The sequence below is a fragment of the Lepeophtheirus salmonis genome, chromosome 8, assembly GCF_016086655.4.
Source record: "Lepeophtheirus salmonis chromosome 8, UVic_Lsal_1.4, whole genome shotgun sequence".
Lineage (NCBI taxonomy): Eukaryota > Metazoa > Arthropoda > Copepoda > Siphonostomatoida > Caligidae > Lepeophtheirus > Lepeophtheirus salmonis.
Window position 1 is genome coordinate 18,427,762 of NC_052138.2, and position 144,179 is coordinate 18,571,940.

General features: G+C 29.4%; 1 protein-coding gene across 4 annotated transcripts; it reads left to right on the forward strand.

The window, feature by feature from the left end:
* Nucleotides 1–15,243: 15,243 nt before the first annotated feature.
* On the forward strand, nucleotides 15,244–119,176 carry LOC121123111 (glutamate receptor ionotropic, kainate 2). 4 transcript variants are annotated; one of them, XM_040718220.2, is made up of 16 exons: nucleotides 15,244–15,439; nucleotides 28,552–28,758; nucleotides 97,796–97,951; nucleotides 98,172–98,523; nucleotides 98,596–98,737; nucleotides 98,802–98,969; nucleotides 101,461–101,493; nucleotides 111,637–111,789; nucleotides 112,162–112,380; nucleotides 113,486–113,692; nucleotides 113,774–113,858; nucleotides 114,060–114,198; nucleotides 116,347–116,604; nucleotides 116,660–116,858; nucleotides 116,934–117,162; nucleotides 117,233–119,176. In XM_040718220.2, exons 2-16 carry the CDS (start codon nucleotides 28,689–28,691, stop codon nucleotides 117,928–117,930), a joined length of 3,108 nt encoding a protein of 1,035 aa, XP_040574154.1. In that variant the 5' UTR covers nucleotides 15,244–15,439; nucleotides 28,552–28,688; the 3' UTR covers nucleotides 117,931–119,176. The 4 variants fall into 4 exon arrangements, with proteins under 4 accessions (XP_040574154.1, XP_071746528.1, XP_040574155.1 ...); XM_071890427.1 differs by having other exon boundaries at nucleotides 15,277–15,439; nucleotides 97,799–97,951; XM_040718221.2 differs by lacking the exon at nucleotides 101,461–101,493 and having other exon boundaries at nucleotides 15,277–15,439.
* Nucleotides 119,177–144,179: the final 25,003 nt, after the last annotated feature.

Sequence of the window (144,179 nt, forward strand, 5' to 3'; positions counted from 1 at the left end):
AACTGTTTTGTTTTATAATGTGCTTTTAATTGGTCAAGTGGAGTTGTACTGTTTAGGTATAAATAATCATTATAGTATTACAAATACTTTTTTTAACCTAGGAATTGTCTTAGAAGTCCATAACTTAATGTATATGTTTTTCTGAAGAAGCTGCCATGAATTGAACCTATCCGACGGGGTTGCCTCGCTAACGCAAAAATATACTATGTATTTTGTTATCTGCTGTTGATTCACTCATCTCACTTGATAAGTCATGACTATTTCATGACTTATTCTTATTCTGTTTCCAAAAGGACAGAAATACAATTTCCTGTTGATCCCTCGTCATATAAGTAGGTATATATTAGTTTTGGGTTTCAGTCAGGGGGTCCTAGATCGGTCTGAGACCATTATATTTTTTGTTGGTCCGACCTAATTCGGTCCAACAAAAAAGCTCGGTCTGAACTGGTTTCATTTAAAAATTCGGTCTAGATAAGTCCAAAGGAAAAGGTCTGTCTATTTCGGTCCCCAAAAAATAGGTCTAGACCGATTTTACTGAGAAAATGTTTGAACTTATCGTGTATCTTTGAAATTTACTTGAAAAAAATGAATGACAGTTTATCTAGAAAAAAAAATTGACCTCTCATAATATATGAGAAAGAATCAAAATCGGTCTACAAAGTGAAATCGAAAAATAATCAGACGGCAGTCAGAGACCGCCGTCTGGACCGAAAAATTGGTCAAAATCGGTCGGAAAAAAATTACATAACACCGAAACGAAAAAAAAATTCGGTGCTGGACCGAGTCTCAACACTTATATATATATATATTGGCCATCTTCTTATTTCTATGAGCAAATTTTATCCATCATATAGAAATACGAATGTATAGGTACGCTTTTAATATATTAATAAATATCATAATACAGTATCGATTAAAATAAATATACATATCTGTTATTCAATTTAAAAATTGTGGATAAATAATATCTAAACGTTAGTTTGGGAGTAATAAAGAGATAAATTACAGTATCAGATAATTTGGGACCTTTTTCTGTTTATTTTTGGAGGCAAGGTTGTGTGATACAAAAAAGTAACGATGTGATCCACATTGAGTTCAAGAGAATACTTTCACTAAAGCGTATGGTCTAATGAGTTACGTTGCTGCATAACGCCATTGAATTTCTCGACAATGATACTGACATCAATAACTATGGATGGGAAAAATGTAGAAAAAAATTACAGTTTTAAGATTGGAAAATGAAATATGGTTTGTTCATATTGTTCTTGCTTTTATAGATCGTCGTGTTGTTTACATCTCGCTCTGAATGATAAATTTGCATTTAATTTTGGTGTAATGTTTATTTAATACATAATACAATAATAATATGTCTATTCGTTTATATTTATATATATTTTATTTTAAATTAAGAAACCGGTCCTCGCAATAGCAGTTATAAATTTTTCCTCTCCAAAATTTTATAATAGGCAGCTTATGTGAGCAAGTAGTATCATAAGTCTCACTCCGCCTTCTCCACGCACTCTCCTAAATACCCATCCCTATCGATAAAAATAGTCAAAAAAAATTTACTTTTCTAAAAAAATTTATTAATACCATATTCAATTCAATTCTAGGAGTACTTTACGAGATGATTGATTAATTATTTTTAAATCAAATCTTTTTTTTTTTTTTTTTTTTTTTTTTTTTTTTTTTTTTTTTGTATTTTTAACTAATATATAGATTTGAACCAAGTTTGAACCAAAAAAATCATTAATCCACATGAATATATACTCATTCTCTTCAAAATTGTATTTTAATTTCATATATAGTAAATAAAAGGGGAAAAAATTTAAATTCACATTTTTGATTGCTTGTAAATTTACTGCTAATTTTTCTATATATGAACAAACGAATAAGAACATTAATTAATTTTGATTAAGTTTTACAAAAAATACTTAACAACTAAAAAAGTAGATGGTTCGTCCGATTTTTTAAATTACAGAATGACTATTAAAAAGTGATTTTGCCAGCAAATTAAAAATAAATTTTACATTGGAACTTGATTCAAACTAAAAATGGACTCTATTTAATGAAAATCAGTTTTTAATTTGATATAATAATTTATTAGTTATAAAAATAGAATTTCTTATAGAGAAAATGAATAAGTAATCGTTTAAAATTATTAAAAGTGATTAATAATGTGGTTATTTTTATGTTTGGAAAAAATGTTAACCATTGAAACCATAAACTGCACCAAGAAATTTAATATTGATTGGATCTTAAATTCTTGAAATGCTACAATCCCGTTCAAATCCCCTTTTATATTGAACCTTTGTTGGCTTCATTGTTTCCAGAGTTTGTCAAGGTTTTTTTATTCCATTAAAATCACTTTGAGACAGCACCACCAAAGTCAAAACAATTAATAAGTTGATTGAAAATTGACTCACCATTCGAGTCGTGTTGAACCGAGTCAGAAACTATTCGACTGGACTCAGAATTGTGTTATTTAAAAGTTTGTATTTGAAATTTCTGTTAGTATATTCTTCATGGACCTTCCTATTATAGTCTATTATCAAAATTACTACAATGGAGTTTATTAATTATATATCATTTGCAGTGCATTGTTGTTCTACTCCTAATATCGAAACTGGCTCTTCAGTTGCCGTAAAATATTCCTTAATATCTATATAATATCAATTTTCAGAGACAAATATATAGGTAAATTATTGTTAAAATTATGACACATACGTAAACATATAAAAACTTTAGAATTACATAAATATAAAATAAACTACAAATCCTTAGACCCCTCTAAAATCAAAACTTGTTGTTCTATAGTCACATAATAGAATAAATCTCAGCGAGGAGCTATCTTTCAAGAGGATACAAACTTGTATAAATTTATCACTTTGTTAATTAAGCACATGGAAAATCCTAATTTATATTTTTGATGAACTCTCTATGACCTATATATAAGAGATCCGTGATCCAGTTTTAGTTAGCGAACCATCTAGAGGAAGCGGGGATCAAATTGTCGCCAAAATATTTTTCTACAAAAAACAACACAAAATATACATTTTTTAACTTTTTATTGAAAATCAAAACTATGACGAGCATTTAGGTATAGAGTAGCCATTCATTCGATATAATCACCGTTGGCATCAATATGGCCTCTGAACCGGCCGCAGGCTCTTCTGACCATCTCATTGTCCATGTTGCCGAATACCTCCTTGATGGAGTCCATCAGGCTGGCCTTGGTGCTATGGGGATGTATGTTGGTATCTCTCTCGACATAGCCCCAGACAAAATAGTCCAAAGGATTAAGGTCGGGAGAGTTAGGAGGCCACAAATCCTTGGTTACGACGTCATAACAGTTCTCGGTTAACCACTGCATGGAGATTTTGAACACATGGCAGGGTGCTGAGTCCTGTTGCCACACCCAAGGCCTGTCTCCGGCCTTTATAGACCTGGTAGGGTCATCCTCAACCATTTCTTTCACCTTGTCGACAAAGTCGGTGTCCCTGACCTTCCTGTCGGCGCCCTCCTCCTTGGGTGCCCTCTTTATGGTGGCATCACCATCCCAGGTGTCCTCTAGCTTCTTACGGATACGCTGAACAGTCCGTAAATTCACTCCTTAGGTTGAAACAATCGTTGAATTGGAGATTTCACCTCCATTATTAACCAATGCCATGACTACGGCGGACCTCGAAAGCTCCTCGTTCCACTTATAGCTCTTTATCTCCTCATATGATGACGGTATGATGCTAACTGAACTACGTATCGTCAGCTGACAAGAATAGCTTTCCTATTTGGTAACCGGTTTTTTATTTGATAATGTCGTCTTCAAGTTATCAAGGTTTAAAGTAGGCGACAATTTGATCCCCGCTCCCTGTATTTAGAAACATTTATCAAGCCCACAATTGAACATAGTTTCTGTAAAAACCAGAGTGAGGACCCAAAACATGCTGTAGTATAAATAAATTACAAAAAAAAAAAAAAACACGCCAGTGAATAGACTAACAGCTTTTAAGGATGAAGGCTGTGTCCATGGTGTACAATGCTGTCTGTCATGAAGGAAGGTCGGAGAGAATCCAAATTTGGATAAGATGTGTAGCAGACAATTCTTTTCCAAGAAGCCCCAAACTGCAAAGTGGGGGCTGGAGAAGGACTACATAGAAACATGCCAGAGGTTAGCCATATTGTTGCTACATAAGTTTTTGTTCTTCTTGGCTAAATAGCAGGGGCAACACCATTCCCACCCTAAATGGACTTCTTGATGTTATAATCAGTCTAGACGGAGATGCCAACGGTATCTGCAGCTTTCCCCCCAATGACACCGACACGTAGGAGATTCCAACACACGTATCCTTTAATGTTGATGCTCTGACATTTTTTACACTTATAGATATGAGATAAAACCAAATATATTTGATGGAACGATTAGGCTCAATGAAAAAAGTGCTCTGGAGAAATTGTTCTATTGCACTCAATGGGTTGCGTCCCGGTCCTTCCTGGAAAAAGAAATATAATTAAAGTATATAGACTTCAAATACGATTCCTAAGTCAGATGGAGTAAATGTAGTACTGTAATGTTTACTTATACTTTATTAAAGTATAAAAGGCTTATTAAAGAAAAATTTAAGAAATATATATATCTATATATTTGTTTTAGCTGTCGTTTGGTGGCGTAATTAAGCCTCGCAATTAAAAATAAGGACAGTAAAAACAATTAAAAAATATTCTTACATTTTCTAATGTTCAGTGGTTTTTTAAAATAGTACCCAAAACTTGCTATTTGAAGTTTGGGTACTACTCTGTATATGTATGAACCCAGGGAAACCGGGGTTAGGGCTCCCCAATATTTGCAAATGGTACTATGTATTTATTTATAAAAATACCAAATTAAAAAATAAACTTGCTGGCCTGCGCACCAAAAATATTAAAACTTACGCGCTAAAATAATATGCTAATACTCAGAGTTTCTCAGGCACTTTAATCCAACGTTTGGTTCATCCCACAGCGCCAGTTTTGCTTACCGAAAATACGCCACCAGTTACTCGAATTCAAAGAAATTATATCTATACTTAAGCATGTCTCACTTCTCATCCACCTAAATTTGTTTGAGTATAAGTTTAGGACGGTTTCTCCCCAATACGTCTAATCATTTGCTTTACCGGATAATTAATAAAAAAATAATATCAATTACCTTTTATTTATTATTCAAATAATTGGTTTTTGCGCCATTTTGAAGTAATATTATTTAATTTTAACTTAATTTTTGGAAAAAAATAGTCAAAAATTCCTTACCCAAATGAATCTTTGTATACAGACAAGGCTTCAATTGATAAAATTAAAACAAAAACAAAAAATAAATGAACAAAAAGACATAAAAATCGTATATACTAATAGGTAGCACCTAAAGATATATCTTTTTGTCACTCCCAAGTAGGTATAGTCAACATATACTTTTGTATTTCGGAAATTAATGTTGGAGAATCACGAGTGTGAGTGGGAGACTCTAAAGTACGCTCTGAGTTATAAATATCTTTCACTCATACTAATTTACATAAATTATTAACAAATATACCTACATACTGTAATTTGGTTACATAGTTTTAATTATGTTTAACTTGAATGCAGACTGTGTACTAAATATAATTTTGTTTAGGAGGGAATAGTCTTCAAAAATTGTAATTCTTTTGTTGTACAAGTGAGGTTTTTACTTTATATTTTTAAGACCAATAGACATGCCTTTATTTATGACTGTGACAAAAAACAAACATTCTAACTTAATATTATACAATCCCTACACATATCTGACAAGGGTAAAATAAAAAAAAATTATAGGAAAAACTACACTAAAAATCACAACTTTTTTTACTTTTTTAATACAAGTACATAAAAGTCCAAATTAACGAACATTTTTGAAGAAATTAGCTAAAACGTCGAGTTTTTTCTGGATTACACCTTCCGAATTTGTTGGAATGGGTTTCTTGTTTCATCTTCAAGAATAAATTATCACCTGTACTTTGCTGATGATGGCCTACACCTGAAAATCCCTGGATAGATCCGGATCCGTAGCTACTACCCAATCAATTTTTGACATCGAGACCAGTAGATTTTCTTTTATTCTTATTTCCCATATTAGTACCAAAGGAATGATACTTCTTATCACACTCCTACAGAATGTGTACTGACATTTTTATATTCTCACTACAGATTGTGCAAGTTGTACTCTCATCCTCATTAATCGTATAAATTGATGAGGTAGCCATTCTGTAGCGGAGGAATTTATGCTTAGATGAAGTAAGAGGGGTTTTAAACAATGTTTTTCTATCAAAGTCAGACCTCGGTAGACCTAGTCTGTCCAACTGATTTTCGGCTGAGTGGTTTTCCCGACCTAGTAGTTCCATTCTTATTTTTCTATTTTTAATTGACTGCAGAGCTATGAAAAAAGGAGTTGGTGATTCAAAACGCCTAGTATCTTTGTGCTTCAAAACAGGTTTTTACTTTATTAAACTTTTTCAGAAGACATTCCTGTGAATTTTTTTTTTTGGACATAAACAAATTTGACATCATTTTTTGACTTCTTCACGAAATATTTCAAAATTTTACTACATTCATTATCTTTTCAACATTTTATTCAAAATACTGCCAAGATGTAGAAATTCGCATGGCAGCAGAAGAAGATACTATGTTACTTTTCTAATAAAATATTTGTCCCACAAACACAAAACAAATTAACAAAGGAGTGCGAGTGCCCATAATTGAATAAAATCAGTGTTACTCTGATGCCTTTGTTAACTCTTTCCAAGAATATATCTCTGTTAATTCCCGGTAATTCACAAATGATTGTGAATACGTTTCAACTTTTTCTTTAGAGAAAGTGTAATTCCTTTCTTCCTCAAAGTAGTGTATAGAATTGGTAAAAAGAGATCCAGTCTCAATTGGTATCGAAACCTCTTCTGAAACGAGTTTTTAAAGGGGGGTCTGCAAAATACGTTTTGCATGATTGATCAAATTTTTCTTTCTAAATACGTAAGTTTTTAAGCCTAAGACTCGTGATTACTGCCATTTTAACATATCTGCTGAGAATATTTCCAAAGGACAACAGACTTTTACTTATCTTCAATTCATAACGCAATTACTTCCCAGTAGTGCTTAGCTACCTCAACAATATAATGGATATTATAACTATAGAAAACTTTTTTTATTAAAATAGTTCGTACGTATGATATTATACACATAAGTGAGCCCATTGAATCTTATTTTTACTATAATATTTTATATCTGTGAATTCATAATCCATATTAGTAGCTCGAGAAAATATTATTAAATTTTTTAGACCGTAGATAATAAATTATTAATGAACAAGACATAATATATTCATGTGTCGGATATATTTCATTTTCTTCCCAATTGTAGTAGATAGTTAAAATGAACACATCAAAAATATTCTGTAAAACTTCGATCATTAATTCTAAAATTTATTAACAACTCTGAAACAAATGAAATATGATCTCAAAAAATTGAATACAGAAAGTTTATCGGAATTCCGTACAAATGTCAAACTCAACATGAAGAATTAAAGTTGCCATATAAATAACATAACTTACTTAAAATGTATCAACAAGGTCTATATTTTGAAGTGCAAAATACATTTGATCACAATATTTATGCAAATACATGTTTTTCTCACTACAATAATGAGACGCAATACTGGCAACATTTATTTTTCAGTGCACAAAATTCTGTGAGTTTCTTAATGGCTATAAAGGCAAAAAAAAAAATCTCCTACCGATGTCTTCTAACCTTACTTTTCATCAGGAAGAACTATGGTGTCAATATGTAAATTAGTTATGTAATTTGCGTCTTTCAATTGGCTGGTGGAACTTGCTGTTATGATGCCCGTTTATGGGGCAACTCATTTAACTTCCATAGCGTCTTTTTAAAAAAAGTTGTCATAAAACATGCATTTAAAAGCAATTTCAACCAAACTTTCCAAGTAAAGCTAACTGATATAAAGATTGCATATTAGCAACAATTGTTATCTCGCTCTTCATTTTTTTATTTTTTCCGTGCGTTACGGATGTGAATTGTTGACACAGCTATAATTATATGATATAAAACATGCTAAAACTACTGTATTTATAAATTAATATGCTAACAGGTAGAAATATTTATTTATGGAATGCATCTTATAAATGAAGTAAAGGTCTAATAATTATAATTTCTTCCTCTTTTCGACCCGATTTTACCAGAGTCGCTGCAAAGAGATGCCCAAACATTACCATCGAAGAGGTGACTCCAGAGGAGATTAAAAGCTTCACGAACAACAAGAACAGGTGGAAAGGTGTCCGTAACACAAAAATATAATATCTGTAACGGCAATGTTTAGCGATTCTTTCTTTAACTGAATAAAAAAGTTTTTCTAAAAATGATTTTTGGGTACCTCAAGCACTTCCCTACAAGATGATATTTAACATTATTAGTTTTTAATTCACAGAGTTTTCATCATGTGTTCAGTGAGTCCAAAAAGCTTTTCCATTTCCGTAAAATCCGTAACGCTGGGTATTTAGTCACTTCTCTCACAATCCACAGGCTCTAAGAATTTCATACTGCAGGTGTATCTTTACAAATAAGTATAACTGAAATATGTTCATTCAAATTTCTAAATCAAATCAATAGCGTGTTAATGTTAAGCTTACTTTCCAAATTTATCACTGAAGAGAACGTCTATAACGCTGGAATTACCAATATGAGACATAAAGCACTTATATATAAAAGGAAGGGTAAAACTATGAAAATGTTAAAATAATATTTTAGGGCCTGGGATATTTATCTTACCCAAGGACTGAAGTAACGTAGGAAAAATGTACCACAAACATATGATAATTTAAATTCATTATCTGTAATCAATATATTTGTATGCAGTAACTGTTTTATTGCATCAACCTACGGTTTCAAAGCGATGGAATTAATTTATTGACTTTATACAAAAAGTATTAATTCATAGATGTCGGAATGTTAATGGGATACTATTGTTTATGTAAATTAATATAATATAAATGCGAATTAAACGAGTAATTAAATGCCAAAAATTAAAGGCGTTACTTCTTACAAAGAAAAGGCTTAATTAACATATTTTTTTTAAATCTGTAGAACAGTTAATGGAAAAGAGTGAAGCTGAATATTTTTTATAAAATAGAGACAAACAATGCTTTAGGAATTGAATTTTAAATTTAATATTTTGTATTTCGAATTACTAATGGTTAGAAAAAAAAAAACATATACCAATGATCGTCAGAATTATAATACACAATGCTTCCTTTAAAAAAAAAAAAAGAACAGCTTTGAAACTAGGGTCTATATAACAATTGGAATGAAGAATAACACAATCAAATCATTCAATAAGACAAATTTTGCAAAATAAATAAATAATAACAAGATCTAGCAATTTCTTAATCAAACACAATTGAACTGATAATCTATATGTAGATACATTGTATGAATAAATTATAACAGTTTTATTGATGTTTTGATGAGGTACTCTTTGGCATCCTTTAACTTTTTTTAAAATCTTAGTATCAATATCACCCCAATATTGAAACTTATATTTGAGCAATGTAAGACTTTATTTGCCCTAAGTGGTTGTTACTTATGATTCTTTAAACCTCAGTAAACAGATTGTATTTATGTATTTTTATCATTACATTTTATACCTATGAATTTAACTATCTATTATAGAATTTGGAGAAAAAATTATTAAATTTTGTAGACTGTACATGAATTTATAGATATTTTAATTTATTAATTGTTATTGAACAAGACATGTTCTAAATGAAAAAAAAAGTCGTTATAACAAACATAGCTACAAGCACTGAATAAATTATACTTTTATATAAGTTTCAAAGTTTGAAAATTTTTCGAGAAATGAGATCCATAAAAAGGTCGATAATGATTTGCAACAAATATAAAAAAACTAGTACAACTACATTTATAAAAAAGATTTCATTAAGAAATATCAGATTGATCTTTTATATTCTAAAAATTATTTATAACGTACCATTCAGTTTTACATATGTTTCTTAGATCAGTAACACAATATTTTTTATCATAGCTTTTTAGTGTATTACTTTGCCTTTTTATGATCCCTCTTTTTGTAACAAAATTTTCCATGAATACATAGAACATTTTTCCACCAATGATGTTCGCTTTGTTAAGGAACCTGTTACCAAATATGCATTCTTCTTTGATATTATACTTATTAAGTCTTTTACATCCATTTGCTGAGTTGTGGCAACAGCAAATAAAGATGTGAATATGCTTCCATAAAAATTGCTTACAAATAAAGTTACTACATATATACTGAGTGTTCCATTAAAATCTGAACACTTTGAATTTTAAACATCAACAAGATATAATTTATCAATTAAAGATAGAATTTCAACAAAATTAAAACTATAAATATAAGTGTCTCTGAGCTCTCTTAATCATTAATGTAGCCGCCCTTAGCGACAATGGTGTCTTTAAGGCGGCGGAAGAATGACTAGCCTCCACTGTGGATATAGTCCTCTGCCATGGCCTTCAATGTTGACTCACAGTAACTTTGAGGGTCTCCGTATTTGGATGAAAGACACTGCAGCCCTTTCCCTTGACATGCACCCACAAGGTGTAGTTGAGGTGGTTGGCATCGGGGCTGTAGGGGCGCTAAAGGTGTCTAGAATAGTTCAAAAGAACTCTAAAATTTTATTCATAAGAGAAGATGGGTTTTTTTTCATTGCTGATGTCAAAAATGGCATTTACACCCTCACAAGAATCTTTCCACCCACTTTTTTGATAGCTCTCTGAACGATTTGGTTTCAACACCGTGATCTCTGGTATTGTCCCTCAAGGGCCTGGTCTGTTTTCTTTAACTCCTCAGTGTACACTTAAGCCTTTTTGACATAGTTATTCTTCCTCTCTAACGTTTTGGACTTGCTAAGGGGGGTAGATATTGGTCCTGGAGACGCCCAATTGCTTGGAGTCTGCGAATAGAAATTTGTCGATGACATTCAAGTGTCATTTCTTTTCTTTTTTTAGCAACTAATTGTTAATGCGATATTATATCGAAATATGAATTAATTTACATCACTCAACCTTAATTGATTATTAAATTAGTAAGTGTTATGATTTCAAAGGACCAAATGGTATATCATTGTTTTAGTGTAGAGAGGCTACCCACTTCTATTAAATATTTTAAGGAATTCTACATTAGACGTTTATTATAATTGAAAAATAACTATTACTATGAATACTTTTTTCATAGAATTTCTGTAATTATCGAATTTTGAGATTCTTTAGGACCTTAAGTGGACACTTTGCCCAACGAACACTTTATTCAAAAAAAAAAATATATATATACATCATATTGATTCATGCTGCAATACTTTGTAATAATGATTATATTGATATAACGTCAATTTTAAAAGATAAAATGTTTAATTATTTTCTACGTGTTGCAATAATTTAGTGTTAAATCATAGTAACACAATGAATCCTCAAAAAAAAATATTTCTAACTTTTTTTTGGCAAAGTGGTCATTCAACGAAGTGGCATTCTTCAAAAAGGTTTTTGCCAAAATGTCCTCGAGCTGAGGGGAACTTAAGGGAAAATAATATATCTTTGTTTTTTCATAACCAAATACAAATCAATACAACGAATGGCATTGTCACACAAAATAAAATTTATAGTTGGATTAATTTTAAAAATGAAACTGCTCTAAAAAGAGTACATTCAAAGAAATAAGATATGTGTAGTAAGGTATAGAAAAGAAAAGATGGTAGATCTTTATCACAAGTAGCAACATATTAGCACTTATAATGAGTACCTTCTCTACTATAAAATCGTTGGCATATGTTCCCTTTGCATAAAAGGAAGCCTTTCAAATATAGAATCTTTCAAAATCTGTAATGCAATACGGAATTTACTCCCAAGTTGTTCTAATTCTCCTAAAACATACTCATTTGTATCCATCATTGACTGAACAATGTCCATCCTGTATTTGATGGAAAAATTGATAAAATATGTACCTAGAATAAACCTGAAAAAGGGGTACCAATTAAGTAATTTACTGAAAGAATAAGGGCGATGAGACTTGTAAAGCAACGATTCCTTCTATTTCCTGTAGATCATTTTATTTTCCTTCTTTGGTTCAACTCTATGTTCCTCCTTGATTCGGGAGACATTAAGACTAAGCTTCCGAGTAGCGTTTTGTTTTGTCCTTTTTACTTTAGGCATATTTCCTTTATTAATTTGTCAGAAACTCGTATTATTTACTCGGTCTATTCAATTGACTACATTGAATAACAAGAATTCAATTTAACTCCATTGATTTAATTATAATAAATTACTAACAGCTTGAAAATAGCTGATCGTTTCATGTCCATAAAAAATGTTGTTTAAAAAAAATAATTAGACCGTGATGACATTAAAAACAATCTCAAATTAAACTTATAAAAATTGGATTATTATACCTATCAGTATGCTTAAGTCACGTAAAAACGCTATATTTCTTAAAGAATAATATATGAATTTATCATTTTGAGAAGTTGTCCAAACAAATTAAAGTGTTTAATTATATATTTTTCAAAGGGTCTTCCAATTCAAAGAGGATGAACTTTAATATTTATTTATTTGGTTGTTTATTTATATGTCAGGTGTAAAAAGATTCTTTGGCTCTTTCAAAATGATGAGGCCGTCACGTTTGGTGTTTTTCATTATACAGATTTTATTCTTTCATAATTATGGGGTCATTTGAAAACGCTGTATTTCCATTTGGATAAGATAAATCAAAACCATTCAGGCTTAGTGGAGGTGAGATATCCATCACGGCGTTACCTCACAAACATCAAAAGTATTTGTTGTTAGCTGTCGATTTTCTTGTTTTTTTCCCCGTATATCAGTATTCTGAACTTTCATTAGATTAATTCTGATGAACTCTTGTGATGCCCTGAACAATTCTGAACAAATAATATTTATGTATGTGGTCCGTCAACACAAAAGCAGCTAGAAGGATTTTCTTTTTAAATTGACTCTGGATTACATTTGTACTTTTCGACGAATTATCTTAAAATTTCTATCAACATATTAAAATTATTAACCCATTTGAATCCCAGGAAATTAAATTTTAAATAGCCAATATTGATCGTCAAAATAGAGGAATTAGAAATTAATATATTCTATTTGAATGGTAATATTTTTGTAAAATATGTATCTTTAAACTAATAAAGATTATAAACTATAGTTAAAACTCTTAGTTTTCTGAACTTGCCCCACAAATTTGATTATTAAGTCTATAATTTGCCCAAACATGTATGTAAAGTATTGGACAGTATTTATATATGAAAAAAAGAAGAAGTTTTTTCTCCTTTTTGTGATTTTGTTTTAAGATTGTTTTTAGGTTGACATACCAGATATGTAATTAAGAATCATTGCCTAACATCTATCAACTACTTATATGCATTTTTTCTGTTTTATATATATATATATATAAACATAAGAAAGGTTGCTATATAAAATAATGTTAACGTCGTGTCGTATGTCAACGATGTAACTTTTCTGTTTGAATTAATTTAGGAAAAAAATACACATTTTTTTTTAAATTTCGAGCAATACATTTAACTTAATCATTGAACTTGGAGTACTCTGTCAATTTTTCCTTCCAGTTGTATCATAATGATCTGACTGTTACCTTTGGTGTTCTTCATTATATGTAAGGTGTATGTCATGGAATAGAACTGTATGTCTGTATTTAATGAACTAAGTAATAAGCATAGATCATATTTCAATAATAAGTGGCTTATACTAAGAAAACCATTCATTACTGAAGGTATATGATACATTCATTGACAATGATTTGGAAGAATTAAATGATGATAATGAATGATAAAAGGTAGTAGTTTTCCGGTTCGTAGCAGTTATTAAGGCAGTAGGTGTTAATAAGCGGCGCTTTTTCTCTCATATATGGATACCCAAGTCAACAAGCAATTACTATTGATGATGTAAACTATTTAGGTATAAAAGATGAATATATCAAAAAAGTTCATGGAAAGAGAATACGTTGAATAATGATATAAAAAAATCAAGTTGATAAGTCTAAATTGGATTTGAAAATATCTATTTTTATAAAAATGTGCCTCACTCGAAAAGAGACGAATGAAAAAAGAAATGAATATAGGGAAAAAGAGATCAAATTTCCGGGTCTAAATAAGAATGTACTACAACTACAATATATGATGATCTATGAATATGTAGGAGAGATCATCCTTGTGACATACTCTCCTAACTTTTTTCTTTTTCTTGAATAAATTAAATAAACATACTATATATAGCATTTGATGTTTGTTGAATTTTGAAATGATATTGTAACGGTACATCAATTTGGTTACTATCACTATCATGAAAATATACACTATATTTAATTATCAGTTGTCGATTTTTCGGCTTCTTTTTCCTTAATCTGTGTTCATAAAGTTGCTGATTGGATGGAGATGAATACTTCATGTTTAATTGTGAAAAATTACTAACAACTACTGAATAATTACGTAACTTCAACCAATTGCTTTTAACACCTTTCCCTGTTTGTTTTGTTTTTTGTAAGAAATGTTGCTAGGTACAATAAAGTTAACAATACTAACAGTGCTCAGTTATGGAGGCATTGGAGGCACTCTTTAACGTAAAAAGGGGCACATTGTACATATTCTGAAAAAAAGACCAGTGGTTGTTGTGAAACTTATAACAAATTTGTCAAAAAATGAGTATATGTTGTCAAAATGTTTAATATCTATGTATCAGATGACAATATATATTTTTTAAATTCGAAATCTATGTATAGCCCATCAACACGGAAGTGAGCGAGGATATACTTTTTCATAATTAGCCTTGATTTCATTTGTATTCTTCAACTAATTATCTTCCATTTATTTTAATAGATATTATGATTTGAAGCCTTCATATTGACAAAGATGTAGAGTGATGTAACATCAATGATCAAAATAGACTCATTTTAAGCATGGGTTCTTTTGTGTGTGGGCCTTTCTTGGGTCTTTAAAAGTCTTTTAACATCATGAATTTCTATATGTATGTATAAACGGACATGGGTGCCGATGCGATAAATGTAGTCTTCAAAAGGGAGAAGAAGAAGAAAATCACGAAAAAAATACAATAATATAATAGAAAGAGAAAATAAAAACTCCTCTTCTCATTTTTTTTTTTTTTTTTTTTTGTGTATGTGTGTCTTCTACTGTTCCCTTCTTTACAGCAGTTGCAAAAGCTCTCAAAGATAAAAGTGTGTTCAGAATTATACATCTCTTTACTTTGACTTGATATATTTTTCCGTCTTGATGTAATTTTTGAATTACTATTAATTATACTTTTGACAAAAGTAATCAAAATAAAAATAATACCTAAAGAGGCTAAGGTAAGGTTTAAACTTTATTCCCGTCCACATATTTGTTGTCGATTTTAAAATAAGTAAATTAATTTAATATGATCATCAACAATACGTACTATAAGAAAAGTAAAAATCCCTCTCCCTACTCCCTCTTGGAAAGGCTAAATTCCCTAGCTGTTTTTAGTACATTATGTTGCTTCCTGGAAATATTAATAAGTCAAAAGTACATAAAATATAAAAAGAACAAAAAACATGGTGAGTGGAAAAGTTTACATTTTTCTTTATTAAATTGTCAATGTACATTGTACATGGTCGGGCAAACAAAAAATCCCGCAAAATTTAATCCATAATATCTTCAAGATTACAAATAGACGAAATTTTGTTAAAAAAACGTAAATTCTATGGTGTGTCAGAGTGGCATGGGTGTATGAAGGATGTAAAAAAAAAGAGGTAAAAGTCCTTGTACTGCAATTCTATGTTTAGTCCTCTAAAGTCTTTACTAACAACTCCAAGTTATTTAATATTTTGATCGAGTCCAGTTTGAGTCCGAACATTTCTTTTGAGCTCATTTCAAGTTCAAGATTATAAAAAAAGGGTCCATAGTTTTTCTTGAGTTCAGTATAAGATAGCTTTAAAGTCGATTTTTTTAAAAACAATTTTTATCAAACAGAGCTGCAAATCTTGAAAATATTGATTCAAGTCCAATTCGCATTGCAAGGCCATTCTCTACCTCTGGTATATGAAGAACTAGATAAATTCAATTTAATGAACAACAAAGCAGATTCGCCGTGATTAGGATTTTAGAAACCAAAAACGACAAAATATCCCAGAAATAGATATTTTCTCCCCACATCTGTTCCCCTAAGAACAGTACCGAGCCTGGGATGGGACCTTAGAGTGCACAAATTATCATCTCAAGTAGTTATCAATATGTAAATAAAAGTATGGCTGGGAAGGAGATATGACCATCAAGCAGTTCAGATGTTAATCCCAATTCAGAACCAATAGACCTCTTAATACCACTAAGGCATCCCTGGTACACTCCGTCAGGGAGAACATGGGCAAAATGAATAGGATCCCATTGAAAACGGCTTCCTTCAGTAGAAAGATCGATAAGGTTATTAAGATTGCAAGAAACTATATTGATTAAGTAGATGGAGGATAATATTAGCTGTTGATTTCTATGCTTCTTTCAACAATAAACTTTAAAAATAACAATTTCATTGGACAGTTTAGCAAAAAAAATAATAATGCGCCAATTTCGTCGCCAGGCCTAGTAAATAGTATATACAAAATAATTTGTTGATTCAAATAATTGATATAGAATATCATAATGACATAATTAGGACTATTTAAAAAGGACATTAAACAAAGATAATATAGAAAAAAAACAAAAAAACACCAAGGGTTTAACCTATGTTTGGATTATTTTCTTTTATTTAAAATATGCATCAAATAATATTCTTATATCTTAGTTTCCTATTATCAAACCATCTACTTTTTATGGAGCGCATTTTTAAGAGCATCGATTATATTATTGCTAAGTAACCTTATTTGTTTTTTCACTTAGAGCAGACTTACAAATATTTTACCCTGTGTAATCCTTTGTCAAATAACTTTAAAATTATATTATTAAATGATGTCCCTTTTTGCATGAACTTCATTTGAAAATATGTAGAAGATAAACTAACTGACTTTTAACTAAAGTACATAATATTTTCATAATACACTTCTTTGCTTAGGTGATAATCTAGTCTTAGTAATCTTAATACCTACACAAAAAAAGCACATATAATTATCATGCCGTTTTACATGCATGTAGTATTTTGTAGATACTCTTTGCAGAGTTGAAATAGACAAAAACAAAAATGCAATAAGGAATATATATATTTCTCATGGTCAGTAGTGTTATTAGATGTACCAGGACACTTTTACGGTACTGACACGTTTAAAATGATAATATACGAAATTGATATTGAAACCGGTACTTGCAGTGCCATGATTCCATTAAAAATATCTAGTCAATAATCCCCTAAAATACAGTTTAGGGAACCTAATTGAAAACATTTATCCCAAGTAACTTTGCCACACTGATTCTCATATACTATAAAAGTTAGGTGAATCAATTTTGCAATAGATAAACTGTGTAATACTTTTTCAAAATACCTCTACAGTCAACATTGCCTCTCCAGGGCCACTGTACACCTTTCACGACAAAATTATTAAATCATCAGGCATATTTTCCCAATCCCGTCTCAACTGTAGATTTAAGATCTGCTACTTTTTTTTTTGAGGTGCCGCACAAGGCTTCCTCTCAACTTTCACATAGTCTTATACACATCTTCTTATCGAAGAAAATGCAAACTGTGGACTGATTGTGATGCTTGATCACAATCATCATGTGTTGAAGGCAGCGGAGTACATAGCTAACAATCCCAAGATGCTTTATAGCCAATGAGATCGACTTGGAGCTCCTTATAAAGGGTTCGTATCAACCAAGATTGAGGGCATAATATCCAAAGGGCAGGGATCCTTTATGCTGCAAGGGTTAAAGTAATTCCCTTTCCATATGGCTTACAAAATTATGTTTCGAGGTCCATCGAAACATATGTACAATTTTCAGGGACATCCTCAAGATTATGTATATTTTTTTTTTTTTTTTGGGGGGGGGGACACACTCCCTGTGGATACTCCTGACGCTATTACTTAGCTACTTTACGGCTATGTTTACAAACACTATTTCTTTTTCGGACTAGTAAATAAAAAACATAGCGGTTATGTGTGTTTTTAGAGAAGATGAGAGAGGGTAGGACCAGAGCCTCACAGATGTGAATGATGCACTGCTCGCCTTTGATCATAACTTGTTTGAATTTAGTAACAATAATAAAAAGGAGTAAGAAACAAAATTTGTTTTACTATGTTTTCTTAAACTGTTACTCATAATGTGCAGTTTGTTCCTCAAAAAATAATAAAAACAATTTCAGAAAGAAAAAAATATAAGCAGTAGAATGAGTGAGAAAATCATAAGGGAAGACTCCCTTATAACAGAAATAGAAGGAGTACTAGTTCTCTATTTTACAAATAAAGGAAATGATTGCTCCGTGACAACCCCCTAGTACATTCCCTATGAAGTTTGGCAATTTTTCTACTTACTTACGATATAATAATCAGAACATATATCTCTGACTCTAATTTTCTCAACCTCGTATGTATGTTTAACTTTTCTACAAGTAAAGCCCAAGCCACATAAAAATAATAGTAATGAATTAATAGAAAATAAACCTATTTAGATAAATAATACTATTACACTGTTCTTAATTTTTAGAGGTTGAATGATAAAAACCAGCAATGCCCTAATGATTACCCCTTGGATACAATATGTAAAAAGTAAAGGAGATATCCCATGAAATCTGTTCTAAAAAGAAGTTTAATTTCCGAATGCTTAAAAAATTATACTTTTATAATATATGGGTTAATAAATTAAAAAATTATGATATATTTTCGTTAAAACCTTATTGTTGAAACTTAAGTCAACGGAGAGTACGATAAAACTGAATCTGACCTCAATGTAAGATTTGCAAATTTTTTATAGAGATGGGTAGATTTAATAGAAACAAATTTAAAATTCGACCCTCATAAAGTGCATAGATAATGCGCTTCAAAGTAGAACGTATTATATATAATTTGTGTATGCCAATAAAGTGAATACTGTTTATTTTTGAAACTCTGTTTTTTATTATTATTTTTTTTTACTTACTTATTTTATTGTGAGAAGTTACATATCACATATATATATATATAAACAGTCTAGTTTAAAATTAAATCTCTAAGTAAAAGTCAAACATCTTTAAATAGCTTCTTGTATATGATATAATTCATCAATTCATTCCCAGTAAAATATTTTTTCTAAAATATCCACATTAAAATAATATATATAACAATGTGATAAAATAGAAAAAAACCCCATCAAAAATGGGAAGGAGAAGCAGTTTCATATAATTTAAAATAAAAGGATAATTAAACAACAATAATTATTTTGTAGATGCGGAATTGCTTTTAAATTTCGAATATTTGTGTTTTAGGAGGGACAAGAATTATAAGTTTGTATCCAAATATGAAGGGCAATACTATGTTCCCAGGATAGTTACACAATGAACATGACCTTATAATCTTAACGGAGATGACTGAATATCGGGCTGCGGGTGCTATCAGAAAAGCTCTGATTTTTTCGACTATGACAACTCCCAACTTCCCTACAATCATCTTTTTACGGCTTGATACTGCAAACTCCATAGCTATTGTTTCTGTAGGGTCACTGTGAATTTTTGAATGAGACGAAATAAAATTAGAGGTGAGGTGTAATAAATTTAGGGTTGTGCCAGCAATGTTCATATCTTCATCCGGATACAATCTTTCAACATCAGGAGTGCCAACCAACTCTTGCAAACATGAATAACTGAACAGTAAATTTTGTCACAGTCCTACCAAGGAGTTTACAAAAATAAAGAACCCGAAGATATTAAGCTGTTAATCTCTTTCTATCCTTGATTTTAGATATGGAACTTGTGATTCTCTTCCTCCATGTTTTAGATTAATACAAAAAAATCACAGATTTTATATACCTGTTCCTTAGTGTTTGAGAGAAAAGTCATTCTTAAGTGCTACGGAATAGGTGGGCGATAGATGTGTGCAGCTCTTTTCGGTGGAAAGAAAAACTTTCAAAACTTGAACAAAGAATTATATTCGAGAGCATGAAGAGTAATTATATTCCTAGATAACGCTGCCGGTTCCATATTTTTTTTTTTTTTTGGATCTAACAGAAAAACTTTTTATTACAGTTTTGCCACATAATCTCAATAGTAAAAGCGGATCTTTTTTATATGATCCTCAAGGAAAGCTACCCAAGAAGGAGATGATTAATTCATTTCAACATTAATCAAATTTGAACCAGAGACAAAGGAGGTTATCAAATTAAGAAAATTAAAAAAAACAAATATAAATAAACCCAGCTACAATTCTAATAAAGTTATTGCTTATCACTTCTCCGTTAGTAATTATCATTACACATGATGGATTACTCAAACTAGAAAAGACTCATGGATAAACGAACAAGCATAATATGAAGCAAGATCATAATTCAAACAGAAAACAAACATTTAATGCAAATTATAGTAATCAATATTAAATATTTTGATTTAAAAAATTCATGGAGAACATCAATTTCAACCCAAAATAAACTATAGTGACATATAAACCTAATTTATTTATATACAAAGGCAAAATATCTTTGGGTTAAAATGGTTCTAAGGCAAACTGACCTGAGGCCAAATAGCTTATAAAAAAAATTACTTGGTCCCGTTATACATTTAATTTTCCTAAAAAATATAAGGCTAATTCAAAAACCAAAAAATGGGATTTACATATATCATTTTTTTTTATTTTATCGCCTTGTGCCCAAGGCAGATATTGATATATTTCAATGAAATTGCATGGTTGCGGCCATGATGTTCATAAATGGTGACATTTAAAGGTTATGGTTGTTTGAACAAAGTAGAGACATCTACATAGGATCATCAGTCAATAATTTAAAATGATGATTTATCCCATGAGGAGCATTAAATCCTCTGACAGGACTGCTCCGACACGTTTGTTTGACTCTGCAATTTTCTTGAAGAATACATACCCTTGTTTTCATATTCTTATTTAATACGCTTATATACCTTAGGTATATGTATCCATCTATAGGGCTGTAATAAATGAGGAGTACGTGCAAAGGATCACTGATTCAGTGAATAAAAATTATATTAATGAAGAGAAGGAAAAGGGAATTACGCTGATTCAAAAGTTTCTTTTTTTTAAAATGGCCCTTAAATTAATAGATCAAAGGTGAGAAAATAATATATATTCTTATTTGTGCGTATAAAGGAAGGAAGAAAGCTACATATCCCCATCGTGGGAATATGTTAAAATGAAGTAATCATCATAAACCGAAAGTATTTTGATATAGATAATATTTGATCAATCAACATAAAAACAAGCAAAACATTTTTTTTTTAAATAGAGTTTGGAATATGTTTATATTTAATTCCTAAGTTAAAAATCTTCATCTTTATAAATAAACCTGTATAATTAATCCTGTATGTGGAATGCTAAATTGAGGATAAAGTCACCAATTTTTTTGTTTATACGGGAAAATATATCAAAAACTCTACTTGTCAGTCCTTGTCGGGGCTAAATTAAGTACTATAACTTAGGTTATAAGGGTATCAAGTATATTTAATATTTTCGGAAATTCCAACTCATCCCAGAAATTTGAATATAAAGCCCAAAACTGACGCAATGAGTCAATAAAATAGGTAATATACCAAAATATATTTGTACAAATAATTTGCCCCCCACCAAAACAAAAACTCCGCCAACGTTTTTTTCCCTTTCACGCAATATTTTATCCAAAAAATTTCAAAATATTAATTTCTAATCCAGCCAATGGAATAAAAAATGTTTAGAAAGACAAGTACTCTAATATTTTTTTATTCAAGCCATTGTTATTAGTCTATGAAACGAGTTCCAATGTTAAAGGCTAAGTAAGTTTATAAATATATTCTTACATTAAATACTAAAGTGATTACATATCGACTTCTGTCAATCGAAATGATTTTTATAACCATATAATAGTGAATGAGAGATATACTATTTATTATTATAATTAATCAAATAATAATGTCTTCAGACATATGACCTGGTTGAAGATTTGACCCCGGTTTCACTACCAAAAATACTTAGGGTAGACAATAAACATTGATAATTGTTTAATAAGTCTTTTCTACGGTAAAAATGTCTTTAAGTTATGATTTTTTAAATTCCAATCCTGTATTTTGTGTTGTTTAGCCAAGAAATTTGAATTTGTGACCAATTTTCCCCAAAAATGACAGTTTCTGCGTTACATAATTTTTAAATTCCCAATTATTTAGACCTATAGAATCTACAATGTACATTTAAAAAAAACATTATTTATGTTCAAATGATAGATATTAGCCAGAAGTTTAAAATAAAACTGTTTTTTGTGTTCTTTCTTCCATAACTTTTGTGCAAGAGCCGTTTAAAAAATATGTCTCGAGTTACAAACGAAATTGTAAATTCACACTTTTAGATAAATTCCTGGCTTTAGGTAGCCATATTTACTAATGGGAAAGGGCTACAGGATTGATTTACATATCATTTTATATGAAATGTAATAAGCTTTAAATTCATCCCTAATTTAAACTATTTCTTGTACATTAATAATTTACAAAATAAAAATATTACGCCTACTCCCTAATTTTATTGACATGTGAAAAAAATACCGTTGTTCAATAAAATGTATGGTTTATAAAAACGTTTGGAGCTAGATACTTGAAAATTTGATCGTTTGTACCTGAAATAATATATTTTAAGCTGATGTGTAAATTTTTCTCATACCAGTTGTAATATTTCTGATTTTTTTTTTTTTTACGATATACGCATTTAAAATTTTAACCGTGAATGAAACCGTGGTCGAATCTCAAACCATGTCATATATGTATGTATGATGATTTCAGCCATTAAAGTTAAGTTAATTTAGGGAAAGGCTTTTTGTTCGGTTCGGACACGCCTTGAAGATGTATGACAGGACAGGGACGTCAAATTCTAGTTAAACATTAATTAATTATTATAACTGCATTTTTTTAATAACTACTGAATGTATTCGATTTTTGTAATAAGTATGTATATATATAATAATAAAATAATATATGCAGATCATGTGGCTATAGCATAGCCCATAAATTTAAGAAAAGGTTCGTAAATTAAAGGATTTTGTATAATTCAGAAGAAAAAAATGCTCCTATCTTCAAAATCAAGGAAGATTTTTTTTGTGTGCGTAGAGCAAATTAAAGATAGGGAAAAATACTTTTTTGCCTATAAATCTTCATCATATCTTACAGATATGAAAAGGATAGCCTTTGAAAAGTTTGTAGGGAATAAAAAAGAACATAATAATGTATATGAAATAATTACAAATATTTACCTATATGTTCATATAAAAATATTCGGTTCAATGGGTAATACAATTAAAAAATTTCAACATTTTTTTGACACAAAAAAAATCAATTTCTTATTAAAATACTATGTAGAGTTATAAAAAAATAAATATTCTGATCTAGACAAATTCAATACAAGAATGGTGTTTGGTTTACTTTTAGATATTATGTTAATTTCCCCCAAAAATACTATCATATACGAGTTAGCAACTGAAGGAAATATAAATTTTTTGCATACCCTGGTCACTTCTAAACTTTTCTTCGTCGATGATTGCAACCTGAACAGTTTATTAAAATTTTCAAAAACTCTTATCATTATTCTTTAATCTTTGAGGAAGGAACATCTTCGTATAAAGTGCGGATGCTCATTTATGAAGGAGATTGACACTGATAATTTGTTATCTTTATCCATCAACCTAAGTATATCTGTACGTATGTAAAATGTAAGTTATTTTCTAATTAGATACTAACAATGTAATTATATTAAAGAAATCTTGCAAGCGTTTTCCATGTACCCTCGAGTGTGTACATCAATTTTAAAGGGAAAAGTTAGTATGTTTTTATAATATTTGTATAGCGTTGTAGACGAACGGTAATTAGAAATGAATGAAATCTCGCAGGGGTTTTTGTATACTCGTATTTTATACAACTCTGTACTCTAAAATATGACTTAAACGCCCATTTTTAACAAAGAGCGTCTGTAGCTATGGCTCAACCAGATTGCACTCTAAAGACTTAAGTAATTCCTGGTTGATCACGTCATGTTATGTTATATTTCTCAAACTGTTATTATTATACTTTCATTCATGAGAAGAGAACATCTATGTATTGAGTAACTTTGTGTGAGTGTGCTCATGAAAAACGTTGACTACTGCTAGTGGAGTTATTAGTGTAAATCCTTGAACTCAGAGTAAAATTGAGGATTAACATCAAAGTAGTTCCTATATATATGCTTTTATTAGATAAGGAGTGGGATTTTATGTTTATTTGCTTCCTTGACGATTCATAGCTGATCAAAACAATCTTATGCTACCTAAGATGCTCTCTTCTTAAGCCTTCTTCGATTTTTCCAGGTTACCAGTCATTTTTGTTTTATGTTTTACATATGTACCTGTAGCTCATATTTTTTCAACTCTAGTATGAGGTATCCTGATAATTTACATAATGATTTGTTTGAAATTTGAAGTATCTATTGTAATCTATTGTATTTTAGTTAGTCGGTTCTTTATTTAGCTTTCATGATCTTACAAATCTGGGGAAGAAGGAGGGAGGAGAACTTTAATTTTTTATGTACTTCCTTCCGGTATGTGCTCATGTTCTTATATTTTCAGCTCATTTTTCTTTGATTGCTTAATGTCTTGTAAGGCATTATTATCGCAATCAACCAAAAAAATTGTATACATATATATGTATCTATTTACTTATACTACAGAACAATTCAGCTGCTCACATTTTATATGAAGTGAGCAATAATTACAAAGAAAGAACTCATTCTTAGTGCGATTAAAAGTATAAGTATAGTCCTATTCATGTTTCAAAGTTTAATTAATTATCCCTTACTCTATTCAGTGTTTTAATTTAACGTTGTTGGTTAAGGGATATTTATCTACTAAGAACTAAAGACAAGAGAAATTATAGCCTAATTTTTAACCGACGTAGTTAATATCTTCTACAAGTTTTAATCCATTATTAATTGTAGGTAATGTATATGGTTATAGATAGGTTATCAGCCCGTCAAATGATTCTCAAGATCTGTTTTGGTATAAAGAACATTTTTTAATGTTATAGATATTGTTTTGGTCTCCAGACCAATATTTAATATATTGGTATTATCAAAAAAAATGGTTGGTTTTCTCTTCATTTAGACCATTACCAATGAACTCAATCAAAATTTCCCTTTTCTATAGAAACATGAACATCTGCAAAAGCTGGAAGCAGAGGGCTGTACCTCCAACCAAATAATATTTTTTCCTAAACCCTAAAAAAACTGATTGCTTTTTACGTGTAAAAAACCTTTATAAATTTCATCTGCATAACATCTTTCAAGAAAAAAAAATTCCCAACAAAAATTTTTATAAGTTTCTCTAAAAAAAGCCCACTTAAATATCTGGAGAAATCAATCCAGATATTTTTTTTTTTTTTTTGGGGGGGGAGGGGGGTCTCAAACCTTTAAAGTCTTGATATTTATCCCTCAAAGTAATGCTTCCTAAATTATCAGTCTTGTATTAGATTGTTTTTACTTCAACACTATCATCGGGCATCCAATCGGAAAACTCTAAATACCAATATTATTTTATTAAGGATCGAATGAAATGTGACGTTTGAAAGATGGTTATCAGTTATTGTTTACAGACAGTAAGCAAATCCAGGAATTTAGGACGATATAAACAACCAAATAATGGAGTCGATGAATTGAACATAGTAGATTAAAGAGCATCATTTTTGGATCATCTGGTTAAAAACCAAATACTAAATTAAATTTTCCTACATTCAAGACCTTTTCTGTGCCTCCTCATGTAGTCAAATATATATCTACACGTCTCTTTATCAATTTCAAAAATTGAATTTTACTTCAATTTCCCCCAATTTAAAATAAGTAAAAAAATAAAAAGGTTTTTTTCTTCATTTATTTCTATAGAGCAACACTAGAACATACATGCATAAGATTACCAATTTTTCATTATATTTTTCCATTATCACTTTAACCATTATTTAGATAATGTAAATGCTATTTTATGTTGACATCAGATAATTTGATATACAGGTTGACGGTTTGTAAATTCCCTCCTTTCTTTTATTTAGAAGATAAAGTCAATAATATCAAGATATTTAATCAAAATATGAGAAAATTTCATACATAAAGGGTATATATTGGTTTTGTCGCAATACAAACATTTTTGTACCGGTTTTGGTGTTAAAAATGTAGGTATTTTGATACTTTTTTCGAAAGAAAATTCTTACAAAAATGTTTTGTTATAGGCAATTACCAAGGCATTTTTTTTTGGGATAGAGGAAGGTTTTAGCCCATAAGTTTGATGACATTATAAAAGACGATATTCATTACTACATTATTTTACAGGAGAAAATTTTCTAACTCATATATTTTAAGGCTGACGGTATCGGTAGAACAACTTTTATGACGTAATAGCACTGCAAGTATCGACGTCAACATTAATTCAGTAATGTACAATTTTCAAATCACAATAATAACAGTATATCGAGTATAGTTAGTATAGATAAATTAATAAAGAGTAATTATTAAAAATTTGAGCCTCTGTCGAGGATGCATTTCCCTAGACCAGAGTTGTAGCTTAAACCGGTCCGAAGAATTTCTTTATAATTAACTAACTCCAATGCATACTCCATTGAGTGCTTGAGGACGTTAATAATGGGATGGTGGACCTGACAAACCTTCTTTTCTAAAGACACTAATAGAAAGGATTGAAAATATGGGAATGAGAGCTGTCGAATCTCACTTTCCCAAAAACTTTTCAAAATTGTCAAAAGATAAATTTCGACTTTTTTTGGAAGCTGTGGGATAATAATTATATTAAAATAACATTATGAAATCTCACTATTCATATTTAAATCCTTGTCTATGTTTTGTAGCTTCATAGTCTAAAAATCTTAATGTAATGCTCACGATATATGAGTTGATACCCTAGTATGTACGGGAAGAACCTGGTGAATTTGTACGGGGGGTGACGACAAACAAACTATTTAAATTAAAACTATCCGTATTAAACTTTTTTATAGTACTGTTAATCATGTTATATTTAATGGTTAGGGTGTGAGATGCACGTGTGATGATTAGGAGGGATTAGTTTGTTGTTCAAAAAGCCTTAAACCTTTATTTTTGACTACTCTTTGTTTAATACTACTATACTAAAATACTTTTATCGTATTTATTGAATATATTTTGCGTTACATTATATAATTTATATATTAATGTTGTAGTGAAAATTTGTAGACACGCTACCTAAGTCCCAAAAATGGGTTGACCATAAAAAATTACTAATAGTATTTACTTACAATTCTCATAGAAGTTGTATATTAAAAATTCATCCAATCATTCTACGTAGAACGACGTAGCTCAATGGACAACGTGCTTAGAAGAAATTATTCTTTGGAACTCAAAGTGCAGATATTCACGTCTCTGTCACTCTTAGAGAATGAAATATATATTACGTATTTGGACTTCAAAGACAATTTATAGGTCAGAGAGAGCAATTTTAATACTATAATACTTACTTATTTTAATCGGTGCCACTCCATCTGACCAATTAAAAGAGTATTTAAAAAAATAATCCACGAATTCTATAGCTGGGACTAAATGGCTGAAATATATGCAATTTTTATGGTTCAAAGGTAGAAAAAGTGGAATGAACGGTTAAGCTGACTTCAAGCACTTTGTTTTTTTGTTTTTTTTAATAATGTAGAATGTAGATAAATAAAATGTAGATCTTGCTTATAATATTAATCTCATTTTTTTAAAACTTGGAGGATAAAATAAGTTAGTGTTAAGAATGTGCAAGTGCAAGAACTCACCTGGTTCTTCCCTGTGTATAAGTTATATCGTATGTACAAGACAGTGGAATGAATGGTGGTCGACATCGCCATACATCTTCCTTAATGAGACCCATTTACATACAATCTACTTCAATAAACTAGTCATTTACCTAGGCCTTCAAATTTATTTATTAAAAGAAACTTTTACAATATAATAGAGCTCATCGATGTTGTGTTGGCCAATCTGTACTTTTTATTTCCTTTTTATTTTCCATTTCTTGATAAACTATAGATGAAAAGATGTACAAAATGGTTATCCCTCTATGGATCTTAGCTTCTACCCCCCCCACCTCTCATCTTTTTTTTCTAAATCCTATTTTTGTACATATATTTGTGACACTTTTCATTCCTCCTTCTGCAGAAGTCATTTATGCGAAAGACTTACATCATGGATTTAATGTGTTTTTTTTTCTAATGTTGTTGTTGATTTATTTATTTTTATATTATAATATGTTATTTTTCCGTTTTTTTAATTCCATTCTTAAATTCCTTCTTTACTTTAACTCCTTTCAGAGGGAAAGAAAAAGAGCACAGAATATGAAACAACGTATCAAAAGAGCCTAGGATCCAATAAATCGTCTTTATCATCGACAAAACTTCTTATTATTCGTATATATTCTTGAATTAAAAGGAGAACACATTGTGTACAAATGAGACTTATCGTTCTGCTCATCCTCTTTCTACACTCCGGATCTCCGCTTCCACCATCCATTAAGATAGGTAAGGAACCCATGAGTCTTTCTTTTTATTCTTTCTTTTCGATGGTGTGCCTTAACTATACAATCCATATACATCTAATACATAAATGTCTCTCAGGGGAATATTTTATTCCCGTTTTTGTACATTTCATATCTCCCGTTTGAAACAAGATGGCTTAAAAGTAAAAAAAAAAAAAAAATGATGTTATAATGGCCCTGACATAATAAAAAGTTAAATCTTTTTCTCTTTTTTGTTAAATCTTGTATTTAATTTTTTTTTTTAATACTAATATTATTATGCATGATAAGAGCCTTATAATTACATACATTCCCAACTGAATAACAGTTGGGCTCGATTCGTAACTTAGACTGAAGTTATTTACTGCCATGATTTAAATATAAAGGTCTTCTTCTTTTTTTTTTTTTTTGAGGCATTTAAAAAGAAAAAAAATGGTTTTTTTCATTTATAGCAGGTCATATATTGGATTATGAGACACTTGTTTTGATAGGCAATGCCCTTTTTTTACAGAATCTAAAAAGATCTTACCTTAGGGGAAATTGATGACAAAGCCATTCAGCTTCTAGTGAATACATAGATACAATATTGTCATTAATTAAAAGACAAAATCTAATTATCTAATTTTTTTTTATTAAATCAACGCGTCTGGTGCGTTTTAGTCGTTTGATTCTAATTTTGTGAATATTTTGCTTCAAACAGTAAATTAAACTTTCAACAAGCTTGCAAAATAAGTAGATTTAATTTCAAACAATAAACTAAATTGGCTTGTGTTAAGGCATGAAAACTCCAATTAATTTAATCACTCCGTTAAAATATTTCTTGAATTTATTTCATATTGATAAGTGAACAATGTAGTAATGTACACTCTCGGGATTTTTGTAGAGAAAAAATACCGTTTGGTGATTAGAAAAAGAAAAACATTTGGTGCATGTGTGTTTTTTAAAATTTTTGCTCATTTTTTAATACAGCGTAGTGATGTAAACATTTCCCTGTGAAAGAGGAATTTTCGGCTATGTTTGGTAGTAAATTATTTTAAAAATGCATAATAAAATAAATATATATTTAGATAAATATTTTTTTTCTCTCCTGATAGAAGTAAAATATTTTATTGCACCCAATTTGTATAATAGGCAGCTGATACTAACAAAAGTCCTTATAAGTCTCGCTCTCGCCTTCTTCTCGAATTCTACAAAAACACCATCCTAGTAATTTAGTTTTGATACTAGTTTTTGTAGGGCATGCACATATTTTTTAATACCAGTCAGGAACAAAGTAGCTGAAATAACATCTACATCAAGTCATATTAAGTCAAAAAATACTTTTATCAAGTATTAATGCGTTAAGTTAAATTGACTACAAATATATGAATGGAAAAATAGCTCAATCAATATTAAAATATATTCTTACTGATATTTTAAAATAGAAGTTCTGATAAGGACTGATTTTGAAATTAAATATCCTCTATTAAGGCCCTTAATCACATTTGGACTAAATGCCATTACTCAATTCACTGGAACTGCATTTTTTTGCTCGTCCAACATTCTATAGTAACATAAAATTTAAATATTTAATGTCAATTTTAGAAAACTATTAGATATTCATGCGAGGGTGAATTACATATTTCTATGTACTTTTAAAAATGGAATCTATTAATGGGTAGTTTTTGGAAAAGTAAAGTTTAATTTCAAGGAAGCTCAACAAATTCTACTCCATAACAGTACTTTAAACTTTTTATTAATTGTAACATGATGAGGAAAAAGGGTTCAAGAAATATAGTTGTTTATACATTTGTAGAACACATAAAGATAAGGTGAATCATATACAGAGAAAATTCCACATGTATTTTTTTTTTTTTGAAAAAGTCAATTAAATAAAAAGTTCTAATCAGTCGACGTGTTGTTTGATAAATATATAATATTCGAAAGGGTATCAACTTTGATCCAGCTAACTGTATTAATACATTTTATGGTCTCTATGTAGTTACTTTGACCTATAATTTAGTCGCAATTTATGTTTAAATTACACAAGTCAACAGATTTTGACCTTGGATTGAGCTTTTGTGAAAAATTTATTAGATTTTCTTAGAAGAACTCAATTATTCATTTTTTTTGTTTATTTTGTTCTTATTTGGTACTTTTTCCTGTTCAGAAAAACTTACAAAAAACATTTTAATATTTTTTTAAATCAGAAAACACCTCAAATTATATTTTATAATTTTCTTTTATTTAGATATTTTAAGGCAAAAAATAAGACAAAATCCTGTGGATGTTTTTATTTTTTTTAAAAGCAATCTGTAGGCCACAAAACCAGCAATCTTGGGTTACAAGGGTCATTTTCATGTTTCTTGGGAAGTACACTAATCAAAATACTAAGACAAAATTGGAATTTTGTCTTAGTATTTTATAGTAAAAGTTGATTGTACATAATATCGAAATGATTAAACTAAAGTGAAATAGTGATGTTAAAAATAATTATACCTAAGCTATTTGAGCATAAGGACCTTCACTCTCTAAGATAGCCCACTTTTTCATGTTTGTCGTTCTTTTTTTTTCCTTTTTTTCTGCATCCAGATACTCATTATCCTATGGACATGATGCTACTGAATTTAATAAGGAGGGACTTCACATAAAGATAATAAAAAATAATATTTGAATCTGTTGTCTTACTGTAACATTTTAGCAAATGTTGACAAAGATGGTTATATTTTCATCCTAGTTTTTATGATTTGAAGGAAATATTTTCTATAGTAGTATTGTGTCGACTCGATAAATCATCGACTCGAATTGAGTAGTAAATTTTTCGACTCAGCGAGGTTAGGAGTCGATATTCATATTTAATAAACGCAGAGTTGAATAAAAATAAATTTGAGCCGGTTTGAGTTTTGGCCACTCAACTAAATACAGGGTTTGCAAGCTATCTATGTCGCCACTTTGTTGTAATCTTTTGGGCAAACACAGGCGCTTAGGTAGCTTAATTTCCAAGGTAGATAGCTTGTTCTAAGCTGCACCAGTTGAAAAAATGGAAATAATTGACTAATTTCCAAATATTTGGAAAAGGCACAGAGCCCTCCTTGGAATCCACGCCGGGAGCGATTGCATAACGATTTCTAAAGACCAAGATGAAGCCCTGGATCGGCATGGTTACCAATGGGAGGCCTTACATGTAGTAGCAGAACTGAGCACCATGCCACACCTCGAAACAAGTCTCAAATGTCACAAAAACAATTTTGACGACTTCATCTCACTGGAACTTTTAAATACCAAACTCGTTAGATCTGAACCAAATGGATATTTTTTATGATTGGGGTGCAATTGAAAGACAAGCCAACCGACCCCCATTCAACAACAAATTCGAACTTATTTGTCGAATCAAGAATGAATTCCAGGATTTGCAAAGGAATCAAATGGTGAAGGCCTGCTCGCACTTTAGGCCTCTTATAGAAACTGTAATTGATGCTGGAGGTGATTTTAAAATTAACTAAAATCAATTAGCTTTCAGCATCTGTTTGTTTTTTTATCTGATTGGAGATAAAATTTCTTTAAAAATTTTTTTTTTGCGGCACAGATAACTAGTGCAGCCTGTATATTGACTAATTATAAGTTAAAATTTATCATTTTTACATACAAAATCCTATCAATATTTCATTTAAGATCTGAGCTCATATCTTTTGTATTATTTAATTTTTTTAAATTTATAACATATAACATATTTCATAAAATAAATGATAATATGCATTGACAACATAATAAATCTTTGGCATCATAACCCAAGCGAATCCAAACAAGTTTGATAAGCCATATTTCCCAAGCAATAAACTGATTTATCATATTTACGAATCAACAATAAGAATAACCAGGAAGTGGTTTTCTACAGTCGAATATTTAATTGAAATAAAACTTTATTCTTATGTATGGGCACACAAAATATTTAATTGTTTTTCGAATTGGCAATCGGCCCGTTTGGCTGTTTTAAATTTTTATTCGTTCTTTGATTTTCCGATTTATCGACTCAAACCGATACAACTGCAGTGTAGAGTTTATCAAATCTTATTAATCCGGAAAGCAATTATTAAGTTTATAAAAAAACTTTAAATACATATACCTAATTTATATTTGCATAGGTCCTTAATATAGGGATAAAAGCAGTTCCTACCCCCACGTCCCCCTTTTTCCTGTCAAGCCCTTGTTATCCGTCCTAAAAATACGTCTTAAATCAATCAGTACAGGCCACACACGAATTAATTATTAACTTATCTGTTTTATTTTTTATTTAAGTCTGGGACTACGTCATCTACAGTTGGTAATTAAGAGGAAAATATTAAGTATAAATGTAAATTTCAAAATATAGTTTTATTGTGTTAGGTAGTTATTAATTATTTTTGGGTTCATAATATTTAATTTACTTACTGGATTTCACAGATAACACAAGCTACAATGCCTACTACATGATCACTGTGCTCTGTTGTTATTTCTATTCATTCGTAATATTTTCTTCTTCTCCAACAAACTGTCGATAAAGATAGAAAGTTATTATAGTCACAGTTCAACTTAAGAGGTCTTTTATTTTGAAATGACCGTATTACCTTCACTTGCGCGTCAAAATTTAAACCAGCTAGTAAAATAAGTCAAAAATAGTCCAACAGACTATCTAGTTGCAATTAAACAAACTCAGAGATCCTATCGATTTAGCGTTACAGGCAGTTTTTGATGTAATAATAGCGGTTTTTTGTAAAAAAAAAAAATGCTAATAAAGTCCCATATCAGTACACTGTGGAATAATGTTTATTATTATGCCGCCCCCCAGTTATCAGTAAAATTATTTCAAACGTTGACCGGTCTACAGTTTTAAAAAGGTTGGGGACCATTGGTCTCCATGGCATCCTTTTAACTAATATAATATGATAGTAAAGATTTTCCGATATAATTTGTTTTGTAAAACTTGAAGTATTTTCCACGCCAATAAATTTCCATTATTTTTAGTCTATACCCAATTGAAGTATGAATTATTTTCATCAACATTGGGTCCTAGATCGGCAATGTTGATTGCCTTATATCCATAATGACTTCATTTAGTAAGGATTGGTACATAAAACGCTTTTAATGTTCGATTAGGATAAGTTTTTAAAATTTAGTGTGGGGACAAATATATAAATTTTGGGATTACTAAATTTCTTATATAAATTATAACTTCAAATTTGAAAATCTTGGTACACTGTTTATCATATTAAAAAGAAAAAGGTCGACTTGTTTCTAAAACGAAAAAATATGGGCAAAATGATTTTATAACTATTTTTGATATTATATTTTTTTATCTTTAAGGGAAAAAAAAACATGATAAAGTTTAATTAATGTAAAATATATTTGCACTTATGCACAGACTATATATGTTTGTAGTTATTTAAACAGTTTTTGCATAAAAAGTTATCTACAAAGGGGTTAAAGAGATGGAAATTTAAACAATTTTTGAAACTATAAAAACTTACATATATTCAACTTTCCGTTTCGTTCCTCATGAGAATAAAAGGATTTTTAGGAACGTAAATTAATATTTGGGAAATATTAAAAAAAATACTTACAAGATAATTCACATTAATTCTTTAGTAATTTGAGTTTTTTCAAACAGAGTAGTATCTCATCTATTTTTCGGTTAGAAATAATTTTCAGACTGAAAACCCGTACAAATGATATCATCATTTAATATGATTATATATTTTAGATAAATTAATAGATTTATTTTAGCAAGATCTTAAGCTATAATTTTTATTCAGATAAAAAAACCAACATTTCATTGATCCATCAATAATTTGTGAATTTTAATATTTCTAATCTGCTTAGAGATTTTGTCGTCATTTGTATATATTTTTTCAGTTATAATGAATGCAATACTTAGATTTTGATCCACAAAACTTCCATTCAAGGGAACAAATATAATTAATAGTTTAAGTGAAGATGAAGGTAGAGATACGTCAGGATAAGAAAATAAAAACAGTATGTGTTTTAAAACAGGTCTTTCCAAAAACCCAGAAAATTTATAGACGGTGCATTGCGCTTACTATGTGTACAAATACAATTTAAAGAACTTATGTTTAATCCATTACATATTCCATAGTGTTCAAATCCAAAACTACACCAAGATGTACAGGTGTGGGCGTCTAAAACTGAAACTATAAATTTTACGTCATGCACATATTCGTGATTTTATTGAGTTGAAACCGGTTTATACTTCGAGGCAAGGGGCTTGACTAGTTATGAACAAAACTCCAGCAAAATCTTAATAGCAACAGTGAAACAACAAATATGGAGAGACGTCGAGTCGCAATTTTGGAACTTTCCGCGCGGGGAAAAACACCCACTGAAATTGCCAAGGTTCTGAACTGCAGCCGCACCACCGTTTACAGCGTGATAGTCAAAGAGACTCCTGAGGTGACCACAAGATCTAAGTCAAAGCCTCGAAGGTTGGACGAAATGGTTGCTGTCGTAAAAAAAGTCTGTCGAGGACAAGAGAGGCAAGGTCACCGTCTGTGGCCTCTCGAGGGAGTTCAACGTCAGAGGATGGACCATGGACCGTCTAGTTAAGAAAGATCTTGGCCTTAAGGTCTACAAGAGAACCCCTCGTCAAGCCCTCAAACCGTAAAATTTAAAAGAGTGTTCAGTTTTAGTCGCGCACACCTGTATAAGGGATTCGAATGAAGTGTCACAAATTTTTTGAGGGGCTATATTTTCACTGTGACACGACATTTTGCCCGTTGGTAATCTGTACTACACAATCAATAGTTAAAGAAACTGTATAAAACAATGGGCATAAGTTCTTAAAATACTGACTCCTCCATGTATGGTTCGTACTAAGCAGCGTTACCTCACTAATACAAAAATTTAGAATACATTTTAGTCTCAGCTGTCGATGATTAGTTAAAATACACTATAATCAAGAAAAACAAAACAACTGAACTTGAAATATTAGAGGCGTTTCCTTTTCCTCAATGGGATGATGTTGAGTGTTCTTAATAAATATTTTCCATTTTATTCGCCATGAGGTATGCTGTAAAATGGTATTTAATCACCTTTACATTTATATTTTATTTGCCCATTCTTTTTAATCAAAAGTATCTGCTTTTTTAATGTGACATTCCCAATTGTCACTTTTCGTAGCATCTCTTGTAGGCCAAAAAGGAACGTCCATGCCAGCGCCCTTACTTCTTCAGTTTTGATATGAGGGAGGGAGGATTCCATTGTTGGAAATAATTATGGAACTACCGGTTGATTTTGGCCTTTTTTCTGTTTCTTTCCCAGGATAAACTGTGTAATACAATAACGACAGGATAACTAAAAATATTAGTATTAAAACTACTGAACATTAAATAAATATAATGAATAAAATATATGATTATTAATACTATATACATATGGTGAAATTTTCAGGCTTTATATCTGGATATAAGCATAAAAGAAAGGAAGAAGGAAAATCAAAGAAATGGGGCTTGGAACCCATTTGGAGAGTCTGTTTAAGAAGAAAATGAGATTGGAGCAGCTTCATTGCCTTAGCATTACTTTTTTCATTATATATAAACCATTTGTATCGATACATTCGATTACTACTATCTTTACGTGACCTTTTTTTATCGAGTAGGAAATTGCTAGGAATATCTACATATATTTATGTATATATTTTTTTTGTAACTATTATAGGAAGAACAAAAAGTATGATTATTGAACTATACTGAGAGTTTTATAAGATATGGCCTAGAACACGTGCCATATTTTTAACAGTTTTTATTTGTATTCATTAATTTTTAGAATCAGTTTCTTGAAATAAACAAACAGGAAGTTTGTTCCCTTTTCAGCTGATTTCATGAGTTGGATCTCTCATTATTTAGCAGTTGAATCTACGTATTATGAGTTCTAAAAAGTAAATACGATTTTCATTTTTATATACATATTACATAATGTCCATAAATGAAGAAATATTATTTATTTATTGCACTATCCAAATTATAAATCATCCTTTTATAATTAACAGTAGGCAATAGGTAAGAAATGGAAGGCTAGTTACCATAGGTTTTAAAAAAAATTTCCTTTCCTATTCGATAGTCGAGGTTGAAACCACCTAAAAGAATCTCATTTGCTCTAGGGTAGGTCGATTTGACCATTTTTGCGAATTTAGACTTTAAATAGGTCTTGATAATGAGAATTTGTTAATATAATATTGAAGAATAATTTTTTTATCCATTACTCAAAAAGTTTTTCAGGAAAGTGACATAAAGATTTACTGTATTCATCCTTTAATCAAAGAAATAGATATCCATTATCGAAATATATCAATAAGAGAAAAAATTTATAAGTTATTTCGCGAGCTCAAAAGGTAACTTGTATCTATTTATTGCTGGATCCTTTAATAATATATTTATAAACAAAACTAATTGTAAGTTTAAATATTTTAATGCCACAGTATTACAAAATATTTTAAGAGAAAATTTATGTGAAGATTTTGTACTCGAAATTAGTTTCTAATACTTTACTACTAAGATTATTTTCTAATAAAATGTTCACATAAATAGCTTACAATGCTTACATTATTTGTTTTTTGTTAGATTAAGAGTATAACATTTAAAACTCCATGTCATTATAAATTTCCTTAGATATTAGTTGCTCTTCTGAGTAAAACAATTTCTCATCTGACGGATTAGTTAAAAATAAATATCATGGCAGCTAAACTGCTTTCCTTCAAAATATATTCTTCAGGGTAGTATAGTTTGGGTTACCGTGTCAATTATCCATTTCTTTCTTTTTTACATGGAGGAAGGTTATATTTTATACAACTCTAAATATACTACACATTATTTTTCTCTTTCTATAGAACCACAAGACTTGAGTTAGGAGCGTCAATCAATTTTCTTTTATCATACTTTGTCATGATAGTTTTATCTTTACCGCCAACAAAACCAATAGAGATATATTGATATTAATAATAACAGTATAATGAGTTCTAGTTATTTAAAAAAAAAAAAAATGAAGGATATTGGATATTTTTTGGGTTATATTTTCACCATTAAATAAAATTCCGATATTTTTTGATTAGCAAAACAATTGCTTATTATCATGATGTCCAGAACAAAAGAGATTTGGAGTGTTAAATTTAAAAAAACTGATGCTTCATTGTGTTACGTCACACAAAAATTCGATGATTTGATTGTCTGTTTCTGTTATAGAAACTAAATGTGAGCTGGAATGAAATATTATTTGTAATAATTGAAATGTTATCTACAAATTTTATTTACAGGTCAAAAAATTTCTTTCTCCATCAAGTTCATATACGCTAGTTCTAATATGAATTTTAAAAGAGGCTGTCTGTTTGTCAACTTGCTCCCATCCATGACTCTTGTACACGTTGAGTCAGTTGCGAGTATCCATTACTCAAATATATTATACAAAATATAGGGGAACACCGGGTGGGTTTGCACACTTGCGCATTCTTTGTATCATAAAACATTCATTTCTTAACCAAATTTCAAAAAAATAAATTGTAATTAATTATCAACTACTTGGCTACATTGAATCATAATAAAAGTTTTTTTTTGTCTAATCATTTGCTTCCTCTCTACAATATTGAACCCTTTTTTTCGTCAAAGTGTTTAGTGTCACCTTTCTTGTTGTGTGATATGGTACACTGTAGATATTACAATTTTTGAAGTAATATACATTAAAAAAATATCAATATTCAATCATTTGACTATATGAACATCAATGGTATTATTAAATACCATTTTACGAAGAAAAAAAAAAGAAAAATCCACCAAATAAAACTATAAAGCCTTAATTATTTTTCACAAGATATATTTTTCCTTCTACAATTACAGACATGTAACAAATGGCTGTTGTTAAACATTAAACAAAACCTTTGAAAACTCGAAATTTCTAAATTTGTATGGCCTATTGGGAGTGTTCCTTATTAGCTCTTATTTTTGTAATTTTTGGGTTGAATAATAGCATTTTTTCTGGCCTATCTGTATCCACCATACAGTGCCATGGTTTTCTTCCTGGATTACTTTTCTTTCTAGCGGAGCCTATGGAAATGGTGAGATTTCCTAAAGTGATATTTCTGGTAAATTATCCTAATTTCTGTCTTTTTTATTATTATTGTGTTCAGGATTGTTAACACATGGTGATGGTGGTGGCTTGTTACTTACACATTTCTCCCCTACACTATTTGCTGCGTGATCCTCTTATAATTTCCAATTTTTCTACATTTAAGTTCAAGCTCTATTCACAACTCTCAACTTTCCTTAATTTGCTCCCTCTGATACTCTTTGACCTCAAAACTAATATATCCTGGATTATTTAGGAAATATAATCTATTTAACCCTTAATTAAACCAAATTATTATTATTGTTTAAATTTTGGCTTTAAAAATTTAAACAAATCTTAGAATTTTTGAAGAAAATAAATAAAAAGGTACAATTTTATTCCAATAGTGTACTCACAACTTTTAAAGATCCGTATCTAATAAAGATGTCTATTCAACAAAAAGTACTCAATCACAATTTGTAGAATCATGGTAGGCAATTGAAGGGTGTCAACATTTAAGCATCTCAGCTAGCCCTAATCCATAAGTATAAATTCAAATATAGACATTATGAATAGCCACTCTATTCGTAATGTCAATATTTGATATTATTACGTACAAACATAATAGAAGTTCATTTGATTTTTTAAATCTACCAAAACCTCTCATATTATAATTATCTAAAAAGCTTGATAATTTTTCATTACTGCCGACAAGGCCGGCCTTCACTATGAGAGAAGGACTAAATGAAGACCAAATCTTTTTGGCATAAAGCATGAATTTAATTTCGTATCATATTATAATTAAAAATGATACAAAACGGTTTTTTTAGGAAATTAATTTCAAATTACCAAAGGGGCATTTAAAAAGTAGGTTGCCACTCAGGGGGATAGATAGGTTTGTTCTAAAACCATTATTGTCTTTGTTTAGGATGTTAGGGTCAGGTTAAAACCATGTTGGCATGAATAACTTGCCAAAATTGTATAAATTACATAATAGTGAATAAAGAGTAAAAATTCAAATATAGTTAGTTTTTTTAATAGTCATTAAATGAAATATTGAACAACTTTTTAAAAAGGCTATACTATAAGAAAGCTGGCCTGATCGAATAAGGACAGTTGCAAAATAAAATATAACATCATTGTTTCAAAAGATTCGTCATTAAATGAAAGTTCAATATTCAAAATCAATGTTTTAAAAGGGGGGGGTAAGAAAAAATAAACCAATGGATATTTGGAGGAGGTGAAGAAAATAACTTCGTATTTCCACACGGGCCGGGGGAGGGGGTCCTTTGTTAGAAAAAAGAACCACATGTTTTATAAATTAACCTTTATATAGAAAATACACATCTAATTTCTGTCAAATTTTTTTTTTTTTTTTTTTTTTTTTTTTTTTTTTTTTTTTTGCTTTGAAATACAGAGCCTATTTAAAAGCAGGATCCTCTGCGACTGCAAGCATTTAAGGGCGTCAAACTGCCAAAAACAATTCCACAGTGCGAATTATGTACATTGTACATTCGTATTCATAGGCTTCACTGTACGAATCTAAATGATTTCATCCTTCAGTAAAGACTCAAAAACATATTTCCTTTTTTTTCCTCGAACATTTCATATGTATAAATGACATAATAGTACAAAAAAATATTGCGTTATCATAAAAATTACATATATGTAATTTTTGAAGTGTAAAAAAATCCATTCAATATTACTATTAATTATTTGTTTAATAACATTTAAATCATTATGAAAAAAGAAAAAAGGATAAAAATCCTTTTTAACCACCAGGGATTCCTATTCATCTTTTTCATAGATAGGGAATGATTTTTTTTTTCTTATATTACTTTGACATTTAATTTATCATTATAGATTATTCATATTATAAATATATATACCTATTTCTGTGTATACATAAATCATTATGTATAGATTTAAATGCATATAGTGTTGCAAAATGAAAATGGGGTTATTTTAAGTACAAATTATATATAAGATTTCATCTTATTTAAAGTGATCAAAGGATGAAATGTAAAGGTAAAATGAAGATCTTACAAAGATACTATAGACAATGTATATCAGAAACATCTTACATTTTTTTTAAAAGATTGAAAAGCATGCCCAACAATTTTTTATAAGTCTTTATTTTTAAATCATTGGAAATTGGGAAATGACATACAGTAAAAAATATCAATAAACATTATAGTTTAAAATTAGTCGCCAAAGAACTTCACACACTTTATCTTTAGATTACAAAAGTACCCTAAAAATCTATGCAATAGATACTTTCGAGAGAAAAAAAACACATTTGTCAAAAAAGTTATATAAGGTTATTTATCTATAAAATTTATATAGTCTAAAAAAACCCGAGAAGTCAGAGATCAGAAAACACCTTTTATTTGGTTATTCTGATACATATTGAAGATTTAGACAGTTCCTTTAATTGGTCGGATGAAATTGCACGCATTAAGCATAAGTAGACATAGTATTATAAATACTCAATATGACCGAGAAGTGTTTTTTGACGTACATTCAGTATAATGCCTTTTTTAAGAACGACTGAGTATCAAACCTACGTAAATTGAGTTTAAGAGAATAATTTATTCCGAGTTCCTTGTCCATTGAGCTACGTCGTTTCGTTAAAATTTGATATACGTTGTCCAGAAAATACCATATAATATCCATTGCTATAGCAAACGCCGATATATAGTCTTTTGGAATTTGGAAATCAAATGCCAAATATCTTGAAGCAGCCGAAATAGTTATGCATCTTAACTCCATAACATCAATTTGTTCATAAAACGTCATTTTTTTGTAATGTAAGAGTTAGAGTTCAGTTGTGAGTATCCCATAAATAGTCATGGTTGATATGTGATTTATCGAGGTGTTGATGTATCCGTTTAAGTTCCATGAAATATATGTAATAACGGACATTTAGCAAAGACATGGACAAAAGAATTGAACATTTTACCACAGTCTTTTCAATGATTTTTGAAGGTAATGAAAGTTATTTGACTTGTAAATGCATCTATTAAATTTTAAAAAAATCCACTATTTTCTACATTAAATGAATGCTTCAGAAAAGACTTTTTAGATAAATCCATTTTCATAAGCCAAGGAGTAAAGTAGATGATGTCTTGCCGCTTTTCTTTGCAAAGAACATAATAGTTCCCTTTTGAGAGAGTATCATTAACTTTAACATTATGAATGAAAATTATATCATTCTCCAATGCTTACTCTTTTAGCTGATTGGATTTTCCTGGCTTTTGACAAAATACTTATTTCTTCTCGTTTACAAACCACGCTGTTCAATTACATGATTATATGAGCTGCACAAATAAAAGGAGAGGATTAGATTACTTTGGAATTAATCATTTTCGTTCCACAACAAATCAAGGAAATACTAGACCTCCAATCATCATCCGGGTTCACAATGAAGTTTAGAAAAATCTTCTTCTAAACTTTAGGCAAGATACTAGAAATCGTAGCAACTCCACCTCCAAGTGGATCCTTGCTTCTTTTAAATGTATGCATGCATGTTTTATAGAATAACTTTTATAGTCATTTTTTCTTCCTTAATCGAATACTCTCCGATGATTAATACTCGATCCTAATTGAATACAAACTCCAGCATATTTACTTTTGATAATCTTACTTAGTTCTACAATAGCAGCAACAAAAAGCAAAGGAGAAACTGGGAATCCCTCTCAACAACTTTTCCACAATTTAATGGATTTTCTTTCCAGCCCAACTGTATATATTGAAGTTTCATTAATAAGTAAAGCCTTAATCAGATTATGAAGTTTCTTTGACAAGAGTTTTGCCGTCAGTCTCTATAATAAAAACGTGAATAATAGACTAATGGATAGTGCTTTTTGATATCATTCGAATGGGCTCTTCTAAAGTTATTAATAATTCCTTATGACTATTTATAAATAGTCACACTTATAATTTTGGGCATTTTTTCTTTCCTTTATTGAGTAAAGTTAAATAATTAAAATAAAGATGATCATCATGGTATAAATTGTTGCATTATTATCAATTTTTTGATATTTTGTTCCTCTTGAATATAGATTTTTCATTCTCCAATTTGGAATAGCTGACTACGGCCCAGCCACGAAAATATTGATTTCAAATTTTTTTAAGGACTAAAAAATCTGTCATAATAAATTATTTTTAATACGAACTGAATCATAAACTATAAATCAATGTGTGTAGTTCAAAATTACACTGTTTTAAAAAAAGAAAACATTTTTCATTTTAGTATTTCTTTTTCTCATGACAAAATATGGGATTTGTGTATGTGATCATCACATCATTGATTAAATCCATACCAATATTATAGTAGTTCAATTGTAACATATATTGAAGCAATACTGATATAAAAAATATCACATTTACTCACCCACTCACACTCTTGAAAGTTAAACGAGCCCAAATTTAGCAGACCCGAAACCACGGGGTATGTGAGGGAGGAGGGCCATTTTTTTTTACTTTTCGTAAAAATAGTGGTTTTTGTCGAAAAAAGAAACGATAATAATAAAAAAATAACATTTGACAACCTATTCATTTTTTTTCTGTCAAAATTTTAAGTATGAGTGCAAAAAAATGTGCACATAAATGTGAAATTAATATAATAAAATGTAAAACTGTTATGTATTTAATATTTCCTTTCTGGTTTTTATCTTCTTGTATATTCGTCTATGTATTATAAGTACTGAGTTTTACGTATTATAAATAGTCTCGTCTTTTGTAAATATATTAGAGTATAGTTAGAATACACATGAACGTATAAACTGTGTTACATTATTCCTCCACGTGAATTCTTCTCCTCATGTCTCTTGGTCATCCTGGATCTCTCCTATTATAAATAAGCTTGTGTCTCTCGTTCGTCAAGACGCAACAAAAACCTTTTTTTTTTTTTAAATTATGTATTCAAAATTTGTAAATAAATAAAATTTTGAATTAAAATTCATTCACAATGTATTCTGAAAAAATTTGAAACTTTAAAAAATGGCTGATAATTTATATTCCTTCAGTATGGAAATATATATACGAAGAAATGTTATATATGCAGTTCAAATTAATAAGAAACAATTATTCTGGTTCACCAACACAATTTAAATTTATGACTGATTGAATTAATTTGTCATAAGTTCCAAACTTGAGATTAATCTGAATCTGTAAAGAAGAGCCTTTATTTTGTTTAATTTTTATGGCAACCTATATTTCTTGCATCTAATATAGTAAATCGGCAATTAATAATTGCCGATTTAGCGTGTCAAAAGTAGGATAATCAAAGCTGAAAATATTTTAGTTCCTCTATAGCGATTTTAAGCATGTGCCCCAGGTCTTTATTAGTGTCGAATTAGATAAAACAGATAAACCAAAATGTACACGTGCGTTTCGTTATTAAATCACATTTAGCTCTACTTTCAAGTTCTCTTTGTCTGAATTATTTTATAGCATAATTGAAGTAAGTATTGAATTGAAAATAAGTATTTTTAAATATGTATGAATCATGTTATTAGCCTCTAAATATTTTTTAACATTTAAATGGAACAAAATACTCAAAAAGTTGCAAAAAAATATTATTTGATATAAAAAGAAGAAGCAAATTTGTGATGAGCACATCAAATATTTCTCTAAATACAAAATGTTTATAATAAAAATAAATTTGCAAATATATTTTTTCGAAGAAGAACAGGCTTTAGTGATATCCATTGTATTATGTACTTCCTTAGAATTGAATATGAGTAGATAATATACTCTGTACTTTTTTTAAAGAAGTTCACAAATACCTTGAAATAAAAAAAGCTTCTCTAAATGCATATTTTTAACAATAGCTTTAGTAAAATAAAGATGAAGTTTACTCTTTCTCTATGAAATAAAAATTATAATGGTTTAGCCAGCCTTCAAAAATTAAACTATCTCATAAATGAAGGAGGGGTAAAAAAAATATATGAATGAGGTAAGAGGGGGGAGCACTGCAATATTTTTCTAAAAAAAACAAAGAAATTAATTCATTTGCAAACTAATGAATCTAATCATTCGATCAATAAAATACTATTTGAATAAAGGAATATTTTGTTTTTACATTATCAATATAAACGATCAAACCTTGGGTTATAAAGCTCATTTTATTCTACATAATAAGTTGGATGCTAGGTGATCCACCGGTGGGTCCCTATCGCTTCAAATACAGGGAGGGTGATCCATCGTTGAGTCATTGGCAAAATTTAAGTGACTTCTAAAAACATGGTATAAACGGGAGAATGTTAATTTTTTACCTATTATTTTTAAAACATATTGAGTATACATATGAATAAAAATAATTAGTTTCGTGCGTAATTCCATGAATAGGGCACTAACTTCAATAATTTTCGAGTACTGACATTGCAAAGCCTGTATAGATCCGAAACGTAGGAGATACGTACCTAGTGACCCTCGCATGCAACGTGTTAAATTGGTCAATTATGACCACATTCCAAATTCTTGTGCTTAACAATCCATGTATTTGAAAAAGTTCACCCAGACCTGTTACTAAAAAGGGGTACAATAATAGTATAAATGTTAAATTAATTGGTTTTTCAAAAAAATAATAATAATGTAAAAATAATTATGCTTCGTATCTTATAAAATATTACCCATCTTCTTCTATAAGATATGAAAAAACTTTAAGAAACATCCTCAATATGTACAACAGATACTGTAAGAACATCGAAGGCAGACAAGTTGGGATTTTTTGCTTTAATACTTTGTCTCACTATGAGGCCTTTTAAATATCGTTTTATGTTAGGTACTATGTTTTTGATCTCTGTTAAGGTGTTGTTGTATAATTGTTGTATCTGTAAGATTTCAGAGGCTGAAAGAGAAAATTAAATTTAAACTATAATGTTTATTTATATTACATTCTAAACACAAAATTTTCTTTTATTCATTTTAAAACTATGTACATATTTTAATTTTTTTAGTGTGTGTGTGTGCATGTGTGAATAAATAAAGACCTAGTTGTGGAAAAAAAAAAAACAGATTGTCATAAAAATTTGACAGCTTTCTTTTGAAAATAGGTACTAACTGAAAATGAGGTGAATTAAAAAAAAAGGACTCTCTCTATTTGTTTAGTCACAAGGAGTTATATTGTTTTACAATACATCGATGCCTTCGTTGTAGGTGAAGTGGTTTGCAATAGTTTGAAAATTGACTAGTGGGGACAATTATGTTAATTGTGTTCTTCTTCTTTTTTTACCATTATCCCTGATTGGTGTTATCAAGGAATGAAATACTTTTCTTTCTAATATTTTAATTTTGATAGAATGAACACTCTTTTTCTTCTTCCTGTTTTACCAACTAGAGGCTATTTTGATATTAGTAGAATAATTATTAAATGAATGAATAAACTAAAATACAACCATCCTATACTAAATGTCTTAAGGAATTAGAAGAATTTTATCCATTAGTTATTATTCTTTTCATATATAATAAATAAATAAAAATATTAAATTATTTAAGACAGTTGTTCTCAAACTGTGGTAAGCGTGCCCCAAAAGGTATATAATTTCATCTCCGTATCCATTTCGTTAAAATAAGATTTTGTTACATTATCTATAATAGTTTTGTATTGTTCCTTAGTTTGAAACTTAAAATCAGCCCTTTGATTACAAAGGACCTACAGATTTGTACCATGGCAAGCAACCAATAATTATAATTAATTTGCTAGTCATTACGCGGATATATGTAATCATATTCAAGATTGAACATACTATAGTACATAAATGTAATCACAATGACTAAATTGTCCCATTAGTTTGAGTTAGTATCGTATTATGATTATTTTTTCATTATCAGAAATGCTTAAGTATTTGTTCAATTAATGATTGATATTTTTATGGTAAATCATTATGTTGATGGTTTCTATACATGTCTTATTATTATGGTTAAAAGTTACAAATAACGATTTGGGGAATCTTTACCAAGTTTTTTATGGAGGGTTTATATTCATCTTCTTTTGTTGCAATGTTAATGTATTCTCTACTTTTATTTCTGTTTTTAAATAAGTTTATATGTTTCATATATATGGTTGTATAATGAATGTTTATTGAGACTTTGAATGGCTAATAACGTCATAAAGTTTTAGATGATACAATTTAATTTATCTTCAAACATGTCCAACAAACACGCAAAATATTTGTATTATCAACTTTCTTTATTTTTAAAATTTGTGTCAGATAGTGTTAGTGATCTCAATATATTTTGACGTTGTTTGATTATTTTTATTCATGGATACAAATGGAATAGTTTTTGTGAAGCAAAAATATGTGGTGAGTTAAAACACAAACTATAAAAAGAGTACCCTTTTTTTGTGTAAAAATCCAACCCAGTATTTCAAACCTATTTTGGCCAATTATTGGCATTGTATTTAAAAATTTGGCATGAAGTAAGCTCTCCAAGAATGTTTCATTAAGTTTATGTAGATACTTCATTTGATTTATAAGAGGGTTAATTTGGCCCAGATAAGACATTTCAAATAAAATATATCAATCATTGCTACTTAATATATGGTTTAATGCATCTCCAAATGGTTCTTAAATATAATTTATTGATAGGAATTAATGATAGTTCATAGAGGAATAAAAAATTTAATTCAGGCTCAATTTTGAGAAATATCATTGATTTTGTGTTGATGTGCATCCTATAGCCTTTCTTAGTTGAGTGGAAATTGAGAAAAACCGTGGGGTTAGAAGATTAAGGTGTCATTAATATGCAATCTCATTTTTTCAAAACTAGTGTCTCAAATTTTGAATTGATTACGTTAATTCCCCTGACCTTTGAGTTTGTACTAGTGGCAAAAGTCGTTTACTTCTTCTTTTCGTTTTTGGACCCGTAGAAGGAAGCAGAAAAGTGTTTATCAGGAAAAATCTTTTTAGCCAAATTAAAAGATTTATTATGGTTTCTAAAATGAAGGGACTAATAAAGCCAATAGATATACTGAAAAGTCGTCTTGAGACAAATATAGGTCGCTAAAAACATCTAGCAAAAAACGTTAAGAACTTTTTACCATTTTTGTTATTACTATTTTCCTTCTAAATATTTTGGTCTTTATTCTAATTATTTCACTATTTAGAGGGTTTGTTGAAGCTCATACGAGATCATTTCAATAAAATCATAAACTGCAGACCCGTAATTTATTGTGCTTTCAGATGGGCCGTCCTTGCCTCCAAATGGGAAAAGATCAATCATAGTAAAGGGTTTTATTCACGTTCTTTTGTAATAGATTGTACAGAATTTGATGTATTTTTGTTTGTTAAAGGATTTCTAAGTAATTTTGACGCATACATTTTTATTCTTCGAAATTTCACTAACTTTTGTGTTTTTATGTTGTATATTCGAACTTCACTTTTAGTATTTAGTGTTAAAACTGTCCTTTCTTTTTATAAATGGACTTTCTTACACTTCTTCAAAACTTCAACAAAGGTCATAACTATGATTTATTTAGGCGACACAAATTAATAAGTCCTATTAAAATAGACTCATGATCCCGGATTTTGACTTTTTACTCCTTATAAACACTATTTATTTTTTTCCTTCTACTTTTCAATTTTTCTTCTTCTTCTTATATCTGAGATACAAAAAAATACAACACGATATAGCAATAGGTGAAAATCACCCTTGTTAGACGGAAAGAATGATGTAAGTGGCCTTTCTTAAATGGTTACGATTTTTTTAAAGTAAAGTGCCAAGGTGGGTAAAATAGATTCACTGCACATTTCCATACTTTTCAATCTGTTCAATTTACGTCATGACTATATCAATAATAAATATTGTAAAGGCTAGTTTCCACATCTATCGTAAGTATAATGTGACGACCTATTTAATTTTGGAACATACCAATGTACAATTTAGTTCAAAGAAATTTGCATAATTTTTCCTACATTAGAAAAATGAAGAGGTTTTAAGATTAAAACGTTCCATTTTGTTCGTAGGATAAAAAATGTTACTGTCAATTTCAATTTAGACATTTACTAGAATGTGTACAATTTAATTTTAAGGAGCGTTGTGTTTCGTTTAAAGGCTTACCTTAACTTGAGGGTTTATGTTTCATAAGGTTTCTTTTATGACGTCGTAAGCGTAAGGGTATTGGTTGATTTTGAGTTAAATGTGCACACTGCATTACTCTTCTTTTTGTTGTCAGCTGTCAATTTTTCTTCAGTTTTTCTTTATCTGTTTTCTGAAAGTAGATAAGTTGAATTCGAAAAAGCTCTTTCTATGTAGTCAACAACCATTATTGAATAATTATTCAATAGTGGAAAAAATTTGGCTAACTAATAACTGAAATTGAGCGTATTTATATATTTATTTTTTTAATGTTTGCAATATAAAATAAAGGTAACGACGTTTGCAGAAATTGGCATGTAATTTATGACTCGATTCAATTGTTTGTTTTGACGAAAAGTGTTTATATTGTTAATATTGAAAGATTTTTTACTTTTTAAAATTTAAAAAAAAAATACCTTGTGAAAATATTTGGAATTAATTTCTCTCCGTTAGTAAACTGGAATATTTTACTCATATAAATTATTCTTTTTTCTTTAAAATTTACATTTTATCAACAATACTTTTCAATATTTTCCTGAAATATTTAATTAGATTATATACAATTATATCTTTATCTTGATAATGTCTTGATTAGGACTTATTCATATAATTCACCATTTTTAATTGAGGTTTTGTTTAAATAATTAATTTCTTAAATGTCGTTTCCTTGTTTTTTCGGTTGATTTCTTGAATTCTTCTTTTTATCAATGTGAAAACTGAGGTGGAAAACGGTACTTTCAAAAAATAATATTGTAGCTATTATTTTATACAATAAACGCAACCTCATCAAAACTGATGAGTTCTAAATTGGTTCCCAAAATTCGCAGAAAGTTATGGATATTTTATAAAAATTTTGAACGAATATAAGGATTTCATGTTTTTACAGTAAAAATAACAAATTATATCGTTCAGATTATTTTATAATTATAATTTATTTTTTCTCGATGTCTTATGAATGATTTTAATTGATATTTACAAGCGAAAAACGGATAGACTGCTAAAAAATTATGATACCAAATTTGAATGACGTAAATTTTAAAATTGTTTATTATGTAATTAAATAAGGTTTATTTTCGGAGTCTATTTTTGACCCAGTTCACCAAAAGCGTCATAAATAAGGATGTTGACTAATAGAGGGGTAAAAAAAGCAAAAAGAAAGCAAACCAATTATTTATTTTTGTATGATATAGTCATAAGATTGAATAAATAACACATGGGCTAAACACTCCTTTTCTTTACACATATATATATGATGCAATTTTTTTTTTTTTTTTTTAAATTCACCTCATTTTTAAACAGATATCAAAATTCAATGACAATCTGTTCTTTAGTTGGTGAATTATTGTGTTAAGTGTGACTCTACTTTTTTTATTTCTAAAGCATGGATCAAAAACAATTTTGTGTTTTAATTTTATACTGCTTCTTTATGGCAAAACTGTTAACCCTATGTAATGCCTTAAAAAGCGTTATGGTAACCGCATTCCATACAGTGAATTAGAAAAATAATAATTTTTTAAAAAGCCAATTTTGAACGAAAAAAAATGTGTTTTCTTTGTTAAGCCTGGAACTTTTAAGCCCATTTTTCATTTCCTGAAAGTATATCATTTGTACTGTAACCCTTACCATCTAATCTATAAGCCATCTTTTCTTGAAAAAAAAAAAAGCTTGTACATTCGTAACTTCATGCGCACAATTATATTCTTTAACTTTTAAGTACTTTATGATAAGAAAAAAAAAATATTTACCTATGAGTATGTAGATATCTGTTTATATATTAAGTTAACTAATTCAAAAAAAAAAAAAATACATAGATTTCTTTCAATATTACATGAACAACAAAGCTTGTATCTAAGAAATATTTATATAGGAAAAAAGAAAAATAAGTGCATTAGTGAAACTTGAAGTTTAAGGCAAAAATACCAACAAAATTTTATCTCCGCATCTAATATTATATATATATGAATCCATGTTGTTAAATTATTATATTTTTTCATTCATAACTAAATGTATACTTTTCTTAATTCATGTATGTATTTAATGCAATATAATCTTAGACTTTTTTAAAGATTCCTTAAATGCATTAAAACAAAACAAAACTTTAATTCACTAATGAGAAGAGATAAAAATGTTAAACAGAACGGATGGATGGATAAAAATAGGAGGGCGAAAAACTTCTTCCTATTGCAAAAATACGTATCTTCTTTTACGTGTCCTTGTGACCGTTATGGAAAAAGAAGGAAAGAAATGAGTTATGAATTAAAGTATAAACCTGATGAGTAGGCATGAATTGAACTCCATGTGAGTTTGAAAGATGAGTACTGGGGATTGGGGATTCAATATTGTGCTGAAAAATAAAGGTACCTAATAGGTGACTATAAAAGTTGTAAATACCTCTGATATATTTTACAGGCGCCCATATGCTAGGGCTGGATAAAGATAATATGAAGATTATCTCTCCTTACTATATATTTACTAAGGTTACTAAGTTTTGGAAAAGTGGGATCGTTATACAGATATTTTTTTTTTTTTTTTTTTGGTGGGGAGGAGGCTTTATCCCCAATCCCCAATTTTTATAATATCAATATATAATGTATCTATATATATAGATTAGTAATTATATTATGTTATTGATAATTTTTTGAACTAACCCCCTAAATGATTAATACTAGTAATGCCCCTGGTTACTACCGTCTTCGATTCATTCTGCAGTATCTGAAGAGTTGTATTCACATACAATTTGTGGAAAACTCCTGACTAATTGGATATTTAGGTAGATATTTTCAATAATTATTTTTTTGGTCTGTCTGAGATACACCAGCCACGAGTAATTAAGCCAAAACAAACAGTTTTGTCGCCCCTATTTTTCTAGATATATACTTATGTTGATCTGGAACATCTGTCATCAGATTACAACCAGATACTGTTGATACTTTATATACCAAACAGGCATAATGACCGCCCAAAATACTACATAATGTCTGGCTTAATGATTAATATTAAATAAAAAATAAGAATTTCAAGGGTGGTTCGTTAAAATAAAAATTTACTGTTTATATTGAACGGTAAACGCTTTTGCAAATAAACTAGAGACCTAGTACTTAAAGTATGATATTATTTATTACTGTAACTTTGAGAGAAATATTATGATCGAAGATCCAAACATTTGTCCAGTGGAATTGTAAAAAATTACGGTTACTTTATTATAGTATATTTTATTCTTGTGAATTAATTAATGCAAATGTATTGTAAAGAATGAACTAACATTCTATAAAATGCCTAAGTCATGTGTTGTTGTGTCGTTTTTTTTTGGGCGCATATAAACAATATCCTCTAAGTGATGGTTGCAATATACTTCACCAAAGTATTTAAAGCAATAATAAAATACTTACTTTGGAAGTCAACACTTGCGCGGAAGTTATATAGGATGATAATGACTTTATGATAAGTACTGCGAATAAATAATAAATTACAATTTTATACGTATCTATGACGCACACTTCATATATGTATAGAGTTGTAAAAATATTACCTGAAACTACTTTTTGTAGTTGGAATCCGAGCAGGGTTTTTATTTTGTTTTCCTGAGCTCTTATTATTATTCCTTCATTCTTGAGGAGGGAACATCTAAATATAAGTAATCGTTTGAAAAGTAATTCATGTAAGTCCTTGTGGGTCTTGAGAGTAATATGTTTCTATATCCATGTTGGATACAGAAGGAGATTTGCGTTTATTTCCTTACTCACAAATCTTTAAAACAAAGTGACAAAAACACACTGATAACTTGAATAGATTCCTGGCCGTACTGATATTTTTTTCCACTTACGATGTAGTATTTTATGATACCACTGATGACGTAACTGTGCCCTGTGCTTTCAGTTAAAGGGTAAATTCTTGAAGGTTACTTAGTTACTTATAGAGTTATATTTTTAATATACTTTACGCCCCTAGCAGACAATAAAAGTTTCACTTATACCATTTCCTTTAACAAATATTGATCAATTGGTCTTCGCTTAGGAGTTTGTTTTGTAGCTTTAATTCATCTCCTAGCTATTCCTAGCTACTCTAATAAAACTTCATCGAAGCTAATATGCTCTTTTCCCCAAGTATTCTTTAAATTATCAGGGCTGCAGCTAGATGCCCTGGTGTCCAAATATTTTCCAATCCAATATAATTAAAAAATATTTTCGATCCAATATTTTACAAATGATTAGATGCACCAATATCCCTAATAGTTTTTCTTACGTTTTGTCACAATTGGTTTTTTTCGTTTGCAAACAGATGAAAATCCCATGGATACGATATTCAAAAAAAAAATCAAAATTAAATATTTATTAATAGTTTTTCAGTGACAAGACTTTTATTAGGCTCTGTAATCTGACTGGTTATTTTGTAGTTGCAATAATTTAAGAAGATGTTTCAAATCATCTTGTTTTAGCCCTTTCTGTTTAATGGCTTACTTGATTGTAAGGGCAGACTTATGAGAAGGAAATATATTTGAATAAAAAATATTGGACTTATAAAGTTCAAATTCATTAATTTGATTGCAGTTTAGTAATTTTATCAATATGACCGTTAAAAAAAGAGCGATTTTAATTAAAGACAAACTTGACAAATTTTGGTATTGAATAAATCTTATTCTAACATATATTTTTTTTTTATTTAAGGACCAGGGAGGCAAACTTTGCATCGTAGTCTTTTTAAGTAGTACATAAGCAAAGATGTTTAAAATATGTCAGGGAAAGTGAGATCGGTTTGGCAATCTGAGCAGGGGTTTTATTTTTTAAAGGTGCCATCATTCCTACAATTATTATGAAAACAGAACATCTTAATGTGAAATAATAAGTGCAAGTCCTTGCGGCGCTTGGAGTAGAATTGAAAATCGACATCAGACTAATTTCAGCCTAAATGTCCGTACTATATACAGAGTGGGATTTGTGTTGATTTCCTTCCTCTCACAACTTCTTGTAGCTAATCTAATACAACGTCGTTACAGCTAAATGTCTCTTCTTCCAAAACATTTTTCAAATTGTCAGGATTACCAATTTAAGTTTTGGTTTAATTTAACCGATAATAAGACATATTTTATGTTTCAGTGAAAATGAGTTATTCTTTCCTTTTATTCTTATTGCATCATATAAAAATTGGAGCAATTATTGAGATTTCTATTAATGTTCTCTGATACTGATACGATGCAGATAATGGATATTTGGCCTGATATATCAGATCACAGATTTCGATATGATATATCAGTCAACGTCTAGCTATAACGTTAACTTTCTGATTTTTTTTACACACCTGCAAGTGACATTTTTTTACATATGTACATAATTTTGTTTTGCATATCATGTTCACTCTCTTCGAAGATATTAAATGACATCTACATTACATTTTGAAAAATATATATAAAATTGATTTTGCAAATACATTATCTATATACATATATTTTGATTATAACTCCTCATTGTAGGTTGTTCTTTTGTATCAGATAAAAATGTTTCGTTACACTATAGAGTCATAATGAGCAGATGTTCAAAAATCCCAATTGGTAAAATTCAATGCTATAATAATGATAATGATTTTTATAAATGTATACCTACGATTATGAATATAAATATAGGCATTTTTTAATTAAAAATTGAGTTTGTTCGGGAGCATTTTAGTAGGATGTAATAGAGTTTAAAAATTTATAAAAAAAGTGAGGGTTTGATTATGTTTTACCCGTTACACCAAAAATCTGCATTGGGTCACAAAACCTTTCCAACAGGGTTCCACGGAACGGCATGACAATTTCTAATTACTATATCTTCACCATTTTATGAGCGATAATAGGTGAAGTAAAATTTTTAGACCGTTTTTTCTCTTTATATTGACAATTTTGAATTAACAAATTTAGCCTTATCCTAAATATATGAAATATGCACTGATTTATTGGGAAAATTTAGTCCATTTTGATGGGAATTTCATAATTCTCCAATTGAAGAAGTCTTCGTCCTTATTAGTAAAAAAACTTGACAAGTTCATTTTCACAAGCCTCTCTTGAGGCAAGTTTTGTATCGTATTTTTTCTTGCAATTTCTTTAAAAGATGATAATCGTTTTTTGCTATGTCTGGACTATACGGTGGGTATAATATAACCTCCCGTCTAAGCTCTTGGAGCTTCTGGCAAGTCGTTAAAGATGTGTGTGGTCTGAAGTTGTCTTAATGGAATACAACCCCTCTTCTATTCGCCAATTTGGCCGCTTTTTGTTAACCAGATGAGAGCAGCTATGGTGAATTATTCCTTTCCCACCCCACCAAACACAAAAAATAACATTCTTGCCCGTTTATCCGGGCTTGGCGATCATCATAGCCACTTCACCTTGCTTGGACCATGATCTTTTTCGGTTTTTGATCTCGTATGCGACTCATTTTTCATTGTCATACGCTTCAAAAATGGATCAATTTCGTTATGTTTCAACAAGAAGTCGCAAACATCAGTTCAATCCAAAAGATTATTTTGCGTCAATTCGTCTAGCACATAGTTCGAGCTTCTTCTTATGACCAGCCTTATGCAAATGGTTCCAAACTGTTTTCTAGGAAATCTTCAGTTCCTGGCAATGGAATAAGTGCTAACTTGCCTGTCCAACTTGACGTTTTCCATTATTTTATCGAAATTTTCGATGATTGGCCTTTTAGAGCGTACCTCATCTTCGACTTCCATATTAACAGAATTGAATAGTTAGGCCACCGCTTTGCTGTTATATTAGATAATGTATTGGGTCCATAATCAGAACAATTTTTTTGTCTACCAGCTCCGCTTTTTCACCTTTTTCCTAGTGATACTGACGTATGTATGTAATTTTCTCTTTTTTTTAACTTCCATTTTGAAAGGCTGTAGCAAACAACTGGTTTCACCAAACACAAAACTTTAAATGAACCTTTTTAAGTGTAGGGTTAACCTTTAAGCATACTTTAAGGTCTTTTTGAATGCAATGTATTAATCTTAAGATATAGCCCACAAAAGATATCTAGCGAATAATATCTGAATTTTTAACTTAACCTAATATGAATATTGACAGAAAAAAAAATTGGGTTACTTAAAATTCATATTTAATAAATTTTATTTAGTAATATAGCAAAAATATATATTTTTTAGATTTTTAACCATTTAAATACTTTCCTACTTAGTAGATTCGTTCGAAATCAACTTTGAACATATTCGAGATTTATTTATTTTCGGTTTCTTTCCTGCCATACCTCTCATCTTCTTGACATTTGCGGCTGTAACCTTAATGTTGAAGCCCCCTTCCCTCTTTTAATCATTGCTACTTTGCCATGATTATTTATGCGGTTGAGGATTAATAAAATAAAAGACCTTACTAATCTGCCTTGGTCAGTTTAATAGGAGAGTTTTGTGTCTTTGGTGTGTGCATATAAACTCATTGCACTGTTATACTTCTTTCTGTAGATAAAGTATAAAATATAAGGTGCATTAAGCAGTGATACATTATTTTAAGTGAATTCTTTTACCATTAAGTTAATTTTCTTGACAATCAAAACAGTGCTAAAATGACAGTCCGACTCGACGATTTCCATTATTTTCTCCACGTGTTCGACTATTGGCCTTCCAGGGCGTGGTGAATTTTTGACATCAAAATTACCGGAACGGAAATGACAAATCCAAATTTGCTAGCAATGGTTGTTACAGAATCAGGACCATATACTCTATTCATATTTTCATCCGTCTAGCCTGTGGTTTACCCTTGTTCGAAGAAAAACTATAAATATGGTGTATTTTCTCATTGTTGGTCTCCATCTTTGACCCATACTCAAACAATACTGAGTCAAACAGCCACAAAACTCTTCAATAATTTTTTTAATTAATAAATCGGATTTTATAACACCATTTAGCGTAAATTGATTTCACTTGTTCAATGCGAGATACACATTACTAAAGCCATCTTTTGAAAAAATAATTTATTTTGTTACTGGACATATTATATGTACCTATAGAAAATTGCTAACAACTATAGTACTTGTTGCTAAATATTTAAATAAATTTGCTATTTTAAAAAATAACTTCATGTTTATTTCAATAAGTATAGTATCTTATTAAGGGTTAGTCGTGATAAAATAATTTAAAAATTGTCGGTGTCATTATCCCAACCAACGTTTTTAAATATTCTTCTCGTAGCTTTGGGATTTAGCTAAATTTCAAATGTTTTGTATATAATTCATTTCAAAAATAAATTTTATCTTATAAGTATTTAACTAAACATTTAAAAGTATGCGAGGAACTAAATTCTACATTGTTGGGTTCTACATAAAAAGAACAAAAAAAAAATATTTTTCACAACTTTTTGAAGCTTCTTCAAGAGTAACATTCCATAGATTCGGAATGTGTATAATATAAATAGAAACTTTATTAAGTGATACTTAGCATATAAATATAGATAATATATATCCCTTAGTTACTCAACCAGGTTCTGGCAAGCAGTGAAAAGGATTGCAAAGCTATTGAATAAATAATGCTCCAATAGTTGGGAAGAGGGACTAAACCCTTCAACAACGAAATTATTACTATAATAAGATGATTTTTTGCATAGATATTTTTTCTATAGACAAAAATACCAAATATTTGCAGACTTTATTTTTAGACATGTTACATTCGTGAACTTTAGACATTTAAAGGGATATGCCTAGATGTCACACCTGGCTTGCATCATAGAATTGTGACTGTAAATTATACTCAAGTATAAATACAAAATCCTTTCTATATAATAATAGAAATATGAAAAAATCCACTATTTTTTCAAGATATGGCTTTAGTAATGCGTATCTCGAATTGTAAAAGTACGTTTCTTTTTACACTAGATGGCTTTATAAAAATAAGATTTAGTAATACAAAAACTTATTTAACACTTTTGATTGCCAAAGAGATACATCTTAATGGAAAATTTTACGGTTTTTTCTTTCTCTTTTTAGAGGAAATCTTACAATGTTTTAAATATATCATTTTCTGATTTGGTGACTAATTTGAAGGATCATTTTAGGTCCTAAATATTTTTATGATTACCAAATAATTTCATAGTTGTCACATAACTGACTTTCATTTAATGAGTGATGACCCAAAAATTCTTGTAGAATTTAATAAAAAATTTTATTCCCAAATGTTTAGTTACAAGGTTTCATTACACAACTAAACGACGCATAAAACAAAAATAAACAGGTTTTGTTATCATCACTCGTCTTTAATTATAAAAATGTCGGAGAAACAAGAAAATGTCAACGCGTGTGCATTCTTCTCCGCCCCAGTGTGATTGCTAAGAAGGCTGCAGAGGCCGTTTCCATCTCCATCCGGACTGCCTATAATTTTAAACATCTCATTACAGCACCATACAGCTTAGAAGAACCAAAAAATTATAAAGCAACAATATGGGCCCCTTCCGGTACATGTGGCCCTCCTCCAGACCTGACCTCAACATCCTGAAAAATGCAGTTTGGGGTATGTTGTAAAAGAATGTCGGCCACACGTCTCATCCAAGTTTGGGTTCGCTCCGAGGTGGCATCTAGACAGTGTGGTATATCATGTACACTGCCTTTATTGTCAAGAGCTAATAATTTGTATGGCAGCGTGTCAAGGTTGTTATTGGTTGTAAATGAGGGCATATTGAACATAGATATAGCTTAATATCGTATTTTGAAATATAAGTAATTTTTTTTTATCTGGTCTTTTCTTTGATTCCATAAAAATACCGTTTTTCTTAAATTAGTCATGTTAATGCAAGTTTTAGGTCCCAACTCTCTACTATTTGAATTCAGATCTTTTTTTTTTTTTTTAAAGAAAAATTAATAATAACGTCACATAGAATCAGAGTGAGAAATTCGTTAGAGAAAGAAAAACAACAGTGTATATTTTAGTGCTGTACTCATAATACTATGTATTAAATGTGATTTATCCATGCAATGAACTAGCTCCTATGTACACATATGATCTGGAACATTTCATCTATGAAGCGCCTTAATTAACTAATAACCCTTTTATGCTATTATGGTGTACATAACAAAATAAAATCTAATAAAGTTACTTTATTGATTACTAACCATAAATCCTTTTGACATGCAACGTTACATTCAGCTTGGATGCAACTTTATTATAAATGATATACATCATACTTTTGATACATGATTTAATGCATACTGATAATATGATAGTTAGGCCTAATGGTAATTTATTTTTATATAAAGCTTCATTATTTGTATTGTTTTGAGGCATAGGAAGCATATATTATTTCACTCTGTAATGATTCCGTCATGATTTTGGCAAACTTTTAATGATACTTAATTATTTATTTAGATAAATTGATATTTTTTTAGCAAGACTGTTTAATTATAAGCAACAACAAAAAAAAAGAGAACTTCATTAATTATTTATTTTTCAAAAGTTTGATTAGTCACTTTGAATTCTATTATGAAAAAGAAAAAGGTGGAAATATCAAATCATTGTCTTTAGTCTACAACTATTTCAAATCTTTTTAACTAAATCTTTACCAAACATGCAAAATATATACTTATCGAAATTTACTAGTGTTGATATTCGGCTCAAGATCGATTTTTTAGTTCGGTCGTAATTTTTTTTATGGATAGATTTGGATCTATAACTCGGTCCAGGCCGGGATCTCAGACCTTAAACCAAAATGTTATACTTTTTAAATCGGGACTGATGTATTTCTGTATCAATATATGGACCCATTTCTTTGGGGTCTATGTATGTACCGATTTTCTCATATATCCTGATTTATGAGTTGTACAAATAAGATTTATAGAATAGAGTGTTATAGTGTTTCAATATTCACCATTTTGAATCACGGATGACGTCAATAACAGTTCATCAATAGAATTGGTGGAATTTTAAATGAGACTGATCCATTCCAACTTTTTTGTATGATCGATATTTCCTTGGAGACCAAACTTCTTTAAAGGACCAAATTAATTTGGTCGACTAAAAACATAGCGTTTTTAGACCGGCTTAGGATTTTTAGACCGAAGCGTAGCTCTAATATATATGTACCTAGAAAATGATTACCCCTCAAATCTTGGCAAAACATTTACTTCATAATATGTAATTAGAGTCAGAAAAAAATATCACTTTTTTCATTATATTTTACTTTATTCAGGGGTTCTTATAAATGTTTTGACATAAATTGCGTCTCACTTCCGTATTGAATCCCTTTTAAAAGTTTGTAGTTACTTAGATAAATTTGCAAATCATTCATGGAGTAGATTTTTGCCATTTGTAATGAGATTACTTAAATAGATGTAGTTTGTTTACTAATTATGGGGATCAAAAAGGTTAGTTATGTTATTACGTACCTTTACTTTTTAAATCCATATATTGGGAGTCTATGAGATTGTCTTTTTATGCATTTTAGTAATACAACTTTGCTTATTTCAAATTTTTTACATTATGTGGAATATCTTGTCAACAGATGACTTTATAGTTATTCATGTATTCTAGGAAATCAAAAGCTACAGAACATTATTTTATTGCAAAAACGAGTGTAAAACTCAATTTTTTATTTTATAAACTTATACTTTTCTGGTAGAAAAAAGAAATTTTCTTTGAGGATTTGCTCAGGATAAAAGTTCATTTATGTAATATATTAAAAAAAAAACTTAATTACATATTGAAGATTCACTTGAGATGAAGATTTTAACCATTGACATTAGTATGCAAATGATGTTCACGGTGAAAAAATGATGCCCAACAAAGGGTCTCTAACAAATCAATGATTAATTATAACTTCACCTTCTTATTTATTAATAATAAATTAATTTGGCATCTTTCGCGAATGTTTGAGTTAACTAAAAATGTTTTAATTTTTTTAAACCAATAATTATTTATTTCAACACTTCTAAAATGGCATAATTTTGACTATATAACGAACAAAATGTTTAGTTCACACGACTGAACTCTGTTTTTTTTTTAAAGCAAAACTATTTATATGAAAACTTGATAATACATAAGAAATAGCTGAAACCTTCAAGGAGCGAGGACCATGCAGCAGGTTGATCATTGAGTCTATCCGTAAACAAAACAAAAGTTCCCTTTAACCCAAACTTATACAAAGGCTTAAGTTATTTCACGACCAACTTATCGAGCCCTGTAGTTATTATTAATTTGAACGTGCAGAGACTAGGACAAGTAGGACTTTTGTAATGATTAGTTCAAATTTTTTGAATTTGTTATGGTAAAGGGATGAGAAATCCGTCTTCAAGATCAATGTTTGAACTGAAATTTCCAAGTATCACACATTAAGGTATTCAACATGGCTTTCTTTCAGACATTCGTAAAATAAAACTCAATTAGTTTTTCGGGATCTCGTTGAATAGTAATTCACCCAAAAATGAGAAACTCTAATAAGTACTATGCACCTATTACAATGACTCATAGAAATGCTTTCTAGGACACATATTTCCTCTAAGACTACCTCCCCCCTTCCCTTATGAATCCCAAATATTATGCCCTCCCTAGGAAAATTTCCTTTCCCCCCCCCCTCCTCTCAATTCTTACGAATCGTTCTTTCTAATGATTTTTATAACTATTTATAGTCAAACTTCAGTAGCTATTTCAATATTAAAAGAAAATGATAATATATTTTATGAAAAATGAAGATTTGACCAAGAATAATTGATTCAATCATTCACAAACCATACACATAATAGTAAATAACTAGGGTAAATATTTAGGTTGCAACAGCCTTACATTTCAAATATTTAAACTAAATAATCGGATTTTCCAGTATTTACCAGTACACGAGCAAAGTACAATCTAACAGAGTTTAATAAATAGCTAAATACTATAAATAAACTATTTTTAATGAAGTGTTTGAAATTAAATACTGTTTTAATAATAATTGATTAAATTATTTTTGTATATTTGTACCCATTCAAAATCCACTCTTGGTTGTACTCGAATTGAAATAAAAACCATTTTTACAATATTTGAAAAATATTCTTGACAAATAGTAGATAGTTAGTAGGATTTTTTTCAATAACAACAAAAATTAATGCTATTTCCGAATTTCCGTTTGATAGTGTAAAATGTCTCAGACATAAATAACATTTTTTTTAGAATACTGTTTTCTTGGCAAAAGTAAATAATTTTTTTTTTTTAGAAATTTATTTTAAGCTTCTATTTTTAAATTATCCAAACACTATATCCGACAAGGAGCCCTAATCAAGAACTGGACTTGGCGCAAGTGTGTACTAAGTTTGTAACCTATTAAACTACCTTAAGTTATTGAATCAATTGAACTATTTATATATATATTCCAAATAAAAGTAACTGCTCCTTTCTCAAATTAGAGTTATCTACTATATGTATGGCTTTTATAAATTGTATTGGGATTTATTTACCAAAGTATAAAAACAATATAATGGAGCAATCAAGTGTTTTTTTTCTTTTTGTACAAACTTAATTCCGCTCTGTCTTTATACTAATTATTATTAATTAAAGGCTATGATTCAATTTTCTACTTGAAAACTTTTTGATTATTTTATTTCCAGAACTTTCCCCCTACATTCTGTAAGATATATTTAGCGTGTTCAACCAAAGTTACATAATATGAATGTATTATACAGCGTACATGTACAAATCTCCCCCAATGAAAAGCTGGTTGTTTTTAGAATCTAATTTCCTTGGTATAAGGAAAAGAAATAATAATTTGTTATATGATTATTTAATTAATATTCATCTTGATGAAATACATACATATATAAATATATATATATATATATATTAGGGTGGTTTGTTTTTCAACATGTTTAAAATTTCGAGCAATCCGAAAGAGTTATCCATGAGCTATGTAAAATTCCATTGTTCATCAATGTCATCCTTACGTGTCCTACACATCTCTCTCAATAGAAAATATAAAGATGAAAGAAAAGAATAAAGATTGAAGGGATCCAATATTCATAACTGTATTTGAATCCACCTTTTCAGTGCTCAGATCAAATCTGAGTCCTCATGCTCCAGGTCCATGGAATAATATGTAATATCTCGACTAATGTCAGTAGCTTTCTAACGTTCCTTATATATTTGGTCCGGTACAGTGTAAGGACCGGTTTATGAGACCTTGGGACTAGTCCTTCCGACTCTAAGTACTAGAACTTATCACAAAAAAAAAAAGTAGATTAAGTTGAGTAACGTGATCAATGACCGTTTTTTTGATTTTCCTTGGACTGATTTACAGGACTGGGCTGGCCTGCTGTAAATTAGTTATGCCTCTCCTTTTATTCCACCCTTCACTACCTATGTAGAGGAAAGTTGGTAAGTTAAAGGCAAAGTTGTAGGAGTGACGTCATGAAAGAAAGGTTTGTTAAAAAATAAGTCATATGTAGTAAGGGATGACTTTAGTATTTGGAAGTTAATAGTAGACGAAGAAATAAAAGATGAGTATCTAAAGTCTCAAAGTTGAATTCCAGTGTTGTGTAAACCCACTTTGATTCATTCTTTTGCATCAAATAATTTTTATATGCATTTTCCTAACCTATATAAAAAACATTTACAGTTTTGTCTAAAGTAACACAATAGAGAACAAGAAGGGACAATAACAAAAGGAAATTTTGATGATCCTGTATACTTTGTATCTTTTTGTACATTTTCATAAGGGCAGGATCAAAATGAATTTTACAAATCGTCTTACGTTATTCAATCTTATTCTACTTTTTATTTAGCCAATAAAGATTTAAACGAAGAGCTACATGTTATTTTGCAATTAACCGTTTGGATAGGGTTTTTTCTAACTTACAAAAAACATCCGTTAAGCTTTTTTCTAAAGTCACACATTGTAAGGAAGTTTTGAACACTTACTTTGATTTTGCCTATCTGAAAATGTACAATAAAAGACCATTATAACGGAATTATCCAAGTTGTCAAAACGTTATTCTCCCTTGTTGCTCTATTTGGTGAATATTTATAATCATTATTTATACGTTAGAAAACTGTGTATCAAAATTGTTTTATGTCAATGAATGAATCATGTTTTTCCCCGTCATAATTGGCTAAATAATGAATGTTTGTTTTATTCCAATCTTAAATTGAGATTTGAGATGGTTAATTGGGTAAATGGCATTATAGAACAATAACATTTTTCCCATGATTCTTTTCGCAACAACTTTAATCGAAATTTGAAAAAAGTTGAAAGACAAACCACCCTAATTTATATGTTGTACGTAGATATATTTAAATGAGAAGTATGTATGAATAAAAAAGAGAAACATGTCTATCTATCTTACATACTAGCAGTAGAATATCCATCTCCCCCCCAACAAACTCTTTCTTTCTTTTTAATTATCAACCATAAATAACCATAAATGATTGAGTCATTTGGTCAACATCGTGAAACCATTTCTTTTTGTCTTTATTCTTTTATATATTCATTGTATACATATATGATAATAATTTACTCATCATAAAGAATGATGAAGCTCTCCTATCCAAACGAACATAAAAATAAAAACATTTAGATATGTGGAGCATAAACATAAAAGCAATCATGAACAAAAATCAAGGATAGGAGAAAATCCCAATTTATTTGCTAAGTTCATATTTGTTCATTTCATTGAATAGTTTGAGTCAATTATAGGCTTTGTATTCAAATTTATTGGATGAGTTAATATACTCAAGAATTAAAATGCAGAAAAAGTAATTTCGTAATTCCCGCTCTTTTTTAAAAAACAAAGTATTTCGTGTTGGTCACATTGTATCATACAATAAGGCATTCTAAAGGTGTGAGCATATACTACAAAAAAAATTTGGACGGTACTGCGCATGGCTAGTTTAGTTGGAAATTATTGTGCGTCAATTAGGGAGTGTTTAAGGAAGAAATTCACCATATTTTACATTTTTACTTCCTGAAAGGGAAACACGAATAGAAAGCGAGTAAGAAATTTGCGATATATAAAGGGCCGATATTCATTTGGTTTGTATTGCACAACAGTGGTTTGAGCGATTTTTTTTGCTCAATTCTTCGCTATACTGAATAATTCGACCGTTTGAGCCTGGCAATCAAACAGAAGCGGGCAGAATTTCTGAATAGGTGACAACAGGACATCGTCAAGACAATTTCATACTGAACACATCTTTGATGACGTGCCAGAAGCTCCGCGAGCTAGGATAATGGAAATTGGCAGAAATTGCACTCCAAATCCAGTGAGGGCACGAGCAGGAAATATCTGAACTGGATCCTCAATTATTAGAAAAATCATTGCAGCATACTTTTGTGTTGACGGGTATAATACAACTTATTTAATCAGTTGGTTAAGGCCCTGATAATAAATAAAAATAAGATATCTTCCTCAAAAGATATTGTCAAGCTAACATACAGGCATCATAGATAATAAAACTGTTAATTTATTCGCAGAAAAATAGGTAGGTGTTTGAAAGAACGTTTATTGACAGTCAATAACCGAAGAAGTATTTTGATCTCTGATAGATTTTGCTCTCTCGTAAAGGTACCAAGCGTATATATATATATATGTAGTTTTGATAAGTTGACTTCCTGATATATTATGGATACCTATGCACATATTATGTAAGTGCAAAAACTTGATGTGCTCAATGAGCTTGATAACCGTTTACACGTTTGTCCTACATATAATGTCAAAAGTATCACATTTGATTAAAGATATATTAGTTTCTAAATTTAAGTAATTTATAACTTTTTGGACTCAAAATCTCATGGATTCAATGTAAAATATGTAATTAATCTACAAGAAAGGCAAGAAAAGCAAAAAGTATATAAACTCCATGTCTAATTCTTACAGTACTTATGACAATAATTACCACTCTATTACTAGAATTTTTCGTAACAAATATGATTTTTAAGAATTTTTGCTTAAAATGTTCTGAAATTTGTATCCTTTTTTATGCTTGCAGCAACTTTTGACTATAAAAAATCAGATTATCCCCATAAAATGTTTTTTTAATTTTTTTTTATTTGTGTGTAAAATTTCATATGTTTCTAGTGATTGAATGATTGCTTAAAAAATATATGCACATATTAGAAATCAACATACAACTTTGAAAAAATAATCTAATTTTTATAAAGATAACAGATTTTTTCTTAATTTTTTAGTAAATACTAAATACAGTATAAGTAATCCCATTATATGGAAATAAAACATTTGAAAATCTCAGTCGCAATACTGCTCTGGCTTTGCAAAGTACCTTACTTAGTAACTTTCTAGTTATCGGAAGAAGATGATACATATCACTGCACAATGTACATTGGGGGGTATCACGGGAGCCCAAAATTGAGCTATCACACTTTCTGACCCCCTAAAAGTTGCGAATGGTAAATAGAAATCCGTTTTACAAAAAAAAAGTCTCGGAGTAACAAAGTATTTTTTCATTGCAGGAATGCTGAATTGCTCCCATATTGATAAAACTAAATCAGCAGTTGTTAAATAAGCCTCTCTTTTAAACCATTTCCCAGGACGAGTTTGATTTAATTTTTACTTGACAATTAAAATGGATTTATAGGCATCCTTTATAGATGAGATAATTTCTGGATTTAGATCACTGTGCTTACCAAAAAGGAAATGCAGACTTAAACTTCTTGTAGCCATTGTTGTTTTGGCTTGAATACTACTTTGTAAAAATCACTTTTATCACATTTATAATTAAATACTCTTGAACAATGGTTAAATTTTGATTTTTTTGTTCAAAATGTACGAAGTAAATTTATATTACAAACATTTAGCATTTATGCTATCCACATTATTATAAACTAACTAATGTAGAATTTAAAAAACACGATATTGGGAGCATAAACATAAAGCTTTTTTATAACTAAGAAAAAAAATTATTTCATAATTTTTTTTTAACTTCATACGGAAACCTTTCCCGACAAAAACTGGGGATAAATCATTCATTCTCCGGGATTTTTTTTTTAGTAAAACGAATTTTTATTTATCATTTGCAACTTTTGAGGGGTCAAAAATGTATATGCTAGCCATAAGAAGAGTCTCTTCTGACGTTTGCTATGGCTGTTTTCCCCTATTAATTAATTTTATGAATATCTATTTTCGTATTTGATCATTTGCTATTTGAGTATTAATTTTTTTTAAACCTTTATTACCTGCGTTTGTCGATTACCAATTAATGGGCAAAGTAACCAATTGCCGATTAGTTGCCAATTAGTTAGTGCATCCCTAATAAATATTAAACGGATCAGAAATACTATTTTCTTAGTTATAATCTACTTTGTTCATAGTAAATAGTTTTCTGTACCCTTCATACAAATACTTCTAAAATATTGCATAATGAGGAAAAGCATGGACCATGATATTTTTTATAATTTCATATTTTTTAATTACAAAAATCGTATTAATTGTTTTTGCTCGAGTTCTGTTGATTTTTTTTTTCGTCGAAAAAGGAAATAAGAATTTTTATAGCTGTTATTTTTTGTTTGATATTTTGCTCCCAAATAGGGGATTCATTTTTAACATCTTCATGTCAATACTTAGACTGTAACAACATACAATGTAATCTTAAATCCTTCATTTGAATAATACCCACAAATATTTTATATTTTTTTATAAAATATTAATAAGTAATCGTACCCTGTATGAAAAAATAGATATTAAATTGATTGATTTGAGAATAAAATAAATTTTTAATTAAAAATTGACACGAAAATAAATTAATAATGTATTACCATTATTTTTAAAGTTGCCATAAGAGGCTTACATTTCCAAAAGCTAATTATATACAGAGCTATCAGGGGCGTCCGCAGGATTCTATTTTAGGGGACTGATTTTCGGTATTTTTGAAAAAAAAATTGAAAAATTAAGTATTTATTTAATTTTTAATTTTTTGTTCCAAAAATCTATGGTTATTCTCCAAAAATTAAACTTTTTACAAAACAATTACTTTTTTGGATAAATATTTAAAAAATTTATAGCTCTTAACAGAAAATTGAATTTTTGAAAAACAAATTCAAAAATTAAATTAAATTTGAATATTAAATTTTTAGAAAAAAAATTCATATATTAAATTTTGTAGTAAAAAGCAAAAATTTCTTCTTTTTTTGGGGGTTGGGGTACAGCTCATCCACCCCACCCTCTGTATTTATCCGTTATGTAAATTATGATCTGAGCAGACACTTTATTTCATTATTCTAATAATAGTAAATATTGCTGAAGGCCTACGGAACGCTATTCCCCCACACTTAAAACCTCATAATTACAACCAATTATCTATACATTATTAAATCGTTTTATTATCGAATAAGATAGGAATATGTAAGCTATTAAATTACCTATCCATTGGCAAATAAAATCGATCATTAATCAACGGATTTATGTATATATATAATGTTTCATGTTCACATGGAATGATCATGATATTAGAACTGTTTTTACCCTTTAATTTGGTCATTAATTTTTGATGACCCTTTACCCTTTGAATATGTACTTATACATTAGGGAGGTTTGTTTGTCAACTTTTTTTCAACTTTTGATTACGGCTAGTTTGGAAAAATTGTCTATTCATTAGAAAATAACTCTTATACAAAATGGCATTGTTCTACGATGTCATCTTTAGGTCGTGCACACCTTATTTAAATTTTAAATAAAAACCATAAGTTATTTATTTTGTAAATAACGATGATAATAAAGAATGATTCTTTATTTTGCATTGAATTCATGCTAAAAGAGAAATTAACAAAAATAAGTTTTGATGATTCCCTAAAACGCAATCTTTTTTTTTTTTACATTTTTAGTTAGTAAAAATCAAAGTCTATGTTCAAAATGTTGCGCCATATAATGACATTCAAAAAAATTAACTAATATTTTTATAGATTGTATAAATGTCTAACAAAATGATTTACTTTAAAATATATTTTAATACTATTTTTAATCTTTATTAACTAAATAAATAGTTTTGGCCTGATTTTTTCAAACTTTGCCTTAGAATTGCAACATAAAAACATATTGTAGAAGAATGAACTTTTGCAAAGGCTATTATCGTACTACATGACATCTTATCCGCACTAATTGTCATCGAAATTAGAAAAAAAAAATGAAGAAGAACAAACCATCCTATTATACATATATACAAATATTATGTAGTTAATAAAGGTCATAAGAAACCAATTTGGTGAAGAGCATAAACAAAAAAAGGTGTAACGACACTCCTGCAACTGTTATCATGATTTTTATTATTACTCACTGCTACTTTGAACATCCTTGTATGGCTTTATTATCTTTCTTCTTAAGGCAGATATCTTTACAAATACATAAATAGTCATCTACTAAGATAGGCATAATAATAAAATTGTGAATAAAAACTAGTGATGAGACGATCCCAAAAAAAAAAAATCTCGATACTGCTTCCAGTGCTGATTTTTATAAAAAAAATCCCGATGTCGATCGTACACACAGTTTTGACATTATTTATAACAATACTCTCCATCTTTAAGCTATTTCACATGTAATCATATTTTTCTTAAAGTAGTACACTTACATACTTGTAGGCCAATAGATGTTAGAGCATTACTAGTGAGTCGAAAGGGTAAGCCGGTACAGAACTATAGTTAGTGATAAAAATCGTGTGTATTTTGGGCATGTTTAAAAACATGAAAATCAACATATCAATTTGGAGAATGTATTGAAAGGAGGCAGCTTAGCTGTTATGAAGTTTCATTAGAACAGCTACAAGCAGTTGTTGTAGGCGAAGAAGGAAATAAACAATTACCTGGGGAAGAATAACTCCGACGTCGATCCTAAATTATACATTTAATCTAACAAAACTCCGCAACAAATCGTCAAGGTTACTCTCCCTGTCTTTTAGTTGCACAAGTTTTGAAAATAATTGAATACAGTAGAAAAGTAAGTTCACGGCGTAGGAATTAAATGATAATGACAAAAGTTTCGAAAAAGAAAATTAATACTGCATATTACAAACTTCAAAAAAACCAAAAAACGGAGGAGATAAAAAAATCCCCAATTTTCATCACTAACAAAGAGCATATACTCTTAGAAACGTTTGGTATAGTACACATATGAGACAACTTGCACTTTATTTACAAAACTGATTGGACGAAAAAAAACAGCTTCACCGACTACAGGCGTTTAGAAAACTCTTGTTTACGTTCAGTTTGTGTTTAATTTATCTAGGAGTAAATAATAATACATCAGAATTTGAATAGGCGAGCCGGATATTACACCTTATTTATCTGATAGCAATTCCGTTTATAGAAGAAGCAGACGATTTACTGATGCCGATTAATCGTCCCATCACTGGTAAAAACTTAAGAACAAATAAACCAATAAATCTAGATAAAAGTCGATCAAAATTCAACCTTATGGCCCTCACGAAACCTATCTTTTAACATACTTATGTTGTTGGGCATACTTGTACCAACTACCCTAAATTTGTACTACTGCCTTATCTCACATTTTATCCAAGCTGAGATGGTGAAGGAAATCCTAATTGAAACTGCAATCATATTGACTGCAGTAAATATGATTTTGTTTATGTTGTTAAAAATTTAATATCTTGCTAGTAGGATAAGTAAAGTGATTTAAAATAATGTATTGCCTCCATAGGAAATATCTTTCTGTTACGGAAATGTTAAGCACAGTTTCAAAGTAGTTATACCATTTTCTATAGCAAAAGGGTAGAACAGAGTTGAAAGAAAGTATTAAAGTGACTGATATTTCCTGATTGTGTTTCTAAATCAAATAATGGAATAGGATCTGATTGATCTCCTATATTCTAAAAAATACCATAGGGCTCCGCAATGATGAAAAGGTAAGTAATCTTGGACCGAGTCTCAACACTAATAAGTAAGTAGAGATGAACAGCCAACAGTTGAAGACCAAGATTATATAAAAGAAGGAAAATACACACCTAGGAAATTCCCTTGTGAAGAAGCTGGAGAAGTCATAACCAACTCTCTCCTTTCCAAAAAAAAATATTTTTTCAATGTAATTATCCGTTGTTGATTATTACATCTATAGAAATTTTTCCAATTTATTTTTTATTGATATACTAGTTGAAAATTTTCATGCATTCCCTAGTCAGGTCTGGTTTCTCCGGATATAAAAAATGTAAAATCTATGCAAGTACATTAGTATTGGAGTAACACAACTTTCACAGGGGAGACCAAATATGAAGTTTAACATTCATAAGCTATTGATATACAAAAATATTTTTTCTATAAAATTAGATCTTTTATTTTTATTTTTAGAAAAAAAAATCAAATATCCTTTCGATTAGACTACCCTAGATTATGGCATCCCATTCAAAAAATATATTTGGACGCCTATAGATGACTGATTTTAAACCTTTTTATAGGAGAAATTCATTCTTAAATATTTCCAATATATGCCATTGCACCTTTCTACTTTTATGGAATTTTTATAACGATCAAAATAAAATAAAGATATGGCTTGCCTAAAAGAATTTAAACGTCATATTTTGTACAAAATTTATTTTTTAATTTGTTAGTTTTTAAAAAAGAGGTTTAATTTTTTTTTTAATTATTTTCTGGGGTTTTTAATATTTAAAAAAAAACATGCCCCAAGCATAAATAATATCCTCAAATAATAAAAAATTTAAGAGGAACGCAAAATTATATATCATAAATATACATTTTATATTAAAAATATCTTTATTCCGCTGAACAAATTTTTACAAACCATTATTAAAAATATGAAAATGTTGTAACCCTATTCCAAAACAAAATAAAAAGATTATTCGTACAAATTTTATCTCTTTCTAAAAATTTTAACTCTAAAATTTGTCAAAAAAGTTTTTTCTCTCTTTAATAAATAAAAAAATCTTCAACATTCTGTCAAAATTGTTAAAAAAAGACCAACAGCAATGCTTCCCTTCCCTTATTTGCAAATGCATTCCAACGCTGATGGCCCACTCCAACCGCAAGTCCACCACTAATGTGGATTTAGATATAGCCAAATGCTACAAAGTGTTGTTTTTAACTTCAGAGAGGTTTGAAATATAATGTATCAGAGTTGAATCTTTCTTTTCTCTTTTCTATTTAGAAGCAGTTGGTTTTTTTTTCTTGCGAAAAAAAATAAATTAAATTACTTTTTGGGGAAATTTATGTGCATACATAAATGTATGGTTAGTCTATATATTCTATAGTATGTATGTATCAATGTACATATTATATTTATTAGAAGAAGCAATATGTCTGATAAAGAAAGGGCTAAAATCTCTATTGACATATTAATACATTTATATATATACATATTCATCTACATATTACCATATCCCACAAGAAAACAGACAATCCATCAATTTGAAGGATCCCCTAATTATCGGACTTCCATAAATGAAACATAGACACAAACACAAAAGAAAGGATCTATGCTACTATGTATAATATATACGTATTATGGGGGAGCTAATCTATTGTTGTTGCTCATGCAGCCCTTCACAATATTGAATCACATAAACTCTTATATACAATAAGAGCCCTTCTTTTTCATTATATCAAAATTGTCTTTCAAAAATGCCAAATAAAAATAGTATGTAAATCAAAAGGTTGCGTGAGATAACTACTTAGACAACTACATTATCATATATACGTTTACCTCCCCAACAAAGTAAAATGGAGGTTATGTTTTTGTCTCTGTTTATTTATTTCTTAATCAACATATTAATGTCAAAATTATCAAAAAGCCTAACATAATGCACACTAAACCCCCCAATATGCCTCGATATGCCTATGAAGACATCAATATTGTATATATAGGAAATTATTCCTTTCCCCCAATATATTCCATCTCCGATGACCGTCTCCCCCTTCCAATCTAGCACTGATATGGTGTAAATGCAGGTGTTTTGTTTTCATGGAGAGGGTTAGAGATTAATGCATCCTTTTCGAACATCTTTTCTTTCTTAATTTTCTATATCTAATTAAAAAGCAGCAAACTGCAAAAGCAAAAGATTGATATTGATCAAATAAAGTACAAAGATTATATATGATGACAGTAAGAGACCATTAAATTTTGAAAGGTCAAGGTAAAACAAAATGTTAAAAATACTTAATTGACCATAACTTTGGAGGAAATTGAGAAATTGCTCTCTACAGACTGTCCATTCTAGTTATAAGTCTGCTTTTGATGTTATCACACAAGGAATTCAAAACTGTGGAACAAATATACCAGAAATTTAGCAAGATGATATATAAAATATATAAGCAATTTCCTATTACATTCTTTATGTGTTTAAAAGGTTTTTGACAGAAATAAAAACTTCTTCCCTTCTCTCTTTCTTTATCTATCTCCTTCTCTCCCCTTCTACTTCTGTCTCTTTCTACATCCCTCTGTCTGTCTCTTTTTTTCTACATTCATTCTTGGTTTATATTCCTCTCTATTCACCCTAGCAACGTGGGCACTCACTCCTAGTAGTTAAATATTTTCAAAGTTATTTATAGAATTGAAAATTTTAGGTATTTTCAGTATGTAACAAAAAAAGATAATTGATATGACAATATATTAGAGAGCTGTCATAACACTTCATTAGATTTTCAAACAGCTATGAGAGTAAGAGAGGATAAACAATAATACCATTCAATATATAACATTAAAACATTGATAAGAATTACTACGATGGTGATCGACAACTTTACACTGAGGCTAACAAGGAATTACATTTATAACTCCCAAATCCTAAGTCTTACTCTCCGTCTTTTATAAAAACACGCACTCGTGTTTACTTTATACTTAGATGTCCTCCTCTCAAGAATGAGATAATAATGATAACTCGAGTTCTGTAAAATATAACTTGCCGGTTCATGAAACAAACTTAAAAATGACGTGGTAATCCTAACAAATTTGAAGAACGTTTAGGAGAGAGTTTTCATGACATTTTATTAGGTTAGCTACAAGCATTAACGCAAACCTCTCTTCGTATCTTGTAAGAATATTTACAGGAACAGTTGCTAATCCCTTTTTGGGGGAGGAGGGATTGAGAATCCTACAAGGTACTGAAGCTCCCTCAAAACTTTTATCATATAAATACAAATAAACCTATTTATATAAGTAAAGGTGTTGATATTTTGTAGATAATTCCCCTAAATAATCAAAGCTAGCAACGTCCTTAAATAGCAACCCAACTATAAGCCAAAGGGCGAAACAAACACAACGTAATTCATATTTGTACAAAGTATTGTCCTTAGCGACACTTTTTTGTGCAGTAGCTGCGTTGATTATAACTCCATAACTAGGCTCCATGAAACCCTCCTTTTAACTGAATTAACAAGGTAAACTCTACAAAGAGAAGAAAAAATTGGGTACGGCATATGGAAAACAGAAGAAAATATATATAGTGACGTCATATGTGGTATCATAAAAAGTGGCATCTTGTTTAAGAAAGAAAAATCACAAGGACCCTGATTCTACTCATGCTAACAAGTGTCTTCTCCCACTTTGTTTTAAATATATAGGCAGAAATTATTCCGTTTTTCATAAACATCTACACCTCCAAATAAATACTCAGATTTACTCGACGTTTTTCAAGTGCACATGCACTAGTGGTTAATTTATACTTCAATTTTATCTCCTTACAATTTCCATGAATAATGACAGCAGCTTCGGAAAAGAAAAAAACACTTTTCCAATTACTAACTACAAAAATACTCACACTGGAGAAAAGGCTTAGAATTTACGACTCAAATTATATAAATTTTGTATTTGGTCAAGCTTAAAATAATCATAAATTTTTCCGGAGGAGGCTTTCAATTAATTCCTTCTTGGCAAAAGGCTTCAGGAACCATCATCTCCTATAAGAATATATTGATTTTCTTCAATAAAATGGTTTGTTAGTTGTGATATGATGAAATAATCTTATTTATAGGAGAGGATGTCTGCAACTTTTTTGGCTTCATTTCCACAGAGGACTCATGACTTTAAGTCGTTAGAATAAATTTATTCGAAAATAAAAGATATATTACTTCCTTTGGATATAAATGATCCGGTTTCTTGAAAAAAAAAAAAAAAAACTCGAGACAAAGTTACCATCGGTCAATCTTTAATCCAAAGTCGAGTAACTGTTCATATTTATAAAATTTTGCTTTGCTTTTTCAATCAAATTAAATTTTTATGTACATTTATAATTATTAATTCATTTTAATGAACAGTTAGTTAGTAAAAGATAATGGTCTAATTTTTGCATTGTTTCCCAAGCTTGATCTAACACTAAATTTAAAACGTTTTTATACTTCATTTACAAAATTATTGAGCCAAACTTAACAAATAATAGATTTTTGAGAAGAAATATATTGTTTTTTAAGTATACAGGGTAAGGCAGCAAAACGTGGACTCCAGAGATTGATTTACAAATACATCAATAATTTTATATTTTCAAGAATAGCAAAAAATTATGTTAACAAAACATGATGACAAGTTTTTTGGAAAAAAATCAATTTAAATCACATCCTTTACACGTCACCTGAAGGCCCTGCAGAAGTTGATGAAAAATTCGTCTGACAAGTTGTCCCATGCAGCCACTATGGAGGACGTCAGTGAGTCCACATTTGGTCCTGTTGGTATCCCTCTCCAAAGAAAAGTCGAGTGGGTTCTAATATGTTGATGAAACGAATCCTTTCTCTTTAAACCAGAATCAAGCCATGTTACCTCTGCATAACTTTTGGTACTTGGTAGCCATGTAAGCAGGGGCGACGTCCACACGTAGTTACCATCCTGGTAGTTGATCTTCAGCCATGGCAAGAAAGTTTATCTAAGCACCTTATAGTAAGCCATCTGGCCGATTTTTCTTTCCATTGGAGGCCACAGCACCGAGGACTATTATTTGGGCCGGATATTTGGTGTCGTAAATCCTTGGACTTCTTTATTTGTTTATTCTAGCCAGCCATCGTTCTGGCTGTTGTAGAACTGATCCACTGTAAAAATCTTCTTGTCACATAAAATTTTCATAATTGACACATGTATTGATCCATTTGAGAATTTTCTTGTATCTCTCGAGCTTCGTGGCTTTTATGCCCCCTGTCAGAAGGTGGTGTGGGGTCCGAGTGAAATAAACTAATTCAGCCCTATTACAGCCCTCCTGATGGTCCTTGGAGAGACAAAGAAGTCGTTGGCGAGGCAATACATTGACTTATTGGAATCCTTCTTCAAACTTAGAAAGAATTTCTTATCCCTCTTTAAGTTATGCCCTCCACTTTCTGACATTCGGCAAAGGTTTTCTCCGTTTTTTTGTTTTTTTTCATCTTGACCAACTTAAAAACCAGGCTCCTAAAACACTTATAAATGTCCGTAATCTTCATCACATCAACTCCAGCATTTAGGAGATCTGAGGTGCGCTGCTTTTTTGCTTGTTGCTTCCTCATGATGAAATGACTAAAGGATTTGTATATTGTTTATGTAAAAAGGATGGTGGAAACAGAATAACAAAAAATAATCACTAAATATTTCATGATAATAAGAAAATAAACCATAATTAACAGTACAAGTTTTGCTGCCTTCCCTATATTTAGTCCATTTTTCCATGAAGACTCCTTTAAGATCCATACTTTTAGGTTTTAACATTTGATTTTGACTGATGGATTACACTATGCAACAACTTGTTTACACAGGTTTTAGGATAATTTTATTGATATATTTATGACAATGAATTGACATTTTAATTTTATAAATTTTGCTTTTGTGTTTAACAGTTTGATCTTTTGTGAAATTATTATTATTCAAACTCATATTCTTGTGAAAAATAGGCAAATCTAGAAACCTTAAATATTAATTATACACATAAGCTTCCAGTTTAAAAAAAAGAAGAAAAATAGAGGTTTACATTCATTTAGGTACAAACTTTTTATACATAGAAAAGCAGTAACATTTAAGAAAAAGCTGCCTTTTTCTAAAAAGGCTTTCTACATTTTAAATAACTAATAAAACCTGATTATGTATATAACATAAAACAAATAAACACTAGAATACCTTTAAAAATGTTTAAATTTACAGTAATTAATTTGTTAGATCTTGAAAGAAAAAGGAATTGGCTATTTTTTTTTTAAACAAAAAATTTTAAAAAATTCGAACTATAAATTTTTTAGGAAAAAATTTAAAAAATCATATATTCTAAAAAAAATTTCAAATATTAACTCAAAATTTAATAAATTAATTTTTCTGGAAAAAAATTCATAGCTATTTATAAAAAAATTGAATATTTTGGGAAAAAATTTCAATAGATAATTTTCAAATATTGCATTTTACGGGGAAAAAAATTAAAAATTCATATTTATTTACAAAAAAATAAAAATTTCAAAAAAATAAAAATTCATATTTATTTACAAAAAAAAAAAAAAAAATACAAAAAAACAATTTTTTTAATTCATATTTATTTACAAAAAAAAATAAAACAATTTTTTAATGAAAAATCTGAAAAATACATAGATTCTACGAGAAAATTAAATTTTTTGGAAAAAAATTTGAAAAAATTAAATTAAATTAAAAAATTACTTTTTTTGAAAAAATAAAATCAAGTAATAAATTTAAAAAAGAAATAAAGTATTAAATTTCTAAAAAAATCAATAATTAAATTTTTTTTTAAATCAATAATTAAATTTACAGTGTTTCCAGCCATTCTCTGCATGCGCCCTTGTTACCGATCCTCCCAAAAAATCAGGAAGACAGGAATATGAGAGCTTATGAATTGATCATTTTTAATCGAAAAAGGATCGAAATAGCTATGACAACTTAGGAAAATATTCTTGTCTTGAAACAGTAGTTTACATTGAATCTTGACAACTATTCTGTTCTACCCTTATTAAATCAGTGTTATCCAGTATTTTGTGCAGATACCTATGTAGACAAGTTCCAATGTACTACGTATATCATACTTATATGTAGACAGTGACTCTCAAAAAATAAAGAATATATATTTTTTTTAATTAACAAGAAGATACACACTACATAGGGACCACATATATTTATTGGTCCAAAAATATACCACCAGGATTTTATTGTTAGTTAAATATTGCATATATACTTTCTCTTTTTGAGTGTGGGATCCAACTATCTACAACACTCAGAAGGTCTGAATTTGAACAACGGGATGCTAGTTTAATAGCCTTACACGTCACCTTCTCCCTAAAAGCCTCCAAATTAATCTCCCTGCATGTGCCATTTATTCTTATTTATAAAACTTGGTAGGAATATGTGTACACACAAAGATTGAAGACATTTATTTATATTTTTTTTACTAATCCTTTTTGGCAAATAATTTTTCCCCAAATATGTTTTCATTAGTTTCTTATAAATTAATTACCTTTTAGTGCTATCTTTTTTCCTTTCTAGGAACATAATTTAATGCGTACTTTTATTATGGATCATATCATTTAACTTTTTTTTATAGTTGCTGTAAACTCCTTTACCGCCTTTTTTCAGTAGTATTATAATATGATAATTTTTTCCGTGTAAACATTTTTCATTTCAATATTATAAAAATGACAATTTGTCTCTATTTCCCTTTCGTTTTATTTTTATTATGTAAAAGTACGAGGGTTTATCATTCCCTGGAAAATTGTCATTGAGTAGGATCCCGGGAAATCTTTATTTAAATCGAGGGATCTTGTTAGTAAATAATAATCACTGTTTAACGAAAGGATTTATATTTTAAAGAGTAATTATAAATTTTTAATTAATATATATTATTCAAGTTGTTTTTTAGACCTTGCACGTACAGTTTCTTTTAAATTCCATAACACAATCCGACCCGCCAAAAAAAAAAAAATAATAATAAGTGATGAACAAGCTAATTTTTGGTGGATTATTTTTTATATAATCTACATTAATAAAGCAAATTTTATCTGGATGTTTGGATGTTTTCCTTAAGGTCATTTTTGATTGTATCATAGTACAGCACATACACTTGATCTCAGAAATAACAAAGCAATTGAGAGTGTGCGTCCTATTAAAAAAAAAGGAATATTTATGTATAGAGCTGTAAAAAAACAGTATGTAAAAATGAATGAAGTATCGGATTTGTTTAGGCCAATTCATATTTTATACACCTCTATACAGTATAGAGTTGTATAAATGAATGATTGAGTACTCATTTTTAAGAAGGAGTGAGTGTAACTAAAGCTCATGTTAAAAAAAAAGGAGGGCGTATATAAAATGAAAAATAATAAACTTGACCATAGATGAGGTATAGCAACGAGAGTGTGTACCTTAAGCTCAGTGCCTCATATTAAAAAGAACAGGGATTTCCATATTCATTTAGTTGTATATCCTAAGCATATTTTACCATACGAGTTGTGTATTTTTTGGCAGCCTAAACGATTTGTTTTAATTTCTCAACCTAAAATCATTATTATTTCATTCTTAAGGAGATAAAATCTAAGTATTGAGTAATAATGTTTGAGTGTGTTCATGAAAAACGGGGATTAACACTGAGGATTACTTGGGGAGATATCTCCTAGATAAAAAAAAAGTTTGTCAGTTCGTCGACACCTCATAATGCAGTGCTCTAACCTCTAGTGGCATTGTATATGCAGGACTTCCCGAGAAACGAAATATTTCTCCAGATTTTTTCCTAGGTGTAGAACTAAGGGACATCCCGGGAAAACGGATTCTCAAGAGAGAATCCCTAATAGGTATGTAAAAAAAAAGAGTTTTGATCATAAGTCTTATAAACTGTTTTTATGTGTACATATCGCTATGAATTTAGTTCATATTTTATTTTTGTGCTTATTAAAAACACTGAAAAAAAGTTACTGTAGTAATATCTTTAAGTAATAATGCCTTATACTTTTAAAAATGAGAGGGGGGGGGGCGGAGGGAAGAATAGAGAAGTCGTTAATATAAAAAAGAAGAAAAAACACAACATATATGCAAACGAATTTATCTGATGTAAAAAAGTAATTGAAAGACTAGGTTGCGTTGCGGAAAGAAGTAAGTACATACAAGGAGAAGGAAAAAACTCATTTACAGAATTGTAGAGTAAAAAACAACAACAACATAGTCATTATACTTTAATGACTCTATTTATAAATATTCGTAAATTTATGGTAACAGAGCTGATAAAAAGAGTTTTCCCTATGATATGCCTGTAGGCAGTTCTTGTTGTAAACAAGAACATATCCAAAGAGGAGTAAAAAGGCTAGGGAAAAGTCCTTTGATGAAAAGTTGAACAAGTATACTTAACATTTTTTAAACGAAAAAGTATGAACAGAGTTGTATAAAATATAACCTATCTCCCTGGGAAAAAAAAAATTAAAATGGTATGGTAATACCCCTGACAATTGTAAACATGTTTGGATTACGAAGAGCTTTGTTATTATGACCTTTTTATTAGATTCGATGCGGGCAGTTATGAGAGTAGGAAAATAAACACAAATAGCACTCTGTATTTGACGAATTTGACACTTTGACAAATGACCACTTTTCCAAACGAAATTAATAGACATACTTGAAGATAATTATATTCAGAGGCGAAGGAAATAAACTAAAATCAATCTTAATATCTATCAAGGACGGTTCTAAGACACTTTACCGAACTAAAACTTTGCCGAATGTCATTTTTGCGAACGAAACAAAAATATCAAATATATTTAATGATAGTTATAAGGTCTTAAGTAAACGATTGATTCATTCGCATTGTAATAAGTAAAATTAGTGTAACATAATTAGCAATCGTAAATACATAGTAATGCAGTATGAATCATCATCTAATATGTTTAATATCTTTTTCTATCATGGGTTTGTTCGGCAATAAAGTTTTCATCAAAGTGTCAAAGAACAAGCAGGGGAATAGCTCCTTAGATGTATCTTCAATTCCACTCGGGGTCCAACGAAGGCTTACACTTGTAACTAGGATTGTAAATTGTAGATATTTCCGCTATGTGAAAAAAAAACAAAAGAAACTGAATATTAATATGGTAACCCTGAAAATTTGATAAATGTTTAAGAGGGAGCAGCTTAGCTGTCATGACGTTAATTAACTACAATCAGCCCTGAGATTAAGGGAATAATTATTAGTCCCACAAGATATCAGCCAAGAACATAAATAGAGAATTACTCCATTTTGCTCGTTGATTCTACTCTGAGTCCAACAGGGACTTTTACTTATAACTCTCCAACAAATCCCCAGTGTTACACTCTCTCTCATTCATTAGCAAAAACACTCTCAATTATATTTTATACTTCGATTTTCTCTCCTCAAGAATGGAATAATAAGCAGAACAGCTTTAGAAAATAAGAAATACATTACAACTCGCACGTTAAAAATGCTTAGGATTTACAATCTTCCTCATAACTTCATAAAAAATTGTCACTGTTTTTCTTCGTGTTTCATGAACAAATGAACTAGTAATAACTTTATTTCGAGATGTTCTCGCTTAAAGAATGTAATAAAATGATCACCGCCTTGGGAAATAGATAACAGTCTTCAAATTGCCAGCTTTAAAATTATCACACGCAGTAAGTGCATAATTCATACAACTCTAATTTAAGAAGTAGTGCATGAATACTAGTATTACAAAAATACTCATCAAGGCAAATTGTAATATTCGCTAATTTTGTATGAGGTTATACTGGAAGAATATACTGATTTTAGATATGCTCAGAACTGCAAATTCCCTTTGCAGAATACAAACATTCATTAAAATAATTGAATCACAATTTCAATTATAAATTTGTGAAATGTAGTTTAAAAAACCACAAATGAATCCACGATTAGTGACCAAAATTTTCAAATATCATAGGTAATTTGATTACTTATGAGACCATTTGACAATTACTAGATTGCCTTCTCAAACCATCATAGTGAAATACTGTTCAGGGCATATCTAAAAAATTTGCAAACTCATACTAAAATCAGATTAAAATTTGGAAAGTACATGGAGAGAAGACAAAACTACATATAATCCAAAGACATTCTACATTCATACTTTCAATGGGCATATTCATGCTTTACATTTCAAAAACAGGGATCACTCTAATATACTATATATGCTGACCTGGACACTCATTTCAACATATCACTCGGTAGATATTTACATACATATGTCTGTACATACATGTTTAAAAAAAGATTATCTGCAGTTGACAATTTTTATGCTCATTTTTTCTTCGTTGTTATTTCACCAGGAGGAGTGAAGAAGATGTGATCAATCCAGTCTTTTCTGTCCACTTATATAAATGTAAACTTTTTTGTTATTGTAGAATTGTAAAATTCTGTCATTTGCACACTTCCCTCCTACGGGGTTTTTATTTCTGCTCATCCATTTTTGTAGATTTTGGACATAGGGAACTTAAACGTCATAGATCTTTAGCATATATATTTCCCAGGGGAAATTTTATGTAAAAACTCCTAAAAAAGGGGGAAAAAATTATACATTGGTTTTCCCCGTATTGGTCAGATTGAGTTGTACCAATTAGATATCAATGTTGAAATTGTAGTACTATAATTAATCTATCCGTCCTAAAAAAATTGAGATCAATATACATGTAATATGTATTTTTAATTCTCTAGGTGTGATTTGGTTTCATTGATTTCAGGCTAATTATTTCTCTCCAGCACGTTGTCTGTATAGGTAGCTACGCAGCTCCATTACGCAAAAAGTGTGCATTGTTTAAATGAGTACATATATTGGTTGATTATAAAGAGTACAACAGAGATTTTGTTCTCATACAAGTATTCTACAGAGGGGGGACCCAAAACTTGCAGTAGCGTTAAATTACGATTTTTTCCTATTCTTTTTAATTGTGATGTTTTCTTACACAACCAAACAACATCTGAAACAAAATAAACAAGTTTTGTTTCTATCACATGTCTCTATGTATAAAAATGTCAGAGCAACAAACAAAAAGATAATGTGCGGGTGTCAGTGCTGAGAAGGCTAAAGAGACCCATGGAATATCCATCAGGATAAACTACAACATTAAAAAGTCAATAATAGCCTCATGGAGACAAGAAGAATCAAAACTTCTGCAGCAACAATTTTTCCAACGTCCGGCCTGCCTCCATGTAAGCTTCCACCAGCCTGACCTCAACCCCCGGACTTTGCAGCTTAGGGTGTCTTGAAGAAGAATATCTGTTGCACCTCTCATCCAAATTTGGATTATCTACGAGTAGCCATCATGACAGTGTGGTATGTCATGGAAACAGCCTTCATCATCAAGTTCGGCCAATTTGTTCGCCGTCGTGTTGAGGGTGTTATTGAATAATAAGGAGGATATATTGAATAAAAATATAGGTAATTTTTGTAGCCAAACATATGACAAATTAGTTTACATGCGTCTTTTCTTAATTCCACAAAAATCACATTTTTGTAGTTTAGTCAGATACTACAAGTTTTCGGGATAAATGATTTATAGAACGTTTTTTTGTTTCCAGTCACTTCCTGTGACTGTACTGAAGACTTGATATAAAACCTTTAAACAAGAAATTTTTATTCACTATAAGGCATCTGTTGTCAAAGCAATTTTGAATTTAAAATTTCCTTATTACTATTATCTTAATCTTTAAACAGATTGGTTCAAAACATATTGCTAATTATATTTTCTGCAAAAAAATACGACATTGAGGCTATGTAACATAGTGTGCGTTAATTATTCCAATTTTCACACCCTTGCGACTTTTATAGTAGCCAAAATTTCATGCTAAAATTATCTTATCAAAGTTTTGACAAAATCTAAGATGGTGGACCTATCAAAACATTCCTTGCTTTTATATAGAATCATTTATTTTCTGGAACATACAAAATAAAATAATTATGATTATTTTCCCGCTAAAAAATTACAATTCCCTTCTCAAATACACACAATACACAACCTTGAACTCTAAATCACGATTATATCAATACGTAATGTCGCATTTAGTTTGTTATACTAACATAATAAAGATATTCATTTATTTGAATACAGCAAAAGACATTAATTGAAAGCGAATAACAACGATGAAAAAGATACTGACGAGAAGAACTGACTATTATCCTTATGTATAGTTCTTGTTTGAGCAGTGAGGTAGGAAATGTTGAGGTTTTGTGGTTGTTCCCCCCTCTCATTCCTTAAAGAACAAAATATCCGTAATTAAAACCCTCGTAATAACTTGTCAACCAACACAAGCGTTTTAAAAATACATATAATGTATTTACACGTATATGACATACCTTCCCTTAGAGATAAAATGGTTATTTGGAGGCTCAGGGCTTCTCCATGCTTTTAAGAATATATATTGTATTTATGATAGAGTTGGCATTACTACATATATATATATATATATGTACCTAAATATAAGTATACATTTACTACAAATTATATAAAGATGTAAAATGGCTGTTGGACAAAATATCGAAATCTAAAATCGTCTCATAATAAAACATGGAATAATGTTCTGAAACGGATAAATACAATGGTTAATTATTGTATTCGAATTACTTGAGCTTCTACATTTAGCCTGTAAAAGGGCAACCATAATAATTTCGATTACATTGAGCATAGATGAAAATAATAGGTATTTTTTAAAAGGAATCCACTATTCATACAATAGATAATCTTTTGTAATCTGTATTTCCTATTCTATAAGTGTGATCGGTTTACGCTAGATGGCGTTAGAAAGATGCGATTTCGTTCTAAAAAACTGTTGAGACAGTTGTTTGATTATAGTATTTTTTGAGCATGGACACCAGCATAGAGAAATGCGCAATATTTCGCAGTTTTTCAAAGCGAAAACGCAACCCAGGTGGCTGAAAATGTGAATAAAGTTTATCGTCTTGATACTGTAAAAACCAATTACGCGCAATTTTGGTTACGTTGATTCCTTTCCGGTACTTTTGATGTCAAAGTTGCACCACGCTCCAAAAGGTCAAGTGTTAAAAATATGGATAAAATAATGGAAATTGTCGAGTCCGACTTTCGTGAAATACTATTTTGATTGCAAGGAGATAAACCCTAATTTTTTTTAAATCCATTAAACATTAATTGGAACAAAGTTGTAAAAAAATCCATTAAAAATAATGGATTTCTTTGTACCATAACTTATATTACAATCCAACTTGATGTTAAAAATACCGAAAATTAACGTGGTCACCTGGACAATTTGAAAAATATTTTGAAAGATAGCAGCTTAGCTGCTATGATGTGTCATTAAATTGGCTATTATCACCTACGAGATCAAGGGGATAAAAAACACAAAGCCTACTTAGCATCTAACAATGATATAAGCAGGAATTACTTTAATATCAATTGAAACTTTACTCTAAGTCCTACATGGAATTACACTTATACCCTTTAGGTGTTACTCTTGTCATTTAGAGCACACACTCTCGTGGTTACACTTTATAGTTCATATTACTTATATATTTTCTTCTCAGGAATGAAATGATTATAAGAACAGATTTTAGAAAAAAAAACCCATATTTATAGGTAGAATGCCGTTCCTTCTAAGATTATGGTATTATTTTCATCTATTACAATGAGTTATAATAATCTTATTTAATTACTAAATGATCTTAAATAGATATATATATCACCATTTTTACTGAAATCTAGGAAAGTTGTCCTTTGGGAAACTTGTAGTGAGATAAATTGCAGTATGATAAACGAACAGAGGTAAAATTTTGTATGTGGAACGTTTTCCGTTGGCTGTCTTTTATTTAATATAAATAATGAGGTTTTATAAATCTTATAATAGAGTATTTCTAAATTATTTTACTATGATTTGAATGAATATATATATTCTGATATGTTAAGCTGCTCTGATGGGTGTATTTAGTGTCTATGAGGATAACACTTATAAACAATATTCTTCCATGAATAAGTGACTTTTGTAGCCACAAAACTTCATGCATTGTTTTGGTAGCTCAGAAATATGATAACTTTTTTCTGTATAAAAGACAATATTTATTCTTACTTCTTTATTAATGACAATTTTGTTGCACATAAATTTGGGTTGGGTTTGTTATGTCATCTGTGAGCCAATATTTTAATTATGGAGTGACGTAGCTAAGTGGACAACGCACTCAGAAATAATTATTATCTGGATCTTTATAAGCGTAGGTTCGATTCACAGTCTCTCCTACAGAAGGAACTATACATTCAAATGTCCGATGGATAGAATATTTGTAATATTAAATGTTTATTTATACTTAATCAGTACAATTTAATTTTGTTTATATATAACAAAATTACTCTAGAGATAGTTAAATCCCCCAACAAATTACAAACAAAAGAAGAAAGATTTTTTGTGACTACCTTAATATACGATTGTATTCTGTTTCTACCACAAAAAGCAATCTAGATGGATTTTTTTAATCTTAAATAAATACACAATCATAAGAACAAGAGCTGTTAAAAAAATATTGCAGCTTCATTGTTATTGTTTTGATTTGTTTTTGCGTGATTTATAAAAAAATACATATATGAATCATTTCAAAGAAATGAAAAAAAAAAAAAAAAAAAAATTACTGGAGTCATATTGCCGTCTTTCTCTTTGGGAGTCCTTGATTCAAATCAATAATAAAACAATAGAATCAAATACATACATTATCCTATAACTCTATTAATTTGTTAACAAACTTATAAAAAATTTAAGAGCATACAAGCCAAAATCAATGTGAGTATCTTTTTTGGTTTCAATCAAGTCGTAAATAAACATTTTATGCAGAGTAAACAAGTTGTCTATAAATGTACTTTTGTATATTTTTGGCAATTTTGCACCTTTGTTAGAAGGGATCTTAAAAAATAAGGTCGCACAAAATTGATTACAAATTGAAAAATTTATATTACATTTTGCAATCTTCATGCAATTGCAATTTATTACATTCGTAACTGTAATATGTTACTATGACAAGAGTCCAATCTATATATTAGCAAGTGGGCTAAATCGGATGAGAAAAATTAATAATAAGAGAAGTTTACCGATGTTTTTCCTTTTTTTTTTAAAAGATCAATTTCTTTTTTGCAAAAAACAAAACAGCAATAAACACGATGTTAAGGTGATTTAACACATTTATCATGTGTGTAAACAAAATAAATTTCTAAGAACTTTGCATAATATAATCTTCAACACCTCAACAATTTTCCTTTTCAAAATAAAGAGTTTGTGAAATTTAAAGAGTTTCTTGTTTGGGGTAGATAAAATGCCACGGATGTCATTTCCGTAATTTCAAAATGTCATTTATCATAGCATTTTTAATCATACAAGACATCAGCTGATTAATCGGTTACGGAGGGTGTTCTTCGCTAAAAAAATAGGTTTCTATATATTGATTGAGTCCACATGGGATATTTGTAAACAAAGCGATTAGAGAGTAACTTCCTGCGTGATAATGTTGTTTAACATAAAATATTATACTGTATACAACTCTGTAAACTCTCAAAACTATTCTTAGTATGGCCATTTTTTTAAACAACACGTTGAAACAACAAGCTACGATGCTCACACCACATTCAGGAGAATATTTTTGTTTTGCTTGCTCACCCCCTATTTTGGAAATGACATGTCATCTTTTCGAACATATGAAAAATAAAACATTGAAACAATAGGCGTTGTCCCAAGGAATAGAAACTCAGATTTGATATTGTCTCTAAAGATCTTGTGTTTAATATAATATAATATGACTAATTAATGAGATTGAATCATTATTTCTTGGAAATCACAGCTTCTTTATGATATGTTAAAGTAAAAAGTCATATATAACACTGTTATTATGAATGAAACACAAATTTAATTTTTGCAAACTTAACATTCTGTGTGAATCCCGAAGATTTACCATTTTGCTTATTATGAAGTGATGCAGGCTTTGCACTACATAGAAACATATTTATTTTATTGTATTTTATATTACCTACATTATCAGCTAATAATACAACAAAAACTGCGACAAATAAGATATTTCATAGACTCGTATTTTAAACATGGGTAGTTCAAATTCTGGGGAAATAAAAATGTATGCTTATTCATACAGATATAATGATGTTAAATATTAAGGACACGCCCAAATTGGACGATCAGCTTTTGCTCAATAATTTCATGATAGATATCAGCAAATGTCATTTTAATCAATCAATCTTCACCCATTTTTATAAGAATGTTAAATACTTTAAATAGTCCTGAATTAAGGTTAATAGAGTAATGTTCTGTGAAGGAAAAATACTTGAAAGTTTTACTAATCTAATTCATAATGGTAAACTTATGTTTTTTACTATAACATTACTAAAAATTATACTTTCTATTGGACCTTCTTTAATTATCAAAAACAGCGACGGAACAGGACTAATTTTAACCCCCGTATGAAGGATCGATACAACTCTATGAATTTATACATTCTTTGTTGGATATGACCATAATATACTCTTAATGTTCATATAACTTTTATAAATATGTCTATTCAAAACTATCTCACCAAATAAAATTAACACTTTATTAAGAAGCATTTATTTCCTTGGTAATTTGTTATTAAGTACCCAAATATTAGGAGAGAATAAAATGATCCCACCCATTGTTTTTTATTGCAATCTCCATTTCCTGAATATGTAGAAATAACTATTTCATAAAATTTACATAGATATTTTCCAGAACAGTACATAATAAATATCGGTTCCAGGTAATTTTGCCACAACTTTTTTTGCTTTTGCTAATATTATTACATACATTTTTGTTTTGTTGAAATTTCTGTATTGGAGACTATTAGTATATGTATATCGAAAGAACTCATTGACTTGAGTCATCTAAATTAATCATAGTTATAATCTTAGTTGATACATTAAGAAACTCTATCAATAAAAAGAAAGGAATGTTTCGATAGTAAAACTTAAAGTTAAAATTATAACCTATAAGATAAAAACAGAAAAACGTGACTAATCTGTCATACGGCGAAAACTCTAAGAGGCGAAAATGTATGAGGCAAAATTTCCGGTAATGTTAATATTGAGTTATTGTAAACTATTTACATAAAGACCTTGTTTATAAAATTAGCTAAGTTGAGTTCTGAAGAATGTTCCTCTTAATACTAAGATAAGATTTCCAAAATTGGAGCCAGTTTGAAAAATATTTAGAGAGTTCAGCTGCCTTAAAGTTTTAAAAATGTACTCTTTTCAAGTAAAAGTTGTGCTTTTTTTATATTTATTCTTACTATTTACTACACATTTCGGTTTTTTATATATTATAAAGAAATATATTTAATTAAAATTGCTATTATTTATACTTAGTAAATTTTCATGAGAAATTTGTATTTATATGTTCAAAACAACGATAATTTCAGTTAAATTAATTATAGCCTTTTGCCAATCTATTTATTTCTTAGCGTATCGCAATTATTCAATATTATATATACCAAAATTTACAAATACATATATTTATAAACTAAAAAGACCTTGATGACTTTTTTAAAGAGCTTTATTTTCAGAAAAGCCAAATTTTATTAAATAAACCAGAAATGTTTTTAAATAAAAAGTTTAAAAAGGATATTTATTGAGTTACTGATAAAGAAATGATCTTTGAAGTCGTTTGAGGTCAAGGGAAACAAATAACTGAACCATATTTGTCTATTTTCTGAGACCCTAAACACCCAACAATTCGAAAGTTAAATTAAGCTCAACCCTAATGTACATGTCTTTTTTGATATAATGACTTTTTCCCAAAATGGTATTCTTTATTTTTATCATATTTATGATTCAGATAAGTTTGTAAGAATTACATTGTAATAAATCTTAAGATACTTATGTTTTTGTTTTCTTTGTTCTAGTTAAGATTTGTTGGAGTAGTTATTGTACCTACTTATGCGAATATAAGTGCATACAAGTTTTAAGGCATTACAGTTGATGAATTGCACATCCTGCAATTCCCTTCCCTAAAAATAAATCCCACTAAAATGTTTGTCGGATTTACTGACATGAAAGTTCACGCGCGTTAAAATGAGGAACTCCTTCAATAAATATGTAATAGTATATTTACATAATTTTGCACCATATATTTATAAAGTGGATTTATGAAGAGCGTGGAAAAAGCCATATTGAATGTAGTGGAAATGCGGTTTTTAAATTATACTTTTCTGACAACCATTTAATGGTCTTATATTTGATCGATAAACGAAATAAAATATGATATTTCTTTGGTGCAAAATCCTGTGAAATGAGAAATGTCGAGGACAATAAATAAAATAAGTACTCATTTTTTCAATTGTACAAACATAAGCGACTAGAAATGATACTAATACATTTTTTTTTTGTAACTTGATCATAATTTCCTTGAAATATAGTGATTTATCCAGAAATCTGTTTGTGATGCATAAATTGGTTGTATAATAATATTATTTTTAAATAATATTTGTCTAACAAACGTTTTTATTTTTTCTTACGAAAAATATTTTTTAGAATGTGAAAATTAGTGTTGGGTTTCCTGGTATTGGAAATCCTAGACCAGTATAAAAACATTATAATTATAAGTAATTTGGTCAAAGTTTGTTCTGAACTGGTCACGTAGTTAAATATAGTCTATAATACAATAGGATTTTTTGGTGTAGAATTGGACATTTTACAGAGAAAAAAACTTTTATTTAACAAAGGAAATTTAGCTCCGCAGTCTGTATTTCCGTCTGGATGGATAATTTGATCCTATGGGCCAAGAAAAAATTGCTTAAAACCGAACTAGTAAAAATTCACTCTCAACACTATTGAAAATGACAGGGAATAATTATTTTGTTTTTTCGTAAGCTATTATTCCAAAATTCAATTATTCTCTTTTAATTTCAATACCAAGTTATGTCACATATGTCATATATGTCACAGCAGTGTGTAAAAATAAATTAAACCAAAAATGTACGTGGTATTCCTTCCATTTTGAATAATGTTTGGGAGGCAGTCATGAAAGGATAAATATACCTTAGAGACTGTATATAGCAAGGGCATATCCGATGTCGATCCTCAATTCGACTCTGAGTCCAGCAAGGACTTAAACTTTTAACTCCTTTACAAACCCTTATTGTTACTCTCCTTGTCTTTTATGAGCACACACTTTAAACGTAGATTTTCCCTTCTCAAAAATTAAATAATAATTATAGCTGCTTTAGGAAATAAAAAAGACTGTCCAGATTCCCAATTAGAAAAAGTCACTTCCACATTTTTATTCATATTTTATACACCTTTGGAAATAAAATGTGAAATTAGTAGAAGATAGGTCGATTCAGGCATTTTGTAGATCTCTTGAGCTAATTAATCATGACTATCTCTTTAAGAAAAATGTTCATTTGATAACAAGGGAAGCTTAAAATCTTTTATTTTATCCTATAATAATCAAATTTCCCTGAAGACACGCAAAGTTTAGTTGGGTAAAAACAAAATAGATGTATTACAATCAAAAGGGAATCAATGTAACAATGAATTTCAGGACTATAAACAGGTAAATCCCTCCTGTCTTATATTTACTTCCATTATCAAACGCATACTTTTCCAAACAAAATATTTGTTTGTCAAAAATCACTCAAAAACCAAATATGTATTATAGTATACCTCTGATTTATGTATCTCATACAAATATTCAAATAAAGCAGTACAATTTAAAGGAAACTGCAAGCCATTAAGAGCATATTTGGGATAAATCTAAACAATTTTGACAAAACGTTAAGAAGACAAATTTAACAAATAACTTTTTTTTGAATTGTCAACAATGAAAGTGGTTTATTTCAAACTGTGATAAAAGATATTAAACAATTACATTCATTTTTGAAAAATAAAAAGTTTCATTACATCATTTTAGTCGTCGGGGTGTTGTATCTCTTCATAAAAATTATTTTGTAGTTACAAGCCTGAAGGAAATATGAAGAAATTAGGGGGTCTTCAGATTATTTCCAACACTTTATTTTGTAGATGGAATTAAAATAAAATTTATTTCCAGACAATATTGAAATTGATTTATATTTTTTGTAAAGGTTATTTATTACAAAAAATTCTTATGATTCCTTGTTGTCATGTCTCACATAATAATATATGTAGATATAATTGGTGTACATAAAACGTCTAACCCATAACAACCATAAAAACAGGCCTAATTTCATAAAATTGATTTCTATGAAAGATAAAAACTTTTTTTTTCTTCGAATAAAGAAAATAACAAAGTCGACTAGACACCTATGGAGTTCAAGGTTGAACTCTTAACGTACAAAAATTTCATATCTTTGTAAGTTCTGCTCAATACCCATATATATATATATAAATATAGACTATAAATAGATGTACCAATTACATTTGTACGTATAGACAACTAATCATAAGTAAATTACTACAAATGATGTATGTTTGTATCTACATAATATATAGACATTAATAATCTTCTCCTAAGAAGGACCATTATCCAATGGAAGAATTGTTAGTTACCACCACGCCCTTTGCGCTCTCATCGTTGCCAATTGTTTTTTAACCAATTTATTTAGTTGATACTAAATATCAACTATATTTTTTTTAGCTTGCCACAACCGAAAACTGGAATATGAACATTCAATGTACATATTATTATGTTTTTGAAAGACGGAGTGAGTTAATAAGAGAGAATATTCTCAAGGTCAATCTTCGTCGAGCTTCCTTGTCGCAAAATCAAGGAAATATATTATTTAGTTGTGTGCTTGCTTGCTTGCTCACCCATGTTTCACTTCTGCTTCGTCAAGAGCAACTCCAACAACACCTACTCCATAAAGTGTTTGGGGAGGGTTTTGTCTTCTCCGTTTTTTGAAAACCCTCTGCACCAATGGTGCAAAGTTTTGCAAATGGGGGAATCACTTTTTATTCATTTACATAATAATAATCTAATTATATGCTTTTTGTTGAGTCTTTTTAAAACCTATGTTACTTTCCTGTAGGTTTTATTTGCCCCAAAAACATAGATTTTCTTTCAATTGTGTTCCAGCTTTGTAGTAGATTATTAATTTATCATATTCCTCCAGTGTTCCATTTTTTTTTTTGGGAGGATACTTCAATAGTTTTTGAGTCATTAACAAAATCGAGAATCAATTATCGAGGTTTAAAAGAATGATACCTATGGATTCTGTTTATTTATCTCCTCCAAAAAAGGGAGATGGAAAAGAAGTGGGATAGTGTTTATTATATATGTGTAAAAGACATATCTTGCTATAAAATAATTTAAATATCATACATTGTTGGGCAGCAAAACGTGGACTGTTAATTAAAGTTAATTTTATCATTAATATACGAAGGCTTACTGATTATTTCTTGAAATTCTGATTCGACCATTATTTTTGTATAAACTAATTATAATAAACATTGAGGTTGTTTTATGAACATTGTAAAGCGGTCTAAGAGTATATTTTTAAGTGGCCAAGATGAAGAAGGACGGAGAAGACCTCTCCAGCAATGCAGAATTTAAAGATAAGAATATTAAGGAAGACCCTACCAAATTGATGAATTGCCTCGCCAACAACTTCTTCGTCACTACTAGGACCATCGGAAGAGCTTTGGAGAATGACTTGGTATGGTCCTCATACACGAGGATCCCTGAAAATAAAAATAAAAAACATAGAAGTATATCTAGAGCAACCTCTGAAGTACATGTTTTGCTACGCAACTCTGTATATCCTCTACAAAACTAAAAACCTGAATATTATTTTATACAACTACTATGATAGATTATTAATTAACATGTATAAAATATAGTGGTTGAAAAAGTATTCCATTTGCTCATTGGTTATTCAAATATAAAAAATACGAAAGCCAAATAAAGTTATATAATAGTAAATTATGTAATATATTTTTAGTGTGGCTAAACACCCTAAGGAAGTACTCCCGTTTGGATTTAAGTAATGGAGGGTTAATTAAGTGTAATTGAACGTCAATTATGATCCCTCACTCATGGTCAAAAGCACATATCGATAGGGGCGGGGATCCATCGATGATTGATTTATTGCAAATTTGAACAGAAAACAAAAGTGCTGATTGGATTCACTAACAATAAGCTCTTTTGATTTATGTTTCATAAAAGAACAAGAAGAGAAATAATAGTCTTGTATTGAGTATTTCTTTTTTTAGAGGAAGGACCCAATGTACAATAATGATATATAAATATACAGAGTGGCTTTTTTTAAACAGTCTCATTAGTCAATTTAAAATAAGTCAAACTTATATGAGCTGATCGAAAAATTATACTAATATATTTTGGATCGACGTACCTCAGTGTCAATTAGGTGTTAATCCTAATCATTTTTAGCGTACGAGTTATTGTTGTTGTCCGTAACCTGAACAGTGTTATTTATTTTCAAAAGCTGTTATCATTATACTTGAGGAGTGACCATTTAATTAGAAAGTATATGCACCAATATGTTGAATGAATGAAGGAGAGTAACGCTGATGATTATAAGTATATGGCCTTGTTTGCTTTAGAGTATAATTGAGGATAGAAAATGGAGGATTTCATGCATATGTCGATGCTTGATTTTGGGTTGAACTTTTTTTTATTTCCTTCATTTAAAAGCTCCTCACAGCTAATTTAATGAAGCTGCTCCTCTCTCTTAAACATTCTTCAAATGGTCATATTTACCATCTTAAATTTCTGGGTTTGTTTTTATAGTTACATACAGAAAATGCTTACAATTTATAACATAACCCATGTGTGTAGGTTCGATTCACAGTTGTTAGTAGAAAAAGAAATATATATCATGTATATTGACTTCAAAGACAATTCCTATGTCAAAATGTTTACCCATATTTCATCGTTTCAACTCGTGGCCAAATAAAGAAACATTTAAAAAAATAAAAATTTAAGTGTGTAAAATAAGATATACAATGATTATTTAAAAAGGCCACCTAGGGTCTTGATGGCCCTGTCCACACACTATATTACCTGCATAGTTTTTGTGTAAATTTTGTCTCAAGATTTGGTATATAGTCCAAAAGATTTTCCTTGCTGGATCGGAAAACTTTATCAGCCTTCCTCTGAACTATTGGTTACATTGAAAAATTCAGGTGGGTCAGTGTTGGTGACGAAAATGACCAACTCAATTTGTTTCAAAAGTTTTTCAATTCATTTTTATACAGGGACTGTACTTTCAGTGCGGTTTGAGGAGGCGTTCAATTCAATTAGAATCAAACATTCCTATTTGAGAAGATTTAACGTACCCATGGCAGTACACTCGTCTTCAAACACTCCAAAAATACATCTTGGCTGATTTCCACACTGTATGGAATCCAATGTTGGTTTACCATTATGACATCATTTCTTAATCTTTCTATTACTATATTGTCTCTTTTGTTCAATTGAAGGGGTAAAGATGAAACAAACTTTATTTACATTGAAACAACAAATATTTGTCATCAAGTCAAATAAAGCATCAATCGTAATAGTAGTGGTGATATTTGTCATTGAAAATTAAGGAGTCATATAGGAAAATAATTTACTGAGCCAAAAACTAACTTTGTAAGAAAATTCTATCAAAGTTACAAAAACTGAAAAAAATAAATTTTTAAATCATCTTAAAACACCCCCTAATTTGATGTACTATGTATGTAACTACTGGGGTTTCTATTTTTGATAAGAAGGCATAGATAATATTTATAAATGCATTTATTCATACCTATATGCATTATACATTTGTAATGTATGTAAATATGCAAATGTCCTTACATATGTAAAAGAAATTATATTCTTTTTTATTCACGCTTTGAAACTTGACACAGAGAGCTTTATCGCAAGGGCGTCTGCAGGGAGTGGGCTAGAGGGGCTGTAGACCCCCAAAAAAAAAAAAAAAAAAAAAAAAATATCCAAATTAACAAAAAGTTTAATTATTCATAAAAAACTCCAAAAAATTTAATTTTAGTGTGAATTGCTACGGTTTTTTGAAATTTCGTTCCAATTTTTTTTTTTTTGTGAATAGCTATAAATTTTCGAAATTTAATATTTTTAATAAAAATTTTAGGTTTTTTGTAAATTTTTGAATTTTTTACAACAAAAATTAATTTTTTGTCAGCAGCGATAGATTTTTGACACTTCTTTTCAAAAAAATAATATTTAAAATTTAATTTTTGAATATTTTATTTCAAAAACCAAGCTCCTCCCCTCAAAAAAAAATATATCATCCTGTTGACACCCCTGTATTGTAATAATTATTCCGTAAAATTATTATATACATCTAGCAAACTATGAAGATAAATTTTAGTTTAATTTCTTGAGATGTATGTGTCCGTCAAAACAAAAGCACGCTATAAAGATTTTTCTCAAAATTTAGTGTGAATATATTTTGTATTCTTGCACGATTTATCGTTCATTTCTATCAAAATTTTATTCATATGGAGGCAATAAAAATGAACTAATAGTAGTCAAAGATGGTTTTCACAATAAAAAAATTAGAAAATGACATATTATATTTGCAAGGGGTCATGTTGGGTTAATGAAAGTATCTCAAATAAAATAAAGGTTCTCAAGAATAGCAAAAACGCTCGTAAATCTTAAGTCATTCCTCAAATTTGAGTACAACTCTATAATAAACTCAAATTTGTTAAATATTGGAATGTAAAGCTCGAACATTAAGTAAAAATATATAAAGAGATATATATTCTCCTTTTTTTGATTTTTGTTCAAGATTATTTTTATATCGACGCACCACATGTGTATAATGTAAAAACTCTTAAGAGTCTATTTAGTTTGTTTAAGAAATAGTTTTATATAAGGATTAGAGATATTTAAGTACCGAAAGTTATAGTATCGATATTAGTAGTAATTATTTTATAAATATCGTTATTTATCAAATTCAGAGTTGTTGTTTTTTTTTTTTTTTTTAATAACGTAGATATATTTAAATATATCCAATAAAATAAAAAAAAGCAAAAAATAAACTAAAGTATGATATTTCATAATTTGCATATAATATTTTTTTTATATAAATTAGACTTATATTATCAACCATAATCATTTTATAAATTTAAAAAAAGCAAAGTTCGTCTGTCTCTCTGTAAAAATATTCCCTTTTAACAACGAGAGTATGTTTCTAAGCCTGATAGGATCAAATTAAAATAAAAGGGAGAGGTACATATACAAAATACGGAATATGACTTTAGATTAGATTTAGCAACAAGCCCATGTAGCTAAAGCTGAACGCTTCATATTTAAATAGAAAAATAAATTGTGTACATATCTATATTATTAAAGCAATAATTTGTATCTATTTTTCTCTATTCATCGACCCCTAATAATTACGAACAATGTCGAGTGGTCCCGCCAGTAATTCATAATTAATTACATTATAAATCATAGCTATAAGTATTCACATAGGTAAAAGATCGTTTATGAATAGTGAAATGTAAAATGTACTGACTCTTTCCTTTTTAATGTGTGGATATTATACAGCTTAATAAGTAATAATTTGAGTTCAATGTTCAGAACTCTAAATAAATCAAAAACAGACAGAAAAAGAGATTTGCAGGTATTTTAGTCTTACTTTTCTTGCATAAGTCTTAGAAAGGAACAACCTCATGACAACAACCTACTATTAAAAAAAACATAAATATATAAAACAAATTATGTATGGATGTTTAGCAATATATAAGTAAACTAACGGAACGACGTAGCTAAATAGACAGCCCCCGTTTCAGGAGGAATTATTCTCTTGAACTCAATGTGCGTAGGTTTGCACCTTAGTCGTTCCTAGAGAAGGAAATATACTTTATGTATATGGACTTCAATGAATATTCCTAGGCAAGATAGAGTAAATATTATAACATAATTTTTACTTATTACTTAATCAGTGGAACTCCATCTGACTAATTAAGGAACATTAAAAAAAATAAAAGTAAATTAAAATATTTCTTTCTTTTTCTCAATTAATTTTTGCTTTAACTATTATTGTTTTTATTGAATATCTAATTGACTTTATGCAAATCATCTCAATAGAAAGGAATTTTTTCTTCTATTTAAAGGAGGTTTGTTTGATATGGCTGACACAATCCATGAAATAGCATTCCGCTATGCTGTTGATCGAATTAATAATGATCGCGACATCCTTCCACGTACTCAACTCACAGCTCAAATTGAAAGGATTCCACCTCAAGACTCTTTCTATGCTTCAAAGAGAGGTATTTTTTTTTTTCCTTATTTCACTTTTTTTAAATAATTATAATTATGTTATGTCATGAATAATTTTTTCGTCTTTTGATCTTATAATGGCTTTACTTATTTTATGCCTTTTCTTCCTTACCTTGTTAGAATATATTAAGAAACCATTTTATTTCACATACTCTCTCAATACTTTTTTCCATATCTAAACTTTCATATTAATATAACATATATTCATAGTTTGTAAAGCACTCTCAGATGGTCTTGGAGGGATTTTTGGCCCACAGAGTGGAGTCACATCTACACACGTCCAATCTATTTGTGATTCACTTGAAGTGCCTCATGTGGAAACACGCTATGACTATCGACTCACAAGGGATGACTACTCCATCAATCTCTATCCCCATCCACATGCTCTTGGGCAAGCCTTTGTAGATTTAGTAAGTGCCATGAAATGGAAAAAGTTTACGGTTCTCTATGAAAAGAGTGAAGGGCTCGTGCGGCTACAAGAGGTTCTCAAGTTGAGTTCTAATGATAAAGATATGAAGATTACTATTCGACAATTGACTCCAGGTCTTGGAGGTGACTATAGGTAGGTATTAAACATTCCCTTATATTATGAATATTTATTTTTTTAATCTATTCCATTTATCTACTTTTGTAGACCTCTACTCAAAAGTATGAAAACAAGTGGAGAGACGCAAATCATATTGGATTGTCTCATTACAACTGTTCCTGACGTTCTTAAACAGGCACAACAAGTTGGGATCATGACTGCCTATCATAGTTATCTTATTACAAGTCTAGTACGTTTAAAAATATTATTTTCTAACAATTTAAAAATAATTAATCAAAAACTCATTGCAACAGGACCTTCATACCATTGAATTGGAGGATTTCAAATATGGTGGAACAAATATTACCGCATTTCGGCTAGTTGATCCAACAAGTGATGTCGTGAAATCTGTGGTTCAAGACTGGGTTTTAGGTGAACTGCGCTATGGTCGAAAAATACCTTTTCATGAGAAGTCAATTCGTGTATGTAGTTTATTTATTTATTTTTAATCATTTTTCCTAATTGAAGTTCAATTTTTGTATCTTTTTTTGAGACAAATTAGAACAGAGGTGTCAAACTCAAGGATCAGATCTGCTCTATAAAGTAATTAGAAAGGCTACATTTTTTTTCTTTTACAGTTACAGCCCCTTGAGGGCAACCGTAATGCTAATGTGGTCTTCACTAAATTTGAGTTTAACACACCCTGATTTAGAATATGGAGCTTTACTTATAATTAGTCAAGATTGTTTCATTTTTTAAGACGCATTGAAATCAAAAAATTCGTTAATTATGTAGAGCATTCTTATAAAAATTAGTCATTAGCAGAGTTTTCTTTGTTCTGAAATCACAGGAAGTTAACAACATTGTTTAGTAAGACGATGGGATATATATTGAAGTACGTTGAAATCTTTTGTGTTTGACCCAAATGGCAAATTATTTTTTAGAAAGGTTAATATTGAACAATCATTTAGATTTTGGTACATGCCTAGAAAACTATGTTCTTATTAGTATTGAGCATGGTCTGATATGGATTTTTTTCCGCTCAAGCCTGAAATGATTTTTTTATATACCACTGTATAGAATGAATACATATTTCAAACCATGGAACAAAATTTAAGCATTTCATAGTGTTTACCGTTATTTAATCGATCTTAGACTTTGAATAAATAAAAAAATATGCGTCTTTTATCAAAATGAGTCTTTGTAAAGTTTTGTTTGACGTCATTGAAGCCATGTTTAAATAAAATTGAAATTACACAAATGGGTCCAGAGTCAAATGTTCATGAAAATGTTCTTGACCAAAAAAAGATTGATGAAACAGATTTTGTTTTTAAAATCTGTTCAGAGACCGATTAAGATAGATTAAAAAAAATATATAGCAGTCTTGAACCGGATTTTTAGGTTTAATTGCAAGAATAGTAGCGGAGAACAGGACAGCTACAAAACAGTAGAGTTGCAACGAGTCCTTTTTTCGAATGTCAAAAGCTAGAGTCAGAATTTTATTTTGGAATCGTATAACTTTTTGCAAATACCATCAATATTGCATTATTTTTTTGGTAACTTATTTCAGTTAAACTATTATTTCTTTTGTTTTGTAATTTTCTTAATTTATAAATTTCCATTATTTTAACTGTTATAACCATCCCTGATTAAGTGAACAGTTTCTATATATGATTTTATTTAAATACAATTTGTGATATATATTTATTAATAGATTCTAACAATAGCAAAAATATGTCGGTACCTTGTGTTAAATTTTGGTCGGTATCATTCAAACCAATATACAGTATTTTGGCAAAAAGGGTTGCAACTGTCTAGTGTATCTCTTACTTATTTTAGAAGTACGGAATTCAACCTATTTTAACATAAGTCCCAATCGTTTAACCCATTTATTTTGTTAATCAAACCAAAAGCAAAAAAATAATATGAGAAAGAAAATTAATCGATACATTTTTGGGGATTTTTACTCAATAGTAATCAATTTTTGAGATAGTATTGATAAAAAAATAATGCAAATATAATAATTAATTCATGAATACTTTATACATGGAACTCGCCCTCTATTTTTTTCCTTTTCTTTTTTCACAAACTAAGGACCACTTTTTCTACATTACTATTTGTAGAATACTTATTGAGCAAAAAAAAAAAAGAATTGAATTAAAACAGTTCATGAATTCAGCAATTAAAATAGCTCAATGTAGCTGATAGTATAAAATTAATTGATAAACAAAAAAAATATTTTATTATTTATAAAATTTCATAACCTTTATAGTCTAAATGTAATAGAAAATAAAATTAAAACAATTTGTTAATGATTGTCATTATTCAGAATTTAAAGAATATTTTTGTTTATCCATTAATTTTATATTACCAAGTCCAAAAAGAAGGGAAATGAGATTGAACATTTCATGCATTGAGTATTCCTTAAACAAATTTAAACTTACTGAATTGGGACAATGAATATAAGAAAATATTTGCTAAATGACAAACGGACTGAACATGAGCGTCCAAATTCATTTGAATCAAATAAACTTTTATTATTTAAAAAGAAATACCTCAAGGATAACAAAGATAGCTGTAAATTTGTTCTCTTTTGGGTTATTTATAATTTTTTAAATACATGTACCTATGTATGGTGTTGTGTCGGTCCTAATGTATTCAGTCCAGTCCATACCAAGACCAGTTTCAAGGACCAGCCCTTAAATACAACTAAATAATATGGATTCATAAGGAAGAAACATCTCAACAACGTCACGAGTGATCGAGTTTTTGTTTTTTTAAGACTATAAAATAAGAATGGACTGGACTGAACTGGACTAAATAAGGACTGACTCAACACAACCTATATATGTATAATATATTTATACAATAATTTAACAAATTATAATTAAAAAATTATCTTATCTCTTTGTTTCTTTTCCTTCTTCTTTAATCTATCCTAACAACCTCTGCTTTCTTCTACAACTATCTTAGCCCAACAGTACCATCCATCCAAATGCAATTGCCGTAAGTCACATCCTAGTTGTTCCCTCTCTATTTATGTATTAAATAAATAAATATTACTTACTTATATTAAATTTTATGTTTTTGCCACTCAAAACCTTTGTTGTGGCTTTTATTTAAACTACTGTTTTTATGTAACATTTATCTATATACCATATATTCAAATAAGAGTGACAATCCATATCTATTAAATGTTTCTTGCAACATTTGATCTTGATAATATATTACACTAGTCAAGAAAATTTCAATTTTTCCCCCTTTGTATTTAAATTTTGAATTCTTGAGTGTTTTTATCTTGAGAAATATGAAAATGTTTTGTCGAATTTAGAGTGCATGTTAAAAAAATATTTTTACAATATCTACATATTAACATTTATATATTAGTGATATATCTAAATAAAAGAACATATCATAAAGCATAGTTTCAAAAAAAAAAAAAAAAACACTTATAAATATTTTAATTATTTTTCTTTAATCGGAGAAAATATACAAAAAAATTACAAAAAAATTGATTAATTCTTTGAAAGTCAGATAAATTCCTCATTCTTGATCACAATGACCAAAACTATAGTCTAGTTGCAAAAAAAAAACATACAACTTTTTTTTTTTTTTTAAAGTACCTTAAAAATTTAGTATTTCAAAAATTATATAAGATTTGTCGTTTGATCCTTGTTTTATTTTCATAATCTATTAAATTTTACAGATAGTGTATAACATATTGCTCTTCATAGGCCACAAAACTAGAAAATTCTTCTTGTAACTTGTAATGAAAGCAATCTGGAGCACTCCATTTCAATTCAAGGGCAAAAAATGTTTTGTTTGAGTTATCTTTATTGGAGAATTTTAGATAAATTTCAGACTATAACCCTACAAAACAAGCTCTTAACCCTCTAAAATTGTATATCAAATATAATATTTTATATATTAGTTTTGAAATCCTCAATTGAGCAAAAAAAAGGATTATAATTTCAAACAGTCATAGAATTATAACAATGCTTAACCTAGTACGCGGTAGAGGGGACTGTATCAGTTTTCTATATCACTATTCATAAGCTTAAAAGGATCAAAATAATATAATTTTTGTACCTAGGGACATCTAATTCCCATGAATGGTAGATGCAGTAAAAAGAAATTCATTATTTTTCCAATAGATGGCTTTTGTATTGTGTATCTTGCGTTGTATTGCTACGAGAAGTTTGTGGTAGATGGCATTAGAAAGATAAGATTTCGTACTGAAACACTTTATCATTGTTTAAATAAGTATTGCTGGAGCGTGCATCAAAGATGAACACTAATAAAGATAAAATACGCCATATTTTACATTTTTTCTTCGATAAAGACGAAAAGGCAAGCCCATTGTCGAAAATGTGGATAAAATAATGGAAATAGTCGAGTCCGACCCTCATGACAGCACTGTTTTGATTGACAAGGGGATAAACATTAATGGGATAAACTTCTTTTTTTAAATCCATTCAAAATAATGGATTTTTGTTTATTATACCTAATATATTATTTCTCCCCATAATATCTTTCTATTATAGAAGCAAATTTACATTTTACAGAAAACTTGTGTAATAACAATTTAAGTGAATTTAGTTCACTATAAAAATTTACAACGAAAAAAAAAGTACATTTATATTTACTTGATTGATAATGTACGAAAAATAATACATATTATTAAAAAAAATGTTTTATTTCTTTAACCTTTAAATTTTTTTAGTATGATTTCGATTTATACACTAACTTTTACAACAAAGTGAACAAATTTGAAGGGTAAGCAAAACAAGAAAGAAATATTTAGGGACGACAAAGGGATTTCGAAAGCAATGAACAGAGAGTAGATTGCCACAACATACGATTTTTTTTAAAGGTACGAGTTGGCTTCAACGTTATTTTTTCCCCAAAAAGCAATGCTATATTAACACACGAAATTCTTTATTATCCATTTATTTATCAATAATAATAATTACTTCACTCACAATGCTAACAAATCAATTGTCCCACACATGAAAAACTTGTAATTGTATCGTTTAATGTTTGATACTATTTAAAAATCATAAGATTTAATTCTAGTGGCGCCATCTATGTGTCAGCCTACGATCTTTTTAGCCGAACTAATATGTAAGAAAAACGAACAAATGTGACGTCAGATTCTACACCTTTTTTAGTTGAAATATAAATTTCTATGCATGGGTAAGACCAAGAAAAAGTTACAAATTTAATGTTCCCAACATATGGATTGTCACTCTAATGTATATACTATTGGTAGATACTATTTTGTGTTTTTTTGTGAATGAGAAAGGAAATCGGTGAAAAATGATATGTTTCATTCTTTCCATAGATTGCCACCACCTCTTTTTTATGAGTTTCTTTCAATATAATATGAATATTTTATGTCTATATATATTTATGTGCGAATGGAAATAAAAACCTCGATGTGAAGTGTTAGTACAATCATATGTCAATCACATATTGAAATGTTATTATGAGGCTTTTCAAATAAATTTGAGTTATATTTATGTATATATACAAAGTAAGGATCCAAAGCAAGCAATAACACTATTCAAATGGATAAATCTTTTTTATTTCGAATCAATTTTTTAGATGGCTTAGTACAGTAATATCTTAGATTGCAAAGAGTAGTATCCATGTCACTTTCTTTTTTTAGAAAATATATTTCATACCCTAAATGATAATTAATTGGTGCTAATGGTTTTAGTATGAATTAATCTTCCATTAGTGTCCTTTAAGATTGGTTAAAGCTAGGAACTTTGCTACCAATCCCAAGTATATGATTTAGGAAAAAGAGTTGCTGCAGACAAGTGTCTGTACTTTGGTTCTTAAAAAGATTAAAAGTTTTAAAATAAACCAAAATATATTCTTTATTCTCACTTATACGTCATTTATACATTTATAAGTTGTAACAAAGAAAAAATAAACACCACATAGAGTAAACAAGTAGTTCACGTCGTTATCTTTATTGTATCGCGCAACCTTTCTTCTAAAAAGAAACAAAAAATCATGTCGTGGTTGGACAAATATGTCATTCATACCCACTGCTATTTATCTCTCAAGTACTCCCAGATTGTCATTGACGTATTTATTCTCCACAATTTTGAAAATGAATCCTACATAGTATATTATTCGATACTGTATTATAATATTACTTAGAAATATTATATTAAAAGCATAGCTTTACATTTGTGTTTCTATATTATAGAAATAATAAAATGCCCAATATTTATATATGTACAAATTGATCTACAAGAAATTGTATTCCTGTCCTTGTGGTAACGGAACAAAAGCATAGAATAACTTATGACTTCTTTTATTTATCAAAAAGAATGAATTATGAAAAAACAAGGACGTATCAAATAAGACGAGAGTCTCCAAAGATGACAACAAAATACATACGGTTTTTTTTTTGTTAGCGAGGTAACCCCGTGAGTTACCTTTATTGGATCATGGTAGTTAGCCACTTCTTACCGACAATGGAATTACTATTTATTATTGATAAGAATTGTTTACAGCTTTACAAGAGCTTGTTTGGATTCAATCATTCAAAGTTCAAGATACCTATAAGGGGGGAAAGAAGTAGGAAAAAGGCAGATGACTATAAAATACAGTGTAAATTTTAAAATTAGTGAGGTAATACTGTGTTACGTCACTTATAACTCATAACATCATTAATAATAGGGAGTAAAGTCCTAAACAAATAGCTTACAGAAGAATTGCCCCTCGTCACTGACATGAAATTAATGAAGACATGACGTTATAAAAAATCAAACTTGCATTAAGAGATACTTTATTTTATAAGCAGTGACTAAGCTTTTACCCATTCGTACATATATCATATCAACATTGAAGGAAGCAATATTTATCCATTGAGGCCAACTTTTTAAATCTATGAATCCCAACCTGTCCATCGCGTCGGATTCCACTTTTTTATGTGCTGCACCGTATAAAGAATTCTCGTTTTATTAATTCGCATTTATATAATATTTAGTGGTTTTTTTGGCGACGCACTGCAGATAAAGTCTCCGATGAGCTCCGGTTGAGAATTCTGTCCGGGGCTCTGATAAATTTTTTGCAAAATGCACCAACACATTATCAAATGTGTGTAAAAATATATTTTATTACTAAGGACACATCAATGTATGCGCAAATGTTAGTGATTTGTAAATTTATCCAAGATTTACTTTTTTAGTTTTCACTATTAAAAAGTCCTTGTACATTTATATTTTTTCAAACCACTGAAGCAACTAAAGCTAATTATTTCAGACTTGCATCGTTATTTTAAGTGTCAACGAGCAATAATTTGGTGGGCATAATGAAAATGTTGACATAGTGTATTTTATGATTAAAAAAAAAAACTCCATAATATGTAATTTTTGTCGTGGTATAAATCTACTAAAGGCTTTTTTGAGCTTGAAAATATATATTTGACTGGCCTTTAATACAACAGCTACTGTCTTTACTTTTACGCGTTGTTCAGAGTGAGAGCATGGGTCATTTTCTTAATTACCTGATTTTAATGAATTATTGCTATGATTTGGTAGTATCGTAATCAAGCTTTAAAGTCAGCCAAAAAATTGGTTGCAGAGTGATTAAAGGCATATGTATATTGCTAGTATTCTATGAGCAGAATGAGACTGAAATAGTCTGGAGTTGGTAAGTACACATTAAATAAGTGATAATCTGTTTATCAAGATAATCACATCTTCTATATGACGGCAAAGTAATGCAAAAACCAGTCAAAAAATTTAGATGAACATTTGTATTCACAAGATAAATATTTCCTTGGGGTCCCCTTCTTTTTAAAATACCAAGTGTCTCGTAATCTCGAGAGTATACCTGTAATCAAATGAGATATCAACCTTGATGCATGGAATTGTAAATGTATCAAATCTATTTATTTTATATTTTGTTATAAAGGTGTGATCAAGTTTATTGCTCTCTTGATAAAACTACTTATAGATATAAGTAGTTGATTTTTTTTTATTCATAAAAATCGAATCCATATCGATTTATACGAAATATTGTTTTAGAGGGATATCCTCCTCCATTTTAGAATGAGAGTCTATATGCATATATATTATACATGTAAAAATAAATGAGGCATGATTAATCACCATATTCAATATTGAAAAACCATTTAACCATGATAGGCCTTAAGTAAATAAACTTACCATAATTAAAACATGGTGATCAAACCTATCAATAACCTGTCTTTATTCTGTTGAATAATTGTTTAAAAATTTTAAATGAGTAGCATGAATCCCTTAATAGCAATTTTCCCAGAGACATTATACATTATTTAACTTTGTTTTAAGTTCTACTTCTTTTTGCAATTGACGACATTTCCCGTCAGAATTCAAAATTGCTTAAAGGTTGCTTCAAATAAACAAGGGAAGGTTGGAATACAAAATGTTAATTTGACTGATACTATTTGATTACATCTAGCATATATTTATATAGGTAAATACTCAATGAAAATATTTTTTAAATTTGATCTAAATTTTAAAAATTTGTTATGTAAATTGAACACCTTTTTTTACAGTAAACCTGTTTTCTTAAGGAACTATTCGGATTAAATTTGTCTATAGTACCGTCAATCCTTTTATGTAATCCTATATTTAAAAGTGTGTTTCTCTTTAAAATTCTTTAAAAAAAATCCAATATACCTATGAAATATACACTTAAAATTTTTTGTTCATACATCTGAATAATTGAAAAAAGAGAAATTTTAAGTTAAATCATCTTTCTTTTTGAAGAAATTCAATGAAATATTATTGGAAAAAAGACAAGAACTTAATCTCGACTTAAAAGGCACAAAGTAATATCAACTTTTAAAAACGAGCACATATTTTGCTTTCATGTTTAGATTTTCATCTATATAATATGTACTCCAAACAAATATGTACATTGTACTTGTATTATCCTTTGAAGAAGACATCTATCCGAAATAATTAAGTGATTTGAAATTGAATAATTTGAGGTTGCGCGAGCAATGTTTGTACATTCAAGTTGCGTTTCATTTATGGAATAATCAATAGCGTTGAATCTGTCTTTAAAAAAATCTAAAAATACTGCAAGTCCTATCAATCCAGTCATAGTAAACATTTCAGTCCAAGGTCCAGTCCCTACCGGTATTTAATGTTAAATATAACAGCTGAAATGGCGTAGTTCATAACAAAATTATTTCAGCTATTGAAATTTTATTATAACATATTTCAAAGAGACAAGATACCTGAAATTTATAGAAGGAGGTGTATAGCTAAACCGTAAAATACTCAAGTATTATAAGTTCAAGTATTCAATAATTATTTTTTGTTTGTTTTATTGTCTTCAATCCTAGCTAGGACATGTCGTTCCCTTCATGGTATAACGGAGCCTTTCCTCTTAAATCAAACAGAAAATAGCATGAAATCATCTGGTAGTAAGCCAAATTTATCCCAACTGTTAATTGTATCTTAAGTTTTCCCAGACTATCAGTGTCATATTTTTTCTCCCCTAATTTTTTGAATGAATTACACATATGTAATATTCATAATATTAAAATCCTACATAGTATTTATTCGATACTGCATTTTGCTTAGTAACAGTTAATTAAAAGCGTAGCTATAAATTTGTATTTAATTTCAATATGATAGCTAAAATTTTCTTCATAGAAAAAATAAAATGGCCTATTTATATATATGTTAATATATATGACTACGAGGGCTCAACAAGTAATTTTATTCCTGTCTTTTTGGAACGGAGCATAAGTATAGTATAATTTATTATTTCATTTATTTATCAAAAAGTCTAAATTATGAAATAGCCACGACGTATCAAATGAGACGAGGGAATTGAAAGCTGACAACAAAATACATAGTGTATTTTTGGGTTAGCGAGGTAACGCCGTGAGAAGTGAATAAATTATAAAGATAGCTAGAGCCAAAGGCTGAAAGACCGACTAATTGGTACTTATGACCGTTGAATGGTAAAAAAGGTTGATAGGGAAAGAAATAAAGGCCTGATTAAGAATATTGCCCTAGGACCGATCTATTATTAAAATAAATTTAATTTAAAAAAATATAAAGTGGATCAGGACCGGTTTTCATAAACAGTACCGTTGAGAGTACCCTTCTAAAGACATTGCCGATACTTATCGCTAGGCTTGGGGGTTTAATGTTTAACAATAGGGATTCTTCACAATGTACATTTTGGGAAACCATTTTTGTTAAAATTCGAATTTGCACAAAAGTCATGCAAAAAAATATTGCAAAGCGTTTTATCAACTAATGTATTAAAACAAAACAAAGTAAAAAATAGAAGTCAATTTAAAATTTAAAAAAATTAATATCAAATAAAATGGCAAACAAGAATCAAAATTAAATCTTAAATTATGATCATCCCAAATATTTTTCCTCTCCCCCCTACAACCGACAATTATTGGCATCATGTTCTTTTTTCTTGGAAATCAAAATATAAACATCCTTGCTATATGATAATTTTAAATGATCAAAATATGGGTGGTTATGACTCCCAATCCAAGCCCCTGACTATGATAATATGTATTCTAATAGTTATTTTATATTTGCATTTATGCCAAATAACACGATGATTTTTTTTTTTAGTGGTTTATAGATTTTTTTTTTCTTTTACTAAAATAAAAAAAAACATACCAACAAAAATAAAATAAGAAAAAATTAAAAAACGTCACTTTAAGGTTGATAAGAGATTTGCATTATGAAAGGAGTTTTTCATTCTAAACCATATTTTAAATGCTATGTATTTTAGAAAAATTAGGAAAATATAAAATTCAAAAGAAAAATATTATTTTGTCCTCAATTTTACTTATATGCAATCAATTTTCTCAGGTTCAGAGCAACATATGTAAATTGTAAATAAATTTTTCAAATCTGAGTACTTTTGTTAAAAGTTTTTATAAATTGATTCTTTAATATCTCCTAAATAAACAAAAAAATCAACATCCTGTAAAATCTACATAAGCAAAAAAAAATAATCGTTATTTCAGTTTTGCTGGAAACCAAATTTTGTTACATCCAAAATTTCATAACCTAAAAAATCATTTGCCAAACTTTTGACCTGTTTTCTCTCCAAATAGCATTTGAGTTCACTACAGTTTGAGATGTCCTGATCTATAATTATAATCTAATGACGTGGAATTTTGACATAACAAGATATGGTCTTCGTAATTTTGACTTTCATTCACTTGTGAATAATGTTTGCTTTGTTCTTGAATTGATTTCCTAAACAGTTCCCTCCCCCAATTTCAGTCTTTTTTTTTTATCGGTGTATCTTTTTTACTATTCAACTGTTTTAAGGACCGATTAATCGGTATTTTATCTCAACCGTCTTAGCTATCATTATTTTCTTCACACCTAGCTAGGATAAAATAATATAAAAACGAAAAAAAAATAAAAAAATAGCTAGAACATATAATAACACATAATAATGTTAAAACTTTAAGAATTAAAATGACGTTTTTAGTAACCACATCATTTCAGCTGTTGTAGTTACCATAAAAGTTATATAGGGATCGTCCCTACGACTGATACATTTTATTAGAACTGAACTAATATGACTACAGTTTTATTTTATTTTTAGACTGATCTAACACTAATTTTATAGAGTAAGTGACGTCAGTGAGGTAAATAATAAAGAATCAGATGATGCAATGTCAAGAATAAACAAAAATCCCTATAACTGAGAACACAAATCCATTTAAGTTATATGTAATTTCAAAAAGAGCTCAAATAAATGGATCCCTTTATTTTATTGACAGGCTTTATATATTATTTTTAAAGGTATATATCGGTTATAATAAAATCCAACTAACACATATATTTGGAACAATAATTTGATATTTATGCTAATTTTATCTGTTGCATCATAATAAAAAAGCATGGGGCTTTATCTACTTAAACACACAAAGGTAAAAAAATATAACATCAGCTCTTTTCCTCTTTTTTTGAAAAACTTTGCAAAAATCTAGAGTTGTCACGGCACCAATATTTTTTAAATGGTGCATGCATTAAAATTGTTATCAGTCTTTCGAAAACTTTTGGTACTGTTTCTACAAATAAAAACGAAACGCCAAAATGTACTTCAGATCAATTTGCGTGCACTTACAAAGGTATTAACTAGATTTTTTGTTTGGGTGTGTGTAGAACTCGCGTTAACTCAGACAAGACATCATATTAGTCATTTTCATTTTATTGACATCCCCTTTTACAACTGGTTTCTGAAATACATCTTGTTAAAGTTCTAGATTGAAACTATAAAGAATTTTTCCCCACACCCAGTATAATTCCAGTTATTTGACAAAGGTGTAAGAGTTCAACAGAATCAATTATTAATGTAGTCATATCACTCCAAAAGGTTACAGACCCCTTATATAAGACATCATTTAATAAAGTTTAAGTATTATTGGAGGATATTGGGATCAGACTTATTTTTTTATTTCTAGAAATCATAATGTGGTCAGCTTATCTATGTATATTCGTTATAAAATCAATTATTTCCATGCATATAATGACTGTAGGTAGTTGAAAATCTGAAGTGTTTCTATCCTCGAAGAAAAGTATCTCTAATATAACCATTTTTACTTATTTTTTGTGTAGATATAACATATAAATATCGTACAGTATACCTTATATATTTATATATAAATGATTAAAGCATACACAAGCAAGCCGTATTTGACTTTAAATTGATGTGCCACTTCTTTCATAAAAATGATATAATTGATTCGAATAAAACGTGCTATATTGTCTTCATTACAAGTTATATTGATATCCTTAGTTATAGCAATATTTAATAAACTCATAGGGGTGGTGGCTTTACTAAAGTGACTGATAAGTAATTTATACAATACAACATATTAACTTATATAATGAAAAATTAATATGAGTAGTTTTATTTAATAAAGTAACTTATGACATGTTTGGGCCAATGGATTATAATTTATTTTTGTTACACAAAAATATTATAATTATCCAAATATATAGCATTTTTGTCATCCTTCATTTCATCATTTGCAAGGGTAAAATTTTTATTCAAATTAATTAAATTAACAAATTTAACCCATGAAAGCTATCAAACAATACTTCATTTTACTTTTACATCTTTAAATAGACGGAAACAGCACTTGTCTACGATGCTGTACAACTTTTTGCACGAGCTCTCACGGATTTGGATCGTAGCCAAAATATACAAATTACACCTCTTGATTGTGTGGATGGAGAACCTTGGCAGCATGGTACCTCTCTCCTAAATTACATGAAATTGGTAAAAAGTTTTTTTGTATTTTTAGAGTAACAAATTACTTATTTTTTGTATTTGTAGAAGTGCAAATCAAAGCGTTTAAGTTCATTTGTATTTGATTAGACTTTGTTGTAGTTGTTGTTTTTGGGAGTAAATCTCTTCTCTTAATAAATAAATTATACAACTTTTATCCCATTGCTCGAAAACTTTATACTAACATAATCTTCAAAAAAAAAAAAAACTTATTCAAAATTTTTGATTACTCACTCAAAACGCCTTTTTATAGTTGCTCTGTTCACAGCAAAAGAAGGCAACAATGATTTAAAAAGTTTTTTGTTTTTTTTACATTTTCCACATCTTTAACTCCTATAATATTATCATACATATAATTAACAGGTTGAAGCAGAGGGCTTAACGGGTAAAATTCAATTTGACTCTGAGGGATTCCGCTCTAATTTTGACCTCGAAATTATTGAATTAAAGAAGGATGGACTTAACAAAGTGGGAGTTTGGAACAAGGAAACAGGAGCAAACTTTACAAGAAACTTTACTGAGGCATACTCGGAAATTGTAGAGAGTCTTCACAATAAAACCCTCATCATTACAACCATTTTGGTATGATCTTCTTACAATAAGGGTCGGTTTTAGGGAGCATCAGGGGCTAATAATCGCTCTGGACTAATGCCATGTGCTGGGTCGATTTATTAAAAATATAAAATGAAAGACCAATTTTTCCAAAAGTGGTCTTATTTTATTTTCCTTTTTTGTTTAGAAGTCGTTTCATAAAATATACATTTTTAGGATATTCAAACCCTATTTTTTTTTTTTTAATTTTTTTTTTCTTTAAATGATCAGATGAAGTTGGACTGATTAAATATAAGTAAACATTATAGGATTAAAGTTACTCCATCTGAAATAGAAATGGTCTTTGAAGTACATATACATTATGAAAATTTCCTTCTTTAGGAGCGATCGAGTATCGAGCCTACGCACATTAATCGTGTTGTAAATCTGATGAAATTTTTGCCTGAACCATTTTTGTTGAATTGGTAATTCAAAGAATGAATTTTCCTTTCCTCAGCTGTTCATTATTATTTAACACCTGAGTAGTGAGTTGATTTTCCTACTACATTCAATTATACTCAAAACTTGATTGCATATTCTTGTTTGCTCATAAATGCCGGAAAATTAACTTGAGGATTTGTTGCGGAGTTTTTATTGTATTGTCCTTGTTAGACTCCCAATTAGAATTGAGGATCGACTTAAGAATAATTCTTGGCAATTTCCTTCTTCCTTCCTCCTTTGTCACAGCTGATTGTAGCACATCTAATGAGTCGTTATGACAGCAAAGCAGCTCTCTTTCAAATTATCAGAGCTGTCATGTTGATTTTCGTTTTTTTTTAACATTATCAAAATACAATCGATTTTCATCACTACACATTAAGTTTAAGAGAATAATCTCTCGAGCGCGTTATCCATTGAGCTACGTCGTTCCATTGCTTATAATTTATTAAAACCTTTTCTCAAAAAAAAAATCATTCTAAAAAATTAAAGGAGGGGCTAATATTTTATTATTTAAATAATATATTTTAGAAAAGTAAAGACACCATATGTATTTCAGCTCCAGGCCCTGTTCACGGTAAAACCGACCCTGCTCATTACAACCACTTGTTTTGTAAACATAAAAATCATTTATATATATATTTATGTTTTTGAAAAGACGGAACCATATTCAATGTACAAAGAAAACTCGGAGGCCCTTACAGGAAATGCACGTTTTGAAGGCTACAATGTGGATTTGATAGATGAAATATCAAAGATTTTAGGGTTTAATTATTCCTTTCATATGGTGGAGGATGGAACATATGGAAGCTATGATGAAAAGACCAAGACATGGTCTGGAATGATTGGCGAACTTTTATCACAAGTATGTTATATATGTATGATAAATGTTTCTGTTCTTCAAGTTTTCGAGGATTTTGAAAGTAATTCATATTCTTTTATATAGAAAGCTGACTTGGCTGTAGCTGACTTAACAATAACATATGAAAGAGAACAAGGAGTTGATTTTACTATGCCTTTTATGAACTTGGGTACGTAGGCTTTTTCTTCTTTGTTCATTTTAATTTATACAGTTGTTTCTTAACAAATTTTTTTAGTCAATTATTTTATGAAAAGAGTTGTAAAAACGTATTTAGTAATTTTGTCATATATAAATAAAAATATAATTAAGTCTTATTCAAAATAAATTAATGAGTCTTTTATATAAATATTTATGTTTATCTTTTTTCAAGGAGTGACCATTTTATTCAAAAAACCAAAGGCAAAAGACCCTTATCTATTTTCATTTTTATCACCTCTTGCTTTGGATGTATGGATTTATATGATGACAGCCTATTTAGCCGTATCTCTACTATTGTTCATTTTAGCAAGGTATGTATTATTTAAAAAGTCAAAAAGTGAACAAGAAAACTTTATTGGAAAGAAAATAAAGATAGATACTTGTTTCAAAATGTGGTTGTTTGATCAGTGAACCAAATAATATTCTATGAATAGATTAGATAGGACCATGTTCCTTTCGATAATTATTATATATTATCTTATCTATGAAGTAAATTGAAGTATAGTAGACGCCTATTGGATTATCAAGGCTTAACTAAAAAAATACCAACTGCGTCCAGATGGTCCATTTAAAAAAAAAATTAGAGCTAACCATTATTTTATGTCGTTGTTTGTATCTCCATATTAGTGGTTCCCCCGATTTTTCTAATATCGCGACCCATTTTTTAACAAACAAACATGAAACAACCCAAATTCTTAAAATATCTGATATGTATATATAGTTATTCTGTTGGACAAGAAGGTGCAATATTGCAATTATCAATTACATATTATTGATTGGAGAAGTAACTGTACATTCCTTTACTTTTTTATCGGAGAACAAAATCACCGGGTCGCCATGATATTTGATATCATTAATAAGACTTCTACAACGCTTCATACGGAGTGGTTGATGCTTTTGAGTCACGAATGACCTGCAAAGCAACATTGTTTGACTTCCAACCATTGAACCGGTATTCTTACTTTTTGTTACAAAAAATATAGCCGCTAAGTGAAAAAGAAAAACCACCAGATGCTGTCAAATTAGACTAATCTAGCCCAAAATCGACTAATTTGGCAATACTCATGAGAGGAACAACAGCAATGGCACGTTTAAAAAAAAACAGAAGACAAACAGGTTCAATTCTGGCTCAGATGTTGTACGGAGTGACTTAGGGAAAAGTTACATTTAGTTTCATAGTATGAATTTAAATAACTATCTTAGTAAGTTTTTCGCTGTGTTTTATATAATATACACATTCGGCTCAAAATCAATTAACGACCCCTTGGTATTGGTGTTACGACCATAAGTTTGGCAACCACCAATATAGATATTAGAGGAAACATTTTTATTTCCTCATTTTAATATCTACATACATAGAAACTCAAAAACAATACAAACTGGTCCATTTTTTTAAAACATAATGTACCTATTAACTAAATTTTTAACCTATTATAATATAAGCTGAGTAATGAAAATCCAAATTATTACAGAATAATACAGGTTAACTATTCAAACTTTAGTGCAAATAAGTTACAAGGTTTTATTTCAATGTTTTTTCTCCAAATAACTAATTAGCTACTAAAATGAGTATTGTTTTACTCGTATTATGAATTTTTTTGTTCTTTCGGATATTTATCTATTAATCCATATGCAGTCAAATTGGGACATATAAAATTAGAATATGATAAAAGTACGCTTATAGTCAACGTTCTCTCAGTTACACATTGTATTAAGACTCATATTTTGCGATGAAGTCATATCAGATGCCGAAGAGTACAGATGGGTCCATTAGAGCCTACAACGTATTGTTGCTATAAGACGTTAATATTTTATTTTTCAAGTATTTATCTTTATTGTATATTACCATCTTTATTTCAAAATAAACAGAAAATTTCCCAAAGCAGTTGGTACCAGAAAGTCCATTCTTATAAACTATCAAAGGATTATTCAATCCTTGTTGGAAGTTGTTCACAGTTTAATAAGAGCTCATTGGAATGCAACTAATCAACATTCAGAAGACTGATTAGGGAAAAATAAGTAGAAAAGTCAACAACTAACAACAAAATACAGAGTAAATGTTTATGTTAGTGGGGTGATTTGTTTTATCTTGCCTGTTATAGCAGATTCAAAGAACTTGAAAAGTTCAAGATATTATCTTGTCTATAGAATAATAGGACAAAGGTTTACTTAATAAAATCGTAAATAATCCCATGAAGACATATTTTACTAGTTCAAAACAATAGCATATTATTCAAAAGATTAAAAGTACCAATTTTGAATTTTATCAACCATATACAATGTGTCATTTGAAACTTTTTAAATTTTTTAAATGAGTAATGGATTAAGAATTTGAACGAATAAATTAACTTTATTAAAATTTATGTTTTGTTTTGATCATGCAACCGCTATATTAATTCAACAAAGATTCGGAATCTATAAGGTTTTTGAGTATCACTCAACCTTTCCTTCTTTTTAAGGATATCTCCGTATGAAACAAGTGGAGTTGTAAATGATGTTTACTGGAGAAATGATGAAAAAGGAAGTCGTCTTGCTAGACCAGATCCCATTTATGAAACTCTTTTCTCTGGATGTGGACGACCGGTCCGTACAATTGGAACGCAGGTTGAGGACAGACGAGAGCAGGAAAAAAATAGTGGGGATACGTTCACTCTTCTCAATTCATTTTGGTTTATGATCGCATCTCTCTTACAACAGGGGACGGATCTCTTACCCCGGTAAAAAAATTTATGAGGAGTAAAACAGTATTTTTGAACTGAGCTGTATTTACAGGGCTGTCTCAACACGAATGGTTGCTGGAATGTGGTGGTTTTTCACACTTATTATGATTTCGTCATACACTGCAAATTTAGCCGCTTTTCTCACTGTTGAAAGGATGGATTCTCCTATTGAGTCGGCTGAGGATCTTGCAAAGCAAAATACGATTTCTTATGGAAGCCTTCGAGCAGGATCAACTGCAGCATTTTTTAGAGTGAGTTTAGAGTCCATATGCCAATCTGCAATTGGTTCTTACTTTCTTCTAATGCAAAATCTACATTATTTTTAGGATTCAAAAATACCAACCTACTCTAGGATGTGGGTATTTATGGACTCGGATGATAAGAATTTTGTTAAATCCAATAGTGCTGGAGTAGAGCGTGTGATAAAGGAAAACGGAAAATACGCATTTCTGATGGAATCAACAACTGTTGAATATATCGTAGAAAGGAAGTGTGATTTAACTCAAATCGGTGGTCTTTTGGACAGTAAAGGCTATGGTATAGCTCTCCCTCCAAGTAAGATTCTTTTTTTTATTTTAGTTAAACAATATATAAAGAAATTAATATGTAATTTGTTCGAGTTTAGATTCTCCATTCCGAACACCGATAAGTAGTGCTATTCTTCAACTTCAAGAAGGCGGTAAGCTTCACATGCTTAAAGAAAAATGGTGGAAACAAAGGAAAGGTGGCGGAAAGTGTCAAGAGGTCCCGGAAAAGGAAGCTGCAGCATTAAATCTAAGCAACGTTGGAGGTGTTTTCGTAGTTCTCCTGGGTGGACTTGGAGTCGCATGCATTATTGCTGTAGCAGAATATCTGTGGAACAAGCGACAAATGCAGAAATTCAAACCTGCTACTCCTCCACCGGGGCATCTATCCACGTGCACGACCAATTCAACCCTCAACACTCTAACACGACCTGCCAATTCATATGAAAATGGTCAAGTGACACACTTGGACCTTGCAGCACATGCACCTGTGAGTCATTGCCCAGGAGAAAATGGTGTCCTATCTCCTATGAATGATAACGGAGGATTTCTCACTACCTCTCTCTCCGTTGCAGCATTAAACCAGACCAGTTGTGCAGTACCTCATCACTCCATGCAGGGATGGGCTCTTCCTCCAAGTGGTGGAAATGGGTGTGGGAATCCCGGTCCTGAAATGGGTAATGGTCCACCTCCCATACTCCCACCAACTGCAAAACATCACCATCATCACTCACATCGATACCATCAAGAGCAGTGCCCCCATTTCAGTGGTTTCAAAGAGGACAATGATGTTTCTTGATCCTTTTCCACCGGCTGTCTATATTGCGAAGCCACTGCAAGGGGCTGCAAATGATGATGAGTCGGTGATGAAGTAGAGAGAGAGATTAAAAAATAGAATTTTGTATTGTAATTCCTTCGTTGTGTTCTCATATCTTTACAAAGAAACTATAGGATAAAAAATCTTTCAATTGACATTGTACATACATGCATACACATATAAGCCTGGGAGTGTGAATTTACAAAACATTTAATATGGGAAAACAACATTTTTATATGTATACAAAATTTAAATTACATAAAACACAAATAGAATAATTCTATTCAATTATAATTTTTGGTTTTTTTTAAATAATTAATTATTTGATGACAAATATATATTGCATTTTTCAAAATATATATTTATATACATAGAGTATGAACATACTTAGCACCAATGCGAAATCCACTTCACCAGTGCCAAAAAAGCTCCCCCTCAAAAAGATTTTCATGTTAATTTTTTTCGTAATTCAATGTATCAAAATGAATAGTATTTTTATATAAGAACAACATTTGATATTAAGTCTTAGTTCCTACATAATATATCCATTAGAGTGGTTCTAAAATTAAGTTTTTTTCTTTCAAATGTGGATGTGGAACATAGTTAAAAATTGTTTGTTTTTTTTGATAAAAAATGAAGAAAATAACATTTGAGCCATATTTATCATTGTTCAGAGGTTGTGCATTTAAAATGATTATTTCTTTTAAAAAGGATGGATAAATTAATGCTGTACCACGTATAGGGCGTACATTTTTTGTATTTTATCCATTGCATGATATTAAATCTAATTTTTATCTAAGAACTAAAAATTATGAAATTTAGAGCTTCAAACGGGATGCATAATATTTAAACATTAACCAATATGACGCAAACCATATATTTCTTCATTTTTGGACTATGTTTCTCCATCATTTTTCAAAAAAATTTATTAAAATATTAAGAACCACACTAATATCCACATAATAAAAGAAAAAAGAATTCCATCAAAGGGTCTTATGCATTGAACTCATTTTTAAGAGCTGATGTTACTTTTGCATGAAATTATTCATCTTTTTTATCATTAAATATTATTATTTTAGAGTCAAGCTTCACTGGGTTTGAATGAATAATTGATATTACTATTAATATTATTACACTATATTATTTAGAGAATTTTTTTTTAGTCTTTTTGTATCTGTGATATTATTACTCATAATATATTATGAAATAAATAAATGACAAAAGACAATCGCTGTTATCTACATGTTATATCCATTGTGTGTATAATGTATATTAGACTGTTCTGTTTTTTGGATTAATATTTTATGCCCCTGCAGATTAACCTTTTCTACTGGGTACAATAAAAAAAACTCACCTTTGATAAATTTGTAGGACTCTCAGGCCATTTTTGGTACCATATAATATTGGAATATATGGGACTTTTGGGTCAAAATGTGGCATTTTTAAGCTTCTAGTAGTATCAACAAACATGACATGTTCTATGGATTCTCGCAATTACTATTCCAAAAAGAAACAAAAAAGGCTCGTAGTTTGCAAATGTTTCTTAGGAATGGTTAACATCTTAACAGAAGGCTAATTCGAATTCAAACAATGAACGTTCCTAACACTGATAAGAAAGAAAAAAACAGAAAATAGGACTAAGTAGCTTAATGGATAACGCACTTGTAAGAAATTATTCTCTTGAACACAATCTGGGTGGTTTAGATACCTTAAGAAGGAAATATTCTTAATGTATGATGGACTTCAAAGACAATTCCTCGGTCAGATGAAGTAATTGTAATACTCTGGGTTTACTTTGAAGCTCTTAACTCAAATCATATAAGTACAATGAGTCAGACATACATAAAATGGAACCTCCTACAGCCCCAAATTACTTAATTCAACATTGAAGTCACTAATATTTATTAATAAGAGCTCTAAAGATATTTCGCGCTGTTATCCCTAAGGTACCACCTATATATAGCAAAAAAGTTGGTTAAAAATTACTAAAAACTTTTTATTCTATTAAATGACCTATCTTAATTTTAATTGTGTCTTGTTGCATCAAATTTTTTCCCGTCTTCGTCACAATAAGTCTTGTTTTTATTTGGTCAAGAAAATAAAATATTTGTTTGAGTAGGGGAAAACATTATATGCAACTACTTCGTCTCGTAATCGTCATCTGACATTCTGACTATTAATGGCTGAAAAAATTAACACTGACTTGTACCACGCCATACACGGCCTTGGCTGAGCTGTTATTTCTTTGAACGTGGGGGGAGGGGGTTCTTTAGACAAGTCTTTGACAGTTTTTTGAAATAATTTTTTTATGACTTTTTTTTTTCAAGAAAAGTCATAGAAAGATGACAAAAAACGTTATATTTTTGACAAGGTTGACAACAATATTTTTGTGAGGAAGTCCTTCCCACATCTCTAAGCTTCAAACTTTGACTAAGTCTGTTTTTTGATTGTTTATAGCAGAGAAGGGCATTGTGCAGAAGGAAAAGAACATGCACCTAAAATTGGGACGGTCTAATGTAAATTGTGTTGAGGTTTTGTTGTGAGTGGATGTATTGACTTGTTCTATATTAATTTGTTGTAGTTCATTATTCATCATGTCTATAGGAATTGGGTTGATAATGTTATGGTATGTTTCATGTATATAAATACATGCATATTCAAGGGAATAGTCGTCTTTCATGATTAATTATGAGATAAACAATGCAATTGATATCCGTTTTTTTCATTCTATAGAATATGGTTGCTCATATTCATCATCCTTTCATTAACAGATATTATAAATCATATGTATGTAGCCTAACGCAACCAATCTTAAGGAACAGCATGGCTTCCGGATTTCCTTTGTAATTAGAACAACAGGCTCATATTTAGTGATAAAAATTGTTTGCATTTTAGGGATGTAAAAAAACGAAAATCAAAAAGGTAATCCTGACGACAATTTGAAAAGATCAAAAAATCAGACCCTAAAAGATTATTAGTATTTATCAACCCTTAATAATGTACGTCTACATATGCATATATATATATATAGTATTTAAATTCCTATTATAGTCTATTATGAAATTATTTTCTTTAAAAACCAAACTTCAATTTTTAATTACTATCAGTTCTCCATAAAGAACTGTTATTAGTGTTGAAATTGTATGAACACAGGTAGTAAAAAAAATCCTTCCAAGTCAGCAGTCTATAGTAATTTTACATATCACAACAACACAATTGAATTTATACACAAAATTAATTATAAGACTTTTCAAATCCAAAGAAAATATTCACTTTTTTAATTAAATATGATTAAACCCCGCTCTTTCATACATCTAGCAGCTGGTTTTTTTTATTTCATACATGAAAATAGTGAGACAACATCGCCCTCATTTGTCGATGAGTCTATCACCTTTAATTTTATAAATTTTAATATATTTATTTAACAAAAACAAGATTCTAGATTAAATTCAAATTATATAAAAGAAAGAAAAGGACATGCACATTGCACATATATCTTTACTTCACATTAAAAATGGCAAGAATACTTTATAAATTTAGAAAAAAAAATAGATTTAAGGATTACTTTAGTAAGTTATATTTAAAATTTTGTACATATGATTTATGGTATGAATTCAATTTACAATTCCATGGTTTATTTAAATTAATAATGTTATGCAAGAAGAATTTTTTTATTGCATAATAAAGAAAAAAGAATATAGTTGTGCCTAGGTACAAAAAAAATGATCGTGAAATAAAAAAAATACTTTATTGCAGTGATTTTAAAACTTTGCCCCCTACAGATTTTTCAAATATATAAAATGTCGAGTCAATATATGAAAAAAAAAGCTTTTATACTCAGTGGTTGAGCATGCTCTGACTCACGCATAAATAATGGAAAGGTAGGCCTAATACTCAATGTTTTTCTAGATACTTATTTCATAAATTGATTGGATTTATTTAGACTTTTCTATATAATAAAGTTTCTTTACAAAATGCAGTTTCTTTTGTTGTGACATTATTATAAGTTACTTTTTTATATATTCGACTTAATTATAAGATATCCGTTTTATTTTGTATACAATGCGCGAGCAAGTATCTGTAGTATTGTATACAGGATTGTGGAGGTGGATTCGAAGTATGGGGTCGGTAAATTTCTACAAACTCCGACTCCGGCTACAAAAATTCATATAATTTATGTAAATAAAACTTTTTTATAATCTAAGGCATACATTGAGTGTTTGTAATTTTTTTTCTTTCTAAATGGTTATAAATTATATGTATTAAGTCCTATTAGTTTATACAACTTGAAGGTTCCTCATTTATAACTTTACTTCATATATTTCAAACGAACTCTATGCCACTTACAATTACAATTCCCGAACATCTCGAACAATGTATAAATTATACGTTAGATATTAGCCAGCTTAGTTCATTACATAGTTTTACGAATAGTCAATGTCATCAGAGTAAAGTGTAACATTACAGTGAGATGTTGTGTGTATTGTTGTTCGTTGGATGCGAGTACATCAATTATGTTCTGAAACTTACATATTTTGATCCATTTCATTTATTGTGCATCTTGTTAAATATCTTATATTTATATTATTATCTTTATACCAAGCACAATTATTTACAATATATAACCAATAACTACCAATAGCTATAAATCAAATTTATAGTCTCTACACTCAAGTGACTCAATAGTACTTATATAGGCTATAAAATATATTATTAAATGTGTGTGTGTTTGAGCCAGAGTCGGGCATTTTATGTTCCGACTAAAGTATAAATCGTTTTAATATAAAATTTGAGAACCAATGATATAGTATAATTTCCACTAATCCAAGTAAGAATAAGCCAAGTATTGCTATAAGATATTCAAACTAAATTAACTAAATATTATATTAATACAAGTGTCTAAATAAATTAATTAGGCTTCATTTCTCTTTTGTTAGGTGAAGTTTCTTTACTTATTATATAAAGATTTGATCATAAATGTGAGTTGTCAATATAGAATAAGGAGCTCACACTAATCGCCGGAATGAAGGCTCTTTATTTTTACTATAACTGCATATACTTAAAAATGGGAGAAAGTCAGTATATTGCAGGGGTGAAAATAACATTTCCTAGTCAGAGGGGGGCCATTAACAGTCTTTTAATATGTATCTTTTTTATATGTCTTATATTAATTTGTGTTTTTAATGATAATAGAGGAAGATTCATACTCCCAGGGATTTCTATCTATGCTATACTCCAAGCCTTATTTGAGTTTCCAGTCTTTTGTTTCGAGTTGAGTACTATTTCTTGTCTTAAAATTCATAGCCAAGTTCAATACTTAAACATTTTTTTGTATGATTCATGTCATTGAGCAGTACTTAATATACATATCTCTATATCAATAAAAACCGTGAAATGTATGCGTTTTGTTCTTTGAGATTAAACTAGTAAGCGAACAGATAAACTGATAAGCCTGAAATTTGCCAAGTGAATACTTATTTGCATATTTTTGTAACTTGGTCAAATAAACTTTGCCATTTTCTTTTTTTTTTTTTTTCAAATAAAACCATTAATATAGGAACATATATTTGTTAGTTTTTCACCTTTTTATTATGTTTTACAGATGAACCTATTATTTATTGAATTAAGAATGAAAGAACTGATAGTTATAAATCTAATAAAACCAACATTGTAGTTCCAAATAATCCCATAGAAGCTTTTAGGAGTCAAAATATTTTATATGGAAAAAACTATCAATAATATAAAGCTATGAATGTTTCGTGCAACTTATGTTTCTCTCAATATTTAACTACGTTTTAACTTTACATTTTCTCAAAATAAGACACTAAATTAAATAATATAATTAAGCAAGTTTGGCTACCTCTGAGATTCTTATTGAAAATTTGAACTAATTGTGAAGAATTTTGTAATCAAGAAATATTTTCATTTTGTTATTCACACAAAAAATTTAAAAAATGCTCTCAAGTACGAATAAAGTTTCCCGTCTCTACTTTTAAGTCCAATTTATTTATAAAATTGTTCGTATTTATAGAAAAATCCACTCCAAGTATAAATTATTATTGTATTTATTTATAAAAATGAATATGTTTAACTTTATCCGTCGTGAGGATGCTAATAAGGCTTTCATGAAGAAGAATTGGGGTGGCATATCGAAGGAAGACGCGAAGAAGATTAACAAGCCCTTCAAACTATTGTGGAGGCGAAAGTGGTCACTTTGAGATTTGATTATTTATATAGAGCAAAATAAATATATTAAGTATCATTGTCTAAGTAACTGTACTTTTTGATAATCTTGATATAGCTGAGCTTGGAAAACCGTGTTCACGATTTGCAAGGACACATTGTGGTCATAAGGGTATTTTATAAATGTTAATTCAAACACATTTGAAATGAGATAATTAATAATGTGAAAACTTTAAAGAAGACGAACTTGAATCAACCAACACAATAAATATAGATTAGGGTGTCCTGTTGATGTATTTTTTTGAGCTATGCAAACAGAAGGTCATCAAAATTTTCATAATTTTAAACAAATTATGAAAATAGTAAAAAAAAATATGCATCGTTTGGAGGACTCTACTACTCTTCAAAGTTTTGTAAAATTAATACGTATACACAGATTTAAACTGTATCTTTAAAATAATACAAAAATGAATTTTGAGAGTTGTTTTATGATTGAAACAAGAATGCGCACTTGGTAGAGCACAAAACCTCCGTATATGGTCCTTTTTTGGTTGGTCCTTTACCTTTGAATTTGTTCTCTCAAAATGTAATGGCCTCTTACTGTGACCATATATAATCTTAGTACAATGTTTGATGAATATAGATCCGTTACTTTTATTATTGTATTTTATTTTATTATTAAAATCAATAATACTAAAAAATTTCGTCATTTGGAGGCCTTTACCGGTGTTCGAGTTTTGTAAAAAATTAAATTTTTCCATAATTAAACTAATTGCCTAAAATAATACAAAAATGAATATTGAAAGGTATTTTATGATTAAAATCAATTATCCAAAATATAGATAAATAATATAAGTAAATTTGAGATTATAATCCACGACAAAACTCAGAATTTAAACTTATTTTTGCGTCAAAAATTTGGCATTCTGCTCGAAATTGCAATCCATTTCTTATAAAGCCATATCTAGAACTAGCGTTAGTTACACTTTGTGCAGAATCTGTTATCAATTTAACACATGTTTCCACTGATTGCGTGTGAAAAGGAAAATCAACGATTTCTTATTTTTGGCCATGATTTGAAGGTCCTTTTAGAAATATTTCTAAGAACCGTTGGTGCTGTAACTTGACATTCGTGCCTCACAATAATCTCGGTTTATTCTCTTGCATAAAAGTTTACTTTTGGTGGTTTAAATATTCTACTTTTAGTGTTTATTTCAGATTCCCTAGCTTTTATTATTCAATGCCAACTCCCGAATGTGGTCCCGCATACTGACAAGTAGGTTTTCTGGTTGTGCAAAAACAACATTTCTTTCAATAACAGAGTCCACGACAGACCTAAGATTTTCTAGTGAAAAACCAAAGCAAACAATCAGTTCAAAAAAAGTATAAGTCCCCCTTTAGAAGACGTTTTTTGCTTGATTAGGAACCACACTGAAGTGTAGACTTTAAGCACGTAGTAGACAAGAACTTGCAAGTTTATTGATGGATTATGATTACTTGTGTAAAGTCTGAGAAAACGATTAGCAGTAGTAAGCCATCTTGAATGTGCCAATTTTCCAGGTTTACAGTTTGCCAGCTCAGGAGTATAGGAACCAGTAGAAACAGTTTAACATATTTAATACAAATATTTTTGATCTGTACTTAGTTGATCGACCACATTCTTCGGCAAGTTGGGCAAATTACCAGTCACCGGAGAAAAAAAAGAACGATAGTTTCATTTTCCCAGCCAGTCAATCGTTTTCCAATTGGTCCGGAATATTCTTTAGGACACAAAGTGTCACTATCTACGCTCAAAAATAAATGTAGAACGGGTAATTCATTGGCATGAAGCATACAAATGAGCCATTGTCATGGTCTCTCTAAATAGTTCTCTAAATATTGAATAACACTACCTTTCCAACCGGTGTTAGTTTCTGTTTCTTCACATCCACCGTAAATTATGCCATCTAAATTCCAACTTTGTCTATCAAATAAATTTGTGATCGAAGTAAAAATGACCCTACTTGTAACAAGACTTGTCAGTGTGTGTCCCCAAATAAGATGGTTCAAGTTCTGATGAAACTGAGATATGATCTTCTACAACTTTTTGCGATGGTAACGGTGTCCTATTTTCCTATTTATCTGAGTTTTGTCTTTTTGTCCATCAAAGTAATTACTTCTATTGAAAACTCCTTCAAAAAGCTTTTGAAGCTTCTACACGAGCTTTAGATACTGTGAATCTTGTTTTTATCAATGACTAGAGTTGAATTTTCTACGGAAACTAAGCCAAAATCAGCCAAAACTGTAGAAGCAACAACAGCAGCAGATCGTAGCATTATTATTTAATAAAATAAAATATAATAATAAAAGTTACGGATCGATTTTGATCAAACTTGGTACTAAAATTATATATGGACACAGTAAGAGGCCATTACATTGTGAGAGGTCAAAGTCACAGCAAAAAAATGACAATAGGCTTTCGTGCTAACCAAATGCTTATTCTTAATCATAAAAACTCTCAAAATTCATTTTTGTATTATTTTATATACACGGTTTAAATCTGCGAAGATGTAAATTTTTACAAAACTTTGAAAAGTAGTAGAGTCCTCCAAACGAGAAACAATTATTATTTTTTTTTTTTCTATTTTCATAATTTATGTAAAATTACGCAAATTTTGATGCCCCTTGTGTTTGCATAGCTTAAATTTTCAAACTTTCACAAAAAAATAAAAACATTGAATTTATTACTAGGAATATTTAAAATAATAAAATACGTGGATATTCACACATTAATAATAAAATATCGAAATATATCATGTTTACATGCAGTGGAACAATGATTTGGAGATTGGATTGGAAAAGACCAATGATGTGATGGTTTGATCCAAATTGTTTATGAGAACCATGACGGTTTGGCAGCATCAGAGTTTGTAACAATGATTTTGAAGTTATGTGTTTTCTCCTCTACAGTCACAAACGTTTTTCATGGTTGGGATCTTCATCAAGATGCTCGGAGTTGAGAAAAGGAGGTCGAAAACTTTCAAGAAGAACGGACTTGACTCAACCAACACAATAAAACATTAATGTTTAGAAATATAAAAATAATCAAGAAAAACTAAATAAGATGAATAGTTGATATTGATAGCCACACACTTTTTTCGTATCAGATAAAAATCTTGATCTAATACATCAATATAATATAATCAAACACAATATAACCAAGGGAATTCATTGATTCGAATATTACAAATTTGGATTTTTTAACTATTGACTAAGAAACTCTATTTGTTTTCTCTTTAATTTAATATGATTTCCTTCAAAAAATTATTTTTGATATTTTTAGTCGTGTATTTCCGATATTTTGTACATTTAATAAGTTCATCAATTGATTCTTTGCTTATAAATTTTCTTTAGTGTTCAATTTTTCTATTCGATCGATTTTTAATTTTTTTTTTTTTTTTTTTTTTTAATTAGAAATTTGAAATAGAATAAACTTTTGAATTTCCTTTAGAACACAAATAATATAAATAAATTAAATATAGGACATGATTAAAAATCACTGTTATAAGATAAATGAAAAAAATATTTTTACATACTGTTTAATATCAGCTTAACATGAAGAAAGTATTAATTTTGCTCAATTTTGGGACAATTTGACCAGGTGCGACAATTTCATAATAAATCAGTGATATTTTATTTATAAATAAATAAAATAATTACACATTCCTAGCGTTGGATCGGTCTAAAATAACTAAAAAGACGGAAGTTCTATCAGTCCGGCCCTAATAAAGTTTTCAGTTCTAAGACCGGTCCTTATTGGTATTTTATGGTAACTACAACAGCTGAAATGACGTAGTTACTAACTACATCCCATTTTGAAATAAAATTTACTATGTTACTTCAGCTGTTCAACATAATTTCCTTCAAGGAGACAAGATACCTGAAGTTTAAAAAAGTAGAATTTCATCCATTATTTTCTTTGTTTTTATCAATGTTATTATAGCAAGGTTAGTGAGCCGTTCTCACTATTCTAGCATAACAGATGACGTCATTGGTACTCCAACTAAAGGAATAAAGCGATAGAGAATAATTAAAACCTTTAAATGTTGCGTTTACTAACATTTTTTAATTTTTATTTATTACATTTATCTAAGCATATGTTCCCAATGACGTCACTATAAATAGAAAAAGCTAATCAATAAATTTGCTATATTTGCCATACGATTTCCTTGTTTCCTAACCGTCTTCTAATCACATTTGCTAGGAGTAAAAAAGTTAAAAGAAAGCTGAGACTGACTAATTGGTCTTTAGGACCACTGAACAGTAAAGTAAAAAAAATCCTAATCATAAAAAAAGAATGAAAAGGGGGGAGAAAATCCGTTCTAGAACCCATACAACACGACATTTTCGTGATCCAGATTTTCCAGTAAAACCAACAATAATTACATATATAGCTTTTTAGATTTTTGTCGTTGTCGAATGTGCATTCTGTTTCTTCATGTATAATATATATGAATGATCCATAAAAAGGGTTAAAAATCGTTATAGATCAATACTAATCTGCTTTTTTCTTTTATCATAACGAACTTATTGACATGGATTTCTATAGACATTTGATCACACGTATGTATGTATAATGTATATAAATCATATCTGGACAAAAAATAAAAATGAAGGATAAACAAGGGTGACCAAACGTTGAAGAAGAAGCATACACCACAATGGGATTGGTTGGTTGAAATCAATTCTGTTTGGAAGAGCAAAAGGGACATAGGAATATTATCATAGATGAATATAGAGAATCAATCAAAAATACATACATTTATGAAAATGCATTCAAAATAGACATTTATACATATATATAAATATGTTTTGTTCCATATTTTTTTGATTTATGAATGGTCGAGGGTTTATTTTTTGGTTGAGACTGTTTCCCTTTATATGTAAGGGGCTTAAGAGAGAAAGGAAATCACTTATGAATATGAAACTTTTAGAGATAGGACAGGTCTTGCACCCGGATCCAATGTATCCGGGTATTATATAAGTAAACTTGTATTATCCGAAAAGATTTGAGATCCAAAATTGATTTGGGTACTCAAAGCTTTAGGGATCTTAAAAATAATCCGAGAGATTTTTCAGATCTTAAAAAGCTTATAGTATTGCTGAATACATAAGAAGTATTATCTAACTAAACTCTTTATTTATTTTAATTAGTGATTGGAGCAATATCTACATAAACAGTTGCATTACAAGGTTATTCCACACGACGTTATCTCACTAATACAAAAATGTACACTGTATTTGATTGTCAGTCGTCGATGTTTCTTCTTCTTTTTCTCTAATCAGTGTTCTAATAATAGATCGGTTGGATACGAATTAGTACACGTTAAGCTATGAATATTTATACAGGGAGGGGGAGGGGGAATTTTGTACAAATCAATTGAAGACAATAATTGAATTTATCTATGAGAGCAGAATCCAAAACTGATCTCAGTTTTTCTCAGTCATCTGAGTTCTGAAATATCTGGAATTATAGTAATTCGAGACTATTATCATTCAGAGTCATTTTTTACCCTTAAAACAATCATCAAATTAAAAGTAGTATTAAACCAACTTATGTAAAAGGGTTTTTTTATGAATATATAGTGTATTTCTTTATCTTGCTCTGAACTTGATTTATTTCCATTTTTACGCAGAAAAATGATGAAAACTACACTCTTCTTTGTACCCTTATAACTTATTCATAATACATTGTGATGAGGAATATCATAGCTTATATTATAGTACAATTTAAAAAAATATGTATCTTTAAGTATTTTTGTTCCATTTCTTATTTTTTGATGTAATCCCATTTTTTATGGGAGGGGAGTGTACTAACAAATAGTCAGCATTATCGTTATATTTTTTCCAATTTCAACGCCAATAACATGACGTCATCCCTCATAAAACGAAGATCGAGGCAATCGAAGGAAGATCCTTTTAACTTCATCATCTATCTCCAGAGATGTTAGAATTCGGATTCCCAATTCGACGAGGGACAACGGGAGGATAATTCATCCGATGAAAACTACCAAACTTCATAAGAGAGTAGAGTGGACTCCTTCCATGTGAATGAGATACTAGGATCGAAACAATAAAGGGATCAATTCACGATGAGTAGAGAGTTTGAATATTTCAAAATAGGATCACTTAAAAAATACAAAATGGAACAAAAATCCTTGGAGATGTATATTTTTTAAATAGATCTATTTTTAAATTATAGGTTGAATATTTTTCTGTAATATAATCTATGATATTCCTCCTTACTATTTATTGGGAATAAGTAACATGGGTCTAAAGAAGAGTGTCGTTTTGCATCATTTTTTATCCTAAAAATGGGAATATATCGAGTCCAAAACAAGATACAGAATCGATAAAACACTTGTTTAATCATAAAAAACACTTTTACGTAAGTTGAACTAATCCTACTTTTAATTGGGAGTTTTTTTAAGGGTAAAAATTAATTTTGAAAACTTTCTCCTTCCAAAAAGAAAAAAATTATGAAAGCTATCAACGCCCTGTTTAATAAAATAATTTATTTTACACTCATCATTATTTTTCTTATAAAAAACAGATTTGATATGACTCTTATCCTACATAAATTTAATACCTCATCATTGAAGTCGACTTGTGCCTGTTGGTCCAAAAGAGATATTATCAAAAAACAAACTTTTCAAGAACACAAAATCAGCCATATAAAAATCCAAGGACTTATAAATCATGAGCGGTTAAAATGTTACAGAAGTTGATTTGACCCTAACGAACATCCAAAGGTTAGTGACAGGTTCCATATCTCTTTAGATTGTCCTGCAATTTACAATTTGGAAATTAAATTTCTAAAAGAATAGTAGTGTGGGAATGATAGTTTCAAAATACAATTGCAAAAAGGAAGAAAAGAACTCGCATAAAAACTAAATCATGCGACTTTGCTTTTTTAAACTCCAAAGCCCTTATTGCGAGCAACTTGATGTTGTATCAGCCGAAATAAAGAACTGAGAACTATACGTTTGTTTTGTCCGCATGATTCATGAGGAAGAAATCAAATACTCCCCATCTATAGTTTGAAACAAAGATAGATTTTAATAGACAAACAATTTTAGCAAATGCTTGAAATGTACTTGTTTTTATGGTTTATGAATACTTTCAAATTTTTGTGTTGCTTTATGTTTAAAAAGTTTAGTTATCGTGCTATTGAATTTGTTTCACTTTATTATTTACACTAGATGTTGCTTTACACTGACTAAATAAGTGTAAACTATAAAGTTGGCCTATGTTTCAATTACGTAATTACTCTGGACTTTATTTATATATTTTCTCCTGATATATATGAGTATTTATTAGTGTTGGATCAAAACTCGAAATATTTTAGAATAGATTAATCTCATATCCAGTTGTCTGTATATTAAAAATTGAAGAAATTAACATAAATCGCACAAACAAAATATCAGGAGCTAAATTTCAATTTAATAAAGTATTCTGTCAAGTCATTTTTTTCACAGTTAATATTTTGCAAGAAATTGTATCTTCAAGAAAACTTTCGAATCTCGTCTTTAAAATGAAACTACGATCATTGGGCTACTAATTTTATACCCTGATTGCCACAAATTATAAAAAAGAAAGTTATGTTAGCCCACCCTGTAAATAACATTTTGGAGAATTGATTTGCAGAAATAAAACTAAATGGAAAAAGTCACATTTTAAGCATATTGAATAAACAATGGAGCTCAAGAAAGAGATAGCAACAATATCGTCTCGCTACATAAAGAGTCTTCACCCACCAACCGAAAAAATATGAAACAGAGATGTCCTACTCCTTCTGCAAGGATTGCAGGAAGTCCCCATCTGTTTCATATATTCGATCTTAATGATGATTTTTATTTATTTTTTGCTTTCTTCATAACTTTTTTTGAGGCTACTACAAAAAATTTATCGACTCTTATGTTTAGAATATTATGTTTAAAAAAATAAATCCCTAGATATTTGAAAAAATAAAAAACAATGTAGTTTTCTCATGATATTATTTCGTTTATGTAGACTGTGAAACAGTCTAATGAACAAGTGCGCATAAGTCAAATACTAACTTTATGTAGAAATATAACAAAAAGTATGAAACGCAAATAGTATCATGTCATAGTAATGATTTAGAATCATAGATATTACGTATGTATTTGTTACAAATTGAAGAAATTAATTGTAGTGACATCTGTATAGACTTTATTTTTATGAAAGCATAGACTCCCCACTTAGGTACTAAGCCGGAGATAGAGGTCCAATTGTACCAATTCTACTTGAATTTAAGTTTGCTTAAATACAGTGTGTCGTAATTCCCAAGTTTAAAGTTAATTGAAGTACCTGTCGTTCTAGTGCGTAGATGCATATTATCTAACTATACATTTATAAAACAAGTTGCCGTTTCCAACACTAAAATTATTTGTCTGATTTACAATACACTCAAATAGAAAGTTTGATCAAAAATAAACCGTTGTTTTCTCATTCGATTCACAATTTTTTTATTTGTGTTGGAACACTTTTCCAGGACGTTTGCCTTGTTAGTTCTGCTGTTGACCAATCAAAAAATTAGACATCTTGTTTTGTGCTCTACAAATTTCTACATTTGAAAAAAACGGGGAAAATCAATTTAGAGAAAAAAATCAAAAATTGTTAATTCTTCAAAGTTTAGAAGGTTTTATAAGAATTAAAAATAATTCAATAGTTTTTCAAAAACTCCCACCCAATGGATTTTTTCAGTGCATTTGTTCAATGATTTAAAAATTTGCAGAGTACACCAAAAGACATCTCACATTTTTATCTTTCAAAAAGATAATAGCAATGCAAAATGGCTGATATCGCGAGCATTCGTTTTGGACATGCGTACCAACATAATATGAAAAATGAATTTGAATGCATACCAGAGACGTTGAGGATTATGAAATATAAAATAATGTTTTTTTTTGGTCATGGTTTTTAATTTTATTGAAAAAAATCCAAAAATGCATAACTTAAACTTTAATTGCATACCAGAGACGTCTGCAGGATTATAATTTAATTTAAAATATTATTTTATAGAAAAAAATAAATCCTTATAGTTTTTTTTTTTTTTTTTCAGCCCACCCCTTTGGAGGCTTGTTTTTTGGAATGTTTTGATTGAAAAAAATCCAACCAAAATTATAAATTATTTACGAAGAGTTAAAAAATTTCAAATTTTAAAGTTTTTTAATTCAAAATATTCAAACGTTGATGTAAATTTACTATTTTTTATATGTAGAAATTTTAACCCAATATGGAGTACTTTTATCAACTATTTTTGATACATTATGAGGGAAAACAACATTTACCAAAAAAAATCATTTTATCAAATTTAAACTTTTTTGTCGTTTTTATGGTTACATGTATAAAAATTTGAAAAATTATTTTATGGAAAAAATTTGAAATATAGATTTTTATTATTAAAAACTTTTAACGCTTAATTATAGATATTGAAAGATTTTAAGATTTTTTTTTTGTTAGGGATCAATAAAAATAAATCAAATAAATATTGGGTATGTAAGAAGCTTTCAAAAAAAAAAGGTTTAATGTGATAATCAACTTTATTAGTTGTAACTTTACCTTTAGCCTTCAGTAATCCCAATACCTTAAATATATATAATATAGTAACGGAGTAATTTGAAGATTTCGAATAAGATTTCTTGAATTCTTTTCTACTTTTACAACTCTATATAATGTTAATTGTTGTTTTTAATACTATACTTTAAGGTTTTGTTTCAATAACACCACGAAAAGAAAATAGAGTATTATATTTTTAAGTTGCTATTAGCTACTGTCTAACATCAAATTGAAAATAATATACTTAAAATTATATTGAAGGATATAATGAGCATAAATTATATTAAATTTTCAAGTTCAAAGGTAATACTTTATTACTACCTGAATTAAATATTTGAAATTATTTATATTTAATTGAAATTATTATGCAATTATATATTGCATTTATTATTTAGTACATAAACATTAATGAAATGCTATTAAAAATGAGCTTATATGAATTAAGCATATACATAATGTAATTGATAAATTGATATTTTATTCATCAAATTAAGGTATTTGTTATAAATATTTACACAAAATAATATTTGGATAAAGTTTAATTTTTCATACGTCTAAAGTAATTATGCAAATGTAAACATCAATTCTTGAAGCGATCCATTTGCTCCTAATTGACGACTTTCATTTAATAGTAGGTTGTGTTCTTGTAGCTTTCATTTGATGACCAATAACTGATTGTACCAATTTTCATTTTCCATATCCAATTATTCAATCTCAAAGTTGTTTACTTGTTTTGTGCCACAACTTAACTTTATGGCTTTCTTCATTTACCATTCGCATTAAATCCGGTAAAATAGCATCAATGTTATGGCTTCTAACGGACGGCGTACCTTCTTGAAATTTTCAATTATAACCATTTCAAAATATTTTAACACATTTAACTATTTAACACAGTACGGATGCCAATTATGGTATCAAATATGATACCTATTCAACAATTCCTTACAATTACACATAACAGTTTTTGATATTCGCTTTATGATGTTTTACAGTACTTTTATTTCTTCTACAGGATTTATTTCAATTTCATGTTAAGTATAAAATATATCAATTCAAGAAAAAAGTCCTATAGCTGAAAAATGGTTATAAAAGACAGAATAAAAATAATTATGATTAAGCTCCATAAATTACTTTATTGGAAATTATAATCACCAAAATCAAACTATAATATACTTATTGATGGGAGATGATTAATATGTGTAATACCTAACATAGGTAGCATAAACACTGAATTACTGTTAACTCTCATAATACCGTCGACTAATAATATAATGTGCTTTTTCCTCTGATTGTCTTCAAGCCACTTACAAAGACATCAATTTCAGGACTATTTTAAAATAAATCTTTGAAGAAATTGATGCCAATTGCAACTATTAATTCAAAAATTTATAAAGTTATCGTCATTTCAAAATTCTTTTGATTTATTGGCTTAAAAATTTAGAAATATCGATTGTGCTTTAGAATTAAAAATGTGCATCATACATCACGATATTTCCTCACGAAGAGAAAAAAAAAAAAAACTATGTATTATTTTACCAGGTGTCAATTTTTTTACGTCTTTTTTTGTTTTTGTTTTAAGAATTGTCTTATTCTAAACTATCATTAGGCAAATTTCAAATACTAAATAATTTTTTTTCTGATTAGTAATATTGTATAGAGTTGGTTGTGTTTTAAACCAAATTTAGTAAATCAATTATTAAAAAAAGTACTTTTTTAGGTAATATTTAAAGATAAGTAGCGTAAATACTGAATTACAGTCACATAGGAACTTTCTAGAAGCATTATATTTTATTTGACAACAGGAAAATGATGAGAAAGAAGAAGTTGACGCCGTCGTAGTCTACCAAGACATTCAAATTGTATTAGTAATACATGGTATGTTTACAACATAGGGGGCGCTTCAAATACTTTTATGTTCGATCCTTACTGTATTTTACATTTGAATTTACAAGTCTTAACTTTATGAAACCCTTTTGTTTTTATTGAAGTATAGAATGATACAATACAGGATGTGGAGGAGTGTGTTATGTAATTAATTAACTATATTTTTCATTGTTGTGGTCAACTAACTTTCGCCTTTAAAAAATAGGCATTGTTTTTGCTCAGCACTCTATGTATTTTTTCTCTATGATATTTACCTCATTCCTTTATTTGTTTTTAATTCTAATGAAATTTTTTACTTGACAATTTATTAGTCATTTAAGGAAAAATATTCTGTTTCTAGTCATAATTGTTTATTGCATATAAGCATAGGGCAACAAAAAAAGTATTGCAAAATATGGCCTCAGTCTTCACTCTTTTTGGTTACAGCCCCTGAAATAGCCGTATAACAGCATCAACCCACTAACATCTACTTTGCGTCTAATTATCATTTAACAAGATGGATTATTTATTTATTCTGGAAAATACTCATGGATTGACGAGGAAGCAAAATATAATATAGGAGTAGTGTTACTGCTCCGTTATAATCCTAGATATGCCAGAAGAAGAAATTGTTGATTGTGGTATACCAAACCACTGAGAAGATTTGGGGAGGCACAGAAAGGTCTGGTCGTAAGAAAACATGGTAAAATGAGAGACGTAACTAAAGGAAACTGTAAATTAAAAAAATCATATTTCTCAGTTATTCACATGTAAATTTACAGTCATTGAGATAAATCAATGAAGATTCAAGTACCTTGAGTGACTACGTAATGCAATCTGTTTTGTACTCTTTGAGCAAGAAATCAATTCCATAAAGAGACGATAACCATCGTTTTCATTTTTCTATTCCGATTCTAAATTGTTCCAGCTGTACTGAGCTTGACAGTTTTCCTCGCTTCCGGCTCTCATTTCCTCGTGTTCTCCTTCGGGCCGACCTTTGAGTGTCTCTACTACATTCAAACCACATGCTACTGTGTTGTGTTTATATAATGAACATAATTCGCACGAAAAAAAAAATTATGCAAAATAATACTAATTGATTTACATACATGACATATTATAGGATATGAATAATACCTATTTTTTATTAAATAATTCAAAATATACAATCGCATATCTCAATACTGAGTGATCCATTAAAATCTGAACACTTTGAATTTTAAACTTCAACAAGATCTAGTTTATTAATTAACAATATAATTTCTAAAAAGTTAATATTATAAATATATATTTGTCTGAGCTCTCCTAATCATTAATTTAGAAATCTTAAGTGGTAATGATGTCTTCCAGGCGCTGGCGGAAGCCTTGTGACTCGTTCAGACGTAGTCCTTTGTGATAGCATCCTAGTGTTGGCTGACTTTGAAGGCCTCGGTGTTTGTATGACGGACCCTGAAGGCCTTCCCCTCTACGTGCACCCAAAAGTTAAAGTCAAGGAGGTTAGCATCAGGACTGTAAGGGGCCAAAAGTGTCGAAAAAGAGTTCAAAAAAACTCAAAAAAACTCTTTCAAAAAAGTCCTGTAACAGAGGAAATGGGTTTCTTTTATTGCTGTAGTCAAAAGTGACCTCTTTATCCCCCACAAGGCTTATTCCATCCACATTTTTGATAGCTCTCTGAACAGTCTAGTGTGAAATCTCAAGATCTCTTGCATGGGCCCTCATGGACTTGAGGGGATTGACCAGGTCTGTTTTCTTTAACTCCTCCATGTCCAATTTGGCCTTTTTGACAGAGCCATTCTTCCTCTCTATCGTTTCGAACTTGGCGAAGACGTAGAAAGTGGTCCTGGAGACACCCAACAGCTTGGAGTGTGCGAATGGAAGTTCGTCGATCACGTTCAAGTGTCATTATCTTGACTTGTACGTAAGCTAGAATGCTCAGGTTTCTTATGTTTTGTAACTAATTTTTTATGCTTTAGTATATGGAAATATAAATCTATTTGAATTACTCAACCTCTATTAATTATTAAATTTGTAAGGGTTTAGATTTCAATGGACCACCTGGTATATTAAATATCATTTTTCGGCAATTGTCCAAAATGGTCTTTTGGCAAATTGTCTTTCGGCAAAAATGTTTTCAGCGTGTAGTCTGCCCACGAAAAAGTTAATTAATTAAGGAACTAACCATTGACTAAATTTCTCATTTTTTACTTCTGGTTCGGAACTTTATTATTTTCCATAAAGGTCAAATCCTAAGGAAATGCAACCTATTTTCCGCCGGGGACTTATATTTATACAGGACTGGCGTTCCATTTCACCCAGAATATATTTTTGAAAGCGGCTTCTAGAATGGTAGAATCTGCCAACTACGTTTACGTGTTGTGGTTTGAAAGAACAGCGGAAATTTTGAAAAAACGATGGTGACTACCAGGCAATAACTTCTTGAAGCTTGTATGGTTTGATTTGTCCTCCAATGTAACTCAAGAGTAGTAGTTTGCCTCAGTCATCAGTCCATACGGGAGTCTCCGGGTGTGTTGACGCCTAACTTTTTTTAATTATTGCGTCGTTAACTTTATTGTAGCTCACAGCATTTTTTCCAAAAACATATATTTTTTTAAATATCAAAATCATTTTATAGTTAGCCCACTCTTACAACTATGGGTTTTTGGGTCGAAACGGGTCACTTTTAATATTACTGCAGAGTCCCAAATATGACACGTCGTTATTTTTAGAATATCTTTCAACTCCAAAAGAATCTAAAAGGCTTCAAATCAGTTGGCCAATGTTAAGGAATTATAAATTCTTTTTTTTTTTTGTAAATTGTACGTAGCTTAATATGAACTTATTTGAATTTAACAAATCAGTGTTAAGAGCACTGATTGGATTGGAAGGGGGGGGGGGGTAGAAGCAAAAAAATGAGTAGCTGACAACAAAATGCAGTCCAAACTTTTATATCAGTGAGGTAACACCTTGTCGTTTATACATAATTTCAAAAATAAACCATCAATAGACCAACCATATTCCTATTCTAATCATAAAACTTCTATTTTATCCAACCCTTTAGGTATTATCCCATACATAGACCCATTCTCATTTCCTTCAAGAGTTACAAACATATATACATATTTACAATGAATCCCCTCAACTCCGACCTTGAATTGGGATCTAAAAAAAGATTTGACGTTTCCTTTTTCCTTTACTTGTTATTACTATAAGGATTTTTTATTTCCTTCATCAAAACATGCTAATCGTATCAATTTTTATTTTTTCCCCAAAAGTTTTAGCGATTGACAATCGCCCTAACAACGGGGATTTCTTTTAGTATACACAACCACGTATTATTTTCCATAACAATCCATTGCTAGCTCGTAAACAAACATAATATTATTACAGACTATTGTGTTGTTTGGTTGTTAGCTCTTCTTGTTGTTGTCGTCGCTCAGCTTTACCTCTCTTCCACTACGCCGAACTTGTCCTGCATATTTTCAGTAAAGGGTTAAAAAAATGTTTTCACAAACTTTCATTTCGTTTTTGTATCTATGTACTTCATGGGGTGTGATTTGATGGATCACCATGATAATTATACCAGGTTTAATAATAAGTATGGGGGAGTGGGGATTTCTAATCAAGGATACTCAAGAAAACTAATGGAGCTGCCGTGTTTAGAACTTTATCTCCTCAAGATTTTACCTGCGTCATTCACAAATTACACATTATTATGATTTATTTAATAAGGTTAGTGCTGAACATGGGACATAAAATCCTCCTATCCCTGTTATCGGTCCTTGAAAAAGTCCCAAATTTTAAAACACCCTCTACATGGCATCATTTTAACTAATATTATCGTTAAGTTTCTTAGATTACCATTTGAGATGGCTCAAGTCCCTGTTATCGGTCATTGAAAAACGTTCCAAATTTTAAAGTGCCCTCTACAAGGCATCATTTTAACTAACATTTTAGTTGGTTTTTTTTTCAGTTTACCATTTGTGTTGTTGTATTCAAACTTAGAGTTTCGTTAGAACACTTACATATTTTAGTTAAAATTATAGAAGATTTATATTATTATGGCGTCAATGGTAGATATCTATAATAAAGTCACAAGTAGATATATATGATGACATCCCTTAATAAATTACCCATTATTATGATTCCGTTTATAGAGTTGTATCGGTGCTGAATATAGGACATAAATTCGGCCATATCTCTGTAATCATTACTTGAAAAATGTCCTAAATTTTAACTAGTATTATTGTAAAATTTCTCAGTTTACCATTTGAATTAGTTTAGTCAAAGTTTAAGTTTCGTTCAAACATGTGAATATTTTAATCAAAATTATAGAATATTTATTTATGATGACGTCACTGGTAGATATATGAGGTGACATTGGTGGTAGATATATGTGAGGACGCCATTTATCAAAGATTGTTCTGTGAGACAGCTTTTGTATTCATTTCGGACACGTTTTTATAAACGTCTAAGTCTTAGGACTAATCATTTAATAATAATTTATTAGTAGGTTAGGGCAACTATATTTTAAGAAAGAGGACATGCAGCCCGATCAGTGTAGTTTTAGAATTCGGGGGTGGGGGGGTTATATTTGAATTTAGTTAATATTTATAAATTTTGATTCTTGTTCATTATCCTGATTTAATAATAAAAAATCAGATTTTGTCATTATATATTAAGTATTTTATTCAGAATCAAAAATACTAAAAAATTATATTGTAAAAAAAGAATGATATCTGTAAGATACTTATAAAGAAATCATCCCTATTCTGAGTGCAAACGTAGAACTGTTCTTCTCTCTATTAATCTAGATGACACAATGGTAGTTTTAAGAAATAAAAACCATTAATTCTGCCTGAATTTGATACAAAAACCAAGATAGCCATTAGTGTCTAACTGGGATATATTTCTATAGTCAGGGCTGCTAAAACTCTCCTCACTGAGGAGAACAAGTCCACTAAGGTGATCAGAGGCAAAAAAATCATTAACTCGATGAAGTCAATTAGAAGATTCTTGAGATTTTTTTTCAGACGAGCCCGGATTTTGGACCTGCAAATAGCCCTGACTTTGAACCCGCACAATTTATATCTCTGTGAAAGGGTCGAGCATGGAGCAGGTGGCATGTATCATTTGTCTTTGGAGTGCCGAAATAAGTCCATAGAATGGCAAAGTTGGATCTAGACGAAGTATTCCGGGCCTTCTAAAGCTTCCGGCGACGTATGGGCGAAGTTATCAAGAAAAACAGAAATCATTATAAATAATTGAACGTCATTAAATATAGCTTTCAAGATTAGGGTTCTATACTATCTAGTTCGTTCTTTATAAGCCTTTCAAGATTTTTCTAATTTATCTGGACCACCCTATACTTATTTATAAGTGAGTTTAATATCCAATATTTCTAGTTAAGTTAAATAAATAAAAAATGAAAAGAATTTTCACAGGGCCCTCTATGTGAATAATATACATCATATCTATATTATCAAATTAACTTATATTTTAAGTCTTGTTGACAAGATTATTAAATATGAAAAATAGACATTAAACCACTCCTACTCTTTGCCGCTTCCTGTCCCAGTGAGTACGGTTTTTCAAATCCTAACGAACTTGAAGAACAAATATCGATAAAAACTAAATCCTGGGTCTAATGTAATATTACGACTGAGCAATAAAACATATATTTGATTAATTTTAGTGTCTACAAAATTCTCACAGATGATTAAAATAAATTATCACTAATAAATATTTTATGGCTGAGTTTAAACCTTTTTTTAGTGTTGTTCCTTTGTTGGTTGTGTCCGTCTTAACTGATACAATATGTATACGAGTCTCTTCTGTAAAATTTTGGACATCAACATGAAGGTGGCAGCACTCATAAATAAAATATAATCACATATCTCTGTTGAGAGTAACTCACCAAAGTTTCAGCCATTTTGGACGCACAGTTGTTATATAACAGAGGTTTCAAGTTTCCCTATCTTGGGACAGTTCCTTAATAGTTTAATTAATACGAGTTTTGGTGTAGATTAATTACTGAAGATGAAGCTTGGATACATTATTATACGCCCCAATCAAAATACAGTCCAAACAGTGGGCTGCAAAGATTTTCGTTAAATGAGGAGACTATTGGGAACTATTATTTTGCAGAGAAAACGTCGAGTATTATTTGGATTAGTTACAGAGATGGGAGGATTGATGGGAAGAAGTGTGTAGAGTTATGAAGAGAATACGTTGAAAAATGGGATTAAAAAATCAGAAGAAATGTTATGTATTTTTGTTAGATAGGAAACTTTTCAGACCATCCTCGTATATCATTAATCTTATTGTGCACAAAATTCTCACAGATGATTAAAATAAATTATCACTAGTAAATATTTTATGTCTGAGCTTAAACATTTTTTTAATATTGTTCTTTTGTTTTTGAATCAATGATCTTAATTAATGAAAAATATATATATCTATAATTTTCCGTTAAAACCATCTACAATTAAGAGTTTTATAAAGTATGATCTAGCACTATACTGAAAAAAATAAACCCAAAAAATGACGTGCTAACCCTGAAAAATATTTTACACAAACTTCACTAATTATCTAGCAATAACAATTGCAGGGGTTACTCCGATGTCAATTCTCAATACTACTCTGAGTCCAACGAGGGCTTATACTTATAGTTCTTCCACAAATATTCACTGTTATTTTTCGTGATTCAAGGGCACACGTAGTACTAGTTACTTTATACGTAGATGTTCTCTCTTCACTAATTAAAGAATAATTATAATAACTTTGGACAATAAGAAAAAACATTCTTGAGATTCCCAACTTGAAACAAATTCGCACGACACCTAAGCAATTATGTTCCTCAGCTCCATTGTATCATCGATTGTAGTTCATAAGACATAAAAACAGTTAAAAACCCCTACTATTTGAGTGGGGGATTATCACTTCAGTTCTACCTGTTTTGTTTTTCTTTTTAAAGAAAGGTTATTTACATATTGTAAACGTATCCCTTGAGGCTCATATTTTGAAAAATTGATCATCAAAAATTAGAAGCCTCAAGAAAAATAATAATTATTATTATTTTACATTTTTATTTGTCATTTATTGACGGTATTCTGAAAATATATTAAAATATGAAAAGAGGAATGTATAAGTGAACGGATACGGGACTTGAATGATAAATTATTGTCTTCGTAATGAAGATAAATGCTTATCCATTCACTTCAAATATTATATTATAAATTATTCAAGTACATGTCTGCAAAAGAAAGCCTTTAAGAAATGTATATACCGGGGGTAGATTTAATTATGACACACTTTTTTAGAGGTATGAAGAATCAAAATCCATTATTTACAGAAATAATAACTTTTCAGTTATATTTTCAAATATATCAAGAGATTTTCAAAATGCAAACTAATTCCGCATTCAAATATCATGCATGCTGGTCACCAATGTCAAAGTGTGTCATATTTGTAAGGAGTTAAACGTATTCTGGTCAACTGTACACCAAAAAAATAACGACGTCTTGGGATTGAATGCGTCAAAATAGCTGGCCTTAGATCAATTACATTGTCATTTAGAGCATTAAAATAGTTTTGTTACAATCCACGCCGATCTATGAGATCCGTAGTTTCCATAACTTTGTCCCTAGATAAAGGATGTTGCTAGTGACTTCAAATCCGTATTTCCTTAGTATGGGCCTCAGCCCCTACTGCTAAAATACCCCAGATTTTTTTTTTTTTTTTGATGAAAAGGCTATATATTGTCGGAAACATGTCTTTCTAAATCTGTAAAGCATGTAGGTAGATCCCACATCCATAGCAAATACAAATGATAATATAAGTAGTAAGTATTTTCTTTCAACAGAGAATTGTTCTTATAAAAAGTTAGATAATTGTAATTATCATCCTATAAATTTACGGAATGAAAAAAAATAAAATCAATTGAAAATTGGAAAATAATGAATAGAAAAATAAGAAAATAAAACTTTTTGAATTAAAATATGTTACTAATAAAGATTTACTTTTTGTAAAAAAAAAGTAAGTCTAATGTTTATACATATATTTAAAAAGTAAAAAGAGATATTAAATTAAATGAACATAGGTATGTAACAGTTTTTATTTAATGTTGATCATGCTAAGATAAGAAAAAGTCTTGAGACCATTTTTGATAAGTTTGGTGAGTTTAATTAAAAAAAGCTAGTCACTTAAATAAAGGCTTAAGCCTTTAGCTTTTATTGATACATAAAGCATTATAAAAAGGCATAATAATCTGGTTTTAAGAAAAAGCAGCTTAGATTGGCTTTACAATTCTTGATAGTAAGACCAATATTTTTCCCCCATTCAGGTTCTAATCTGTAACATCATTCTATATGCTGGGTGCTTGTTCTTGGTGATAGTCCTAAGGTGTTTGCTTATATTACCATGCAACCCGTTTCTTCTCTGTCATTCATAAGTCATTGACAACGCCATAAATAGAGTATTTGCTTTTATTGCTTGTTTTTACGACCTTGTCAACCATAGTATGGTACACCTTCTTCTTTTTTGGAAGAGCCTTTGAGCTTCATAAT

Bases quoted from the DNA above. Each gene is read 5' to 3' on its own strand.
- LOC121123111 (XM_040718220.2), top strand. From the start codon at position 28,689: ATGAGACTTATCGTTCTGCTCATCCTCTTTCTACACTCCGGATCTCCG. The intron at 98,738-98,801 runs GTACGTTTAAAA...TCATTGCAACAG, and splicing joins GTTATCTTATTACAAGTCTA to GACCTTCATACCATTGAATT. The intron at 98,970-101,460 runs GTATGTAGTTTA...CAACTATCTTAG, and splicing joins TTCATGAGAAGTCAATTCGT to CCCAACAGTACCATCCATCC.